Source organism: Stegostoma tigrinum, chromosome 49 (genome assembly GCF_030684315.1).
Source record: "Stegostoma tigrinum isolate sSteTig4 chromosome 49, sSteTig4.hap1, whole genome shotgun sequence".
Classification (NCBI taxonomy): Eukaryota; Metazoa; Chordata; class Chondrichthyes; order Orectolobiformes; family Stegostomatidae; genus Stegostoma; species Stegostoma tigrinum.
Window position 1 is genome coordinate 2149491 of NC_081402.1, and position 140167 is coordinate 2289657.

General features: G+C 54.6%; 4 protein-coding genes across 7 annotated transcripts in view; 2 read left to right on the forward strand and 2 right to left on the reverse strand.

Moving 5' to 3' along the window:
* Positions 1-19128, forward strand: part of araf (A-Raf proto-oncogene, serine/threonine kinase) — a 27729-nt gene extending 8601 nt beyond the window's left edge. Inside the window, 11 exon segments of the mRNA XM_059643184.1 lie at positions 539-566; positions 2098-2120; positions 2122-2298; positions 3570-3687; positions 5460-5544; positions 7776-7952; positions 8171-8217; positions 9499-9617; positions 15259-15390; positions 16588-16722; positions 18578-19128. Coding sequence (XP_059499167.1) covers positions 539-566; positions 2098-2120; positions 2122-2298; positions 3570-3687; positions 5460-5544; positions 7776-7952; positions 8171-8217; positions 9499-9617; positions 15259-15390; positions 16588-16722; positions 18578-18718 — 1182 coding nt within the window. The 3' untranslated portion in view covers positions 18719-19128.
* A 13000-nt stretch (positions 19129-32128) lies between these two features.
* Positions 32129-44523, reverse strand: LOC125449974 (vacuolar fusion protein MON1 homolog B-like). Its single transcript, XM_059643185.1, is given in 8 exon segments — positions 32129-32545; positions 34248-34395; positions 36423-36749; positions 36751-36868; positions 36871-37227; positions 38733-39140; positions 40322-40467; positions 44498-44523. Coding segments are annotated over 7 exon segments (1665 nt in total). The 5' UTR covers positions 40401-40467; positions 44498-44523; the 3' UTR covers positions 32129-32317.
* An 889-nt stretch (positions 44524-45412) lies between these two features.
* On the forward strand, positions 45413-93555 carry ptpn18 (protein tyrosine phosphatase non-receptor type 18). 3 transcript variants are annotated; one of them, XM_048526059.2, is made up of 18 exons: positions 45414-47272; positions 63888-63996; positions 65107-65183; positions 66258-66353; positions 68185-68223; positions 69663-69734; positions 73357-73419; positions 74813-74961; positions 75645-75711; positions 77278-77355; positions 77823-77912; positions 83256-83332; positions 84003-84370; positions 89148-89219; positions 91379-91452; positions 91948-91975; positions 92217-92297; positions 93312-93555. In XM_048526059.2, exons 1-18 carry the CDS (start codon positions 47183-47185, stop codon positions 93383-93385), a joined length of 1704 nt encoding a protein of 567 aa, XP_048382016.1. In that variant the 5' UTR covers positions 45414-47182; the 3' UTR covers positions 93386-93555. The 3 variants fall into 3 exon arrangements, with proteins under 3 accessions (XP_048382018.1, XP_048382017.1, XP_048382016.1); XM_048526061.2 differs by lacking the exon at positions 92217-92297 and having other exon boundaries at positions 45413-47272; XM_048526060.2 differs by lacking the exon at positions 68185-68223 and having other exon boundaries at positions 45413-47272.
* A 6888-nt stretch (positions 93556-100443) lies between these two features.
* The window catches only part of LOC125449975 (metabotropic glutamate receptor 6-like), a 47300-nt gene continuing 7576 nt past the window's right edge, over positions 100444-140167 (reverse strand). For both annotated transcript variants that reach the window (XM_059643143.1, XM_059643144.1), the window contains 6 exons: positions 135966-136120; positions 120420-120560; positions 115225-115425; positions 110031-110170; positions 106958-107893; positions 100444-103345 (listed from right to left, as the gene is read on the reverse strand). In XM_059643143.1, the coding sequence (XP_059499126.1) occupies positions 103115-103345; positions 106958-107893; positions 110031-110170; positions 115225-115425; positions 120420-120560; positions 135966-136120 (1804 nt within the window). In that variant the 3' untranslated portion in view covers positions 100444-103114. The remainder of the gene's footprint in view (positions 103346-106957; positions 107894-110030; positions 110171-115224; positions 115426-120419; positions 120561-135965; positions 136121-140167) is intronic.

A 140167-nucleotide genomic window follows, 5' to 3' on the forward strand; every position in this document is an offset into this window, starting at 1 on the left:
CACTCCTGCACTGAGCTCATCCAGAGCAAAATTCAGGAATAACAATCGTGTGGTCATCTACCTTGGGTTCATGTTGTCGGCCTCCCAGTGGCCAGTAAGGGGTCGGGTTTCGGCCGATCAGGGATTGACCGGGAGTCCCTCAGTCTGAGATGGTCCCAAATTTGTGAGGTGTTTCTTGAAACAATGTGTAGATAGCCCATCTTTATGGTATTCCGGAAGGTATTGGACCTTATGTTGGGGAATAAGCCTGGGTCAGGGGGAAGCAGTGCGATCCCGTACCTTAGGTGTGGGGGTTTGGGTGGTGGGTTTGGGTGGGGGGGGTAGTTGGTGATCCTGTGTTAGTGAGTGTTGGAGAGAAGGCGCGAGGAGCAGTGTGATCCTGTGCTGGGGTGGTTGGGGGTTTGGGTGGCGGGTTCCTGGTGGTGGGGGGGTGGGAGTTTGGGTGTGGGGGTTTGGGGTGTTGGGTTCGCAGAAGTGTGGTGGTTGTCGGCGATTCTGTGTTAGTGAGTGTCTCACGCCATGTTTTGCCTCCCGGCAGGATGCACTGAGATCTCAGGGTGCCATAGGTGAGTCTCTTGCCCGCTCCCCCACCCCGTCTGCTCCTCCTGACCCCCGACACACCTACCCCCTCCCCCTAGACCCAGACAATCTGTGCGAGGTGGGGCAGCACATGTCAGCCCCAGTCGTATGAAGTCGGGGAGGTGGGGAAGTCTGCATGGGGAGACCCCAGTGCGACCCCCACCTCCTCACCCCGTGCGCCTCTGTCTCCACCTCTGACCCCGGGGGCGCAACCTCGCGCCCCCTCCGTTGGACCCTGGGGTTGGGATGGTAATCCTGCACCCTCCGCCGGACCCCCAGAGGGGTGACCCCACTCCCCTCCGCCAGACCCCCGGTGGGGTGTCCCCTCCGCCGGACCCCGGTGGGGTGTCCCCTCCGCCGGACCCCGGTGGGGTGTCCCCTCCGCCGGACCCCGGTGGGGTGTCCCCTCCGCCGGACCCCGGTGGGGTGTCCCCTCCGCCGGACCCCGGTGGGGTGTCCCCCTCCGCCGGACCCCGGTGGGGTGTCCCCTCCGCCGGACCCCGGTGGGGTGTCCCCTCCGCCGGACCCCGGTGGGGTGTCCCCTCCGCCGGACCCCGGTGGGGTGTCCCCTCCGCCGGACCCCGGTGGGGTGTCCCCTCCGCCGGACCCCGGTGGGGTGTCCCCTCCGCCGGACCCCAGAGGGGTGACCCCACTCCCCTCCGCCAGACCCCCGGTGAGGCGACCCCTCCGCCGGACCCCCGGTGAGGCGTCCCCCTCCGCCGGACCCCCGGTGAGGCGTCCCCCTCCGCCGGACCCCGGTGAGGCGTCCCCTCCGCCGGACCCCCGGTGAGGCGTCCCCTCCGCCGGACCCCGGTGAGGCGTCCCCTTCCGCCGGACCCCGGTGAGGCGTCCCCCTCCGCCGGACCCCGGTGAGGCGTCCCCTCCGCCGGACCCCGGTGAGGCGTCCCCTCCGCCGGACCCCGGTGAGGCGTCCCCTTCCGCCGGACCCCGGTGAGGCGTCCCCCTCCGCCGGACCCCGGTGAGGCGTCCCCTCCGCCGGACCCCGGTGAGGCGACCCCCTCCGCCGGACCCCGGTGGGGTGACCCCCCCCCATGTGTCTGTCTCCATCTGACCCCAGAGCGTCTCTGTCGCTTTCTCTCTCTCTCTCGCTGTCTGTCTCTCTCTCTCGCTGTCAGTCTCTCTCTCTCGCTGTCTGTCTCTCTCTCTCGCTGTCTGTCTCTCTCTCTCGCTGTCTGTCTCTCTCTCTCGCTGTCTGTCTCTCTCTCTCGCTGTCTGTCTCTCTCTCTCTCTCTCTCTCTCTCTCTCTGTCTCTCTCTGTCTCTCTCTGTCTGTCTGTCTCTGTCTCTCCCTCTTTCTTTGACCCCAACCCCCACCCCTGGAATGACCCTGCATCTGGCTGTCGCGCTGTCTCATCCCAGAGTGTCCCCGTCTCTATATCTACCCCCCCCCCCCCACCGCGTGAGGCAGTGTGTATCTCCCACCTGGAGCTCGAACTGACTCCATGTCTCTCTCTCTCTCTGTTGCCCGTTACACCTCCCCCCCCTCCACCCCGCCCAGGCAGCAGCAAGCAGTCCCCGAGCCCCCCCGCACTCGGCGTCGCCTCACGGCCCTCCAACCCCCCAGCCGAAATCGCCGGTGACTCCGACCCGCGAGAGGAAGCTGTCGTCGTCGTCGGACGAGCGGAGGAGAGTGGTGAGCAGACAGGCTGGGGGTCGGGTCCTGGGCAGGCAGGAGCCAGAGTATTACCCGGCCCTGCAGGTATGGACCTGATCAGCCTGCCACTAATGGAGTCGGGGTGGGGGGGGGGGGGGGGGGCGGGGGTGGGCGCTGCTGGAATAACCCACGGTTGGAGGGAGTGGGTAGCGGGTTGAATGGGGCCAAACAGCCTCCTCCCTGCTCTCTCCCACCCGCACCCCTTCTGCAAGTGCACCTCCTGCAGGCCAGCTCAGGCTAACGCTCGTCTCTCCCCGTCCCTCGCCCCGGGGTTGGGGTCGGCGGGGGTTGGGTTGGGGGGCAGACTTGGGTGCGTGGAAAGAGAGGGGGAACGGTATAACAGAGGGGTTTGAGAGGGGGGGGGTGCGATGAGGTGCAGAGAGAGGGGTGGTTCTCACTCAGCAGCCAAGTGACCCCGTCTCTCTCTCTCTCCCCCCCCCCCTCACTCCTCCTTCCCCCTCACTCCTCCTTCCCCCCTCCCCCTGTCGCCCCCTCTCATCTCTCACTCCCCCCTCACCATCTCACTCCCCCTCACCATCTCACTCCCCCTCACCCTCTCACCCCTCTCCTCATCTCTCACACCTCCTCTCTTCCTCATCTCTCATCCCTCCCTCTCCTCCTCATCTCTCACACCCCCCCTCCTCATCTCTCACGCGCCCCCACTCGCCCCGACCCCCCCCGCTCGCCCCGACCCCCCCCCGCTCGCCCCGACCCCCCCCCCGCTCGCCCCGACCCCCCCTGCTCGCCCCGACCCCCCCCGCTCGCCCCGACCCCCCCCCCGCTCGCTCCCGACCTCCCCCCCCGGCTCGCCCCGACCTCCCCCCCCCCCGGTCGCCCCGACCCCCCCCCCCGGTCGCCCCGACCCCCCCCCCCGGTCCGCCCCGACCCCCGCCCCCCGGTCGCCCCGACCCCGCCCCCTCGCGTCGCCCCGACCCCCCCCCCCTCGCTCGCCCCGACCCCCCCCCCTCGCTCGCCCCGACCCCCCCCCTCGCTCGCCCCGACCCCCCCCCTCGCTCGCTCCCGACCCCCCCCCCTCGCTCGCCACCGACCCCCCCCCGCTCGCCCCGACCTCCCCCCCGCTCGCCCGACCCTCCCCCCCCTCGCCCCGACCCTCCCCGCTCGCCCTGACCCCCCTCTCACTCGCCGACACCCCCCTCACTACGCCCCGACACCCCCCTCACTCGCCCCCGACCCCCGCTCACTCGCCCCGACCCCCCGCTCACTCGCCCCGACCCCCCCCCTCACTCACCCCGACCCCCCCACACTCGCCCTCGACCCCCCCTCGACTCGCCGACCCCCTCACTCGCCCACTCCAGCGCACTCGGCCCTACAGAGACTCCAGCATCTACTGGGAGATCCACAGCAGCGAGATTGCCATCCTGAAGAGGATCGGAGCTGGCTCCTTTGGCACCGTCTACAAGGCCAAGTGGCATGGTGAGCACCCGCACACAGGGCACTAACCCTCGTCAGCATCTTGTCTGTCTCCTTCTGTCCTGTCGCCCAGTCCGCCCCGCCCGCGCCCGGCCCCTGTCGCCCAGTCCGCCCGCCCGCGCCCGGCCCCTGTCGCCCAGTCCGCCCGCCCGCTGCCCGGCCCCTGTCGCCCAGTCCGCCCGCCCGCTGCCCGGCCCCTGTCGCCCAGTCCGCCGGCCCCTGTCGCCCAGTACCCCCGCCAGGCCTCTGTCGCTCAGTCCCCCTGCCCGTCGCCGGGCCCCTGTCTCCCCGCCCCGCGCCCGGCTCCCGTGGCCCTGTCTCTCTCCTCCTCTTGTGTTTCTGTTCACCTCTCCACTGAACAGATCATACACTCATTTTGCCCAGTTTTGTTTTCCGTCCCCACGTTCAGTTGTTCCCATTTTTTTCTTCCTCTTTTCCCATCTGCCTCGGCTCTCTCTCTCTGCGCATCTTTCCCTCTCTCTTCACTCCATGTCTGTCTGTCTCTCTCTCCCTCTCTCTGTCTCTCTCTCTCTCTCTTTTCCTTCCCCTCCCCATGTTGTTCTCTCCCCATCCTTGGCGCCCCTCTGCACTTCTCCAATTCCAATCCCGTTTCCCAGCACCTGGCCCATAGCCCCATTATAAGTGCGCATCAAAACCTCTCTCCAGTGTGATGGGTTACTGCATCTCCGACAGGCAGTGGGTTCCAGATCACTGCCCCCCGCCCCCACCATCTATTGGTGCAAATCACTTCACCTCTCAGTCACTCGAAACTACCTGCTCCCCTACCCTTCAGTCTGTGCTTCTCCGGTCACCCATCCCTCCATTGAGGGGTTAATGCTCCTTCCTGTGTCCTTCATCATACTCTCCATCTCAATCATGTTCCCCTCCTAGTCCCCTCTGCTCCAAGGAAAACAACCCCAGTCTGTCCCATTTCTCTTCATCACTGAATTTCTCCAGCCCCAGAGGCAACATCCTGGTAAATCTCTCCAGCCCCGGAGACCACATCCTGGTAAATATCTCCCAGCCCCAGAGGCAACATCCTGGTAAATATCTCCCAGCCCCAGAGGCAACATCCTGGTAAATATCTCCCAGCCCCCAGAGGCGACATCCTGGTAAATCTCTCCCAGCCCCAGAGGCGACATCCTGGTAAATCTCTCCCAGCCCCAGAGGCGACATCCTGGTAAATCTCTCCCAGCCCCAGAGGCGACATCCTGGTAAATCTCTCCCAGCCCCCAGAGGCGACATCCTGGTAAATCTCTCCCAGCCCCCAGAGGCGACATCCTGGTAAATCTCTCCCAGCCCCCAGAGGCAACATCCTGGTAAATATCTCCCAGCCCCCCCAGAGGCTACATCCTGGTAAATCTCTCCAGCACAAGGCAACATCCTGGTAAATCTCTCCCAGCCCCAGGGGCAACATCCTGGTAAATCTCTCCCAGCCCCAGGGGCGACACCCCTGGTAAATCTCCCTCTGGCATGTTCTCCTATCTTGTGGATTCCTGAGCTGGACACAGTACCTCTCCCTGTGACCGAACCCGCCTTTTGTACCGTTTCTGGTCTCGTGTCCCTAGCTCCCGGCTAATAAATGCAGGTAGCCTATACATCACTCTATCCACCCACCTTGAGGGACTGGGAAGCATGCACAGCAAGATCGCGCTGATCCTCGATTCCTAGGGTGCTGCCATCCACTGTGTCTCCCCTCGCCATGTTTGCTCTGCCTCAGTGCCTCGCCCTCCTGGCTACCCCCTCATGACGCTTCGGTGTATCTCTGTCTGCAGGTGACGTCGCCATCAAGATCCTGAAAGTGACCTACCCAACTCCAGAGCAGCTCCAGGCCTTCAAAAATGAAGTGCTGGTCCTCAGGTAGGATACCCGTTCGCTCCTGCGACTCCACAGGCGTGCGTGCGCGCACTGTCCTGTACGGCTGGGCCAGGAGAGGGACGTTCGCTTCAGCGCGATTTGGCATGGATGAGGCCACACCTGATTGACCAACCCCTGGGGGCGGGGGTACATCCGGCTGCCTGCCTCTCCCTCTCTCTGAGGGAAGAGGGAAGACCAGGCTTCTGCTGTTTGAGACGGGCAACGGAATGTCAGGAATGACAGTTGCCTGTTCAGTCCCTCTTTCAGCAGAGAAATGGACCCTTCGGCCCATCTCATCCAGATATCCCAAATTAGTCTAGTCCCATTTGCCAGCGTTTGGCCCCTGTCCCTCCAAAACCCTTCCTTATCCACGTCCCATCCCGATACCTGTTAAATGCTGTCACTGTACCAGCCCCCACCCACTTCCTCGTCCCACACATGCACCACCCTCTGCGTGAAAACATTGCCCCGCAGGTCCCTTTCCCCCCCTCCTACCTTAAACCTATGCCCCTCTAGTTTTGGAACCCCCTACCCCTGGGGGGGGGGGGGGGAGAGACCTTGTCTGTTCACCCCCCTCCATGCCCCCCATGGTTTTATAAACCTCTATAAAGCCCCCTCCTCAGCCTCCGACGCTCGAGGGAAACAGCCCCCAGCCCCCTCCCTGTCGCTCAAACCCTCCAACCCTGGCAACGTCCTCATAAATCCTTCCTTCACCATTTCAAGTTTAACATCACCCCCCCCGTTCTCTCAAAGCATGATTGATCTGCCTTAGCTCCTCTTTCAGACCAGCTCCCCCATATAGAGTAATGCAGCATGGAAACAGGTCCTTTGGCCCAAACTGATCCATGCTGACCATGCTGTCCATTCAACTAGTTCCAATTGCCCGCATTTGGTCCATATCCTTCCTGTCCATGTGCCTCTCCAAATGGTTTTTAAATGTTGCTGTTGTACCACCTCAACCACTTACCCTGGCAGCCCACACCATAAACACACCACTCCCCTGCCCCTCAGGCCCTTCTTAAATCTTTGCCCTCTCACCTTTAACCTATGCCCTCTAGTTCTTAATTCCCTGTCCCATATACATTCACACTACCTATGTCCCTCATGGTTTTACACACCTCAACAAGGTCACCCCACTCATTCTCCTGCGTTCCAAGGCATAAAGCCCTATCCTGGCCCACCTCCCCCTATAACTCGGGCCTACTGGCCCTGGCAACATCCTCGTAAATCTTCCTTGCACACTTTCCAGTTTAACTGTGTCTTTCCTGTAACAGGGCGACCACAGCTGTACACAATACTCCCAGTGCGGCCTCATTAACGACTTATACAGCTATAACATAACACCCCAACTCGTGCACTCAATGTTTTGACCGACAAGGGCCAGCATGCCAAATGCCGCCTTCACCACCCTGTCTACCTGTGATGCCGCTTTCAATAAATTATGTACTTGTATTGCTAGGGTCCTCTGTTTCACGACACTCCTCAGGACCGCACCATTTACTATATGAATCCTACCTGGGTTTGACTTTCCAAAGTGCAACGCCTCACACTTAGTTGTATTAAATAGCATTCGCCAATCCTCAGCCCACTTTCCCATCTGATCGAGATCCCGCGGTAATTTTTGGTAACAACAATACCTTCCAATTTTGAATCATCCACAAGCTTACTCATCACGCCTTATACATCCAGCGTATTTATGTAAGTCACAAATAACGAAGGACCCCAGCACTGACCCCCTGTGGCACACCGCTAGCCCCAGGCCTCCAATCAGAGAAGCGTCCTTTATCCATCATCCTCTGCTTCCTGCCACCGAGCCAACGTTGAATCCAATTCGCGAGCTCTCACTGGATCACCAGTGAACTAACCTCCGTTACTAGCCTACCGTGCCAGAGTCCACATGGACAACATCTGCTTCTCCAAAGAGCAACTTGTGCGAATTTCGGCCGGACTGGTTCTGCGGCCTCCATCGGGTCCCTTCGTCCCAGGAGCCAGCTGAGTGAATCGCTGTCGAGTCACTTCCACTGCCTGGTCCGTCCTTACTTAGATACGTGGCCCGGATCTGTACGCCCTGTACGGCCGTGGTAGGAAGGACTTGGGGGGAGGGAGATGGTGAAGATTTGGCGGGAGGGCGGTCAGCGTTGTGCGTGACCCACCGTGCCTCACTGGTTTTCTTGGCCGCTCCGCTCTACCCCCACTGAACCTGTCGCCCCCACCCCCACTCCCCATGTCTCCAGGAAAACGCGGCACGTCAACGTCCTCCTGTTCATGGGTTTCATGACCAAGCCTCAGTTGGCCATCGTGACCCAGTGGTGTGAAAGTAGCAGCCTGTACCGTCACCTGCACGTCCTGGAGACCAAATTCGACACCTTCCAGCTGATCGACATCGCTCGGCAAACTGCGCAAGGCATGGAGTGAGTAACCAGTCTGTCTCCCCCGTTGCCCCCTTCTCCCCAACCCTCCCGTCACCCCCTTCTCCCCCGCCCACCCGTTCCCCCCCCCCTTCTCCCCCACCCCCCGCCCCCCTCTTCCACCTGCATTATAAACTGGGCTTTCACTCCCCTTTCCCAGCACCCCCCCCCCCACCCTCCAACTCCTTCCCCCCCTTCACCTTATCTCTTTTGCGTTTCAGCTACCTTCACGCAAAGAATATCATCCACAGAGATCTGAAATCAAACAGTATCCTCTGCTGAACTCCGCATGTGCCTCCAATACCCCTCCCCAGCAGCTGTACGGTGGGTATTTAACCAAATAATCCCTGCTTGCTCCCCCCCCCCCCCCCCAGCCCCAATTCCCCTCTGAACTATACCCAACTCCTTCTCAGAAATGTTCGCGCCCTCTCGCCCAACTGCTCTCAGTGGGTGGAGAGCCCGACAGGCTACCCCCACTCTCATGCACACACACACACACACACACACACACACGTGCACACACACACACGCGCGCACGTGCACACCCATTTCTCCCCATCGCAGTCCCCCCCCACCCTCCGACCGTCTCCTTTAGACCGGGACCCCTCCTCTCCTCAGTCAATGGGAACTTCCTTCCTGTTTCTCCCCCCTCCGTCCTGTTGGAATTTTACAGATTCCTATTGGATCCCCTTCCTCGTTTTTTTTTTCTAAAAACTCCGATGAATGTAGCCCCTAACCGATCCAGCCTGTCACTCCTCCGTCAGTTCCGGGGATCTGTTTGCTCTGTAAGCAGAACCGTCCTCCCTCGGGAAGGGAGACTGCTCCCAGAATCCTCCAGGGGGGGCGGTCGTGCCCCTGTATAATCACAACGAGACGTTTACCCCCGCCCACACCCCCCAGCTCCTGATGGGAATCCAACGCGCCGTTAGCCCTTCCTCACCGTCAGCGTTGCTCGCTCCCAGGGTCTGGCGCACAGGGGATCCTCCAGGCCGCTGTCGCGTCTCTCCCTGCCTTGGGGTCAAATGACTTGCCTTCGCTCCGAGAATGATCTCCCGGCCTGCCTCCACATGCTGCACACTTGCCCGTTCCCTTAACTCTTCCCACCCTCCGCACCGTCCCCCTTGCAGCGCACCCACCCTCCCTCCCGCCCCCAGCTAAGCGACAGCGACAGAGTGTTCCCTGATCGAATCAACGCTGAGAAAGGCCTGGGGTGGGGGGTGGTGGGGGTCCCGAGCGCTTACTCCTGCGCGACCAGCCTATGGCTGGCTGCCTCTCAGTAAAAACCCCATTTATTCCTGCCGCTCGGCTCCCGTCTGCCTGATGATCCATGACCCCAGCCCCACGGGATTCAACTTTACCCTGACGTGGGGGTCTTAACCAAGCGGCTCTCCCCCCCCCACCTCCCCCTGTGCAGTGGCATTGCTGTAGCAGCTGTGTTTGCGCGTTGGGTCCCTGGAGGTGCGAGGGTTGGGTCAGAGGTCAGCGTTTTGGTGGCCTGGGTGCGACTCTCTTCCACCAGGGAGGTGTTTCCTTCACACGCTGCCCTCAGATATCTTCCTGCACGAGGGGCTGACTGTGAAGATCGGAGACTTTGGGCTGGCTACGGTGAAATCCCGGTGGAGCGGCTCCCAGCAGGTGGAGCAGCCGAGTGGCTCCATTCTGTGGATGGTAAGCTACACACCATTGCCCAGACCGGAGTGACCCTACCCCTGTGGCACACGTCTGCGTGTGTGTGTGTGTGTGTGTGTCTGTATGTGTGCACGCACGTGTGTCCGTTTGTGTGTATGTCTTGTGTCTGTGTGTGCGTGCGCGTCTGTGTGTGTGCGCGTGGGCGCGTGCATGAGAAGGAACAAAGAACAGTACAGCACACGAACAGGCCCTTCAGCCCCACCAGGCCTGTGCTGGCTAGGTCACGTGTTCTGGGCTGAAAATTGTTTCGCTTTTGTACAGTGCACCTATTCCCTGCCGATTTTTATATCTATCAGGGTGGGTCTCAAACACTGCAATAATCTCCTCTGACAGTGCATTCCAGCACCCCTGCCTCTAACATTTCCTTTAAAAATCTCCCCCACCCGCACTTTAGCCCTCACCTCCTCCTTTAGCCATGCCCCCTAGTAATTGATAGTCCTACCCTGAGAAAATGCACACAAACTATCCATTCTATCGCATCCTCTCATAATTGTGTGAGCTTCTATCCTGTCGCCCCTCATCCTTTGCCATTCAAGTGAAAATGAGCCACGTTTCTCCAGTCTCTCCTCATAGTCAAGAACCTCTCCTCCCAAACCAGGCAACACTGGTGAACCGCTCCTGTACCTTGTGCAAAGCGCCCACACCTTTCCGGTAGGGAACAGAGCAGAACAGCCCACAATATTCCAAAGGCAGCCTGACCGAAGTTCTATACAGCTGCAATGCGACTTGACAGTTTTTGTACGCTGTGACCCAGCCATACGCCTTCCTAACCACCTTCATGCAGTTCCGTTGCCACTTTCGGGGAGCTAAGGACCTGTTTGCGGACTTCCCACCTGCGTTAGATCTTTCAAAATGCACGTTCATCCGGACTAAACTGCACCTGCCATTACTCTGCCCAAGCCCCCAGCCTGTCCGCATCCTCTGGCAATCCCCCTCGCCATCCTGCAGCTGTCCCCGTCTCTGTGGCGTCCACAGACTTCGTCAGCGGACCACCGACGTTTGGCTCCAAATCATCGATGCAAACGGTTGCAGGGGCTCTGCACAGAGCCACCGCTGGTCACACATCGCCAGTTAGAGCATGTTCTCCAACTCCCCCCGACCCCAACAGTGTCTGCGTGGGTTTCCTCCGGGTTCCTTCCAGAGCCCAAAGACTTGCAGGTTAGGGTGGGATTGGCCGTGCTAAATTGTCCCGTAGTTCCCAGGGATGTGCGGGTTAGGGTGGGTCTGGCCGTGCTAAATTGTCCCGTAGTGCCCAGGGATGTGTGGGTTAGGGTGGGATTGGCCGTGCTAAATTGTCCCGTGGTGCCCAGGAATGTGCGGGTTAGGGGGGGATTGGCCGAGCTAAATTGTCCCTTAGTGCCCAGGGATGTGCGGGTTCGGTGTGTTAACCATGGGGGTGTGCAGATTTGGAGCAATGGTTTGGGGCTGGTTGGGAAGGCCTTCAGAGGGTCAGTGTGGACTTGATGGACTGAATAGTCTGATCCACTCTGTAGGGATTCTATGATTCATTATGTAAATGAAGAGCAAACTCTGCTCCATTGGTCGAAAATGCTGTACCAGTCTCATTCTAAGCATCAGAAAATAAGGTTCATCTTTTTTTAAATCTCAGCCATAACCTTACGGACACTCAATCCCTTAGAAATGCAACCTTTGATCCCCACGGCTGTAATGGAGTTCCTGTCGGCAGGTTACTATATTACATAGAGCACAGGACAGGCCCTTTGGCCCACCATGTTGTGCTGACCTATCATCCTACCCTGCATTTTACTGTCCTCCATGTGCCTATCCAAGAGTCGCTTAAAAGTCTCTAAATCTGACTACACCAGCACTGCCGATACCCACCAGTCTCTGTGTAAAGAGGAGGGAGAGAAGGGAAGAGAGAAAGAGAGAGATTGTTGAGGTGGGTTGGCTGGCCGAGCTGGTTCATTGTTCTGCAGACGTTTCGTTACCGTGCTGGGTAACATCCTCAGTGCAGCCTCCGATGGAGCGTCGGTGTGTTTTCCCGCCTGGGTTTTAAACTCTGGGGTCCTCCCAGCTGGATTGCCCTGCTTCCGGTTTTCATTTGCAGTGGGGTTGTGTGTGTTTGTTAATGGCTTTCTTCAAGGAGAACCAGGCTTCTGGGAACTCCCGTGCTGAGCTTGTCCCAGTTGAAATGGTGGCTTTCCCTATGGATTGAGACGAGTATTGGCCGTGTCTTTTTGTAGCCTGTTGGTGTTCATGTTCTCTTGTCGAGTTTCCTCCCTGTTAGTCCGAAGTAGTGTTTCTCGCAGTCTCCGCAGGGGATCTTGTCGATCACATTGGTCCTGTCCATGGCAGGGAGTGGGTCCTTGGTTCGGGTCAGCAGTTGGCGTAGGGTTGATGTGGGCTTGTATGTGCCACTCTGATGCCCAGCGGTTGTAGGAGCCTTGTGGTGAGTCCCAGATGTAGGGTAGCACGATGCATGTGTCGGGGCGTGTAGGGTCCTTCTGATGCAGTTCGTCTAGGCATCTACTGACCCAGCTTTGTGGAAATCCATTATCTTTGAAGATCCCGAAGAGCTCTTCCTCCTCTTGGCGTAGCTCTGTGTTGCGCTCTACCATGAGGTCCAGGTTCGTTCTTCTCCTCCTCTCTGGTGAATTTTATTCCAGTGAGGGTGTTGGCATGTCCCCTCTAGTTTGGTCCGTTTAATGATGACAAAGGTGTCACCCTCACAGCGTATCCGTAGTCTTGGTTGGATGAGTGGAAGGGCCGTCCTTTCAAGTCTTTGCATCACTGCTATGAGGCCGGAGACTGGCGATCCCGTGGGTGTCCTGTTGATTGGTGTGCACGTTTGGCCGTTGAAAGTGAAGTGGGATGGTGAGGCATTGGGGTAGTTTGAGCATCTTGTGTGTGGAGATGGTTTCACCGGGATCTCGCACTTGTTCCGATAGAACTGTGTTTGCTTCCCTCGCTCTTGGTGTGTCTATTATTGGGAACAGGGCAGGTATCTGTTCGGTTGTTGTCATGACCGGGGTAAGGAACCTCTCCGACAGGAAACTGACAGACACGGAAAATGTAGTTCTCACCCGAGGACTGAACTACAACTATGGAGACGCCAACAGAGTGGAATTCCTAGACACACAGAGGATCAACAGCACCAACGAAGAAACAGAACAAACGATAAGACAGACAGTCATCCCGACACTAACCAGAAGGAGCGAACTCAACAATCCTCAACAAATTGGAAAGCCAGGCCCTGGAAGGACTGCAGAAGGACAAGAACATCACAATACTAGCTGCAGACAAAGGGCACCCGACAGTGATACTGAATAAAAGAGACTACATCTCCAAGGCATAGGCACTGCTCTCTGACAAAAACACATTCCGGCCAGAAAAACTGACCCTACGCTGCAACTAGGCAACAAAATCCTCTACACGCTACAAAGACTCACAGATAGACCAAGAGAGCAGACTCCTAAAGAATGAAACCCACAGGAGCCAACACACTCCAATTCTACGGCCTCCCGGAAGTGCACCAGCCGGAAGTCTCCCTACCGGGCACTCCATCGCACAGATTAGCCAGCGAACCACACAGGAGACTCAGGCACCTAGTCAACAAGTCACCCCACTCCATCCACTCAGCCCAAGAATTCCTCAACTCCAAGAAAGACACAAGGATAGAGGACGAAGGTCAGTAGATGCCTAGACGAACCGCATCAGAAAGACCCTACACGCCCCGACACATGCATCGTGTACCCTACATCTGGGACTCACCACAAGGCTCCTACAACTGCTGGGCATCAGAGTGGCAAACACAAGCCCACATCAACCCTACGCCAACTGCTGACCCGAACCAAGGACCTGCCATGGACAGGACCAATGTGATCGACAAGATCCCCTGCGGAGACTGCGAGAAACACTACGTCGGACGAACAGGGAGGAAACTCGACAAGAGAACATGAACACCAACAGGCTACAAAAAGACACGGCCAATACTCATCTCAATCCATAGGGAGAGCCACCATTTCAACTGGGACAAGCTCAGCACGGGAGTTCCCAGAAGCCTGGTTCTCCACGAAGAAAGCCATTAACAAACACACACAACCCCACTGCAAATGAAAACCGGAAGCAGGGCAATCCAGCTGGGAGGACCCCAGAGTTTAAAACCCAGGCGGGAAAACACACCGACGCTCCATCGGAGGCTGCACTGAGGATGTTACCCAGTACGGTAACGAAACGTCTGCAGAACAATGAACCAGCTCGGCCAGCCAACCCACCTCAACATTCGCAACCCCAGATACACATTTACTGTAAAACTTTAGAGAGGGAGAGAGAGAAAGAAGGGAACACAGAGACAGAGAGAGAAGGGAGTGCATGCAGAGAGAGGGGGAGAGAGAGAAAGGAACACGGACAGAGTGGGGCAGAGAGTGAAGGGAGCACAGAGACAGAGAGAAGGGAACGCACAGAGAGCCGGGCAGAGAGAGGGTGAGAGACAGAAGGGAACACGGAGATGGGGAGAGAGAGAAGGGAACAGAGAGAGAGGGGGGAGAGAAGCGAACACAGAGACAGAGAAGGGAACACAGAGACAGTGGCAGAGAGAGTTTGTTTAACACTATCTTCTGTTAATGCCTGTCCCCCGAGACCTTCAGAACCGTCTGGGCGTACGCCTTAGTGCTGGCTCCCTGAAATCTAACACCCGTGCCCAATCTCTGTCGCCCTCAGCTTCTGAAATCATCTGAATTTCTTGCTTTGATTACTTTTAGCCAGTCTCCTTCCTTTACTACTCACCCCCGACGTTGTTTCCAATTAAATGTTCTCTTCCAAATGTCACTGGGATAGAATGCAGCACAGGAGCGGGCCCTGCAGCCCACAATGTCACGCTGAACGTGATGCTGAATTAAACTAATCCCTTTTGCCTGTCCTTGGTCCACGTCCGTCTCTTCCTTGCATATCTAAAAGCCCCTCTGTCACCCTATCACATCTGTCTGCCACACCACCCAGTTCCACACACTCCTACCACTCTGTGCTGTTAAAAAAAGCTTGCCCCCACATCTCCTTTGAACTTTCTCCCTCTTGCCTCAAATGCGTGCCTTCTAGCTAGCATTTGACATTTCAACTTGGCATTGGCCAACAAAATCTTTTCCCTAATCTACGTATCTCATATAATTTTATGGACTTCTGTCAGCTGCTCCAAAAGCGGAAAAATCCTGCCGTTTTTCCAGGCTCTCCTCCTAGCTCACCAGGGAGTAAAGTAGAACCCATCATTGCCCTCATTTTGGACAGCGCGTTATTCCTGCCCCCCCCCCCCCCCCCGAAGCTGCCTGGTCCTGCCGTGTTCCTCCAGCCCTCTAGTTCAGAGACGCAGCCTCCCCCCTCCCCCTCCCCACTAGTCTGGAGCTATTCTGGACTGAGCAGTCGATCCCTGCTCTGCGCAGACCAATCAGCTGCCTGTTGCCGGCCGAAATGACTCACCTTGGCGCCAAGGCCATTTTATTGTGTCCGACCCGTCCCCGCTCCCCCTTGCAAAGTAACAGTGTAAACACAACTCACCATGAGCTCCAGTGATTTGCTTTCCAAAGAGCCTCCCTCGCTTTCGCGGCGCGTCATATGTTTCCAGGGGTTTACTCTGGTCTCTCTCTCCCACCCCCACAATACCGCCCAGGCACCGGAGGTCATTCGGATGCAGGACAATAATCCGTACAGTTTCCAGTCGGACGTCTACGCCTATGGGATCGTCCTTTATGAGATCATGACTGGCACGCTGCCCTATTCGCACATCAACAACCGAGACCAGGTACAGCCAGAGCTGGGCGACTGCGGAGGTCAGTTATCGGCGGATGCAGGCAGTTAGTGAGTGACAGGACCAAGGGGGAGGGTCTTGGCTGTCAAACGGGGTCGGGGGGGGCCACAAGGAGTTTTATTCCCCACCCCCCGTCAGCCTTATATTGATTAATATTGGAGTTCCATCCTCAAGGAGGAAGCCTTGAGGCCGATCCTGTGGAGTTGTCCCAATAGAGCGCCTTCCTCAGGCTGTTTCTGAGGATGGCTCGGAGTTGGCCGCATTGCCATGGGCCTGGAGCTCCCAGACTAAAATGGTGGATCTCCCCCAACCCCAAATATAGGGGTGTTAACACCAACCCCCACCCGCACCCTGCCCCAATTTTCCCCAGAATTCCTTCACTGGGTTGAAGTTCACCCCCCCCACCCCCGGATGGGATTTGAACCGGTGTCTGTTGCTCCTCCGGGCGCAGGGGGTGGGTGCCGTGCATTATTGATGCCACCACGATGCCATCATCGGTCAACGGGCAGGAGCACGGTCCACCAGAGAGAGGCGAGCCGGTGTGGAACTGAGTGGAATACTGAGCTGAGAACGAGGAGCGGTCAGGCAGGAATCTGGGGTGAACTAGGAGAGGCCGCCAGGGAGGGAGCAGGAACCTGGGGGAGGGGGAATGGGGAGAGAGCAGGAACGGGGCAGGGGGAATGAGGAAAGAGTGGGAACTGGGGGAGGGAATGAGGAGAGAGCACTGGGGGAGGGGGAACCGGGGAGAGAGATTCGGGGAGAGAGAACCGGGAGGGAGAATGGGGAGGGGGAGAGAGTCAGGGAGGGAACGGGAATTGGGGAAGGGAGAGTCGGGGAGGGGGAATCAGGGAGAGAACCGGGAGGGGCAGAGAAAACCGGGAGGGAGAACAGGGGAGGGGCAGGGTGAGTCGGGGAGGATAGACCGAGGAGAGGGGAGCAAGGGACTGGCTGAGGTGTGGGTGGGGAAGGGAGCGGGGGATGGATGGAGGCATGGGGAGGGGAGCAGGGGACGGACTGAGGCTTGGGGAAGTGAGCGGGGGTACGGACAGAGGGGAGTGGGCAGTGGGTGACAGACCTTGATACGCATTGCCTGGTGCTTTGGGGGTGCTGATGGCAGGAGGAGGAGAGCGAGCTGCCATTGGCCGGGCCGATGCTCGGGTGGGGCCCTGACTCTCGGCCTCTCTGCTACAGATAATATTTATGGTGGGCCGCGGCTATCTGACCCCCGACCTCAGCAAGGTCTACAGCAACTGCCCAAAGGCTATGAAGAGGCTCCTTGTGGACTGCATCAAGGTGAAAAGGGACGAGCGGCCGCTGTTCTTCCAGGTAAGGCGTCACCCACCACCTACAGCAAAGTCAAGACCCATCCAGAGAGAGTGTGCAGGATGCTGTGGTGCAGTGGGATCTGGGGGACTCGGGCTATGAATCCTTAAACGTCAGTGTGCATGCAAATGAGATTGACCTTTACCCTGAGGTGGGGGGGAGGGGGTGTAGGGGAACGCAGTGTAAAATCCCAGGCTGCCCCTGTAGGGGGCTATGGTGAGACCCCCCCCCCCCCCCCAATATGCCCAGTTCTCAGTAGGGTAGGACTGACCTCCGGCAGTGGGGGAGCAGTTAAGTGGAGTTCCCTCGGCTGGCCCTCGAGGGTGGGGTAGAGGGTCAGGGTGCTGCAGGAGTGAGGCCGTTCGGGCTCTCAGGCCTGTACTGCTGGTTAGCGCGACCCTGGATGGAGTATTCAGCTCACTCCCTGTTCCCATTTCCCTTCAGCCCGAAGGATTTTGTTTCCCTGTTGGAAAACATCCCATGCTCCAGCCCTGGCTGCTCTCTGTGGGGCAGGGAGTCCCGCATTTCTCCCTCATCCCAGTCCCACCTCCCTTTAGACTGTGACAGCTCCCCTGCTTTTGGACAGCACATTCCAGCCATCCGCCCAAATTCCAGATAGGATTTTACAGGCTTCTGTCAGGTCCCCTTCCTTCTCCTTGCAAAAACTCCACTGAATACATAGTCCCTAACCGATCCGGTCTCTCTCTCTCTCCCCCTACACCTGTCCTGCCATCCCAGGAATCAGTCTGGAAAAGTGTGTGCACTGAGAAGGGAACTGTGTGCCATTATTCCCATTGGGATGCAGAGACCTGTGGTGAAGCGATAGGGCCCCGCCTCTGGACTGAGAGGCCTGGGTTCCGCATCCTGCCTGCTCCAGGGATACGCCATAACATCTCCGGGCAGGTTAACGAGAAAATATCAGGGAGATGTATTCCCAGTGGGAGAGGGTGATGGGAACTGTGCGTGGTAGTCCCAGTGGATAGGGAGTCAGGAGCAGCCCACAGTATTCCCAGTGGGATAGGGAGATGGGAACTGTGTACAGTATTCCTGGGGGAATAGGGTGAAGGGAACTGTGTACGGTATTTCCGGTGGGACAGGGAGATGGGAACTGCGTGCGGTATTCCCGGTGGGACAGGGAGATGGGGACTGTGTGCGGTATTCCTGGTGGGACAGGGAGATGGGAACTGCGTGTGGTATTCTGGGTGAGTTAGACGGATGGGAACTGCGCATGGTGTTCCCAGTGATTTAGGGAGACGGGAACTGCACACAGTATTCCCGGTGAGACAGGGAGATGGGAATGGCGCACGGCATTCTGGGTGAGTTAGACGGATGGGAACTGCGCATGGTGTTCCCAGTGATTTAGGGAGACGGGAACTGCACACAGTATTCCCGGTGAGACAGGGAGATGGGAATGGCGCACGGCATTCTGGGTGAGTTAGACGGATGGGAACTGCGCATGGTGTTCCCAGTGATTTAGAGAGACGGGAACGGCACACAGTATTCCCGGTGAGACAGGGAGATGGGAATGGCGCACGGCATTCTGGGTGAGTTAGACGGATGGGAACTGCGCATGGTATTCCCAGTGAGCTAGGGAGACGGGAACTGCGCATGGTATTCCCGGTGAGACAGGGAGACGGGATCTGCGCACGGCATTCCCGGTGAGACAGGGAGCCGGGGAATAAGCACAGCAATGCTACATTGTGAACATGGTGTAAACCTTTCTCTCTCTGTCTGTCTCTCTCTCTCTCTCTGTCTCTGTGTGTATGACCTCCCTCCCTCTGTTTCCACCATTCCCCCCCCCCCCCCCCACTCTCTCTCCAATGTTCCTGCTCCCTGCCCACGTTCCCCCCGCCAACAGATCCTGGCCTCCATCGAGATGCTGCAGCATGCACTGCCGAAGATCGAGCGCAGTGCCTCAGAGCCCTCGCTGCACCGCGCTGTGCAGACCGACGATGTCAACCCCTTCGTGCTGACCTCCTCCCGCCTGGTGCCTTCCTGAGAGTCGGCTCGCGCCTCCTCTGCCCACCCGGTGCCCGGGGAGTGGGGGCGGGATCCCGGGACAATCCGCTGCAACTCGCCTCCTCTCCCCATACCACGCTCCCCGACCCTCGCAGGAGGGGCGAGCCTCGGTGCTGCGGGGGGTGGGGGGACGGTGGTAGGGTGACCCTGCCTCCGCTCCCCCGGCCCCAGTTTGGGGTGGAGGGGAGGGCCACAAGCCTCCCTCGTTTTGGGGCAGAGGGCACGCGGGGGACCTTTGTTGCGCACAGACTCACCGGAGCCATTCCACAGAAGGGCAAGCGTGTGGGGTGGGGTCACCCTCTGGACGCCCACACACGTCTCTAGGCTTGCTCCAGACGTGGGTGTTCTTCCTCGGGATTGCTTTGGGCAGGGGCGAGGTGGGTGGCTTGTTGGGGGTGGTGGGGGGGGATTGCGCCGGGGCGGGGGTGGGGACACATCCCTTACTCCGCCTTGCCCCCTTCTCCTCACAGCTGCAGGGTCCAAAGGTATCGCCAGGGGCTTGTAGAGTCGGGGAGCCCAGCTAGGCCTCAGGCCCGAACGGGTGCCCCTCCCTGGCTGGTTCCTCTCTTCTGTTCTTTGTTTTTTTTAAAAAAAAGGAATGAAAAAACACAATGCCGTGGTTTGGTTTATCGGCCGTTGGCGGGCGGGAGATGGTTTTATTGGTTTTGTTTTTGCTTTCCTAATGTTACTGGAATGAAAGCGATATTTTGAAAGCGGCGCAGTTACGAGTCACGATTCCTGTTCCTGCAAGTCTCTGAGGGAGCCCGACTGCTGCCTGTGACCGCGGTTCACTCCCTTACACCTCCCCCCACCCCCACCCACCCACCACGTCCGCTTTCAGGATCCAATATTCCCAGTGTTAGGTACAGAGTAAAGCTCCCTCTACACTGTCCCCCACATCAAACATTCCCAGGGACAGGGGGTTAGATACAGGGTAAAGCTCCTTCTACACTGTCCCCCCCATCAAATACTCCCAGGGACAGGAGGTTAGATACAGATCCCTTGACACTCCCCCCCCCCCCCCCCCCCCCCCAACACACCCAGGGACAGCACAGGTTTGGATACAGAGTTAAGATCCCACGCTGTCACCTGAAGGTAACAGAACGAAACCCAACTGTAAGAATGGTGTCCTCTGTGTGACTGCGCGTGTGTGTGTGTGTCCCTGCGTGTGTGTGTGTCCCTGCGTGTGTGTGTGTCCCTGCGTGTGTGTGTGTCCCTGCGTGTGTGTGTGTCCCTGCGTGTGTCTGTGTGACTGTGACTGCGTGTGTGTGAGACACTGTGTGTGACTGTGTGTGAGAGAGAGAGAGTGTGTGTGTGAGAGACTGTGTGTGTGTGTGTGTGTGTGTGTGTGAGACTGAGAGACTGTGTGTGTGAGAGACTGTGTGTGTGTGACTCTGTGTGTGTGTGAGAGAGACTGTGTGTGTGACTGTGTTTGTGCGCGCGCGCGCCCCTTCGGTGGCTCCTTCCCATCCTTGCTCTGCTCATCAGCAGCACCTCCGGAGGAGGAAGCTCATATCAGGCTCCAAAGTGGATGCTCAGGTTGGGTGACTAGAGGCTTGCGCGAGGAGGTGGGGCTTCGAAGGCCTGAGGAAGAGAAACCGAGCCCTCGAGCTTTTAGCCCCAACCCACTTCTGGCACAGATGCTTGGAGGTAGGACAGACTGACCAGGAAATCGGGAGGGATGCTCCGGAGTTGAGAGTCGGAGGAGGGTGGTCAGATGTCGGGAGGCCTGGAGGTAAGAGACGGGTGTCGTGGGGGGGGGGGGCAGCCCCGTGACAGGCAGAGCCCATGTGTTTAGCCCTTCTGCCTTCCCCAGCTCCAGAAACCGAAACCATATCCAGTATTTTGTGAAGTGTCCCTGGATTTCTCCAGCAGCTTCCAGCAACCCCCCCACACCTTTCTGGGGGCAGCTCGCGACAGGAGTTTGCATGTACCCCACGGTGAACTAAACCCCGAGCCGATAGTTACCGAAGGTGGAGCTGGATTTGTGGGATACTTTGGGATGTGGGCAATTAACTGTCGTTTAAATTACTGAGGGGGGTTGCTGCAGTCGACTAGAAGTCAGAGGCGCTGGGAATGCTCTGCAGGTCCGTGGAGAAACGGCTGATATTCCAGGTTGTCAACCTGCGATATTACGTCTGTTTCTCCCCCAACAATCCAACTGGCAGTAATTTTCAGGTGCCTCCCATAGAGTCATGCAGCTCGCAGCCCCGTGCTGTCCCTCCCCTGGGACCATTTTTAGAGCTACAGCATGGAAACAGGCCCTTTCGCCCAACTTGTGGGTAAATCTAATCCCACTTGACAGCACTTAAACCCTTCTCTAGCCATGTCCCCATCCAGCTGCCTTTTAAATGTTGTACCAGCCCCCACCCCCTTCCTCTGGCAGCTCATTCTGTACACACACCACACTCTCTGCAAAAAAGTTGCCCCTGAGTTCCCTTTCCCCCCTCACCTTAAACCTATGCCCCTCTAGTTTTGGACCTCCCTACCCCCGGGGGGAAAAGACCTTGTCTATTCACCTTCTCCATGCCCCTCATGGTTTTATAAACCTCTATAAGGTCACCCCCTCATCCTCCAGGGAAAACAGCCCCCAGGCTCTTCAGCCCTTCCCTATAGCTCAAACCTTCCGACATCCTTGTAAATCTTTTCCGAGCCCCCTCGAGTTTAACGCCTATAGAACGGAGACCAGAATCTGAATTGTGCGCAGCGTTCCAGAAATAACTTCACCACTGTCCCCATACAGCCGCGGTTTTGGATCCTGACTCCTGCACTCAACCTGGGCCAAGGATGATCTCCTTAACGAAAGTGGGGAGGGCAGCAGAGGGAATGAGAACAGTGTGAGGCTGCAGGCTCTGTATCGCAAGACCTGTAGCACAAAGGTTTTGACGCAGTAGCTGGGTGGGCAGGAGGGAGATCAAATGTTTGTTCCGATGGCCGTGGTGGAGAGAGGCGGTTGCAAAGCGACCCAAGTTAGGAGGCTAAATATTCCGGGGTGCTTGGCGTTGAGAGCGGCTGGGAAAATGGTGCTCCAAGGAGAGAGGAAAGTTAGCATCAAGAGGTCCTGCCTGCGAAGGAGCATGAACCTAAACAGCAAACCGTTGTCGGTAAGTTTCGCGAATTGTCCTCTGAGCAGACAGCGCCAGAAACGTTCGATTAAAAGTGCAACGTTGGGAGGATCATTTCAGAGAGATGGCAGGAGAGCTCCAAATTGCAGTTTGCTCTTCTCGAGTCCAGCTGCAGCTCCTGTGTTTGGCCAGGGAATGGCATGGAGAGCACGGTGGGTCGCACGTTTTGGGAGGAGGCAGTGCCATGCCTCAGGCAGAAGGAGAGTGGGTGACCACCAGGCACAGCAGGAGTGCTAAGCTGGCAGTACAGGAATCTGCTGCGGTCATTCCCTGCAACACAGATGCACCCTTCTGGATAATGTTGAGGGGAATGGCATCTCACGGGATAACGGGCAAACACATGGCACCAGTTCTGTTCCAGAGGGACGGAGAGAGAAATAAGCATAAACATGCTGCAGTTACAGGGGAACTCTATGATGAGGGGAATATATAGGCCACCGTCAAGGGCGGTGAGATTACAAGGTGTGGAGCTGGATGAACACAGCATCAGAGGAGCAGGAAGGCTGATGTTTTGGGTCATCTTCAGAAAATGAGATGGCTTGTCTCCCTGGTGCTAGGGTCCTGGACTTAGCTGGAAGAGGGACAGGGTCAGGACAGGATTGGCGGCTGTATGGTCTCGGACTTAGATGTTTCAGCTGTGATAAAAGGGGACGCGGGAGTTGCACAATTAATAAAGGAATATCTCAGCTGTACTGAGGGAAGATACATCAGGGGGACCTGTGCAGCAAGTCAATAGGCGTAGAACTCAGGAATTGGTGAAGTGAAATCACAAGGATGGGAGTCATACTGCAGGCTTCCCAACAGCCAGCGGGAAATAGAGGGGAGGACATTTTGGAAAGATGTAAAAACAGCAGCAGGGTCGTTGTGCTAGGGGTGGTGATTTTAACTTGCTCGATATTGACTCACTTCGCACTCGGGGCTTGATTGCGAAAGCACTTGCAAGGCCCATTCAGGATGATTTGATGCTGTCCAGCCAGAGAAGGGATTATACTGGACCTGGTGAGTGAAGTTTCAGCAGCGCAGCATTTTGGGAATAGTGACCATAATACTGTGAGTTTTAAGATGCTTCTGGATAGAACCTAACAGCACAGCACAGGCCCTTCGGCCCTCGATGTTGTGCCGACCTGTGAAACCAATCTGAAGCCCATCTAACCTACACTATTCCATTATCATCCACATGTTTATCCAATGAGCATTTAAATGTCCTTAAAGTTGGCAAGTCTACTACTGTTGCAGGCAGGGCATTCCATGCCCTTACTACTCTCTGAGTAAAGAAACTACCTCTGACTTCTGTCCTATATCTATCACCCCTCAATTTAAAGCTATGTCCCCTCGTGCTGGCCATCATCATCCGAGGAAAAAGGCTCTCACTGTCCATCCTATCTAATCCTCTGATCATCTTGTCTGCCTCTATTAAGTTGCCTCTTAGCCGCCTTCTCTCTAACGAAAACAGCCTCAAGTCCCTCAGACTTTCCTCATAAGACCTTCCCTCCATACCAGGCAACATCCTGGTAAATCTCCTTTGCAACCTTTCCAATGCTTCCACATCCTTCTTATAATGCGGTGACCGGAACTGTACGCAATACTCCAAGTGCGGCCGCACCAGAGATTTGTACAGCTGCAACATGACCTCATGGCTCTGAGACTCAATCCCTCTACCAATAAAACCTAACACACCTTACACCTTCTTAGCAACCTGGGTGGCAACTTTCAGGGATCTATGCACATGGACACTGAGATCTCTCTGCTCATCCACTTACTGTTAGCCCAGTACTCTGTATTCCTGTTACTCCTTCCAAAGTGAATCACCTCCCACTTTAAACTCCATTTGCCACCTCTCAGCTCAGCTCTGCAGCTTATCTACGTCTCTCTGCAACCTACAGCATCCTTCGTCACTATCCACAACTCCTCCAACTTTAGTGTCATCTGTAAACCCATCCTTCTACCCCCTCATCCAGGTCGTTTATAAAAATGACAAACAGCACTGGCCCCAAAACAGATCCTTGTGTTACGCCACTAGTAACTGAACTCCAGGATGAACATTTCCCATCAACCACCCTCTGTCTTCTTACAGCTAGCCAATTTCTGATCCAAACTTCTAAATCACCTTCAATCTCATGCCTCCATATTTTCTGCAATAGCCTACCGTGAGGAACCTTATCAAAAAGTTTACTGAAATCCATTTACACCACATCAACCGCTTTACCCTCATCCGCCTTCTCAAAGAACTCAATAAAGGTTTGTGAGGCATGACCCCCCTTCACAAAACCACGTTGACTATCCCTAATCAAATTATTCCTTTCTAGATGATCATAAATCCTGTCTCTTATAATCGTCAAGGCTCACTGGTCTGTAATTACCAGGGTTGTCTTGATTCCCCTTCTTGAACAAGGGGACAGCATTTGCTATCCTCCATCCTTCTAGCACTATTCCTGTAGACAATAATGGCATAAGGATCAAAACCAAAGGCTCTGCAATCTCCTCCTGAGCTTCCCAGAGAACCCTAGGATAAATCCCATCTGGCCCTATTTTCACACTTTCCAGAATTGCTAACACTTCCTCCTTATGGACCTTAATCCAAGCAGTTCCCAATAGAATCACAGAACCTTTATAGCAGGCCACTGAGTCTGCACCAAACCCCTGAAGAGCATCCCAACCTTATCCAAGGGGAGGCAGTGGCCTAGTGGTATTTTCACTGGACTGTTAATCTCGAGACCCAATAATGTTCCAGGGAACCGGGTTAGAATCCCACCACGGGCAATGATGGAGTTTGAATTCAATTTGTAGAGAGTCTGGAATTAATCGTCTACTGATGACCATGAAACTGCTGTCAATTGTCAGGAAAAACCCATCTGGTTCACTAATGTCCTTCAGCGGAGGAAATTGCCACCTTCACCTGGTCTGGCCTACATGTGACTCCAGACCCACAGCAGAGGGTGAGGTGAGAGTGATAGCCCGTGGCAAAGCTGGTATCAGGGATCAAAATCTCCGCTGGTTGAAGTCATAGCTGGCATGGAGGAAGGTGGTCATGGTCGTGGGAGGACAATCATCTCAGCTCCAGGACACCTCTGCAGGAGTTCCTCGGGATAGTGCCCCTCGGCCCAACCATCTTCAGCTGCTTCATCAATGACCTTCCCTCCATCAGAAGGTCAGAAGTGGGGGATGTTTGCTGATTACTGTACAATGTTCAGCACCATTCGTGACTCCTCAGTTACTGAAGCAGTCCATGTTCACCTGCAACAAGATGTGGACAATAGCCAGGCTTGGGGCTGACAAGTGGCAAGTGACATTTAGTGCCACACAAATGCCAGGCAATGCCCATCACCCATAAGAGACACCTAACCACCATCCCTAGACATCCAATGGTGTTACCATCACTGAATCCCCCCACCATCAACATCCTGGGGGTTACCATTGACCAGAAACTCAACTGGCCCCACCACATAAGCACAGTGGCTACAAGAGCAGGCCAGAGGCTGGGAATCCTGCAGCAAGTAACTCCCCAAAACCTGTCCCACCATCCACAAGGCACAAGTCAGGAGTGGGATGGAGTTCTCCCCACTTGCCCCCTGGATGGGTGCAGCCTCAACAATACTCCAGCCCACATGATTGGCACCACATCCACTCCCTCCTGCACCGATGCTCAGTCACAGCAGTGTGTACTAGCTACAAGATGCCCTGCAGAAATTCACCAGAGATCCTCAGGCAGCACCTTCCAAAACCCACAACCACTTCCATCCAGAAGGACATGGACAGCAGATACATGGGAACACCAGCCCCCTCCAAGTCAGTCACCATCCTGACAAGGAAATATATCCCTGTACCTTCACTGTCACTGGGTCACAATCCTGGAATTCCTTCCATAGGCGCATTGGGGTTCACCCCACGGCACATGGACTGTAGCGGTTCAAGGAGGCAGCTCACCACCCCCACCTTCTCAAGGGGCAACCAGGGACGGGGCGAATAAATGCTGGGCCCAGCCAGTGACGCCCACGTCCCACAAATATTGTCTGATAACGTGGTGACGTGGAATTCATAGTGAGGAGCACCGTCTTTAATGGAGTAAAGTGAGGTTGGAGAGTCTGGTGAAAAAAAAAATCGGTGAAGTGGTGGGTGGGAGTAATAGAGCGAAACTGTTCCAGAAATACAGTTTGTCCTCAGTAATGATATTGCTGGATCACAGGTGGGCAGTGATGCATACTATGGATGAATAGCCATTTGGGGGTTGGGGGGGAAAGAAATAAATCACACACAACTGAGGTGTTACAGGAAGCATACCCTGGGAGTTTTTCCAAACTGTGTTGCAACCAGGCACAAAGACGCACACTAAAACAGGAGAAGTTAAAGCAAACAGATAAGGAAGTTGAAGTGCAGTTATCAGAAACAACAATCAAATGGTTCAGATAAAAAAAAGAAACAAGAACAAGTGGAGGACAGAGTGGATAAGGGTTAGTTGTGATGGCAACAGAAAACTAAAGCAGGTGCCTCAAAAGCATAGACAGGAGAACCTGAGAATGATGTCCTGATGAGGAACTGGACACATATGTTCAGGTGGATGAGAAATGGCCAGAATTTCGACGAGTTGTATAACTGGTGAGTTATTGAAAGGAGGAGTTGTGCGTGAATTAAATTCATCAGTAGGGGGTCACTTGGAAGTAAGGGAAACACACGCTAAAATACCTAAATATTTTTACTGGCCTGGACTGCAGTTGAATTCTGTCCAACATGTCGTACCTACCAAGATAAAACATCCAGCAATGATAAAACCAACACATTTTCATACCCATTCCTGCATTTGAGGAACCTTTTACAAGAATCTTAATTAATTGCAATTACATTTCGTTAAAGCAAAAAAGTGGATTCAACATTTGTTCATCGTAATGGATGTGTCTGTTAGATTTCTATATGCTATTCCACAGTATCGCTGTTATTAGGATTGTAAAATAGTTACTCTTTTTCTTCACTAGAGCTGGACTACCCATAAAAATACAATCAGATCATGGATTAAATTGCACATCAAAGTTATTCAAGGAAATTATAGTTTAGGAATAAAACAGTTCAAATCTACTGCGTACCATAATGGGGAGGTGATAGTGGTATTATTGCTGGACTGTTAATACAGAGACCCAGATAATGTTCCAGGGACCTGGGTGCGAATCCCACCATGGCAGCTGGTGGAATTTAAATTCAATAAAATATCTGGAATTAAGAGTCTAATGATGACCATGAGTCGATTGTCAGGAAAAAAAAATCCATCTGGTTCACTACTGTCCTTCAGGGAAGGAAACTGCCATCCTCACTTGGTCTGGCCCGCAGGTGACTCCAGACCCACAGCAATGTGGTTAATTCATAACTGCCCTCTGGGCAATTAGGGATGGGCAATAAATGCTGGCCTAGCAGTAAGACCCTCGTCCCGTGAATGAATAAAGGTTAAAAAGAAATATAGAATTGTAGGGAGTGTTAGAATGGGAGCATCAGACTTTAAAGACCATGTTAAGGGTTTATAGTCAAGACTATCCAGAGGATTGGGACAAGGGAAATTCCATTTGTACATTTAGCAATTAGGGATGCACCGAATGAATCAACCAAAGTCAGTCCGTTTCGATTGGTTTTTTTGGGCATGAGGTGAGGGGACACCTGAAATTTATTCAGGAGAAATTGTTGAGTCAGTGTTGACAGGCCACATATTTGGGTTATATGTCAAATTTTAGGAAGGTATTAATTAGAGCGGGAGAGTTAGCTCAACAGCGCTGAGAAGTAGCACAGGGTGTAATGGAACAGGAAGCAGACGAGAGATCAAAAATTTGCAATTTTGCTCATGGAGATCACATTCATGTTACTATCAGTGGTAGGTGAACGTTTAGCTGGTTTTATTCAATCGGAAGGAAATCGAGTGAGGTGAATTATTCAATAAGAACCGCCAGATAAAAGGAAAACTCTGTCATGTGAACATGCTCAAAAGCTATTTTGATAGGGAAGGTGGATTGGTCGTGCTAAATTTCCCATAGAGTCTAGGGTGGGAAATGCAGAGCTAGGGTAGGGAGTGGGTCTGGGTGAGATGTCCTTTGGAGGGCCAGTGTGGACTCGATGGGCCGAATGGCTTGTTTCCACACTCTAGGGATCGGGTGTGGAGTTCGCACGTTTTCCCTGTGCCTGAGAAGTTCCCTCAGGGTGCTCCAGTTTCCTAGCACAGTCCGACAATGTGCAATTTAGGTGGATTGGCCATGTTAAATTACTTATTGTGTCCAGGGATGTCAGGGTTAGGTGTGTTAGCGATGGGAAATGCAGGGAGATGGGGATTGGGATGGTGGGGCGTCCTTCAAGGAGGGTCCAGTGCAGACTCACTGGGCTGAATAGTCTGTTTTTCCCCACATCAGGGGAATAAACTGGGAATTACTCAACTGATTGCAGGTGATGGAAAATGCTGTTCCAATTAAACAACATCCTTATGGGCTTAACCCTCTAAAACTGGCACAGGTTCAAAAAGAAATTGAAAGCATCGTTGACGACGTATTCAAAGCGAGTTGCTCAGCTATAATGACGGTGCCAAAACCGGATGGTGCCCAGTGATTATGTGTGGACTTATCGCAAAATCAGTACAGTTACAAAATTCAGTTTGTATCTGATTCCACATTTGGAAGACTCCAAACTTATATTTTGAAGCTGGACTTACTCAGAAATATGAGGCAGCAAAGCGTAGAACTGGGTGAACACAGCAGGCCAGTCAGCAGAGGAGCAGGAAAGCTCACGTTTTGGCTCTAGACCCTTTGGATTTCTGAAGAAGGGTCCAGACCCAAAACATCAACTGTCCCGCTTCTCTGACTGGCCTGTGTTCGTCCAGCTTCACACCGTGTTACCTCTTACTCAGAAATAGATTTTTTTTTGTCTACTCTTCTCTTAAAAAGAACCCAAAGCTGTATGCGTGAAGTGAGGCTCACACAGTTATAGCAGTTGGGATTGTTGGAGTTGAAGCTGATGGATACAGCTCACTCCCTGCTGCTGCAGCAAAAGCTTGAGTTGAGTTCTTTCTCTGATGCTACACTCAGTCAGTTTTCCTTCACCTGGACTGGAAGAGATAGCAAGTAAGGGAAGTATGTTTGGCTCCAGATGATGACGACTGCATCCAGGCACTCCATCCATCCCCTCCTCCCTTAGCCTGTTGCACAGGAACAGGAGGCCATTCAGCTCGCCCCTCCTCCTCAAAGACTGTTGCACAGGAAGGTGAAGCTGTTCAGTTCCCCCTCCTCCTCGAGCCTGTTACACAGGAACAGGAGGCCATTCAGCCCTTCTCGTAGAGCCTGTTACACAGGAACAGGCAGATATCCATTCAGTTGTCTATGACCCATCTCAGAGGTTAACAGGAGTGACAAATGCTTCTGAGAGAGAACAGTAGCTTGCAACTCAGCTGTGTAGGAGTCGTGCCTTTCAGGAGATTTGCAGCTTGATAGTTACTGTTGTAGTCCTTCAAATCTCAAAGATCTGCAGCTGGCTTAAACGACACTTAAATCATAGCAATTGTAAAGATATGAAGACAGAGGTTAGAGGCGCAAATTTCTCACCTTCAAAACTCCTCCATTCACTCTTTCCAAGAGGCTTATTCCTGGTTGGAAAGTTTCTCGATTCCACCTGGGAGGTGAAGGGGGGAGGGGGTAGGCAGTGCGTTCAGTGGTAATGACCCTGGACGAGTAAATCGAGAATGCCAGGCTGCTGTTGTAAAGTCGTGGGCTCGCTCCTGTCCCTCGGGGCTGGGGGTGAGAGGCTGTGGTCTACACGTGACTCCAGGCACACCGCGATGTGCCAGCACTGTGCTGCCCTCTAGTCGCAGGTACGCCTCTCGGAATTCAAGTTCATTTTAGAAAGGAACAGAACACATTCTGTGCAATGAGCCCTCCCACAACACACCTTCACTCACCCCAATTGTCCAAACTCTACAAAGGTGACTAACGTAGAACAGTACAGCACAGTACCGGCCCTTCGGCCCACGATGTTCTGCCAAACGTTTACCCTAATCCTGAGGTCTATCTAACCTCCACCTCTGCCTTATACTATCATCCATATGCCGAATAGCCGCTTAAATGCCCCTAATGAGGCTGACTCCACTACCCTCTCCAGCAATGCATTCCACACCCCGACCACTCCGAGTAAAGAACCTACCTCCGACATCTCCTCTGTATCTACCCCCCACTCACTTTAAAACTATGCCCCTTCGTAAAAGCTACCCCCACCCTAAGGAAAAGTCTCTGGCTGTCTGCTCTATCTATCCCTCTGATCATTTTATACACCTCTATCAGGTCACCTCTCATCCTTCGTCGTTCTAAAGAGAAAAGCCGGAACTCTCTCAACCTTTCCTCGTAAGACCTTCCCTCCATTCCAGGCAACATCCTGATAAATCTCCTCTGCACCTTTTCCAATGCTTCCACATCTTTCCTGTATCAAAACCACATTCAAAAGAACTCCCGTGACTACAGTTCTTTCACCCTGTTATTTCTTGCTACGTGTGGTGTCATTTGGTCTAGCTATGATCTAAGGGACGCATTTCTCAATGATTTCCTTCCCTTTATCGCAACTGTAACCCCACTGAATATACTCTCTGACCTTCTGAACCAAGATTCGCTCTCCCTACAGAAGTCATTCCATCCTCCCTTCTCCTTGTGCTATCCAAATCTCCTCTCCCCATTGTCTCTCACTGTTACTTTTTGCCATAAATGACTGGGAGAAAGTGGGGACGGGTGGGTTAGTAAGGGTTTGCAGGTGATACAAAGAGCGGGCTTGGGTGGGGGGAGATGTGGACAGTGTAGAATGTTGTCAAAGGATACAGATCAGGAGCAGATATGGGCAGAGAAATAGCAGATGGCATTTAAACATGGCAAGTGTGAGGCGCTGCATTTTGGGAGATCTAGTGTTAAGGGGAAACATGCAGTTAATGGCAGGACCCTGAACAGCATTAATGTGCAGAGGGATCTTGGGGTTCAAGTCCATAGCTCCCTGAAAGTGGCCACGCAAGTAGAGAGGCTGGTAAAGAAGGTGCAAAAGCAGATATTGTTGGAAAAGCTCCGCATCTGTGAAGAAAAGAATCAGAGCCAATGTTTCGGGTCCTCCGAACTGGTAAGGAAGGCCTACGGAGGACTTCCCTTTACTGGTCGGGAAATGGAGTAGTGCGTTCAATTCTGGTCGCTGTGTTACAGCAAGGGTGTGGAGGGCTTGGAGAAGGTGCAGGATGTTGCCGGGATGAGCGGGTAAAAGTGAGGAGGAGAGGCTGGAAAAACTCAGGCTGCATTCTCTGGAGCAGGGAAGCCGAGGGGAGACTCAGTAGAAGTCTATTAAATTATGAGATGCGTACACAGGCCAAAATCTTTTCCCTTGGAGTTGAAATATCTAGAACTATAGGGGCCATGCATTTAAGGTGAAAAGCGGGAATGCTCAAAGGAGACGCGAGGGGTCAGCTTCATTACACAGTGATTGGTAGGTGTCTGGAATGCACTGGGGTACGATAAGGGCATTTAAAAGGGCTTTTAGATAAGATGTGCATATACAAGGGAGGGAGGGAATATGGAGCAAGAGCAGGCAGGAGGGATCAGTTTCACTTGACGTCACATTGGGCACATGTGGGCCGAAGGGCCCATTCCTGTCCTCATCCTGCTTCACGGCCCTGCTAAGTCCAATCATGTGACCAGAGTGGCCATGTTTGTTCCACGTCAAACACACAACCATTAAAGTAATACAGGGAAATTGTCTTTTATAATCTGTCAGTGCCAATGAGCATCCTCCACACGAAGCCCACCTCAGTACTCGATTCCATTCCCCACCAATGGCCAATCCTACCGGATTTCCTGATTGCCGCAGGCCAACCTTTGTGAGTGATACACTAGATCACCCAGATCCCCCTGCACCGTCTCACCATTCAGATAATATACTTTGTAAACTTGCGGACAAAACACACAATTTTCCCCACACTGCCCACATCTTTGCCCACTCACTGAACCTTTTTCGGCCTCTTCGACACTCTCAGTCCCACTTACGTTTGTAAATTTAGCCCCCTCCCGTTCCCTCAGTCCCTTCACATCGGATTTTTTCTATAAATTGAAATAGGCTTGGCGAGGCGGGGGGGGGGGGGGGGTGCCGCTGATCAGTCTCCTGTTCCTGTGTAACAGGCTCGAGGGGAGGGTCCCCATGTCAGCTACACCCCCCCCACCCCCGCCAAGACTCTGCAATTCCCCAGATGTCTCCCCCGCTTCCTTTACAAAGCAACTGACACGAGACACCAATTCCATAGCCACAAGTGAATTTATTGAACAGTTGCCCCCCACCCCCACCAACACAATACCCAGGCAGCAGTCCTTATTTTAACATGTGGGTCTGGCACGGAATGCACCAGAAAAAAAACTGGGGGGGAGGCGGCCTTCAAGATGCTATCCTCGAGTAACAGCCACCGCACCCCCCCCCACCCCAAGCCCTTACAGTAGGGACGGGAAGCCATTGTCCCCAGGCTGCAGGCGGCTGAGTTCGGGCCCCTGGGGGCTGCGGCCGGGGCTCGGGGTGGTGCAGTATTTGGCTGGGGAGTGGATGAAGAGTTGAGCTTCCTCCTTTCGAATCCAGTGCAGCACCTTGGTAACTGTGCTGACGGCAGCAGCTTTGGTGACCAGGGGGCTGTAACAGGCATAGAGCTCGAACCTCCCCGTCACCTGGGGGGGGGTGGAGAGACAGAGACAGACACAGAGTCACAGGGGAGAAACTAACAAAACCAGGATTACAATCCACACCAATACACAACGTCCACCCCACCCCCACCAATGTCAGTGAGCTGTTTAACTGCAGGGAGTATCACAACCCTATCACATGCCAGGGACTGAGGCTGCCCGCTTCTCAGGCTTGAAGACTCGGTCCTTACCCCCCCACACGCCCACCCTACCAACGTCCTGAACTTTGTGCCTTTCTCGCGCCAGCCCACAGGAGACTGGGAGTGCTGCCACGAAGACAGCACGGCTGGGGAAGGACACACCGCGGGAGAGGTGTACCGAACCGTTTAGGGCCACGGGCTACTTCCTAGGGCCGCTTCGCCTGGAATTACACGGGGGGGGGGGGCTGGGCCTACCAATCTTTGAAGGACGACAGGACTGACAAAGTCTGGTCAGCCAGACGTACGTCAGCTTGGACTTCCTAAATGGAGGCACCGAGTTCAAGTCCAAGTGGAAACTGCATCCTTCAGTGACCCTCGGTGTCGGGAGTGTAGAAGTAGCCAACTTAGCGCAACATAGCAATCGAGAACGTGACTCCGAGTAGGCGCACAGAGGAAGAGTAGAGGTCAGTGACCATTTTTGCAGAAACAATGCAACTGAGTGGCAAGTCCGATCTCAGGACGATCTAGTCTGTACAGAAAGCGTAAGGTGTTTAGTTCCTCTTTCTGCGCATGTTTCTTTCTCTTGTTGCACCTTGAGAGTGTGGGCAACAAAATCAGGATAAACAGCAGGGCCTACTAGATGGCTTAAATAAGATAGTGTGGAAGAACGGGCAATGCGTTGCTGCTGCAGTGTGTGGGAGCTGCTGGACACCAAGACGATCCGGAGCAAACCGTAGTATCTGGTCCCCTCAGGCCGGGAAATTCACATTTTGGGTCTGCGATCGGGGACAGGACAGCTCGACCGCGGACGAGACGGGAACCCGGGGCTGTAAGCAAGGAGCCGGAGAAGCAGCGAGGTTCTGGGAAGCAGTGGGGATGAGGGAACTAAGCAGGCATAAGGAACCATTCGAGGTTGTGGGTGGGGGCGTTGTGAAGGAAATAGGGAGTGATGGAGGACGGATAGATCCCGCTCTCCTCAGGGGATAAGTGGATTCCAGAAGGCCACGTTGCCTCGAGAACACCTTGGAGTGGCAAAGGGAAAGACCCATATGTTAAAAGTCTGGCACAGGGTAGCTGCAAGGGAAGGAGCAAAATGCATGGCTCAGGGATGGGCACTGATGGAGTGGCTAATTGGGGGGGTGGGGGGGTGGGGCGTGGCCACTACAGAGGAGCTGTTTGGCTGCAACAGGCTTCACTTGTACCATACTGGGACTGGTGCGCCGCCGAATGGAATAGAATCATAGTATTTTATAGTAGAGAAAGGGGCCATTCAACCCATCATTTCTGTACTCTCAGATGTGCCACAGTCACTACCAGCTGGGAACCTTCCACTCCCTGGGTCCATGACTCCACTTATTCCACGTGACCGAGCTGAGCTACCATGGCTTAAATGGATTTCCCCCAAATACCTACCCCCGCGCATGGATTTGACTAATACAGGATAAGCAGGTTTGCTAATGGTTTCTGGCTAGAGGGAGCTGCACAGTGCAGAGCGGCCGACCCTCGCGTCCCAGCCTGAGCCTCACTGCTCTCCCAGCCGTACTCACCCAGGCAAGCAGGGTCTCTCGCTCCGCCACGTGGTAGACCAGCTTCAGGGGCCGCTTGGAGCTGTGGATCTTACTGTGTAAATACTGGTACAGGTCAAACAGGTGCTCCTTCTCCTGCTCTGTCATGTAAGGTGCCTCGATCTCAGGGCTGACCCACCAAAGGCCCCAGGAAAAAGAAAAGAAGGCACAGAGGATTACTGGCAGAATTCACCATAAATTGCGGACCATTCATCCCCTTGTGCCGAGGCCAGGACCAGGATTTACCGCAGCATCCTATGCTCATTCCCCAAACTCCCCTGCAGATATCACCGCCCCCCAACCCCCAACCTCGTGTATTTCTCAGAGTCGCTTCCTTCCAAAAGCTCCGACATAATCTGCTTCCACCTCCCCACAACCCCTTTCGGGCAGCACGGCCCACATCGTATCTCAAATATCAATCTCCTGCTCTGGTTCTCTACCCCGTTCCCCCTCCATCCGTTTCCCCCTCTGGTTCCATACCCCGTTCCCCCTCCATCCGTCTCCTCCTCTGGTTCCTTACCCGGTTCCCCCCTCCATCCGTCTCCCCCTCTGGTTCCTTACCCCGTTCCCCCTCCATCCGTCTCCCCCTCTGGTTCCATACCCCGTTCCCCCTCCATCCGTCTCCCCCTCTGGTTCCATACCCCGTTCCCCCTCCATCCGTCTCCCCCTCTGGTTCCATACCCCGTTCCCCCTCCATCCGTCTCCCTCTCTGGTTCCTTACCCGGTTCCCCCCTCCATCCGTCTCCCCCTCTGGTTCCTTACCCCGTTCCCCCTCCATCCGTCTCCCCCTCTGGTTCCATACCCCGTTCCCCCTCCATCCGTCTCCCCCTCTGGTTCCATACCCCGTTCCCCCTCCATCCGTCTCCCCCTCTGGTTCCATACCCCGTTCCCCCTCCATCCGTCTCCCCCTCTGGTTCTTTACCCCGTTCCCCCTCCATCCGTCTCCCCACTCCGGTTCCTTACCCCGTTCCCCCTCCATCCGTTCTCCCCACTCCGGTTCCTTACCCCGTTCCCCCTCCATCCGTCTCCCCCTCTGGTTCCTTACCCCGTTCCCCCCTCCAACCGTCTCCTCCTCTGGTTCCTTACCCCGTTCCCCCTCCATCCGTCTCCCCACTCCGGTTCCTTACCCCGTTCCCCCTCCATCCGTCTGCTGTTGTTTATATGGTGTACTGGGTGAGGGGTGTGTGGGGGAGGGTGGGGAAGGGGAGTCTGTTGTTTTCCTGGTGTACTGGGGGAGGGGGGTGTGTGTGTGTGGGGGAGGGGGGTGTGTGTGTGTGTGGGGGGAGGGGGGTGTGTGTGTGTGGGGAGGGGGGTGTGTGTGTGTGGGGAGGGGGGTGTGTGTGTGTGGGGAGGGTGTGTGTGTGTGTGGGGAGGGTGTGTGTGTGTGTGTGTGTGTGGGTGTGGGGAGGGGGGTGTGTGTGTGTGGGGAGGGGGGTGTGTGTGTGTGGGGAGGGGGGTGTGTGTGTGTGGGGAGGGGGTGTGTGTGTGTGGGGAGGGGGGTGTGTGTGTGTGGGGAGGGGGTGTGTGTGTGTGTGGGAGGGGGTGTGTGTGTGTGTGGGGAGGGGGTGTGTGTGTGTGTGTGGGGAGGGGGTGTGTGTGTGTGGGGAGGGGGGTGTGTGTGTGTGGGGAGGGGGTGTGTGTGTGTGTGGGGAGGGGGTGTGTGTGTGTGTGGGGAGGGGGTGTGTGTGTGTGTGTGTGTGTGTGTGTGTGTGTGTGTGTGTGTGTGTGTGTGTGTGTGTGTGTGTGTGTGTGTGGGGAGGGGGGTGTGTGTGTGTGGGGAGGGGGGTGTGTGTGTGTGGGGAGGGGGGTGTGTGTGTGTGGGGGAGCTGGGTGTGTGTGTGTGGGGGGAGCGGGGTGTGTGTGGGGGGGGGAGCGGGGTGTGTGTGGGGGGGTGGAGGCCAGTTGTTTACCTGGTGTACTGGGGGAGGAGGGTGTGTGTGTGGGGGGGAGGGGGGTGTCTGTGTGGGGAGCGGGGTGTGTGTGTGGGGGGGAGCGGGGTGTGTGTGTGTGGGGGAGGGTGTGTGTGTGTGGGGGGGGCATGGGGGGGGGCTGTTTACCTGGTGTACTGGGGGAGGGGGTTGTGTGTGGGGGGGCGCTGTTTACCTGGTGTACTGGGGGGAGGGGGGGTGTGTGTGTGGGGGTGGGGGGGCTGTTTACCTGGTGTACTGGGGGAGCTGCCGGTGGTTGTCTGGGATGTCCAGTGGCTTGTACATGAAGTGCCGGAGCTCAGAGAGGCCCAGCCTGGAGGCCCCGGCCCCGGCGGCTGCCCTCTGCGCGGCCTGGATGGCGGCCAGCAATCCCTGGGCCCTCAGGCCCTCCTCGATCCTCCTCTTGCAGGCAGCCACGCTGTAGAAGGCGGCCTGGTCGGTGGAGAGCAGCAGCAGGCAGACGCCGTGCGCAGGGTCCAGGTAGGAAACGTAGGCGTAGAAGTAGCTGTCTGGGTAAAGCCGCGGCAGGCAGACCGGGGTCCAGAGCTCTCCCGCCTGCGGGGGCGCCGACGAGCCTGCCAGCAGGTTGAAGAGGAGGTGCAGGTCGGTCCGGGTGCAGCCTCGTGTCCTCCAGGACCGCCCGTTCCTGGACCAGGCTGACCAGCCTGCCCGAGCCAGCAGGATGGAGAACACCAGGTTTGGGGTGACGGCTCGCAGCAGGAGGTAGCTCACGGCTTCGCGCAGGGAGGGAGCCAGGGGCAGGCACTGCACGGCGCCGAGCAGGAAGCCGGGGTCCGTGTCCAGGCGCCTCAGTAGGCTGTCCAGGATGCGCTCGGAGCCAGCCAGCAGGCGCCGCAGGTCGTAGTTCTTCTTGCGCTGGAAGATACGGGTGACGGTGGCCTGGGTCAGCAGGCTGATGATCTGGTAGTAGACGTAGCACAGCTCCCGGCGCAACTGTGCCGGCGACTGGGGGCTCCGGGAGACCGACACCAGCACCAGGGGGCCGTGCTGGCTAAACACCACCTTGTAGTCGTCTGAAAGGCAGAGGGGGGGGGTCACTACTGGGCGTGACAGACACGGGGAGGAGGGGGTGACGCCGGAGGGTCAGCCCCGGGGGAGGGGGGAGGGGAAAGAGGAGGGCTCGCCGCCGGAGGGTCAGCGCTGAGGTGGGGGGGGTTGGGGAGGGGAGAAGAGGAGTAGGGGCGCTGCCGGAGGGTCAGCGCCGAGGTGGGGGGATTGGGGAGGGGGGGGGAGGAGTAGGGGGCGCTGCCGAGGGTCAGCGCCGAGGTGGGGTGGGGAGGAGCTTCAGAGCTCTCCTGCTGGAAAGCCCCTGGCCAGACTGGAGCCAGCGTTACAACCTGACCATCCCGAGCGGGCTCCCAAATGCAATGGGAACATGGTCCTCTTGACCTGTCCCCCTGCCTCCCTCCAAAACACTGTCGCAACAAGCTTGCGATGTCCAGAGCTGAAATCTCCGGGCGGTTCGATAGCAAGGAGAGGCCCAGGTCAATAGAGGAAGTGGTCAAGTTAATCTGGTCACACAGTACAGTGACCAAGGCACCGAAACTGTCGCACAGCGCTGCTCAGGGGACCTCATCATCAAATCCTGGCCCCCCTCTCTTCCCAGTACAGAAAACACCAGGATAGAGAGATTGAGATAGAGGGACAGAGAGCCTCGAATATAACCCCTCGATCCCCCCCTTCCTGATTAAACATCTCTCTCTCTCAGCCTCGAATATAACCCCTCGATCCCCCCCCTTCCTGATTAAACATCTCTCTCTCTCAGCCTCGAATATAACCCCTCGATCCCCCCCCCTTCCTGATTAAACATCTCTCTCTCTCAGCCTCGAATATAACCCCTCGATCCCCCCCCTTCCTGATTAAACATCTCTCTCTCTCTCTCAGCCTCGAATATAACCCCTCGATCTCCCCTCTTCCTGATTAAACATCTCTCTCTCTCTCAGCCTCGAATATAACCCCTCGATCCCCCCCCTTCCTGATTAAACATCTCTCTCTCTCAGCATTGAATATAACCTCTGGATCCCCCCACTTCCTGATTTAAAATCTCAGTCTCGACTGACCCAGCCCCGACAGCCCTCTGCAGTGAAGAATTGCACAGATTCACTCCCCTTGGAGGGAAGGAATTCCTTCCGATCTCTTGTCTTCAATGCGTGACCACACCTCCCCCTTAATCTGAGATGATGCCCCCTCAGATCCTAGATTCTCCCACACAAAGGGTAGAATCAGGGAGAGTTGGGGCGGGAGGGGGGGGGGGGGTGGGCGGGGGAGGTGACTGAAAAATTGTCCTCGACCTGCAGCAAACATTATTCAGAAACATTCCCGAACCCCCTCGATCAGATTCCAGTCTGTAACTCCCTCCCCGAGGTGGGGGGGGGGGTATCTGTTATTCTGTATATAAACCCCCCCGAACCCCCTCGATCAGATTCCAGTCTGTAACTCCCTCCCCGGAGGGGGCGGGTATCTGTTATTCCCTGTATACCACCCTATTGTGCCAGGGTTAGTGTGGGGCCTCTCCTACCTGACTGGATGGAGCGAATGGTGTTATCTCCGTCCTGTACGAACGAGACCAGGGCCATCATGACCCCCATGGTGGAGGAGAGAGCCTCCTCATTGCCATAGCGGGAGTAGATAGGCTTTCCTGCCTCACTCAGGACGAAGACATGCTTGCGGTGGGCTCGCCAGGCCTCGGCAGTAACGTCCTCGCTCCGGGGGCAGGGGGCCCGGCCCGGACTCCCTGCTCCGCCGCTCCCCAGCAGGGCGGGCTGTGCCGGGAAATTGGCCGGATCTTCTGCCGCATTCCCGGTCGAGCTGGTGTCAGAGAGCTCCTTCTCGCTGTCCTCCTCCTCGTCCAGGAGGGTCACCGGGAGCGCGACCCCCTGCCAGCTGCGGCCAGCCCCGTCGGCGCCCGGGGTTGGGGGATCCTCACCTGCGGAAGGTGGGGTGGGAGGGAGACAGAGAAACAGCTCACTTTCAATCCGGGAACCGTACACCATTCAGCCCCTCCTCCACCAGCCTGCTACACTGAGACAGCAGGCCATTCAGCCCCTCCTCCTCCAGCCTGCTACACTGAGACAGGAGGCCATTCAGCCCCTCCTCCTCCAGCCTGCTACACAGAGACAGGAGGCCATTCAGCTCCTCCAGCCTGCTACACAGAGACAGGAGGCCATTCAGCCCCTCCTCCTCCAGCCTGCTACACTGAGCCAGGAGACCATTCAGCCCCTCCTGCACCAGCCTGCTACACAGAGCCAGGAGGCCATTCAGCCCCTCCTGCACCAGCCTGCTACACAGAGACAGGAGGCCATTCAGCCCCTCCTCCACCAGCCTGCTACACAGAGACAGGAGGCCATTCTGCTCCTCCAGCCTGCTACACTGAGCCAGGAGGCCATTCAGCCCCTCCTCCTCCAGCCTGCTACACTGAGCCAGGAGGCCATTTAGCCCCTCCTCCACCAGCCTGCTACACAGAGACAGGAAGCCATTCAGCTCCTCCAGCCTGCTACACTGAGCCAGGAGGCCATTCAGCCCCTCCTCCTCCAGCCTGCTACACTGAGCCAGGAGGCCATTCAGCCCCTCCTCCACCAGCCTGCTACACAGAGACAGGAGGCCATTCTGCTCCTCCAGCCTGCTACACTGAGCCAGGAGGCCATTCAGCCCCTCCTCCTCCAGCCTGCTACACTGAGCCAGGAGGCCATTTAGCCCCTCCTCCTCCAGGTTGCTACACAGAGACAGGAGGCCATTCAGCCCCTCCTCCTCCAGCCTGCTACACAGAGACAGGAGGCCATTCAGCCCACCTCTTCCTCAAGCCTGTTACACAGAGACAGGAGGCCATTCTTCCTTCAGCCTGTTACACAGAGACAGGAGGCCATTCAGCCCACCTCTTCCTCCAGCCTGTTACGCTGAGACAGGAGGCCTTTCAGCCCACCTCCTCTTCCAGCCTGTTATATAGGAACAGGAGGCCATTTAGCCCCTCTGAACCCTCAAGCCTGCTACACAGGACCATGAGACCATTTGTCCCCTCCCCCTCGGGGGTGGGTGGTGGTGGAAGAGGTGTGACAGAGCTGGGGCCATGCTTTGCACACGGGGAGATCGCGGCACAGTGAGAGCTGTTACCTGGAGACACAGCCTGCTCATCCCCTCCCATCATCACCTCCTCTCCGAGCGGCAAAGGGCTGACTCGCTCCACGCTCATCCTGTGACCCCTTGCAGTGGGTCAAGCTGGGTCACGGCTGGCAGCATCCCAACGCCAGGCTGTGGGGCTGGAACGAAGAAGTAGGCCATCAGGGACGAGACCCTGCACTCTCAGATATCACCCACCCACACCCACGCTTCCCTGCCAACTCAGACACTATCTGGGGCTTAGCTCCCGCGCCATCCTGCGTTGTCGGAGGGTCCGAGGCGGACAATGTTTGGGGCCCAGGGCACGACCCTGAGGAACTCCTGCAGAAATGTCCTGGAGCTGAGATGACTGACCTCGATCAACCACAACCATCTTCCTATGTGCCAGCTATGACCCCAACCAGCAGAGAGTTTGCCCCGCCACCCCGATGCCACACTCGGTCGAATGCAGCCTTGACCTCAAACTCAAGGACTCAGCACTTCTTTCTGTCCACGTTTGAACAAGGCTGGAATGAGGTCAGGAGCTGGGCAGTCACCGAGCAAGTTACTGTTTGATAGCGCTGTTAGTGAGACCTTCCATCACCTTAGTGGTGATTGAGAGGAGACCATTGGGGCGGTAATCGGCCGGGTTGGATATGTCCTGCTTTTTGTTTACAGGGCTTACTTGGGCAATTTTCCAGGTAGATGCCAGTGTTGTAACCGGACTGGAACAGCTCGGCTATGGGACCGGCAAGTTCTGGAGCACAAGTCTTCAGTACTACTGCAGGAATGTCGTCAGGGCCCATGGCCTTTACAGTATCCAGTGTCTCCAACTGTTTCTTGATATCAAATTGGCTGGAGACCGGGATACCCAGGCACATTGCAAGGGGCCGGGTTTGGGGGGGGGGGGGGGGGGGGGGGGTGAGCGCACATAAAATACCACAGTCGCTGGAATTCTGAAATGGACAGAGGATGCTGGAGAAACTCAGCAGGTCTGACAGCATCTGTCGACACACACAGACTCACAATTTTGAGTCCGCTCCTGGGATTGATGCAGAGGTCTCTCCCTGGTGTCCAAGCCCCCTTTAAGTCGTCATTGGACAAGCATATGGACGTACATGGAATAGTGTAGGTTAGATGGGCTTGAGGTCGGTATGACAGGTCGGCACAACTTCGAGGGCCGGAGGGCCTGTACTGTGCTGTAATGTTCTATGTTCTATGTGTATCCCTGCAAACACACCAGAGCCTGCAACACGTCGGGGGGGAGGCTACAGGCAAACTGGCCATTGCCCTTCCCCTGCCAACAAGGAGACTTTTACATGCACAGCAAGCTCCCGCATGCTACAGTTTGAAGACCCGACTGGTCAGTCTGGTCTTTCTTTGGAAAGCAACATCGGTGGTGTACACAGAGCCCCAGTCACACGTATTCGCTGTTACCACCCTCGGAGACAGACAGCACCCTGACCAAAACCGTGACGTGAGACAGTGCTCTGCTACACTCCTACAAGTTTATCGGCCAATTCAGCCCATCAAGTCTGCTCCCCCATTCAGTAAGATCATGACTGAGTTGATCACCACCCTCAAATCTGCTCTCCCGCCATTTCCCCATAACTCCTCGATTCCCCCTTCCTGCTTAAACATCTCTCTCTCTCAGCCTCAAATATAACCCCTCGATCCCCCCCCTTCCTGATTAAACATCTCTCTCTCTCAGCATTGAATATAACCCCTCGATCCCCCCCACTTCCTGATTAAACATCTCAGCCTCGAGCGACACAGCACCGACAGCCCTCTGCGGTGAGGAATTGCACAGACTCACTCCCCTTGGAGGGAGGAAAGTCCTCCCCATCTCTGCCCTCAATGGGCGACCCACCCACGTCCCCACCTTACTCTGAGAACGATGCCCGCTCTGGTCCTAGACTCTCCCACACAAAGCGTGGAAACGATCCCTCCGTATCTCCCCTGTCAGGCTCTCCCCCTCCCCACCCTGGCAGCCTTTTCTGTTTCAATAAGATCACCCCCTCACTCACCTAAACTCCACCTGACGTACTCAACCTCTCCCTCAGGAGGCAGCCCCTCCATCCCCCGGATTGGCCAATGAGCCTCCTCTCAACTGCAGTCTGTCTTTACTCAGACAATTGGGGCCCAGAACCGTTCACAGTAAACCAGCTGTGGTCTGGCTCTTTGCTTCGTACAGTTTTAGCACGAAACCCCTAAGTTTGTACTCTATTCCCTTAGAGAGACAAATCGATAGTCAGCCTGAACTTAGATGTTAGTTTTTTTTTGGAGATTTGTGCACGAGGACTCGCAAATCCCTCTGTTCCAAAGCTTTCCACATTTAAATAATATTCAACTCCTCTGTTCTTCCTGCTTAGGGTGCATTCCCCACCCGTCTCTGTAGTGCAGCAGCTGCTCGGTTACTGGCCCAGTGCAAATGGAAATTTGCTCTCAACTTTTGCTTTAACCTGTGGTTCTGGTTGTGCAGACTGCCCTCAGCACTCAAGCCTCCCCCCCCCCCACCACCCGCCCCACTATTTTTGGGCGCGCCTGCCTGCATCTCGGAAGCAACGAGGCGCAGGTCAAAGGACTGACGTGGCGGGTTTTTAAAAATAGGTGAGGTGAGACGAAGCGACAGGGGACGCGGGCCTGGTCTCTATCTCCCCCGCCGAGACGGGCAGGCTGGTGGTGAGGTGCAATGCGATCACCGTCTGCACTTTGGGGCCGAACAGGCTCTGCTAGGCGCACAGGAGGAGAAAGAAACATACAAGCTGCTCGGTTATTTATAACTGCGACCGCATCAGTTTACAGACTTGGGAGAATGTGGCTGGTGGAGGGGCGATATTACCAGGAGGCAGTCCTTGTTGGTGGTGGGAGCAGACAGGTCAGACCCCGGCAGACGTTGGGATACAAATCCTGAGGGATGCTGGAGAAACTCAGCAGGGCTGGCAGTCCCCTGGATGGAGGGGTGAGGGGGATTGTGGATGTGGAGGAGAGAAATGGACTTGTCTCGGGCCTGGTATCACTGTTAGACTGCCTCACCCTCACTGCACATGCACAATGACTCTCAACCTCACCTTGTACACACAAGCAAGGACTCATTCCAACATCACGTGCACACGCACGCCCCCATCCTCCTCCCACCCTGATACGCAGACAGATGCACCGCTCTCCCGTGTATAGAGATACACACGCATGGCCACCATATACGCACCTCATCCCCCCTCATGCACACTTCCCCACATCCACGTGTGCAGTCACAACACACACACACACACTCCATATATATGCAATCCCCCTATACATGACCACCCCCCAATGTACACACAGGTCCTATACACAGGTCAGTCCCGTACGCAGCCCCAAATACACAGGTCGGTCCCGTATGCAGCCCCAGTACACACGCACATTCCACATACAACTCCAAACACACCCACCCTCCATATACACGACAGTCCCATTCACTGCCCCAAATACACCCGCCCACCCCGCCTCCATACACACCCGCCACCCCCCCCGCCTCCATACACACCCGCCACCCCCCCCGCCTCCATACACACCCGCCACCCCGCCTCCATATACACGCTGGTCCCATTCACTGCCCCAAATACACGCCCCTCCCCCCCCCCAAATACACGCCCCTCCCCCCCCCAAATACACGCCCCTCCCCCCCCAAATACACGCCCCTCCCCCCCCAAATACACGCCCCTCCCCCCCAGTACACGCCCCTCCCCCCCCAAATACACGCCCCTCCCCCCCAGTACACGCCCCTCCCCCCCAGTACACGCCCCTCCCCCCCCCAAATACACGCCCCTCCCCCCCCCCAAATACACGCCCCTCCCCCCCCCCCCCAAATACACGCCCCTCCCCCCCCAAATACACGCCCCTCTCCCCCCAAATACACGCCCCTCCCCCCCCCAAATACACGCCCCTCCCCCCCCAAATACACGCCCCTCCCCCCCCCAAATACACGCCCCTCCCCCCCCCAAATACACGCCCCTCCCCCCCCCCCAAATACACGCCCCTCCCCCCCCCCAAATACACGCCCCTCCCCCCCCCCAAATACACGCCCCTCCCCCCCCCCAAATACACGCCCCACCCCCCTAAATACACGCCGGTCCCATACACAACCCCAAATACACCCCACCCCCAACGTACGTCCTACATACGCCCCGTACACACCCCATAATTACATACCCTGACACAGAGGCAGAGGCAGAGGCAGAGGCTCCCCTCCCAACCTCACACCTTCCCTGTTCCCTCCGCTCACCTCCCGGCCTCCCCCAGTGTCAGCTTCTGGGACCCGGTATCAGGGGGAGCCCCCACTTCTCCCCCTGTCCCTGGGGCCTGATCCCTGTTTCTCTCACCTTCCGCTGCCGGCCCTGACTGACGTTGACGCCGACCAATCCGAGCGGCCGCCTCCTCCGCACCTCTCCACCCTGCCCCGCCTCCTTCGCCGGGTTTCTCCAATCCGAACCCGACCAGGCGCCGTCTCCGCCTTCGAATGGCTGCCCCGTCACCCAATCAGCGGGAAACGCTCACGTCGGAACCAATGGCAGCTCCAGTGGTTGAGGAAGCCTACTCGGATTGGTCAAGCGCTCACAGCCATTTAGACTGCTACCCGCCCCCTTCACGCATCGAACCAATGGGAGGGCGGGTCAGAAAAAAGACGTGACATTTAACCATTCAGCAGTCAGGCTTGTTGTCCGCCTTCCCCCATCTTAGGCCAATGGAAGACAAAGATTCTCCAAAGGACACACCATTTCACCAATAAAAAGGCAGCATGGAAATCCCGCCTCCATCTCTGACCAATAGTGGGTACCCAATTACTGATGGACGCGGCTCCTAACCAATCGAAGGGTGGAGATTCTATCCTCCCCGTCCCGCCCCTCCGTCGACCCACACGATGGGCGCGGCTTCCCTCCAACAGCCGCCGGGCTTATGTCACGCCCCTTCCAAATCGAGCCACTGGGGTGAGGGCCTGCGCTCTGACGGACGTGGATTCCGACCAGTAGGCGCTGGCGTGGGCGGAGCCGCGCCCTGGAGGTGTGTCAAGGAGACCCCGATGGGCAGGGGCTTCGGTCCAATCAGGTGCCGTGCCCGCGGGGGGCGGGAGAGCGAGAGAGATCGCAGTTAGAGAGAGAGAGTTCAAACTGCAAATACGGAGTTATCAGAGAGAGAGAGAAAAAGGGGGAAAGTAGTCATTGTGAGGGTAAAATTAGTCAAACAGACAGAGGGGGGCAAAGAAGTGAAAGAGAGAGAGAGAGAAAAAAGGGGGGGAAGTGAGAAAGAGAAAACAGTGAAGGGGGAAGAGAAAGAGGAGAAAAAAGTGAAGGAAAGAGAAAGAAAAAAGTGAGGTGGAGAGAGAGAAAACAGTGAAGGAGAGAGAGAAAATAGTCAAGGAGGAAGAGAAAGAGGAGAAAAAGGTGAAGGAAATAGAAAGAAAAAAAAACAGTGAGAGAAGAAGAGAGAGAAAATAGTCAAGGAGGAAGAGAAAGAGGAGAAAAAGGTGAAGGAAATAGAAAGAAAAAAGTGAGGTGGAGAGAGAGAAAACAGTAAAGGAGAGAGAGAAAATAGTCAAGGAGGAAGAGAAAGAGGAGAAGAAGGTGAAGGAAATAGAAAGAAAAAACCTTGAGAGAAGAAGAGAGAGAAAATAGTCAAGGAGGAAGAGAAAGAGGAGAAGAAAGTGAAGGAAAGACGTGGGGGGGACGAAGAGGGAGAAAATAGTGAGGCATAGAAAGGAAAAGTAGTGAAGGAAGGAAGAGATGGGGAAAAAGTGAAGGAAAGAGAGAGAGAGAGAGAAATTAGAGAAGTAGAGAAAGGTGGAAAAGAGGGAGAAAATAGTGGGTCGGAGAAAGGGAAAGTCGTGAAGGAGGGAGAAAATTGTGAATGTGGAAGAGATGGAAAAAAAGTGAAGGGGAGAGAGAGAGAGAGAAAATATTGAAGTGGAGAGAAGGGTAGAAAGCGAAAGAGAGAAGGAAACAAGTGAAAGACAGAGATAAGATAGTGACAGAAAAAGAGAGGAAAAATGGTGAGACAGAGAGTGGGGCGAAAGTGAGTGAAAGAGAGAAAGTAGTGAAGGGAAAAGAGTCAGGGAGAGAAAACAGTGAAGGAGAGAGAGTTTAAATTGGAAATAGATAATAGAGTTGTCAGAGAGGCAGAGGAATATAAAGTGGAAATATATAAAGTAGAGTTATCAGAGAGAAAATAGTGAATAAGAGAAAGTTAATAGTAAAAGGGAGAAAGCGTGCATTGGGAAATATGTAAGTATAGAGTTATCACACAGAGGGAGAGGAAGAGAAAATAGTGAGGGAGACGGTTTAAACTGGAAATAGACTGTACGAGTGAACACAGACAGACAGAGAGAGAGAGAAGAGAATGGTGTAGAAAAAAGTGAGGAGGGAGCAAATAGTGTGACATTGTGAGGAAGTAGTGAGAAAATTAAATAGATAGAGAGACAGTGTCGGTGAAAACAGAGAGGCAGAATGGAGTGTGATTGAAAGCAGCGAGAGAGAAAACCGATTTTGAATAGAGTTGGAGAAACTGAGAAGTCAAGCAGACAGTGGGTCAACAGTGCGCGTGAGAGAGAATCGAGGGAGAGGTAACGGTGAGGGAGTGGCCTGGAGAGAGAGAGAGAGAGAGAGATAGAGAGAATCGTTGTGGAGGGAGTGTTGGGCAGGAAGGACAGAGAGTAGCTTGAGGGAGATGGTCTGGAGATAACGGATTATTCAGAGCGAGAGAGAGAGAGAGAGAGAGAAGATCTTGGGAGAATGAGAGGACCCAGGGCTGTGTGAGTGTCGGATAAAGTTGGGCAGCAGTCAGAGGCCAGAGAGCGGTTGCAGTGCGGGCTGCGAGACGGGGTGAGGTGGAGCGCCGTGACCCATGGAGGAGATACTGAGAGGGTTCCTGCAGCACCTCGCTGAGCTGGAGAAGGCGGATGGAGACGAGAGCGGATTCAGCAAGGAATTCAGTGTAAGCCTGGGCCGCGGTACCGCTGGCAGGGTGTGGGTCCCAGCTCGCTCGCTGGATGGTGTCGGGTTCGGAATGGTCTCTGCTACCCCCCCCCCACCCCCAACCCCACCCCCACCTCACCTCACTAGCTCTGGGGAGGTGCGGGAGAAACCCGTGGTGATCATCTGTGAGTAAGGTAATAGGTGGAAGGGCTGAGTGGCCTGCGTCAGTGAGTCTGCACATCCTGGTCGATCGGATCTCAGTGAGCAAGGGTCACAGCTCCCCAGGCAGAATGTACAATGACCTCTGCCCCTCCCACTCCCTTTCCCAACACTCCTAGCCCCCCAGCATTTTCTCGTACACCTACAGGGGTCAGCCCTTGCTCAGCTCCCTCAGCCATGGTGAAGATGGCAAAACTGGACTAAGAGCCTGTAAACTGCAGCTCTAGTCATTACTTCAGCTGTTAAACATGGCAATTTGTGTGTGTGTGTGTGTGTATACGTGCATGTGTGCGCATGCGCCACTTGTCTATGTGTGTGTGTGTGTCTCCCTGTGAGAGTGTGTATGTGTGGATGCATGTCTCCGTGTCTGTGTGTGTGCACATGCATGTGACTGCCTGTCTATCTTTCATATCAGTCTCTGACTGTCTGTCCGACTGTGTGTCTGAGTGACAGCGTGACTATCTGACTGTGTCTGTGCTGTCTGACTGTGCCTGGCTGTATTTGTGTGTGTGCGACTGTGTGTCTGTGTCTGTCTGACTGTGTGTCCATATGTCTGTGTGACTGTCGGTGTCCTGTCTGTCTGCCTCGGTTGCTAGCTGTGTCTGTGTGAGTTTGTATGGCTGTTTGATAATGTGTGTCTGTGTGACTTTCTGACTGACCGTGTGTCTGCCTGACTGTGTGTATCTGTGTGACTTGCTAACTATGTGTGTCTGTGAGAGAGACTGCGCGACTCTGACTGTGTGTGTGTGTGAGAGAGAGTGTGTGTGTGTGTGTGTGTGTGTGTGTGTGTGTGTGTGTGTGAGAGAGAGAGCGACAGTCTGTGTGACTCTGTGACTGTGTATGAGAGAGAGAGACTGCGTGACTCTGTGATTGTGTGTGCGCGCGCGCACCTGTGTGTGTGTGTGTGTGTGTGAGAGAGAGAGACTGCGTGACTGTGTGCGCGCGAGAGACTGTCTGCGCGACTGTGACTGTGCGCGTGCGAGAGACCATCTGCACGACTGTGACTGTGCGCGCGCGAGAGACCGTCTGCGCGACTGTGACTGTATGTGAGCGCGAGAGACTCCGCGACTGTGTGTGTATGTGAGAGACTGTCTGCGCGGCTCTGTGACTGTGTGTGTGAGTGTGTCTGTGTGTGCGTGCGCGCGAGAGAGAGACTGTGTAACTGTGACTGCGTGTGTGAGAGAGAGACTGTCTGTGCCACTGTGACTGTGTGTGTGTGAGAGAGAGACTGTCTTCGCAGCTCTGTGACTGTGTGTGTGTATGTGAGAGACTGCGCGGCTCTGTGACTGTGTGTTTGAGTGTGTCTGTGTGTGCGTGCGCGAGAGAGAGAATGTGTAACTGTGACTGTGTGTATGAGAGACTGTCTGTGCCACTGTGACCGTGTGCGCGTGAGAGAGAGACTGTCTGTGCCACTGTGCCACTGTGACTGTGTATGCGTGCGCGCGAGAGACTGTCTGTGCCACTGTGACTGTGTGTGCGCGCAAGAGAGACTGTCTGCACGTAGCTGTGAAGTGTGTGTGTGCGCAAGAGACTGTCTGCACGGCTCTGTGACTGTGTGTGTGTCTCTGTGTGTCCGTGCGCGAGAGACTGTCTGTGCCACTGTGACGGTGTGTGTGAGAGAGAGAGAGAGACTGCCTGTGTGACTGTGTCTGTGTGAGAGAGAGAGAGACTGTCTGTGCCACTGTGACTGTGTGAGAGAGAGACTGTCTGTGCCACTGTGACTGTGTGTGTGTGAGAGAGACTGCGCGGCTCTGTGACTGTGTGTGTGTATGTGAGAGACTGCACGGCTCTGCGATTGTGTGTGTGTTTCGGTGTGTGCGTGCGCGAGAGAGAGACTATGTAACTGTGACTGTGTGTTTGAGAGAGAGACTGTCTGTGCTAGTGTGACTGCGTGTGTGAGAGAGAGAGACTGTCTGTGTAACTGTGGCTGTGTGTGTGTGTGAGAGAGAGCGACAGTCTGTGTGACTGTGTATGAGAGAGAGAGACTGCGTGACTCTAACTGTGTGTGTGTGAGAGAGACTGTGTGACTCTGTGATTGTGTGTGTGTGTGTGCGTGAGAGAGAGAAAGAGAGAGAGACTGCGTGTCTGTGCGCGCGCGAGACACTGTCTGCGCGACGGTGACTGTGCGCGCACGAGAGACTGTGCGACGGTGACTGTGCGCGCGCGAGAGACTGTCTGCGCGACGGTGACTGCGCGCGCGAGAGACTGACGGCGCGACTGACTGTCTGCACCACTGTGCGCGCGCGACTGTCTGTCTGCACCACTGTGCGCGCGCGACTGTCTGTCTGCACCACTGTGCGCGCGCGACTGTCTGTCTGCACCACTGTGCGCGCGCGACTGTCTGTCTGCACCACTGTGCGCGCGCGACTGTCTGTCTGCACCACTGTGCGCGCGCGACTGTCTGTCTGCACCACTGTGCGCGCGCGACTGTCTGTCTGCACCACTGTGCGCGCGCGACTGTCTGTCTGCACCACTGTGCGCGCGCGACTGTCTGTCTGCACCACTGTGCGCGCGCGACTGTCTGTCTGCACCACTGTGCGCGCGCGACTGTCTGTCTGCACCACTGTGCGCGCGCGACTGTCTGTCTGCACCACCGTGACTGTGCGCGCGTGAGACACTGTCTGCGCGACTGACTGCACCACTGCGCGCACGCGAGAGACTGTGTGCGCGCGTGAGACACTGTCTGCGCGACTGTCTGCACCACTGCGCGCGCGCGAGAGACTGTCTGCGCCACCGTGACCGTGCGCGCGCGAGAGACTGTCTGCGCCACCGTGACCGTGGGCGCGCGAGAGAGAGACTGTCTGCGCCACCGTGACCGTGGGCGCGCGAGAGAGAGACTGTCTGCGCCACCGTGACCGTGGGCGCGCGAGAGAGAGACTGTCTGCGCCACCGTGACCGTGGGCGCGCGAGAGAGAGACTGTCTGCGCCACCGTGACCGTGGGCGCGCGAGAGAGAGACTGTCTGCGCCACCGTGACCGTGGGCGCGCGAGAGAGAGACTGTCTGCGCCACCGTGACCGTGGGCGCGCGAGAGAGAGACTGTCTGCGCCACCGTGACCGTGGGCGCGCGAGAGAGAGACTGTCTGCGCCACCGTGACCGTGGGCGCGCGAGAGAGAGACTGTCTGCGCCACCGTGACCGTGGGCGCGCGAGAGAGAGACTGTCTGCGCCACCGTGACCGTGGGCGAGCGAGAGAGAGACTGTCTGCGCCACCGTGACCGTGGGCGCGCGAGAGAGAGACTGTCTGCGCCACCGTGACCGTGGGCGCGCGAGAGAGAGACTGTCTGCGCCACCGTGACCGTGGGCGCGCGAGAGAGAGACTGTCTGCGCCACCGTGACCGTGGGCGCGCGAGAGAGAGACTGTCTGCGCCACCGTGACCGTGGGCGCGCGAGAGAGAGACTGTCTGCGCCACCGTGACCGTGGGCGCGCGAGAGAGAGACTGTCTGCGCCACCGTGACCGTGGGCGCGCGAGAGAGAGACTGTCTGCGCCACCGTGACCGTGGGCGCGCGAGAGAGAGACTGTCTGCGCCACCGTGACCGTGGGCGCGCGAGAGAGAGACTGTCTGCGCCACCGTGACCGTGGGCGCGCGAGAGAGAGACTGTCTGCGCCACCGTGACCGTGGGCGCGCGAGAGAGAGACTGTCTGCGCCACCGTGACCGTGGGCGCGCGAGAGAGAGACTGTCTGCGCCACCGTGACCGTGGGCGCGCGAGAGAGAGACTGTCTGCGCCACCGTGACCGTGGGCGCGCGAGAGAGAGACTGTCTGCGCCACCGTGACCGTGGGCGCGCGAGAGAGAGACTGTCTGCGCCACCGTGACCGTGCGCGCGTGAGAGACTGCGCGACTGTGACCGTGCGCGCGAGCGACAGACTGTCTGCGCGACTGTGACCGTGCGCGAGCGAGAGACTGTCTGCGCGACTGTCACTGTGCGCGCGAGAGAGACTGCGCGACTGTGACTGTGCGCGAGCGAGAGACTGTCTGCGCGACTGTGACTGTGCGCGCGCGCGGGAGACTGTCTGCGCGACTGTGACTGTGCGCGCGCGCGGGAGACTGTCTGCGCGACTGTGACTGTGCGCGCGCGCGGGAGACTGTCTGCGCGACTGTGACTGTGCGCGCGCGCGGGAGACTGACTGCGCGACTGTGACTGTGCGCGCGCGCGGGAGACTGTCTGCGCGACTGTGACTGTGCGCGCGCGAGAGAGACTGTCTGCGCGACTGTGACTGTGCGCGCGCGAGAGAGACTGTCTGCGCGACTGTGACTGTGCGCGCGCGAGAGACTGTCTGCGCGACTGTGACTGTGCGCGCGCGCGAGAGACTGTCTGCGCGACTGTGACTGTGCGCGCGCGCGCGAGAGACTGCGCGACTGTGACTGTGCGCGCGCGAGAGAGACTGTCTGCGCGACTGTGACTGCGCGCGCGAGAGAGACTGTCTGCGCGACTGTGACTGCGCGCGCGAGAGAGACTGTCTGCGCGACTGTGACTGCGCGCGCGCGAGAGACTGTCTGCGCGACTGTGACTGCGCGCGCGCGAGAGACTGTCTGCGCGACTGTGACTGCGCGCGCGCGAGAGACTGTCTGCGCGACTGACTGCGCGCGCGCGAGAGACTGTCTGCGCGACTGTGACTGTGCGCGCGCGAGAGACTGCGCGACTGTGCGCGCGCGAGAGACTGCGCGACGGTGACCGTGCGCGCGCGAGAGACTGCGCGACGGTGACCGTGCGCGCGCGAGAGACTGCGCGACGGTGACCGTGCGCGCGCGAGAGACTGCGCGACGGTGACCGTGCGCGCGCGAGAGACTGCGCGACGGTGACCGTGCGCGCGCGAGAGACTGCGCGACGGTGACCGTGCGCGCGCGAGAGACTGCGCGACGGTGACCGTGCGCGCGCGAGAGACTGTCTGCGCGACTGTGACTGCGCGCGCGCGAGAGACTGTCTGCGCGACTGACTGCGCGCGCGCGAGAGACTGTCTGCGCGACTGTGACTGTGCGCGCGCGAGAGACTGCGCGACTGTGCGCGCGCGAGAGACTGCGCGACGGTGACCGTGCGCGCGCGAGAGACTGCGCGACGGTGACCGTGCGCGCGTGAGAGACTGCGCGACGGTGACCGCGCGCGCGCGAGAGACTGTCTGCGCGACTGTGACTGCGCGCGCGCGAGAGACTGTCTGCGCGACTGTGACTGCGCGCGCGCGAGAGACTGTCTGCGCGACTGACTGCGCGCGCGCGAGAGACTGTCTGCGCGACTGACTGCGCGCGCGCGAGAGACTGTCTGCGCGACTGTGACTGTGCGCGCGCGAGAGACTGCGCGACTGTGCGCGCGCGAGAGACTGCGCGACGGTGACCGTGCGCGCGCGAGAGACTGCGCGACGGTGACCGTGCGCGCGCGAGAGACTGCGCGACGGTGACCGTGCGCGCGCGAGAGACTGCGCGACGGTGACCGTGCGCGCGCGAGAGACTGCGCGACGGTGACCGTGCGCGCGCGAGAGACTGCGCGACGGTGACCGTGCGCGCGCGAGAGACTGCGCGACGGTGACCGTGCGCGCGCGAGAGACTGCGCGACGGTGACCGTGCGCGCGCGAGAGACTGCGCGACGGTGACCGTGCGCGCGCGAGAGACTGCGCGACGGTGACCGTGCGCGCGCGAGAGACTGCGCGACGGTGACCGTGCGCGCGCGAGAGACTGCGCGACGGTGACCGTGCGCGCGCGAGAGACTGCGCGACGGTGACCGTGCGCGCGCGAGAGACTGCGCGACGGTGACCGTGCGCGCGCGAGAGACCGTCTGCACCACTGTGACCGTGCGCGCGCGAGAGAGAGAGAGACTGTACCACTGTGACCGTGCGCGCGAGAGAGAGAGAGAGACTGTACCACTGTGACCGTGTGTGAGAGAGAGAGAGAGAGAGAGACTGTCTGTGCCACTGTGACCGTGTGTGAGAGAGAGAGAGAGAGAGAGACTGTCTGTGCCACTGTGACCGTGTGTGAGAGAGAGAGAGAGAGAGAGACTGTCTGTGCCACTGTGACCGTGTGTGAGAGAGACTGTCTGCGCGTAACTGTGAAGTGTGTGTGTGTGTGCGAAAGACTGTCTGCGCCACTCTGCGACTGTGTGAGTGCGTATGAGAAACTTTCTGTGCGACTCTGTGACTGTGTGTGTGTGTGTGTGTGTGTGTGTGTGTGTGTGTGTGTGTGTGTGTGTGTGTGAGAGAGAGAGAGAGAGACTGGCTGCGTGACTCTTTGACTGTGTGTGTGTGTGTGTGTGTGTGTGTGTCTGTATGTGTGTGCGCGAGAGAGACTGTGCAACTGTGACTGTGTGTGCGTGCGTGAGAGAGACTGTGTAACTGTGACCATGTGTGTGAGAGAGACTGTCTGTGCCACTGTCACCGTGTGTATGAGAGAGACTGTCTGTGCCACTGTGACCGTGTGTGTCAGAGAGAGAGAGTCTGTTTGTACCACTGTGACCATTTGTGTGAGAGAGAGAGAGAGACTGTCTGTGCCACTGTGACTGTGCGTGTGTGACAGAGAGACTGTCTGTGTCACTGTGACTGTGCGTGTGTGAGAGAGAGATTGTCTGTGTCACTGTGACTGTGCGTGTGTGAGAGAGAGAGACTGTCTGTGTCACTGTGACTGTGCGTGTGTGAGAGAGAGATTGTCTGTGTCACTGTGACTGTGCGTGTGTGACAGAGAGACTGTCTGTGCCACTGTGACTGTGCGTGTGTGAGAGAGAGAGACTGTCTGTGCCACTGTGACTGTGCGTGTGTGACAGAGAGACTGTCTGTGCCACTGTGACTGTGCGTGTGTGAGAGAGAGAGACTGTCTGTGCCACTGTGACTGTGCGTGTGTGACAGAGAGACTGTCTGTGCCACTGTGACTGTGCGTGTGTGACAGAGAGACTGTCTGTGCCACTGTGACTGTGCGTGTGTGAGAGAGAGAGACTGTCTGTGTCACTGTGACTGTGCGTGTGTGAGAGAGAGAGACTGTCTGTGCCACTGTGACTGTGCGTGTGTGAGAGGGAGACTGCCTGTGCCACTGTGACTGTGCGTGTGTGACAGAGAGACTGTCTGTGCCACTGTGACTGTGCGTGTGTGACAGAGAGACTGTCTGTGCCACTGTGACTGTGCGTGTGTGAGAGAGAGAGACTGTCTGTGTCACTGTGACTGTGCGTGTGTGAGAGGGAGACTGTCTGTGCCACTGTGACTGTGCGTGTGTGAGAGAGAGAGAGAGACTGCCTGTGCCACTGTGACTGTGCGTGTGTGAGAGAGAGAGACTGTCTGTGCCACTGTGACTGTGCGTGTGTGAGAGGGAGAGAGAGACTGCCTGTGCCACTGTGACTGTGCGTGTGTGAGAGAGAGAGACTGCCTGTGCCACTGTGACTGTGCGTGTGTGAGAGAGAGAGACTGTCTGTGTCACTGTGACTGTGCGTGTGTGAGAGGGAGACTATCTGTGCCACTGTGACTGTGCGTGTGTGAGAGAGAGAGAGAGACTGCCTGTGCCACTGTGACTGTGCGTGTGTGAGAGAGAGAGACTGTCTGTGCCACTGTGACTGTGCGTGTGTGAGAGGGAGAGAGAGACTGCCTGTGCCACTGTGACTGTGCGTGTGTGAGAGAGAGAGAGAGACTGTCTGTGTCACTGTGACTGTGCGTGTGTGAGAGAGAGAGACTGCCTGTGCCACTGTGACTGTGCGTGTGTGAGAGAGAGAGAGAGACTGTCTGTGCCACTGTGACTGTGCGTGTGTGAGAGAGAGAGAGAGACTGCCTGTGCCACTGTGACTGTGCGTGTGTGAGAGAGAGAGACTGCCTGTGCCACTGTGACTGTGCGTGTGTGAGAGAGAGAGAGAGACTGTCTGTGTCACTGTGACTGTGCGTGTGTGAGAGAGAGAGACTGCCTGTGCCACTGTGACTGTGCGTGTGTGAGAGAGAGAGAGAGACTGTCTGTGTCACTGTGACTGTGCGTGTGTGAGAGAGAGAGAGAGACTGCCTGTGCCACTGTGACTGTGCGTGTGTGAGAGAGAGAGAGAGACTGTCTGTGTCACTGTGACTGTGCGTGTGTGAGAGAGAGAGACTGCCTGTGCCACTGTGACTGTGCGTGTGTGAGAGAGAGAGAGAGACTGTCTGTGTCACTGTGACTGTGCGTGTGTGAGAGAGAGAGACTGCCTGTGCCACTGTGACTGTGCGTGTGTGAGAGGGAGACTGCCTGTGTCACTGTGACTGTGCGTGTGTGAGAGAGAGAGAGAGACTGTCTGTGTCACTGTGACTGTGCGTGTGTGAGAGAGAGATTGTCTGTGTCACTGTGACTGTGCGTGTGTGAGAGAGAGAGACTGTCTGTGTCACTGTGACTGTGCGTGTGTGAGAGAGAGATTGTCTGTGTCACTGTGACTGTGCGTGTGTGACAGAGAGACTGTCTGTGTCACTGTGACTGTGCGTGTGTGAGAGAGAGACTGCCTGTGCCACTGTGACTGTGCGTGTGTGAGAGAGAGAGACTGTCTGTGCCACTGTGACTGTGCGTGTGTGACAGAGAGACTGTCTGTGCCACTGTGACTGTGCGTGTGTGAGAGGGAGACTGTCTGTGTCACTGTGACTGTGCGTGTGTGAGAGAGAGACTGTCTGTGTCACTGTGACTGTGCGTGTGTGAGAGAGAGAGATTGTCTGTGCCACTGTGACTGTGCGTGTGTGACAGAGAGACTGTCTGTGCCACTGTGACTGTGCGTGTGTGAGAGAGAGAGAGAGACTGTCTGTGCCACTGTGACTGTGACTGTGTGAGAGGGAGACTGCCTGTGCCACTGTGACTGTGCGTGTGTGAGAGAGAGAGAGAGACTGTCTGTGCCACTGTGACTGTGCGTGTGTGAGAGAGAGAGACTGTCTGTGCCACTGTGACTGTGCGTGTGTGAGAGAGAGAGAGAGACTGTCTGTGCCACTGTGACTGTGCGTGTGTGAGAGAGAGAGACTGTCTGTGCCACTGTGACTGTGCGTGTGTGAGAGGGAGAGAGAGACTGTCTGTGCCACTGTGACTGTGCGTGTGTGAGAGAGAGAGACTGTCTGTGCCACTGTGACTGTGCGTGTGTGAGAGAGAGAGACTGTCTGTGCCACTGTGACTGTGCGTGTGTGAGAGAGAGAGAGAGACTGCCTGTGCCACTGTGACTGTGCGTGTGTGAGAGAGAGAGAGAGACTGTCTGTGTCACTGTGACTGTGCGTGTGTGAGAGAGAGAGACTGCCTGTGCCACTGTGACTGTGCGTGTGTGAGAGAGAGAGACTGTCTGTGTCACTGTGACTGTGCGTGTGTGTGAGAGAGAGACTGCCTGTGCCACTGTGACTGTGCGTGTGTGAGAGGGAGACTGCCTGTGTCACTGTGACTGTGCGTGTGTGAGAGAGAGAGAGAGACTGTCTGTGTCACTGTGACTGTGCGTGTGTGAGAGAGAGATTGTCTGTGTCACTGTGACTGTGCGTGTGTGAGAGAGAGAGACTGTCTGTGTCACTGTGACTGTGCGTGTGTGAGAGAGAGATTGTCTGTGTCACTGTGACTGTGCGTGTGTGACAGAGAGACTGTCTGTGTCACTGTGACTGTGCGTGTGTGAGAGAGAGACTGCCTGTGCCACTGTGACTGTGCGTGTGTGAGAGAGAGAGACTGTCTGTGCCACTGTGACTGTGCGTGTGTGACAGAGAGACTGTCTGTGCCACTGTGACTGTGCGTGTGTGAGAGGGAGACTGTCTGTGTCACTGTGACTGTGCGTGTGTGAGAGAGAGACTGTCTGTGTCACTGTGACTGTGCGTGTGTGAGAGAGAGAGATTGTCTGTGCCACTGTGACTGTGCGTGTGTGACAGAGAGACTGTCTGTGTCACTGTGACTGTGCGTGTGTGAGAGGGAGACTGCCTGTGCCACTGTGACTGTGCGTGTGTGAGAGAGAGAGACTGTCTGTGCCACTGTGACTGTGCGTGTGTGAGAGAGAGAGAGAGACTGTCTGTGCCACTGTGACTGTGCGTGTGTGAGAGAGAGAGACTGCCTGTGCCACTGTGACTGTGCGTGTGTGAGAGAGAGAGACTGTCTGTGCCACTGTGACTGTGCGTGTGTGAGAGGGAGAGAGAGACTGTCTGTGCCACTGTGACTGTGCGTGTGTGAGAGAGAGAGACTGTCTGTGCCACTGTGACTGTGCGTGTGTGAGAGAGAGAGAGAGACTGCCTTCACGGCTCTGTGACTGTGTGTGTGTATGTGAGAGACTGTCTGTGCCACTGTGACTGTGCGTGTGTGAGAGAGAGACTGCCTGTGCCACTGTGACTGTGCGTGTGTGAGAGAGAGAGAGAGACTGCCTTCACGGCTCTGTGACTGTGTGTGTGTATGTGAGAGACTGCGCGGCTCTGTGACTTTGTGTGTGTGTGTGTGTGTGTCTGTGTCTGTGTCTCTGTGTGTGCGTGCATGAGAGAGAGACTGTGTAACTGTGACTGTGTGTGTGTGAGAGAGAGACTGTCTGTGCCACTGTGACGGTGTGTGTTTGAGAGAGAGAGAGACTCTGTGCCACTGTGACTGTGTGTGTGAGAGAGAGACTGTCTGTGCCACTCTGCGACTGTGTGAGTGCGTATGAGAAACTGTCTGTGTGACTGTGTGTGTGTGTGTGTGTGTGTGTGTGAGAGAGAGAGAGACTGGCTGCATGACTCTGTGACTGTGTGTGTGTGTGTGTGTGTGTGTGTGTGTGTATGAGAGACTGTATGTGTGACTCTGTATGTGTGTGTGTATGAGAGAGAGAGAAGGACTGTCTACACGACTGTGACTGTGCGTTTGAGAGAGAAACTGTCTGCGCGACTTAGACTGTGTGCGTGCATGAGAGAGGCCATCTGCGTGGCTCTGCGACCCTGTGCGTGCGTGAGAGAGGCTGCGACCCTGTGCGTGCGTGAGAGAGGCTGCAACTGTGCGTGCGACTGTGCGACTCAGCGACTGTGCGCATGCATGAGAGAGACTGCCTGCATGACTCTGTCTGTGTGTGCGTGAGATTGTTTGCGTGACTGTGTGAGAGATAAACTGTCTGCGTGACTCTACAACTGTGTGCGTGCATGAGAGAGGCTGTCTACGCGACTCTGCGACTGTGTGCGTGCGTGAGAGGGACTGTGCGACTGTGTGCGTGAATGAGAGATTGTCTGTGCAACTCTGATTCTGTGTGTGTGTGAGAGACTGTCCGCGCAACACTGCAACTGTGTGTGTGCGTGTGAGAGACTGTCTGCATGGCTCTGTGTGTACATGAGACTGTTTGCGTGACTCTGTGACTGTGTGTGTCAGAAACTGTCTGCATGACTCTGTGACTGTGTGTGTGTGTGTGTGTGTGTGTGTGTCTGTCTGTCTGTCTGCGTGACTATGTGTGTGAGAGAGAGAGAGAAAGACTGTCTGTGTGACTATGTGAGAGAGAGACTGCGTGACTCTGTAACTGTGTGTGTGAGAGAGACTGTCTGCGCAACTCTGCGACTGTGTATCTGAGAGAGAGAGGCTGTCTGCGCGACTCTGTGACTGTGTGTTTGTGTATGTGTGTGTACGTGAGAGAAGCTGTCTGCGCGACTCTGTGACTGTGTGCGTGCATGAGAGAGACTGTGCGACTCTGCTACTGTGTGTGTGCGTGAGAGAGACTGTCTGCACGACTGTGTTACTGTGTGTGTGAGAGAGAGAGAGAAAGTCTGTCTGCGTGACTCAGTGACTGTTTGTATGTGAGAGAGAGAGACTGCGTGACTCTGTAACTGTGTGTGTGCGAGAGAGAGACTGCGCAACTCTGCAACTGTGTGTGAGAGAGAGAGGCTGTCTGCGTGACTGTGACTGTGCGAGAGAGAGAGACTGTCAGTGCGACCCTGCGACTGTGTGTGTGCATGAGAGACTGTCTGCATGACTCTCTGACTGTGTGTGCGTGACTCTGTGACTGTGTGTATGTGAGAGCAAGAGACTGCGTGACTGTGACTGTGTGTGTCTGAGAGACTTTCTGCATGACTCTGACTGGTGTGTGTGTGTGTGTGTGTGTGTGTGTGTGTGTGTGTGTGTGTGTGAGAGAGAGAGACTGCAGGTGTAACTGTGACTCTGTGTGTGCGAGAGACTGTCAGCGCGGCTCTGTGACTGTATGTGTGCGAGAGACTGCGCAACTCTCTGACTGTGTGCGTGCATGAGACAGGCTGTCTGTGCGACTCTGCGACTGTGTGTGTGCCTGAGAGAGACTCAGCGACTGTGTGCATGCGTGAGACTGTCTGCGCGACTCTGTGACTGTGTGTGTGTGGGAGAGAGACTGTCTGCGCGACTCTGTGACTGTATGTGAGAGAGAGAGACTGTGTGACTCTGTGAGAGAGGCTGTATGCGCAGCTCTGTGACTGTGTGTGTGTGTGTGTGTGTGTGAGAGAGAGAGAGACACTGTCTGCCCGACCCAGCGACTGTGTGCGCGCGTGAGCCTGTCTGTGCGACTCAGCGGGTGAGAGAGTGTGTGGACATGTGTTTGCCTTTAAATCAGAAATCATTGTGAATACCGGCGTGTCGTTGCCCTTGTGCATTTGACGAAGTGAAGTGAACCGGGCTTGCAGTCTTTGTGTTGACACTTCCTCGTTCCCAGAATCAAATTATTCATTAACTGAGTGAACGGCCTGGACTCTGAACTAAGCAGGCATGGGGGCTGGGCCAGCACCTATCTCCCCATCTCACTGTCTCTCGTCCTACTGCAAGACATCTGTGTGCGTGTCTTTTTTATTATTATTCATTCATGAGATGAATGCGTCACTAGCTAGACCAGCATTTATTGCCCATCCTTCATGGCACAGAGGTCAGTTAAGTCAGCCATGTTGCTGTGGTCCTGGAGTCACATGTAGCCCTGACCAGGCAAGGATGGCAGTTTCCTTCCCTAAAGGACATTAGTGAACCAGATGGGGTTTTCCTGACAACAATGGATTCATAGTTATCATTAAATTATTAATTCCAGATTTTGCATTGAATTCAAATTTCACCATCTGCTGTGTCAGGATTTGAACCCTGGTCCCCAGAACACTAATTGGGCATCTGGATTAACAGCCCAGTGATAATACCACTAGGCCATCACCTCTCCCCTGAATGGGGAGTGGGATTGGATTAGTGAGCGAGTAAACTGGGCCAACAGAGGTAGATACGTAGGATGGGTCAGAGTCTGGAGCAGAGTGAGAATTGGAGAAGGGGTGCTTTAGAACATAGAACATAGAACAGTACAGCACAGAACAGGCCCTTCAGCCCACAATGTTGTGCCGACCATTGATCCTCATGTATGCACCCTCAAATTTCTGTGACCATATACATGTCCAGCAGTCTCTTAAATGACCCCAATGACCTTGCTTCCACAACTGCTGCTGGCAACGCATTCCATGCTCTCACAACTCTCTGCGTAAAGAACCTGCTTCTGACATCCCCTCTATACTTTCCACCAACCAGCTTAAAACTATGACCCCTCGTGCTAGCCATTTCTGCCCTGGGAAATAGTCTCTGGCTATCAACTCTATCTATGCCTCTCATTATCTTGTATACCTCAATTAGGTCCCCTCTCCTCCTCCTTTTCTCCAATGAAAAGAGACCGAGCTCAGTCAACCTCTCTTCATAAGATAAGCCCTCCAGTCCAGGCAGCATCCTGGTAAACCTCCTCTGAACCCTCTCCAAAGCATCCACATCTTTCCTATAGTAGGGCGCCCAGAACTGGACGCAGGCAGGAGCTGATGGGGACCACACGCTCCAACAGTCTGGCAGAACTGGACTCTGCATTTACTACAGCTCATGGAGCCTGGCTTTCTGACTGTGGTCTGCATTTGGAACTAGAGACCAATTCTGGCTTCCGGAGCCGGGTGTGTGTTTGAATCATTGAAGATTAGAGTTGGTGGGAAGCTCGTGTTTGGTGTTCCTGTATTTGGATGCTATCTGACTCCTGAGGTTCCTGAAAAATCTTTGTGCTCGGTTTATGGATGAGCCCCCCAGCTCAGGGTGCCAGAGCAGAACCACAGGTTCTACTGGGGACTGGCTGCTGGATATTTGAGTAATCGATATTAGGAAATATAGTGTTGCAGTTTGTGAACTTTTCTCAGTACTGTCCTCCTGTTTGATATCTCAAGCTGCTATCTGTATTCGCCTGTCTAGTTTAGTTGGTTGAGATAGTCACAGCTTTCTGTGATGTCTCTGATAATTTGTTATATGCTCTACATTTAGCACAATGGAAAATCAGAGAAATGTGCATTCTTAGACATCTCACAAATAGCCAGAGAAAACCCCACTCTCTCTCTCTCACGCTCTCACGCATACTGTCTCTAATTTCTGCATACTCCATTTCACTCTCTCACACATACACTGTAACTTCCACAAACCCTTGCATGCATGCACATTCTCTGTCTCTTTTGCTGTCTCTCACACGTATGTTCTCAAACCCGCACACACACACACGCATACACGCGCGCGCGCACACGCCCTCCCTCTCACACACGTGCTCACGCCCACTGGAATCCTTAGTGGTAGGGGCGTGGAATGCATTGCCCGAGAGTGTGGAGCCGGCCCCATTAGGGGCATTTAAGTGGCTATTAGATAGGCATATAGATGATAATATGAGGTAGTGGTGGAGGTTAGATAAACCTTAGGTTTAATGTAAAAGTTTGGCACAATATCGTGGGCCAAAGGGCCTGTACTGTGCTGTTCTGTTCTATGTTAGTGTGAAAACAGGCCAGTCAACCTATCGAGTCCACACCAACCCTCCATGGAGCACCCACACAGACACATCCACCCACCCCACCCTATCCCTGTAACCCTGCATTTTCCATGGCTAAACATAACCTGCAGTCCCTGGACACTATAGGTAATTTAGCGTGGCCAATCCACCTAACCTAAAATCTTCTGGACTGTGGGAGGAAACCAGAGCACCCAGAGAAAACCCATGCAGGCATGGGGAGAATGTGCAGACTCAATATAGTCGCCCAAGCGTGGAATCAAATCCAGGTCCCTGGCCCTGTGAGCAGTGCTAGCCAGTGAGCTACCTTAGTGCCTGAATCACTCCTCCCTTTCTCTCTCTTGCTCTCCCTCTTTCGCGCTCTCTCTCTCCTCCCCCCCCCCCCCCACACCTCGCTCCCCCCCCCTGCACATACCACTGCTCCATCTTTCTCTCCCCTGACCATGCTGTCTGTCTCTCACTTCACCCCCTGCTCATGCTGTCTCCCTTTCTCTCTGTCTCCCGCTGTCACACAACATGCAGCCCACTCTGTGTAGACAAAGATAGATAGAGGGACAGGTAGTACTGGGGAGGCAGGGAAGCTACAGAAGGATTTGGTCAGGTTAGGAGAGCAGGCAAAGAAATGGTAGATGGAATACAGCGTGGGAAAGGTGTTAGGTCACGTGCTTTGGTTGAAGGATAGAGACGTAGATTATCTTCTAAATGGGGAGAAAATTCAAAAATCCAAAGTGTAGAAGGACTTGGGAGACCCCGTCCAGGATTCTCTTGAGAGAAACCTGCAGGGAGAGTCAGTAGTTAGGAAACACATGGAGGCGGCACGGTGGTTCGGTGGTTAGCCCTGCAGCCTCACAGCACCAGAGACCTGGGTTCGATTCCAGCCTCGGGCAACTGTCTGTGTGGAGTTTGCACATTCTCCCCGTGTCTGCGTGGGTTTCCTCTGGGTGCTCCGGTTTCCTCCCACTGTCCAAAGATATGCAGGCTAAGTGGATCGGCCATGAGAAATTGCCCGTAGTGTTCAGGGATGTGTGGGTTGTAGGGAGATGGGTCTGGGTGGGATGCTTCAAGGGGCGGTGTAGACTTGTTGGGCCAAAGGGCCTGTTTCCACCCTGTAGGAAATCTAATCTAATCAATGTTGACATTTATTTCGAGAGGACTGGAATACTTTGGAAGATTTTTAAAGCTCCAGTTATTTGGAACATTATGAGCAATTTTGAGCCTCATCCCTCAGGAAGAATGTACCAGCCCTGGGGCGGGTTCAGAGGAGGTTCACAAGAATGATCCCAGGAATGAAAGGCTTAACTGGGTCTATGCTCAATGGAGTGTAAAAGGTTGAGGGGAGGATTTAATTGAAACCTACGAAACACTGAAAGGTCTGCACAGAGTGGATGTTGGGAAGATGTTTTCATTGGTAGGAGAAACTAGGGCATGAGCGCACAGCCTTAGAGTAAAGGGAAGACCCTTTAGAATGGAGTTAAGGTGAAACTTCTTCAGCCAGAGAGTGGGGTTTCTGTGAAATTCACTGCCACAGAACACTGTGGGGGCCAGATCATTGAGTATATTTAAGACAGAGATAGATAGGTTTTTGATTGTCAAGGGAATCAAGCATCATGAGGAGATAGAAGGAGAATGAGGTTGGGAAACTTTACAAGCGATGGTTGAATGCTGCAGCAGACTCAAAGGGCTGAATGGCCTAATTTCTGCTCCAACATCTTATGGTCTATTGAGGCCTTATAAACTAACCCTTGTATTTCACTCTGTATAGAGCATTAAGAAGTGTCTGGCTTCAATCAGTGACCAGTTGGACCTTAGCACTGAGGCTGGGAGCGCTAGAAGCAACATCAAGAAGAATCGATACAAAGACATTCTGCCGTGTAAGACCCTTGTATTTTGAGGCTGAAAGGTGGTTTTAAACTGGGTGCTAGGTGAAGGTTAAGTGGTTGTGGGGACTACAGTGGGCAGGAGGAGTTGCTGCAGTTGGCACATCAGTTCTTGAACAAGGGTTGAGGAATCCCAAAAAGTGTGTGGTGGGCCGCCTTCTTGAACCGCCGCACTCCCTCGCCCCCTGTGGTGTAGGGACACCCCACGTAGTGCCCCTTTTGGGAGGGAGTTCAAGGATTCTGATCCTGGTGACACTGAAGACACGGCCAATTTCGTTCCAAGTTGGGATGGTGTGTGGGGGGTCTTCGAGGGGAAGCTACAGGGGGTGGTGCTCCCACTGCATCTGCTGCCCCTCATGCTTCCAGGGGGTTTGTGAGGTGCTGTTGGAGGAGCCTCGGTGAGTTTGCTGCAGTGCATCTCGTAGATGGTACACACTGCTGCTGCCACTTGTTGGTGGAGGGAGTGAATGTTGGAGCTCAGCCAAACATTCCTAATGTGACCATCTGCCATTGTGTGTTGGTGGTGGAGGGAGGGAGCCTTGAAGGTAGGGAGGAGTTGTGTCATTTGAGTGGGAGTGGTGCTGTTTTGTATCCGGATGGTGTTGAGCACCTCGAATGTTGTGGGAGCCACACCCATCCAGTCAAGTGGGGAGTAATCCATTGCACTCCTGACTTGTGCCATGTCAATGGTGGGACAGACTTTGGTTGGTGAGGTGTGGTGTTCGGGGTCACCAGGGGAGTTACGGCATGTTTGCTGGCAGCATCTGAGGAGTGACGAACCGTGCTGAACGCTCACAAATATCCAACCCCCCCTTCACCTCTGACCTCTATGTTGCAACACCCACACCCCCCTCTCAAGGCAGTGCGTGAACCGAGTGATGCCACGGTCAGCGCACTGGCTGTTTGCTTGGCCCTGACACAGTGGCTGGGTTTACAGAGGCTCCATAACAGATCCTGGCACACTTCAGTGACCAATGGTTCCGAGCTATGGGGAGGACTGGTACTGGGAGAAGGAAGGTACAGATTAATCCTGATCTCTCATGATTGTGTTTTTTGGGGGGCGGGGGTGCGGGTGCCGTGGGGATTTGTGCATTCCTCTTTCAGATGACCAGACCAGGGTGCCTCTGACGCTGCTCCAGAATGAAGGATACTCTGACTACATCAATGCCAACTTCATCCGGGTAAGACCCGGCATTACACGTGCCAGGGAGACCACTACTTCTAGCCTGATGTCAAGGGAGGGGAATAATTAGGATTCCAGGACTCTGAGGGGAAGGGTGCCCCAATGATTCGGAGGGGTTCAGAGGGATATGGGCCACCGCATTAGGTCAGTTGGTAAAACTGGTCAGCACGGACGAGTTGAAGCAAAGCGTCTGTTTCCATGCTGTATGACTTTGAGTATCAAGTGATTCTCCGAAAGTCATGTAACCTGTAATGGCCCCCAGTTGACCTTTGCTCTGCAGACTGGATGAAGAGCAAAGGTCAGGAACATTCTCGGAAACACAACAGTGCCCAACATCTTTTCGCTAGGGTCAGCATTACCAAAAATGCACGCAGTGTTGGCATTGACCAGGCCTCCCTGTGTTTGAACATGGCTTGCTGGCATCTAACCTGGTGTGGAGTAGTTAGGCCACAAGACCCATTGAGCCCCTTCGTCATTTAGTTAAGGTCAGTGTGCATGGGACTATGGTCTCAGCCTCACTCTGCCCAACCCCCTTCAATGTTGGACTACTCAAAATTCAATCACAAAAGTACAAGATGTAAAGAGTTCTCTTGTGCGTGAGCACAGTAGATGTAGGGTGGGATTCAGTGACAAGGGGACACCGCTGAGGGGGAGTCAGCGCCGAGGGATTGGGCACTGTCGGGGGTCGGGGGTCGGGGGGGCGCGGTATCGGCAGCGAGGGAGCAGGCGCTGTTGGGGGGCGTTGACACCGAGGGAGCGGGTGCTGTCTGGGGGGAGTCGGCGGCGAGGGATCAGGCGCTGTAGGGGGGCTCAGCGCCAAGGGAGCAGGCGCTGTCGGGGGGGTGGGGGGTCGGCACTGAGGGAGCAGGCACTGTCGGGGGGAGTCGGCGCCGAGGGATCGAGCACTGTCGGGGGGGGGTGGGGGTCGGCGCTGAGGGAGCGGGTGCTGTCGGAGGGAGTCGGCACCGAAGGAGCGGGCGCTGTCGGTGGTGGGTGGGGGGTCGGGTCGGCGCTGAGGGAGTGGGTGCTGTCAGAGGGTAAGAGTGACCTTCCATTGTTTTGTCCACTGCAGGGCATTGACGGGGATAAGTACTACATCGCCACCCAAGGTCCCCTGGGGCAGACTGTTGTGGATTTTTGGAGGATGATTTGGGAATATCAGGTCAAGGTGAGATCCTAATATTTGCCCTGTTGCCAGCCCGTGCCCCAGTGTGGGGCTGTTTGATCGTGATGTGCGTCTGCACTGGAGGGCCATGTCCCTTCCATCCCACTATCCCTGCCCTTCTAATTCAGACTTCACCGCCTGGAACATTGACAACATTGGCCACTCAACCTTCATCCTAACTCTGGCAGCAGGGGCGATGGATGCAGAGGCAAAAAGTGGGTGGGGGGGTGAAGGAAGCCACCCACCCACCACACACCCTGGGCCAAGTTGGACCGCAGAAAATTGCCCCTGGTGTGAACATGAAACACACGTGCTGTGCAAAGCAAAGCAGGCACCCCAGAACAGGATCCATTGTTACCCTGTTACCCATTGCCCCAGTGCCACTCCCTGCCTTTGTCCCCTGGTATCGCTGTAGCCCATTTCTACCCAAATCCTCTTCCAATGTCTCAACTGAACCTACCCCAACACATTTCCAGGCAGTGCATTCCACACCCGAACTACTCACGGGGCGATAGTCTCTCCTTGCTTCTTTTGCACACCATTTTAAATCTATGCTCCGCTCCTTTCGCTCTTTTCCAGGTAGGAACATCTTCTCCCTTCCGAATGCTTCCGGCTGCCATTTGGAATTTTTTGAAAAACCGCCATCAGATCTCCCTCCCTCAGCCTCCTCCTCTCCGACTTCCTCAATCTGTCCTCATCACTGATATTTCTCATTCCCGGAACCATTCTTGTGAATTGCTTCTGCACTCTCTCTGTCTGTCTGTCTCACTGTCTGCCACTCTCACTCTGTCTGTCTCTCTGTCTCTCTCGCTCTGTCTGTCTCTGTCTGTCTGTCTGTCTCTCTCTCTCCCTCTGTCCCTCTCTGTCTGCCTCTCTCGCTCTGTCTGTTTCTGCCTCTGTCTCTCTCGCTCTGTCTGGCTCTGTCTGTCTGTCTGTCTCTCTCTCTCCCTCTGTCCCTCTCTGTCTGCCTCTCTCGCTCTGTCTGTTTCTGCCTCTGTCTCTCTCGCTCTGTCTGGCTCTGTCTGTCTGTCTCTCTCTCTCTCTCTCTCTCTGTCTCCCCTGTCTGTCTGTCTGTCTGTTTGTCTCTCTCTGTCCCCCCCCCTTGCTCTGTCAGTCTCTCTCGCTCTTTCTGTCTGCCTGTCTCTGTCTCTGTCGGTCTGCCTTGCTCGCTCTGTCTGTCTCTCTATCTCTCTCTCTCTCTCTCCCCCACCTCGCTCTGTCAGTCTCTGTCGCTCTGCCTGTCTGTCTGTCTCTCTCTCTCCCCCCCTCTCGCTGTGACTGTCAGTCTCTCTGTCTGTCTGACTGTGTGTGTCTCTCTCTCTTTCTCTCTCACTCCCCCTCTCGCGCTCTCTCTCTCTCCGTGTCTCTCTCTCTCTCTCCGTGTCTCTCTCTCTCTCTCCGTGTCTCTCTCTCTCTCCGTGTCTCTCTCTCTCTCCGTGTCTCTCTCTCTCTCCGTGCCTCTCTCTCTCTCCGTGCCTCTCTCTCTCTCTCTCCGTGCCTCTCTCTCTCTCTCTCCGTGCCTCTCTCTCTCTCTCTCTCCGTGCCTCTCTCTCTCTCTCTCTCTCCGTGCCTCTCTCTCTCTCTCTCTCCGTGCCTCTCTCTCTCTCTCTCTCTCCGTGTCTCTCTCTCTCCGTGTCTCTCTCTCTCCGTGTCTCTCTCTCTCCGTGTCTCTCTCTCTCCGTGTCTCTCTCTCTCTCCGTGTCTCTCTCTCTCTCCGTGCCTCTCTCTCTCTCCGTGCCTCTCTCTCTCTCTCTCTCTCCGTGTCTCTCTCTCTCCGTGTCTCTCTCTCTCTCCGTGTCTCTCTCTCTGACTTACTCTTCGGTTTTTATTGCAGGTGATTGTCATGGCGTGCCGGGAATTTGAGCTCGGAAGGGTATGTGAGGAGCGCACCAGGGATGTTGGTGGGAGTTGGGGGGAGGAACTTTCAGGCCTTTCTGACAAGGCACAAGAGACCTTGAGTCCTGCGAGTTCATGTTTCCTCAGCCTCCCTCTGCCTTCAATGGCCTGCAGCTGTGTCTGTGCATCCTTGCTGCTTTTCTGGGGATTGGCCTATGCGCCAATGGTCACGTTGCCCACTTGTGGCCCATTCAGCTGTCATAGCAGCAACTTGGAGGCCACTCAGCCCCATTCTGTAGCATTGTGTCCAATCTGACTGTGGGCCCCGACCCCCACTGTCCCATCCATTGCTCACCTGCACGCCCCCCCCGCCCCCAAGAGAACTCGCCACTCCTACATCAAAAAAAAAATCTCTGACTCAGCTATGAATGTATTTGCTCACCGGCCCACTCCCTCAGCTCTCTGCAGGCAGGAGAAAATTACCTCCCCCCAAACTCCAGCAGAAGGAATTCTTTCTCATCTCCATTTTCAATGGGAGACTCTTCATTCTGAAACCCTGCCTCGGTCTAGATACCGCTGCAAATAGTGAGGCGGGGGGAATGGGATCGATATCCTCTCATAACCTACTGCCACCCCCTCAGGATCTGATCTGTTTCAATGTGATTCCCCACCCCAACCCCAGCTATTCTAAGCTCCAGTGGGGCAGTTCCTGACCTGCTCCCCCTCCTCTCCAAGCAAGATGGACATGTTTCCTTCAGGGAATCAGATGAACTTGGTCAAACTTTAGACCACAGTCCGGTCAACAAGGTTCCCAACTTCAAACATGTTTTCAAACCCTCTACACCACTCCCTATCTCTGTCACCCCCCTCCAGCCCCCTACACCCCCTCCCTATCTCTGTCACCCCCTCCAGCCCCATACACCCCCTCCCTATCTCTGTCACCCCCCTCCAGCCCCCTACACCCCCTCCCTATCTCTGTCACCCCCTCCAGCCCCATACACCCCCTCCCTATCCCTGTCACCCCCCTCCAGCCCCCTACACCCCCTCCCTATCTCTGTCACCCCCCCTCCAGTCTCCTACACTCCCTCCCTATCCCTGTCACCTCCTCCAGTTCCAACATGCCTCTCTATATGTGCTCTCCTCCAAATCTAGTATCTCTTTCTTTCCGTCACTGAGCACCACTTTCATGCTTTCACTCGTTTCCTGCCCGATCCTCTCCCTGTATCAGCCACTCTCCCACTGTCCTGGGAGTGCTTGATGGAGGGACAGTGTAGAGGAAGCTTTACTCTGTATCTTACCACGTGCTGTCCCTGTCCCTGGGAGTGTTTGCTGGGTGGGACAGTGTAGGGGGAGCTGTACTCTGTATCTAACCCCGAGCTGTTCATGTGCTGGTGTTAATTGGTGCCTCATGACATTTGGAAGTGCGCTGCATTTGGGAAGCTGTGCCTTTCACTTTCTGACTCTTGTCCCACACAGAAAAAGTGCGAGCGATACTGGGCAACCGAGGAGAAAGACATTGTCGTCTTTGGACCCTTCACTGTCACTCATGTGAGTTATTGTTAAAAACACCAAGTGACCAGCTGTTCGGCACTGAGGGTGGCACTGTGCTTCGAGGTCCTTGTCACCACCTCGTAGCTTCTTTCCCCCATGCCTCATTATCACTCTGTATCCCTCTCTCTTTCTATGTCTGTCCCTCTCTCTCGCTTGCTCGCTCTCTCACTCGCTCTCGCTGTCTCACTCTCTCGCGCTGTCACTCTCTACCTGTCCCTGTGCACCTCTTTCTCCCTCTCCCTTCCCCCCTGCATCTCTGTCTTTGTCTCTGTCTTCCCACGCTCTCCCTGCATCCCTCTCTCCCTATCTCCATTCCTGCACCCCCTCTTCTCTCTCCCTCTGTCTTTTACTTTTTCTCACACTACGTCTCTCACTCCATCCCTGCACCATCACCCCTCTCTGTCCACCCCGCTGCATGCCTCTCTCTCCCTGCATCCCTCTGTCTTTCTCCCTCTCCCTGCATGCCACTCAGTTGCTCTCTCTTTCACACTGTGACCCCCCCCACTTCTGCCTCTGCCTGCACCACCCCACCCACCCGCGCACTCTCCCTCTCTCCCTCTCTCTCTCTCTCTCACACACACACACACACACACACACACACACAAAACACACACACACACACACACACACACACACACACACCTCCCCACCCCTGTGCCCCCCCCCTCGCGCTCTCTCACCTGCTGTCTGTGCATGCCCCGCCATCTCTCTCTCTTGCTCTACCTCTCCTCCTCCTCCTACTGCTCAGCTCTCTATCTCTCCCTGCTTGCCCCCCTCTCTCTGTCACTGCGCCAACCTCCCACCCCTCTCTCATTAAAATCCATGCATTTCTCACTCTCCACCCCAGTGCATCCCTCCCTCTCACTGCCACGTGCACCACCCTCACTTTCCTGCTTTCTCTGCCCCACTGCGTCTCCCCTCTCTCTCTCCCACTCTGTGTGCGCTCCACGTCTCTATCTCTCGCTCGTTGTCTCTTCCCCATGCCCCTCTCACTCTGCTGCATCACCTCTCTCGCTGGCTGTGCTCTCTCTCTCTCTCTCTCTCTCTCTCTCTCTCTCTCTCCCCGCATGCTTCAGTCTCTTTCTCTCTTTCTCTCTCTCTCTCTCTCTCTCTGTGTCTCTGTCTGTGCCTCGTGCTCTCTCCCTTTTTGTTTGTCTTTCTCTGTCTCTAGCTCCCTCCCCCCATCGTTGGCTCTCTCGCGCTCCCTCCCTCCCTCCCTCTCTCTCGCGCTCTCTCCCTCCCTCTCTCTCTCTCGCGCGCTCCCTCCCTCGCTCCCTCTCTCTCTTGCGCTCCCTCTCTCTCTTGCGCTCCCTCTCTCTCTTGCGCTCCCTCTCTCTCTTGCGCTCCCTCTCTCTCTCGCGCTCCCTCTCTCTCTCGCGCTCCCTCTCTCTCTCGCGCTCCCTCTCTCTCTCGCGCTCCCTCTCTCTCTCGCGCTCCCTCTCTCTCTCGCGCTCCCTCTCTCTCTCGCGCTCCCTCTCTCTCTCGCGCTCCCTCTCTCTCTCGCGCTCCCTCCCTCTCTCGCGCTCCCTCCCTCCCCCTCTCTCGCGCTCCCTCCCTCCCCCTCTCTCGCGCTCCCTCCCTCCCCCTCTCTCGCGCTCCCTCCCTCCCCCTCTCTCGCGCTCCCTCCCTCCCCCTCTCTCGCGCTCCCTCCCTCCCCCTCTCTCGCGCTCCCTCCCTCCCCCTCTCTCGCGCTCCCTCCCTCCCCCTCTCTCGCGCTCCCTCCCTCCCCCCCTCTCGCGCTCCCTCCCTCTCGCGCTCCCTCCCTCTCTCCCTCTCTCTCGCGCTCCCTCCCCCCTCCACCCCTTGCACTCCCTCTCTCCCCCTCTCTCGCGCTCCCTCCCTCCCTCTCTCTCGCGCTCCCTCCCTCCCTCTCGCGCTCCCTCCCTCCCTCTCGCGCTCCCTCCCTCTCGCGCTCCCTCCCTCTCGCGCTCCCTCCCTCTCGCGCTCCCTCCCTCTCGCGCTCCCTCCCTCTCGCGCTCCCTCCCTCCCTCCCCCTCGCGCTCCCTCTCGCGCTCCCTCCCTCCCTCTCTTTCGCGCTCCCTCTGGCGCTCCCCCTCGCGCTCCCTCCCTCCCCCTCTCTCGCGCTCCCTCCCTCCCCCTCTCTCGCACTCCCTCCCTCCCCCTCTCTCGCGCTCCCTCCCTCCCCCTCTCTCGCGCTCCCTCCCTCCCCCTCTCTCGCGCTCCCTCCCTCCCCCCCTCTCGCGCTCCCCCCCTCGCGCTCCCCCCCCTCGCGCTCCCCCCCTCTCGCGCTCCCCCCCCTCGCGCTCCCCCCCTCGCGCTCCCCCCCCTCGCGCTCCCCCCCTCTCGCGCTCCCCCCCTCTCGCGCTCCCCCCCTCTCGCGCTCCCCCCCTCTCGCGCTCCCCCCCTCTCGCGCTCCCCCCCTCTCGCGCTCCCTCCCTCTCTCCCTCTCTCTCGCGCTCCCTCCCCCCTCCCCCCCTTGCGCTCCCTCTCTCCCCCCCCCTTGCGCTCCCTCCCTCCCTCCCTCTCATGCTCCCTCCCTCTCTCCCTCCCTCTCGCGCCCCCTCCCTCCCTCTCGCGCTCCCTCCCTCTCGCGCTCCCTCCCTCTCGCGCTCCCTCCCTCTCGCGCTCCCTCCCTCTCGCGCTCCCTCCCTCTCGCGCTCCCTCCCTCTCGCGCTCCCTCCCTCTCGCGCTCCCACCCTCTCGCGCTCCCACCCTCTCGCGCTCCCACCCTCTCGCGCTCCCACCCTCTCGCGCTCCCACCCTCTCGCGCTCCCTCCCTCTCGCGCTCCCTCCCTCTCGCGCTCCCTCCCTCTCGCGCTCCCTCCCTCTCGCGCTCCCTCCCTCTCGCGCTCCCTCCCTCTCGCGCTCCCTCCCTCCCTCTCTTTCGTGCTCCCTCTGGCGCTCCCACTCGCGCTCCCCCTCGTGCTCCCTCCCTCCCCCTCGTGCTCCCTCCCTCCCCCTCGTGCTCCCTCCCTCCCCCTCGCGCTCCCTCCCTCCCCCTCGCGCTCCCTCCCTCCCCCTCGCGCTCCCTCCCTCCCCCTCGCGCTCCCTCCCTCCCCCTCGCGCTCCCTCCCTCCCCCTCGCGCTCCCTCCCTCCCCTTCACGCTCCCTCCCTCCCACCCTCCCTCTCTCTTGCGCGCGCTCCCTCCCTCCCACCCTCCCTCTCTCTTGCGCGCGCTCCCTCCCTCCCTCCCTCCCTCCCCTTCGCGCTCCCTCCCTCTCTCTTGCGCGTGCTCGCTCCCTCCCTCCCTCCCCTTCGCGCTCCCTCCCTCCCTCTCGCGCTCCCTCCCTCCCTCTCTCTCGCGCGCACTCCCTCCCTCCCTCCCTCCCTCCCCTTCGCGCTCCCACCCTCCCCTTCGCGCTCCCACCCTCCCCTTCGCGCTCCCTCCCTCCCCTTCGCGCTCCCTCCCTCCCCTTCGCGCTCCCTCCCTCCCCTTCGCGCTCCCTCCCTCCCCTTCGCGCTCCCTCCCTCCCCTTCGCGCTCCCTCCCTCCCTCTCGCGCTCCCTCCCTCCCTCTCTCTTGCGTGTGCTCCCTCCCTCCCTCTCTCTTGCGCGCACTCCCTCCCTCCCTCCCTCTCTCTCGCGCTCCCTCTTGCTGCATTTCTCTCACCCTCTCTCTCCATCTCTGGATTAGTGAGTTCTCTCTCTTTGTGTACAGGTTGGTGAAGAGACCCTCAGGGATGAGGTGACCATTAGGACACTATCAGTCACAATGCTGGATGTAAGTTCACAAACTGAGTTCCCTGATCCCTTCATTGTACCTTGCCTGTCGCTGGCCTTCCCCGTTACCCTGAACCCCTTCCATATTGCTCCCAACTGTCTCCCTGAGCACCCTTCCCTCATCTCACTCAGCATGTTCCTATCATTTCCTTTGTCCATTTACTCTCTCCTTCTCCCCCAAATCCTGTCACCATCCCTGTCTCTTTACCTGCTCCCTCCTTCTGTTGTCCCCTCTCACTCCCTCGCCTCCACCCATCACCACTCCCCTCCCTCATCCCTCCCCCCCCCCACCCCTTCTCTCACAACCCACCCTTTCTCTCACCCCCTCCCCTCCCCTCCCTCCGCCTCTCTCCCTTTCATCTCTCCCCTTGTCACCTATCACCCCCTGCCCCTTCCGTCTCTCTCCCCTCCCACTGCCCCCTCACCTGTCTCCCCTCCTCCTCCTTTCTCACCTGTCCTCTCCGCTTACCCTCCCAACTACACTCCTGTTGCCCCTCTTTCCCATCCCTCCACTACCTCTCCCACCCTTCCGTCCGCCTCTCATCCTCCCACCTTCTTACCCTTCGCCCTTCTTTTGCCACTCGTCCCCACCACCTCTCCCCACCCCCGACCTTTCACCCCTCCGCCTTGCACCCCTCCCCGCCCCCTCCCACCTCACACCCCCTCCTCCTCTTGCCTACCCCTTCTCAACCCTTTAACCGTTCATGCACGCCTCGCCTGCTCCACTCCCTCTCGTTCTTGCCCCTCTCTCCCCTCCTGCACTCAAAAGCCGTTTCCCACCCTCAATGCTCCACCCCACACTTCCACTAAACACCCCTCTCCACTCACTTGCCAGGAACCTGGGTCCATTTCTCCATCACAGGAAATATTCTAACTCCATTGACATTCCCCAGCTTTCTCCCCTCACCCCCTCCCCTCTCAACCCTCTCCCTCCAACTCGTTTCTCCACCCTCAACTGCCCTCCTCCCCCTCCCTCTTGCTTGCCAGCTCCCTGGTTGCCCTCCTCCATCACACAAAACAGCCCATCTCCATTTACCTTGTCAAGCTCCTCAATGAAATCAATGTCCTCCATCCGTGTTCTACTGTGGGGTTGATGGGGGATGCGGAGAGAGACACAAGTCGGGACTGACCACCCCACCCTTCTGAATTTCACCACCTCAATCCCCAGAGGTAAAGAGGGCAAAGTCAAGGCATCCCAGTGGATAAGCTGAGCCAGGGAGAGGTTTCTGAGTTGACGTCGGGAGGGTTGCAGTAGGACCACCATCTCTGTCTGATGTGCGAAACTCTGCTTGTGAGGGGGTGGGCTGCAGAGAAGGCACCAGGGACATATAGGGTTAGATACAGAGTAAAACTTCCTCTACACTGTTTCTCCGCTCCCCCCCACCCCCAATCAGGATGTGGATCAGCGATCTATTGTCCAGTTCCAGTACAGTGCGTGGCCCGATCACGGCATTCCAAAAGATTTTGACTCCCTCTTGGAGATGATCGACCTGGTGCACAAGTCGCAGGGATCGCTGAAGTCCCCCATCTGCGTCCACTGCAGGTAAGGCTAGCTCCGGCACAAATTCCCTCTGAGCGACTCCACCCGCTAACCGGTAGGCAGATGGAGAGACGCCATAGGGGATGTGTGCAGTGGGCTGTGTTGCAGCTGCTCTCTTGGCACTGACCCCCCGATAGTACCCACTCCCTTGGAGCCGACCCTCTGACAACACCCAGCTCCCTCAGGGCCCAAACCCACGACAGAGCCCCCTCCCTCGCTGCCATCCCTTGACAGCGCCTGCTCCCCTCGGCGCTGACCGTCCGACAGCGCCCGCTCCCCTCGGCGCTGACCGTCCGACAGCGCCCGCTCCCCTCGGCGCTGACCGTCCGACAGCGCCTGCTCCTGCGCCTGCCACTTCAAGTCTGTTACACAGGAACAGGAGGCAGACCGCCTTGAGCCTCGACATTTGGCGCATGGTTGGGTGTGGGGAGAGAGAGAGATTCCAACTCACATCCCACTGTGTGTGAGGAATGGAATCTACCTCTGCTGGACCCTGTTGGATCCCTTAGTCGGATCCTTGGTTGGATCTCCCCCCCACCCCCCCAATCTCTGATATTCAGGGTCTTAGCAGGTGATTGAATGGGCTCCAGAGCTGCAGAGAGTATGGAGAGATGGGGTTAACAGGTAGGAGCTAAGTGGGGAGTAATGTCGTGTTGGTCATGAGTAACCTGCGATTTCTCTGGCAGTGCGGGATGTGGAAGAACTGGTGTTATCTGTACCGTTGACTATGTTCGCAGTATGCTGCTGAGGAAGGTGAGCTCAACTTTCAACCCAGCATCAGAATCTTTTCCACCCCTTCCCACCTGCCTGTGGCCTAGAAAATAGCCATTCAGTCCTCTTTCACCCCCCAAACTAATCCCACTGCCCCGCTCCGTCCCCATAGCCCTGTATCCATCCCCAAACTAATCCCACTGCCCCACTGCCCCGCTCCCTCCCCATAGCCCTGTATCCGTCCCCAAACTAATCCCACTGCCCCACTGCCCCGCTCTCCCCATAGCCCTGTATCCGTCCCCAAACTAATCCCACTGCCCCGCTCTCTCCTATAGCCCAGTATTCATCCCCAAACTAATCCCACTGCCCTGCTCCCTCCCCATAGCCCTGTATCCGTCCCCAAACTAATCCCACTGCCCTGCTCCCTCCCCATAGCCCTGTATCCTTCCTCAAACTAATCCCACTGCCCCGCACTCTCCTGATAGCGCTGTATCGATTTCCCCAAACTCCTCCCCCTTCCCACCATGTGCCTTGCCAATTGCCGGCTCTTTATATCCAGTCTGGAATCCCTACTTCCAGTCAACAAATGGCAATGTACTTTGTGAGGTGGCAAAACGATTGGTGTCGGGAAACTGAGGCCGTGTTGTCGTGGTGAGAGACCCTTTGCTTTCTGTTCTTCATTTGGGGCTCAGGACTGGCGCTGGGCGTGAAGAGAGACTAGGTCACTTAGGGACTGTGTTGCCTGGGCTTTAGAAGAATCGCATAGAAACCTCTAAAATTCGAACAGGATTAGGCAGGAGGTTGGGGGAGGGGGCGGGGTGTACACAGGAGGGACGTTCCCTTGGGGATGTGAGTCCAGAACCTGGAGGCGGTAGTTGGGGGCTGGGGTGTCACGGCCTAAAGGAGACGAGGTAGAACTGGCAAGAAATGTCTTCACCCAGAGAGTGGGGAGTCTGTGGTTTTCTCTGCTACAGAAAGTGGTCAGGGCCGGAAGAGAGAATGTTTTTGGGAAGGAGTTGGATATACTTCTTTAAGCTAAAGGGAGGAAGTGGGAACAGGGCACTGTGTTGGATGATCAGCTACAATCCTATTGAATGGTGGAGCAGGCTTGAGGGCCTGCATGGCCGACTACTGCTCCTGTGTGTTTTTAGAATTTCAGTCATGGGATGTGGGCATCACTGTCTGGGCCAGCATTTTTTGCCCAGAGGGCGGTTAAGTCAACCACATTGCTGTGGGTCTGGAGTCACATGTAGCCCAGACCAGGTAAGGATGGCAGTTTCCTTCCCTAAAGGGCATTAGTGAACCGGGTGGGTTTTTCTTGACGATCATAGTCATCGTTAGACTCTGTATTTTCATTGAACTTGGATTCCACCATCTGCCACGGTGGGATTTGAAACCAGGTCCCCAGATTATTCACCCAGCAATAATGCCACTCGGCCATTGCCTGCCACATGTCAACGTTTCAGAGACCATTGCCTACCCAGAACCCATCGGAGCGATCGCTGAAGGCCGTTTGATTGGCAGTGGAGGGGTCCCTGGACTCTCCTGGTTGTTCTGGGGCAAGGTGAGGCATTAGGAAGGTCGCTGAAGCTCCCTTTTCTGTTACAGGCGATTAGCAAAGACTTCGCCGTAATGGACATGGTGAAGGAGATGCGACAACAGAGACCGGTGGCCGTGCAGACTAAGGTGAGTGTGGACGTCAATTCTACCCCACGCCCCCACCTCCCAACACCATTGTGTACAGGGAGAAGCTGCTTCTACTATTTTAAACTAGAAGTAAAGCTGTCTGCACACTGTCTCCTATCAAATGCTCAAGGCCAGGACAGCACTGGGTTAGATACAGAGTAAAGTCCTCTCTACACTGTGTCCACCCATCAAACACTCCCAGTACAGGGGGGTTAGATACAGAGTAAAGCTCCCTCTACACTGCTGCACCCCAACCCCGCAACCCCATCAAACACTCCCAGGACAGGGTCAGCACAGGGTTAGATACAGAGTCAAGCTCCCTCTACACTGTCCCCATTGTCTCCCTCCCTTGCCCCTCAGTGCCCAAGTTTTCCACCCACACCCCTGAGGCCAGTGAAGAGCTAGACGACCACACTACATCACCTCCCCCCACCACCGCCACCGAGTAATTTGTCTTCTCCTCACAGGATCAGTATGAGTTTACCTATCGGATTATAGCTGAGATGTTTCAGAGAGAGCTGGAAGCTGCTGAACACGATTATGAAAACTTGGAGAAGGTAGGAGCTACTTTCAGTGAACCACCCCACTCTCCTCATTCTCGTCATGTTCACAAATTAGAGCGCGGATTATCTCCCTGGGTTCACATTTCTCCCTTCTCACTCTTATTCTCTCCTGCTCTCTACCTCACTCTATCTCTCCCTCTCTCTTTCCCCCACCTATCTCTACACTCTGGGAAAGAGACGTTCTCTTTGACACCCCTACCCTCTCTTTCTGCCCCTTTCACACCCTCCAATCTTCCCATGCCATGAGATCTCTTTCCCCACCCCCTCCCTCTTGCTCCCAGCCCCTTCCCATTGCCCACTTTCCATCACCACCCGCATCTCCCTCTCCCTGCCAACAGCCATCACCTACATCCCCCCCCCCATCACCCTCTTTTCCCCCCAACTCACTTTCTCCCCCGCCGTCTCGCTCCCCCCTGCCACGCCCCCGCCGTCTCGCTCCCCCCTGCCACGCCCCCGCCGTCTCGCTCCCCCCTGCCACGCCCCCGCCGTCTCGCTCCCCCCTGCCACGCCCCCGCCGCCTCGCTCCCGCCCCCCCGCCACGCCCCCGCCGTCTCCCGCCCCCCCGCCACGCCCCCGCCGTCTCCCGCCCCCCCGCCACGCCCCCGCCGTCTCCCTCCCCCCGCCACGCCCCCCCGCCACCCTCCCCCCGCCACTGCCCCGTCTCCCGCCCCCCCCCCCCCAACATCCCTGTCCCCCATTTCCCTGTACCTTTACGTATCTTGAACCTTTCACTGTCGATCTATCCTGATACATTTCTCACTTCATTTGGTCCACTTCCTCACTTGTAATACAAGTGATATCCGTTGTGGTTTCTGACGATTTTTCCCTACGAGTTGAGTTTGTCGATGTTCCTCTGAAACCTGTCTCCCCCAGCCCCTGCACAAGCGAGTGGATTTGTTGTCGTACTTCTGTCACTGTGCCACGCTCCTGACAGTCACCTTTACCCTGTGCAGCCACTGTCTCTTTGATTACATTTGTTCTCCACGTTTGTTGGAACTTGGTATCTGATCTGGTTGCTTTCCATCTTTGGCCCATTGAGTCTGTGCCAGTCAAAAGCAACCATCTAATGACTTGGATTTGTACTTGCTTCACGATCTTAACATCGCAAATCCACGCCCATATCCTTCGTCACTCCGATGAGAGTTTCTGCCTCTATCACCCTTAGAGGCAGCAATTTCCAGATTTTCCCACCATCCTCTGGGTGAGCACATCTTCACCTCCTGCCCCTCACCTTAAATCAATGCCCCCAAAGTCAATGATCCCTCATCGAGGGGAAAGGTTTCTTCTGTCTACCCTATCTATGCTACTCATCATTTTGTACACCTCAGCCATGTTCCCTCTCCATCCCATCTGCTCTAAGGAAAACCAGCCCAGTCTATCCAATCTCTCCTCCTCACTGCAACTGTCCCGCCCAAGGTGACATCCTGGTAAATCTCTGCTGCAGCACCAGGTGACATCCTGGTAAATCTTTTCTGCAGCACCAGGCGACATCCTGGTAAAATCTCTGCTGCAGCATCAGGCGACATCCTGGTAAATCTTTTCTGCAGCGCCAGGCGACATCCTGGTAAAATCTGTGCTGCAGCACCAGGCGACATCCTGGTAAATCTCTGCTGTAGCATCAGGCGACATCCTGGTAAATCTTTTCTGCAGCACCAGGCGACGTCCTGGTAAATCTTTTCTGCAGCGTCAGGCGACATCCTGGTAAAATCTGTGCTGCAGCACCAGGCGACATCCTGGTAAATCTCTGCTGTAGCATCAGGCGACATCCTGGTAAATCTTTTCTGCAGCACCAGGCGACATCCTGGTAAATCTCTGCTGCAGCACCAGGCGACATCCTGGTAAATCTTTTCTGCAGCACCAGGCGACGTCCTGGTAAATCTCTGCTGTAGCATCAGGCGACATCCTGGTAAATCTTTTCTGCAGCACCAGGCGACGTCCTGGTAAATCTTTTCTGCAGCGCCAGGCGACATCCTGGTAAAATCTGTGCTGCAGCACCAGGCGACGTCCTGGTAAATCTCTGCTGTAGCATCAGGCGACATCCTGGTAAATCTTTTCTGCAGCACCAGGCGACGTCCTGGTAAATCTTTTCTGCAGCGCCAGGCGACATCCTGGTAAAATCTGTGCTGCAGCACCAGGCGACATCCTGGTAAATCTCTGCTGTAGCATCAGGCGACATCCTGGTAAATCTTTTCTGCAGCGCCAGGCGACATCCTGGTAAAATCTGTGCTGCAGCACCAGGCGACATCCTGGTAAATCTCTGCTGTAGCATCAGGCAACATCCTGGTAAATCTTTTCTGCAGCACCAGGCGACGTCCTGGTAAATCTTTTCTGCAGCGCCAGGCGACATCCTGGTAAAATCTGTGCTGCAGCACCAGGCGACATCCTGGTAAATCTCTGCTGTAGCATCAGGCGACATCCTGGTAAATCTTTTCTGCAGCACCAGGCGACGTCCTGGTAAATCTCTGCTGCAGCGCCAGGCGACGTCCTGGTAAATCTCTGCTGCAGTGCCAGGCGACGTCCTGGTAAATCTCTGCTGCAGTGCCAGGCGACATCCTGGTAAATCTCTGCTGCAGTGCCAGGCGACATCCTGGTAAATCTTTTCTGCAGCGCCAGGTGACATCCTGGTAAATCTCTGCTGCAGCGCCAGGCGACATCCTGGTAAATCTCTGCTGCAGCACTATGATTTCTCTCGTGTCATGTGGATTCCAGAACTGCATACAATACTTGTGTTGTAACTTAACCACGCTCTCTGTTTGTGCAGTTTTTTTACATAGCTGTCCCGTGACTCTCTCTTGATTTGACACATTCTCTGAAAGGGACCTGTTGTGTCATTGTGTAGCTTTTTGACACCCCAACAGCTTTCCAACTGTTGTGGAGGACCCTGTGTTAGAAAGTCATTATGAATATGTATTTACTATGCCGCTGGTCCACATGGTTGAAGTCTAGTCACAGTACTTGGTAAGCAAGTAATGCCTTAGTACTTCATAGTACTTCATCTTACTTCATTCTTAGTACTTCATCCACCAGCAAAGTTCACCTTTTCATAATATAAACGTTGACACTCCAGTGTCTACCTTTGAAATTGGTGAGATGCTCCGTGATTTAAATGTACACCTGCCAACATTCCTGCTCTGGATCAATGATTTCCCCGGGGAAAACCTTGGGTCTATCTTCTACCAGAGATTGCTCTACCTCGTATATCCACTTGAGTGAACAATTCTCTAGTCTCTTTGCTTGTTCTGTCTGCCCTCCATGCATTCTCTGAAAGTTACCTAATGTCTTGTAAAGAAAGCATTCCATGCTGTTCACAACTGTGACATTTTTCACCTCGACAGTATTAGCAAGGTCCTGGCCTCTGTCCTAACCACTACACTGGTTTATCATGTGCTTCTGTATTTTGCTTAGTGAGTGCATTCTGAAGATCTCCAATATCAAGTTTATATTCTCCCCTTAGAATGATCTGTGTTTCTTCCAGACTTCTATTGCCACTACCTCTCTGAATAAATAGACTTCTCTGGGGTTCGGTCTTCTGTGGGCTGTCATTGGTCTGACAAAAACTCATCAGTAATACCTGGTACACCAGTAATACAGTTCAGACTCCTGTGCACTTCACTGTTGTCACATCCCTCTGCTTGTCTATAGAGATTGTTAAGGAATCCTCTGTGGATTCTTCCAGTTAGAATTCTTGAAAAACATCAATATTTAGTAGTTCTACGGTTAAGTTAACTGTCCAAGGGTTTCAGGAACTCTTTGAAAAGTCTGGTGCCTCTTTGAACCCTTGGAGAGCAGGAACATCATCTGCTATATTCCCAGTTGTGCACAGAAGTGCATTTACATGTTCAGCTTCTGACTTAGCATGCAGCTTAGAAGCTGTTCTACACCAAAATAATTGTTTACTCCAAGGTGCCCGATCTTGTGTTCTATTTAGCCCAGCTGTACAACTTCTGATGCAATGTCCCATTGTGATTAGGTACTCTTTTTTTAGCAAGTTTCATTTTGTAATAACGATGGCTTGCCTGGGATTTGTTGTAGGGGCTTTACACACTGAAAAAGCTCCTGCTTTTTCCACCCCGAATCACAGCCGTGTTTAAAGTCTTTCCTCTGTACTGGGGATTTATCAGTTCTGACCCTCTGCCGACTCATTGGTTAAACTTGTCCTGCAGACTACTCCCACATGGCACTGCTTCACGCAGCCTCCTGGATTGGCGAAACTTTTTTTCCCTTCCTGGTCTCTCTCTAATCTGTTTGAAGAATTGCTCGGTGTTCAGTTTTGCTGCAAGTGTTTTGTTTTGGTTCTTTATCCTCAGAAATGGAAACTTCCCTTTTTGTTGACATATCCTGGTTTCCCAATGCCTCTGTCTTGTTGGGACAGGTGTCGCCAGATGAACTCTTCAGACCACACGCAGATGGCTACATGGAGTGCACTGGTGTCCCTATCTTCTGTGTTGTTTGGATAATTCAGGGTAGTATAGTGTAAGAGGAGATTCCACCTTCCGATCTAACACGGAGAATTGTGTAGAGTAAAGGAGATGCGGCTTATTCAGTCTCTCTGACCACTTACTTAACAAAACAATCAAGACTGGTCTGCCTCCTACAGGATTCATAACTATCCCAAAGTTTCCCATTACCTTGTCGCAGCAGGTAGTGTTTATTCCACTCAAACAAGTCTCAATCTTTTCAGCACTCCTGCATGCGCGCGCGCACGCACAGACACGCCATCCAGCTCCCCCTCCTTCCCAGTTCCTGATTTTCCCTTGGCTCCCCTCACATTGCCTCACCCATCTTATCTCTTCCTCTCGGTCCCACCTCTCCACTGCCTCTGTCCATCTCTGAACCATCTCCCACCATTTCCTCCCCCCATCTCTGTAACACACACTCCCTTTCTCCCATGCTTTCTTTGTATTCCTTTCTCTCTCCCACTCCTCCTCTGCACCGTCGGAGGGCCGGCGCAGAGGGAGCGGGCACCGTCGGAGGGCCGGCGCTGAAGCACTGTCTTTTGTGATCATGAAAGACCCGAGGAGCACAATGGGGCGTGTGAGGTGGGCTCGCTTGAGTCTCTGAGCATGTGACGTGTACGCTGCAGGCAGGCCAAGGGTTAATTGCACTCTCTGTGCCTCTCTGTCATTGCTGTGCAAGGAGGAAGCGAAACTCACCTCATCATGTAGCCTGACTTCCTCTAGACGGTGCCTCGCAAACTCTTGCCAGGCCTCAACCCCCACCCTGTTACCAGGCTCTCCCTCCCTCTGTCCACCTAGGTAGCTCTCACAGCGTATGTTCTCTTTGTCCACCACCCAACCCCGACACCTCATCCCTCTTTCCCCACGGATCTGACCACAGGACGGGAGGCCCTGTGGGGCGCTGGACGTGAGACAACCCCCGCCACCGAAAGCGGCTGCATCGAGCGAACCTCGAAGGTAAGTCTGTTTCAGCACTGAGAGGGAGGGGGCCCGGGGTGGGAGAAGAACCTGCAGGCTGGAGAAATCCCTCATGCTGTCCCTGTCCTGGGAGTGCCTGGTGGGGGAACAGTGTAGAGGTAGCTTTACTCTGCACCTAACCCCGTGCTGTCCCTGGCCTGGGAGTGTTTGATGGGGGGAGCAGCGTAGCAGAAGCTTTACTCTGTACCTAACCCCGTGCTGTCCCTGGCCTGGGAATGTTTGTTGGGGGACAGTGTAGAGGGAGCTTTACTCTGTACCTAACCCCATGTTGTCCCTGTCCTGGGAGTGTTTGATGGGGGACAGTGTAGAGGAAGCTTTACTCTGTATCTAACCCCGTGCTGTCCCTGTCTTGGGAGTATTTGATGTGAGGACAGTGTCGAAGGAGCTTTACACTGTATGGGTCACTGTGCTGTCCCTATACTGGGAATGCTTGACAGGGGACAATGTAAAGGGAGCATTGCTTTCAGTTTAAGAGAGTTGGGGTGGGTTTATTTCTTGATTTATCGGGGGACTGATGTTGTGACCTGGATCGAACTAACCCTTGTTTCATTGCTCTCTCTCTCTCTCTCTCTCTCTCTCTCTCTCCTTCTCCCCCTTGTCTCCCTGGTGGGTTTTAACTGGACGTCACGATGATTTGCCCCACCATCAGCCCGGCGCTCGGAGCTCAGGCCCCAGGCTCCATGGCATCGCAGGGGGCAGCTGGAGCCACGTATGCAGCCGTAGGACGGCGGAGAGAGGGTGGGGACCCGAGGCCTGTCTCCTCCTACGTCCTGCCCTCCTCCTCAGGCTGCGCCTACGAGAACCTCGGCCAGGCCCCTGGGCGCCCGTTGTCATCGTCTGCCTCCTCGTCGTACAGCGCTGTGGGCTTCGATAATGGTCCCCGGGTACTGCCGCAGACGACCCAGTGCACCAACCTGCATCCCTTGTCCACACCTGCAGCTGCTCCTCACATCTCCACCATCTCCTACTCCACCATCGCTTTTGGGCAGCAGGGCTCTGAGCCCATCTCCCACACGGGTAAGGAGAGTCCTGCAGTGACACGGTGCCCAACACGCGCTCGGTGGGGAGTGCTGGGGCAAGCCCAGATAAAGAGGCTCCCACACGCGGCGCAGCGAGCTACGTTGAGGCAGCTCCCAAAAAGCACTTGGCCAGGCACCTGCCAGCGTTGCTTGGACATCTTGTTCCAAGCCTTGTGAGGGGGAGGAGACCCAGAGCTCAGTCAAATGGGAACTGGGCGGTGGGGGAGTGCCTTAACGTGACAACGTCGGGGAGGGGTTGATGGAGGGCGAGGCGGATGGAGAGCGCATTAACCGTGGGAGCAGGAGAGTCAGGGAGGAGGTGAGACCCGGAGAGACAGTACAGCAAAACAAGGAGAAGGTGGGTGTGGGGTGGAGAGAGGGGAGACAAGGGGAAGGGGAGACAGAGAGAGACATTCAGGAAGAGAGGACATGGGTGGCACAAGGAGAAGGGGAGGGGTGAATATCATGGACTTGGGGGAGAGTGCAGGCAACATGGTGGGGAAAGCAAGCCAGATGGTGCAGACAACCCCCAATGGCAGAGCGATGGGAATAGGGATGATCAGAGGCCGGAATTCGGAGAGCACAAACAGGAGCTAGAGGAAGTGGCAGAGATAGGGAGGGGGTGTAGGGGGCTGGAAGTGGTGACAGATAGGGAGGGGGTGTAGGGGGCTGGAAGTGGTGACAGAGATAGGGAGGGGGTGTAGGGGGCTGGAGGGGGTGACAGAGATAGGGAGGGTTTGTAGGGGTTGGAGGAGGTGACAGAGATAGGGAGGGGGTGTAGGGGGCTGGAGGGGGTGACAGAGATAGGGAGGGGGTGTAGGGGTTGGAGGAGGTGACAGAGATAGGGAGGGGGTGTAGGGGGCTGGAGGGGGTGACAGAGATAGGGAGGGGGTGTAGGGGTTGGAGGAGGTGACAGAGATAGGGAGGGGGTGTAGGGGGCTGGAGGGGGTGACAGAGATAGGGAGGGGGTGTAGGGGTTGGAGGAGGTGACAGATGGTGAAGTGGAAGTCAAAGTTCTCTAATAATTAAACCAAAACACAAACCATAATCCATATTGATGGGAATAGAAGGACCTTGCTAATCATTAGTTCCAAAACATCCGGAGAAACTCGCCTTTCCCCTTGTATTCCTTTGGGATGCTGTTCAAATAAACACAAACCCCACTTTCATAAACCTAATTAATAGAGATAGCAATAAATTAAAACTTAATCGCTCCAAGTTTGCACAGAATGTGTCTTCTAGATGTTCCATCTCCTCCATCAATCATCTGTCAGGAGTGTCTTCTCTTTCGCTATTTTTTCTGTAATTTCTTCTGTGAGAACTTTGAACTAAAAGAATGCCTTGGTACCTTTGGAGCTTTTTAGAGAGCTTAATGATTTTGTGTGAAGGTCAGGTTTATGTCTCAAATGGCCGATTTGCTTTCAAGTCAGATGGCAGCCGCCTCACACCTCAGATTGTAGTTAGCTCTCCTTTCTATACCTTTGATGACCGGTCCATTTTTTTCCCCTGGAGGCTGATGGGAAACCTTATAGAGCATTTCAGAGCGAATGACCACCATATACGCAGCACGGAAGCAGACCTTTCAGCCTCACTCATCCATACCGACCAGCTTTCCCAATCAGAACTAGTCTCATTTGCCAACATTGGGTCCCTGTCCCTCTATCCATGTACCAACCACCCCCACCACGTCTTCTGGCAGCTTGAACCATACACGCACCACCCTCTGTGTGGAAAAGTTTCCCCTCAACTCCTTTTTAAATCTTTCTCCTCTCACGTTAAAACTATGCCCTCTGGCTTTTGGGGGAAAAACATGCTGGCTGTTCACCTTATCTAGGTCCCTCATTATTTTATAAATCTCTGTATGGTTACCCCTCAGCCTCCAAGGGCAAAAACGTCCCAGCCTTCCCTTATAACTCAAGCTTCCCGGCCTTGATAACATGCTTCTTTAAAGTATCTCCAGTCTAATAACATCCTTCCTATAGCAGGTCAGCCAGAACTGTACGCAGTACTCCAAATATGTCTTTATCAATGTCTAGTACAGCCAAAATATGACATTCCCACCCTCTGTACCCAATGCTGTCACCAATGAAGGCATGCATGCCAAATGCCACCTTCGCCAGTCTGTGTCTACCTGTGACTCCACTTTCAAGGAACTGTGTACCTCACCCTCTTTCAGCAACATTCCCCAGGACTGTACCATTAAGTGCTGACCCATTTTGCCTCACCAAAATGCAACATCTGGCATTTCTCTGAATTAAACTCCATCTGGCGCACAGTGACCCAATTGATCAGGATCCCGTTGTGGTCTGAGATGACCTCCTTCACTGTCTGCTTTTACCACCGATTTTGGTGTCAACTGCAAACATACTAACCATGCCTCCTTTACCCACGTCCATGAAAACGAGTTGGCGGGAAGCTGACCTCACTGGGCCTAGAACGAGAGCTGAGCAGGATTGACTGGAATAACAGAGTGGTAGGAGGAACAGTAACTGAACAATGAGCCATCATTAGGGTGTAGGTGGTTCAGGTACATTCAAAGGCTGTCTCCTCAAATGGGAAAGGCAGGGCCAACAGATCCATGCTCCCCTATGTGACAAAGGAAGTAGGAATCAGCGTTGGAAAGAAAAATGGTGTCCTTGTGATGGGTGAAAAATGCATACAAGAATTAACAGGAGCGCTGAAATCTTGGGGAGCAGGAGGTTGAAAGGCAATGAGGGATTTTGAGAAAAGCCTTGCAGTTAACATCAAGGGAGTCTGCAGGAACAGGAAGTGCCAATCAGGATTTCCAGACGGAGGCCTGGGCATGGGAGAGTGCTGAATGAATATGAGTGTCTATCTTTACAAAAGTGGGAGGATATGCACAAGGCACGGTGGGTCCCAAGGGAGTACTGAGGAACAAAGGAACCTTTGTTAACAAGTCCATAGCTCCGTGAAGGTGCAGCACAAGTGGTCAGGGTGGTGAAGAAGTGATACTCACTTTCATTAGCTGGGGCATAGAACGTAGGAGCAAGGAAGTCTTGTTACAACTTTGTAAGACATTGGTTAGGCCACAGATGGGATATAGTGTGCAGTTCTGGAGGCCACACTATCAGAAGCACATGATTGCACTGGGGAAGGTGCCGAGGAGATTCACCAGGATGTAGCCTGGGAAGGAAAGCCTCAGGAATGAGGAGAGACTGGATAGGCTGCATTTGTTTTCCCTGGAGCAGAAGAGGGATCTGATTGAGGTGTACAAAATTACAAAAGGCATAGACAGGGCAAATCATGAGAATCTTTTTCCCATGGCAGATGTGCCTAAGGCCAGAGGACATCAGTTTAAGGTGAGGAGTAAGTGGTTTAGAAGAGATTTGAAGAAACATATTTTTTACCCTGGGGTTTGTAGGAATATGGAAGGTGCTGCCTGAGACGGTGATGGAGACAGGTACTCTCACAGCATTTAAGAAGCACCTGGATGAGCCCTTAAAATGCCTACAGACCAAGCACAGGTAAATGAGACAAGTGCAGTTTAATGTTTGTAGGTCAGCATTACCACGGTGGGCCAAAGGCCCGTTCCAATTCAGTATGATTGCAAAAGATCTGCTCAGGCTACAGTGAGAGAGAAGAAAGCTCTGTGCCACACAGCAGACTTAAGGAGAAAGTTACAGGTCATGGTATGAAAGGGACAGACATAATGCAGATACAAAATTGGCAGTGATGGAGAACAGAGAGTAAGGGTCCATGGATATTTTCCAGGCTGGAGGAAGGTGTGTATTGGAGTTCAAAGGTGACACACTTTGGTTGGAAGAACATTGAAAGACAGCATACAATGGGGCATCAGGAGCAGTGGTGTAGATGTGCACAGATCACTGAAGGTGAAAGGACAGGCAGAGAGAGCAGTAAATAAAGCAGACAGTGCCCTCGGTTCTACAAACAGGAGCACAGAGTGAGAAGGTGACGTTGAACTTATACACTTGTTAGACATCAGCAGGAGTGTTGTGGGTCCCACATTATTGGAGCGATGTTGATGCATTGGGAGGGAGAGGGAGTGGGAACGTGAGAGGGTGGGGGAACGTGAAAGGGAGAGGGAACATGATTCACCAGAATGGTTCCAGGGAGCAACCGCAGCAATAGGGAGAGATTAAGAACACTTGGAGACCGTTCACCCTCAGAGAGAAGGTGACTGAGAGAGGGAGATCTGATAGAGGTGTTCAAAATCATGAGCTCAGGACTGGAGGAGTCGATGGGGAGAAGCTGTTCCCAAGGAAGGGTAGTGGTAGGAGCTGGTTCATTTGAGGCATTCAAGAGGTGCATTTGAAAGAGATTTGGGTAGAAATGGGATGCAGGGATATTGGGAAATTGGTGGGAGATTGGCAGTCGGGGGAATAGAACTGGTGCGTTCCATAGATTGAATGGATGCCTCCTACACAATTCTATGATTGTGTTCATTCTTTGGGCTTCACCCGATTCTGTACATAGATGACACCGGATCACAGTTATCTGATGTGTAGCAGCGTTCAGAGCAGAATAATCTGCAACAAACAGCAAGGCTTATTTCTCATTGATGTGAGCTGGTATGGTGCTCCCTCAGCCCTAATCCTCTGGAGCAGTGCTCCCTCTGCGTTGACCCTCCGACGGTGCGGCGCTCCCTCAGTGCTGGCCCACCGACAGTGCCCACATCTTCAGACTTACCCCAGGGTATTTGGGAAATGGGGAGCTGTAGTTTGAGCGGTGACTGGGACTCCCAAGTTGAGGGCTATCTCTGAGGGAGTTAATGGATGCTGATCTCCTGCCTACAGATGAGGACACTGCAGAATGGGCTCCCTCGCTCCCTGAACGAACAGCTGATTCCTACGTCATACAGGACCCCGGTAAGTCGCACTCGCTGTGACGTGTCTTCCCAGTGACTCAACCGCATTCTCTTTACACCCACGTCCATTACCCAGAAGGATGCCCCCTCCCCCCACAATCTGGGCTCTTCCCTCTCCCTGCCCCCAACTATTCCCTGAGGAACCACACCACCTCAGTCCTGTCACCGCACCCCCCCCAACCCACCCTCTCCGCCTCCCCCCTCCTCATGACCCAGGGAGGTGCCCCAATGCCATCCATCACCCAAGTGGCCCATCCGTCATTCTCCCCCACTGACCACCATTACTCCCAGTTATCCAGGAGGAACTTGCACCTTCTGCTGTCCCGATTCCCACAACCACCTAACCCCACTGCGGGATACCTCAGCATGGGATAGTCATCTAACAATCTCCTTTCCCTCTGTGTGCCCCCGCTCTCTCTCACTCTCGCTCTCTCCCTCTGTTTCTGCACCATCCCCCTCTGTCTCCCTCTCTCTCTCTCTCTCTCTCTCTCTCTCTCTCTCTCTCTCTCTCTCCATGTCTCGCTGTCTCTCCATGTCTGTTTCTCTCTGCCCATCCCGCTCTCTTCCCCCGCCGACCTTTTCCCTCCATCTCTCCCCACTCTCTCTGTCCCGCTACCCCTTCCCACTGTCTGTTCCTTGCTCACTCTCTCCTACTCTCTCCCTCTCCCTCTCCATCTCTCTTTACAACCCCTTCCTCCCCCTATTCCTTGGCTTCCCTCTCATTCCCCCCCCCCCCCCCGAACTCCCTGTCCACCCCCCCTGATCCCCCTCTCACTCACCCCTCTTTCCCCCACCCCCTCTCGCTCCCCTTTCACTACTCCTCCTCGCACCCGCCCCCTCTCTCGCCCGCTCGCCCCCTCTCTCGCCCGCTCGCCCCCTCTCTCGCCCGCTCGCCCCCTCTCTCGCCCGCTCGCCCCCTCTCGCGCCCGCTCGCGCCCTCTCGCGCCCGCTCGCCCCCTCTCGCCCCCTCTCGCCCCCTCTCGCCCCCTCTCGCCCCCTCTCGCGCCCGCTCGCCCCCTCTCGCCCCCTCTCGCGCCCGCTCGCCCCCTCTCGCGCCCGCTCGCCCCCTCTCGCGCCCGCTCGCCCCCTCTCGCGCCCGCTCGCCCCCTCTCGCGCCCGCTCGCCCCCTCTCGCGCCCGCTCGCCCCCTCTCGCGCCCGCTCGCCCCGTCTCGCGCCCGCTCGCCCCGTCTCGCGCCCGCTCGCCCCCTCTCTCGACCCCTCTCTCGCCCCCTCTCTCGCCCCCTCTCTCGCCCCCTCTCTCGCCCCCTCTCTCGCCCCCTCTCTCGCCCCCTCGCTCGCCCCCTCGCTCGCCCCCTCGCTCGCCCCCTCGCTCGCCCCCTCGCTCTCCCCCTCCCGCTCTCCCCCTCCCGCTCTCCCCCTCCCGCTCTCCCCCTCCCGCTCTCCCCCTCCCGCTCTCCCCCTCCCGCTCTCCCCCTCCCGCCCTCCCGCTCCCCCCCTCCCCCGCTCCCCCCCTCCCCCGCTCCCCCCCTCCCCCGCTCCCCCCCTCCCGCTCCCCCCCTCCCGCTCCCCCCCTCCCGCTCCCCCCCTCCCGCTCCCCCCCTCCCGCTCCCCCCTCCCGCTCCCCCCCTCCCGCTCCCCCCCTCCCGCTCCCCCCCTCCCGCTCCCCCCCTCCCGCTCCCCCCCTCCCGCTCCCCCCCTCCCCCTCCCGCTCCCCCCCTCCCCCTCCCGCTCTCTCCCTCCCCCTCCCGCTCTCTCCCTCCCCCTCCCGCTCTCTCCCTCCCCCTCCCGCTCTCTCCCTCCCCCTCCCGCTCTCTCCCTCCCCCTCCCGCTCTCTCCCTCCCCCTCCCGCTCTCTCCCTCCCCCTCCCGCTCTCTCCCTCCCCCTCCCGCTCTCTCCCTCCCCCTCCCGCTCTCTCCCTCCCCCTCCCGCTCTCTCCCTCCTCCCCCGCTCTCTCCCTCCTCTCCCGCTCTCTCCCTCCTCTCCCGCTCTCTCCCTCCTCTCCCGCTCTCTCCCTCCTCTCCCGCTCTCTCCCTCCTCTCCCGCTCTCCCCCTCCTCCCGCTCCCCCTCCTCCCGCTCCCCCCCTCTCCCCCTCCGCTCTCCCGCTCTCCCACTCTCCCGCTCCCACTTCCTTTCCCGCCCGCTCTCCCCCTCTCCCGCTCTTCCCCCACTCCTACCTCTCTGCCCCTGCCATCCCCAGGTGAGGTTCCAGCCTCCTCCCCAGTCATGGACAGTAGGAACCGGACCAGCAAGCTACCTGGACCCTTCAAACCGGTCAGTGACCCTATTGGGTTGGGGTTTTTGGGGGAGGGAGTTGGTGCGGGAGGAGGGGGGACGTGGGGATCAGTGAAGGGGCGGTTCTTAAGTGAGGGGCGAAGGGTTTCAGTGAGGGCCAGTAGGGTCAAGATGGGGGCGCAGTAAGGAGGAATGGGATCAGTGAGTGGGTGTGAGGAGGGGGAGGGGTCACTGTAGGGGAGAGTCTCAGTGAGTGGAAGTAGAGTCAGTGAGCTTTGGGGGCGGCTCGGGGATTATGAGGGAGAGCCTCGGTGAGTGGAGGTGGAGTCAGTGAGTTGGGTGTGGGGGTTGAGAGAGTGTGGGGGAGAGTCTCGGTGATAGGGACATGGCCCCTCCCCAGGCAGCGAAGCTGGTGGTGGGGTGCAGTCTCTCAGGGAGGGAGCCGTCTCTCGCTCTGGAGCAGATTCACTCACTGTCTGACTTTAGATCGTTGTGATCCAAGTTGATTGATGGATCCATTCTTCGTCCTAACAGGCAGTCCTAGGAGGAATCGAAAAGAAAGGTAAGGAACTGGGATCAAGTATCCCCAGAGAGCCAGCGAGAAGGTGTGCCCTTCAGTAGCTAAGGGCCCTCTCCCTGACCCCTGCTCTCCCTGACCCCTTGCCCCTACTCTGTCTTTTTCTGTCTCCCCCTGGCTCTCACTCTCTCTTTTCATCATGCTCTATCTGTCTATCTACATCCAGTGTCTGTCTCTCTCACTCGTGTGCCCACTCTCTGTGTGTGTCTCTCTCTCTCTGTTTCAGGTGCCACTCCCAGCTCTGACGCAGCTTATGAAGATGTTGCTGGTCTTTCTATTGCTTCCAGTTTCAGCTCCAGTGGACTGGGTAAGAACATGTGAGGATGAACCAGGTCATCACCACCAGTCCCCCGCCCCCACACCGCAACATCACACTCTTCCTACCACCACCCCTATCCCGCCAGGACATCACCCCCCCTGCCCAGCAACATTACATTCCCTCTCGCCCTCCCCCTGACCCATACCCCCTCCCTCCCTCCCTCCCGTCCGCTCCCTCCCCCTCATCCTGCAACTCACCCAGACTTGCCCTCTTGTCCTCCCCTCCGTCACCCTCATGTGCTCCCCCTCTTTTGCCCTCTTGCCATCACTCTCCCCTTCCCACGCGCCCTCCCCCTCCCACGCACCCTTCACCCTCATTCTCTCCTCCCCGCTCACCCTCTTGTTAGCACCCTCCTCCCTCACCTTGTCGCTATTGCTCCCCACCTCCCTTGGCCCAACCTTGCCCTCTCATCCTTCCCCTCCTTCACCCTCATGCTGTCCTCCTCCGTTGCCTTCCTTGCCATTGCACTCACCCATCCTCCCTCTCGCCTAAGCCCCCCCTTGCACTCCCCCTCCTTTCATCCTCCCATTCCTTCACCTTCTCATCATCGCCTTCCCCTCCCCCTCTCCTCCCATTTCCCTCCCCCTCAACCTTGCCATCCCCTGTAGCCCTCTCCCTCACCCCCTCTCTCACACACGAGCCCTCACCCTCCACTTAACCCTCACCTCCCACTCACCTTTTGCCTCCCCCTCTGCCTTCTCCCTCACCCCCACATTACCCCTCCCTCTCGCCCTCACCCAAACTTGACATGTCATCTTACCACTCCTCCGCCCTGTATCTCACTGCTCATCCTCCTCCTCACTCTCGCCTTCAACCTCGGTCTTGCCCTCCCCTTCCTCTCGCCCTCTCACCTTTCCCTACCCATTTGGCCTCCCCCCTCCCTCTCACCCTCGATCTCCTACTCAGCCTCCTTCTCACCCTCTACCTCATCCCCTCCTCACTCCCCCTCGCCCTCGCCCTCCGTGTGTCACCGTCTCTGACTGTGTCCCATTCTCCTGACAGGTTTCAATGCTCGAGTTGCAAAGCCGAAGGGCCCTCGTCCCCCTCCGGAGGCGTGGGCCGTGTACAGTCACTGAGACCAAACCAAAATCCGGCCAAGGGTCTGGAGTGTCTGACGCTGAAGGTTTGGGGAAGGAGGTGTGGGGTGGCAGAGCCTGAAGACCCAGCTGCTAGTGGGAGTGTTCTGGGGTTTGTCTTCACCACCTTTCTGTTCTTTGAGTTGAACAATATAATGAATTTCACTCTGTGTTCCTGCGTGTTTGAGAGAGAAATGTTGGTGTACGTGTGACTGGAGCTGTGTTTATCTCGTATCGAAAACTCAAGAAGCTCAGTGCCATCCAGGACAAATCAGCCATCCCTCCCACTTGATCAACGTGATCCCCGCCCCCACCCCACCTTCAACACGCACTCCCTCCACCAACACACAGCGGCAGGTGGGCCCACTAGGAATGCTCGGCTAAGTTCCAACACTCCCTACACCGACACACAGCAGCAACAGTGTGTACCATCTACAGGACACACCGCAGCGACTCGCTAACAGCACCTTCCAAACCCGTTCCCTTCCCACCCCCAAGAAGGACAAGGGGACAGCAGCCGCAGGGGAAGATCTCCACCGCCTGTAAGTTCCCCTCCAAGATCCCCCACTCTGTCTCGACTGGGAACAGTATCAGCTGTTCCTTCAGTGCGGCTGGGGTTGGAATCCTGGAACTCCCCCCCCCCCCCCCCCCCCCCCCCCGATGGGGGACACTGTGTCCCTACGCCACACATGTAGCGGATCAAGAAAGCCGTTCATCCCCTCACCCCACCTTCCCAGTGGGGAGGAGGTGCAGTTAGCAATGGGACAATGAATGCTGGATCCAGATAACAACGTCCAGTCCTGAGAGAGAAGAGGACAGGGCAGCAGTGGATGTGTAGCTCTGCGTCTTGCCTGGTGAACGGCTAAAGGGCGCTTTGTCCATTTCCTAGTGTCTTCACTAAAGGAGGGATAGAGTTGGCTTGGAGGCAGTTCAGAGAAGATTCCCTCAGCCAATCCCTGGGAGGGTGGGGGGCAGGGATGGGGTTCAGGGAGACGGGGATCAAGATCAGAATTAGACCCATCGGAATTTGTAAGAACAAGAGGAGGTCGTGTTGAAATAGATCAGATCCTGAGGGGGTGGGGTTGGGTGATACTGAGGTGATGGTTCTCCTCCTTCCCCTGGGTGCGAGAAGTATCTAGAATGAGGACGAAGGGGGCAAGGTTTCAGAATGAGGGGCCTTCCATTGAGGATGGAATTGAGGAGGAATTTCTTCTCCCGGAGGATGTGGAGTCTGTGGAATTTCCACCCAGCCACCACCCCCCCCACCAAAAATCCCTCAGAGAGAGGTGCTGTTGGGGCGGGGGTGGGGTTGTGTGTCAGTGATTATGTTCAAAGCTGAGTCGGAGAGACTTTTTTGATTGAGGAGGGAGTGGGTGTTTTGGAGGACAGAGAGAGGACCACAGTCAGATCAGACATGATGGTTTAAATCAGTGGGGCAGGACAGAGGCAAGTGTGAGGGTGACTGCAGATGGGAGGCGATGACGGGGATTCCAGGTTTGACCCTGGGCTGTCAGTTCTATGACCCTGGGTATCCCTTGGCGTCAGTTCAACTCAACCCCATAGGAGCGTGTCCCTTGTTCTCCTCTTCTCTCCCCATGGGGGCCTAGTTCCTCAATTCTCCCTCTCTCTCTCCTTGGTGGGAACGAGTCCCCCATTCTCCCCCCACTCTCTCTCCCCACAAGAGTAAGACCGCATTCTCTCCCCTCCCCGCCCCCCAACCCCCAACCAGGAGTGGCTCTCCCCTTCTCTCCCTCTTTGCCCCCCGCCCCAGGAGGGAGCAGGTGCTCCCATTCTCCCCCTCCTCCCTCCTCCAAGGGAATGGGTGCCCCGTTCTTCCCCGCTGAGGGAGGGGGCCTCCATTCCCCCCACCCCTGCCCTTATTTTAGTCATCTCTCCATGTCCCGTACTGATGTCCCTGCCAGCCCCTGCACCCAGACACTCTTTACTTTGCCCTGACCCAGTCCGTCTCTGTCCAAGTCCATCTCTGTGTGTGCGCGTGGAGATGGAGTTTATCTCTGTCCCAGTCCATCTCTGTGTGCGCGGGGAGATGGAGTTTATCTCTGTCCCAATCCATCTCTGTGTGCGCGCGGGGAGATGGAGTTTATCTCTGTCCCAGTCCATCTCTGTGTGTGCGAGTGGAGATGGAGTTTATCTCTGTGCCAATCCATCTCTGTGTGTGCGGGGAGATGGAGTTTATCTCTGTCCCAGTCCATCTGTGTGTGTGCGAGTGGAGATGGAGTTTATCTCTGTCCCAGTCCATCTCTGTGTGTGCGTGTGGAGATGGAGTTTATCTCTGTCCCAGTCCATCTCTGTTTGCGCGCGTGGAGATGGAGTTTATCTCTGTCCCAGTCCATCTCTGTTTGCGCGCTTGGAGATGGAGTTTATCTCTGTCCCAGTCCATCTCTGTGTGTGCGCGTGGAGATGGAGTTTATCTCTGTCCCAGTCCATCTCTGCGTGTGCGAGTGGAGATGGAGTTTATCTCTGTCCGTCCATCTCTGTGTGTGCAGGGAGATGGAGTTTATCTCTGTCCCAGTCCATCTCTGTGTGCGCGCGTGGAGATGGAGTTTATCTCTGTCCCAGTCCATCTCTGTGTGCGAGTGGAGATGGAGTTTATCTCTGTCCCAGTCCATCTCTGTGTGTGCGTGGGGAGATGGAGTTTATCTCTGTCCCAGTCCATCTCTGTTTGTGCGCGTGGAGATGGAGTTTATCTCTGTCCCAGTCAATCTCTGTGTGTGCGAGTGGAGATGGAGTTTATCTCTGTGCCAATCCATCTCTGTGTGCGCGCATGGAGATGGAACAAGGAACAAAGAAAATTACAGCACAGGAACAGGCCCTTCGGCCCTCCAAGTCTGCGCCGATGGAGATCCTCTGTCTAACCTGTTGTCTATTTTCTAAAGGTCTGTGTCCATTTGCTCCCTTCCCATCCATGTACCTGTCCAGATATACCTTAAAAGACGCTAACATGTCTGCGTCTACCACCTCCGCTGGCAATGCGTTCCAGGCACCCACCACCCTCTGTGTAAAGAACTTTCCACGCATATCTCCCTTAAACTTTCCTCCTCTCACTTTGAACTCATGACCCCGAGTAATTGAGTCCCCGGACTCTGGGAAAAGGCTTCTTGCTATCCACCCTGTCTATGCCGCTCATGATTTTGTAGACCTCAATCAGGTCCCCCCTCAATCTCCGTCTTTCTAATGAAAATAATCCTCAGCTACCCAACCTTTCTTCATAGCTAGCGCCCTCCATACCAGGCAACATCCTGGTGAACCTCCTCTGCACCCTCTCCAAAGCATCCACATCCTTTTGGTAATGTGGTGACCAGAACTGTACTCAGTACTCCAAATGCGGCTGAACCAAAGTCCTATACAACTGTAACATGACCTGCCAACTCTTGTACTCAATACCCCGCCCAATGAAGGAAAGCATGCCATATGCCTTCGAGACCACCCTATTGACCTGCGTTGCCACCTTCAGGGAACAATGGACCTGAACACCCAGATCTCTCTGCATATCAATTTGCCCCAGGACTTTCCATTTACTGTATAGTTCGCCCTTGAATTGGATCTTCCAAAATGCATCACCTCGCATTTGCCCGGATTGAACTCCATCTGATATTTACCTGCCCAACTCTCCAGTCTATTTATATTCTGCTGTAATCTCTGACAGTCCCCCTCACTATCTGCTACTCCACCAATCTTAGTGTCATCTGCAAACTTGCTGATCAGACCACCTACACCTTCCTCCAGATCATTTACGTATATCACAAACAACAGTGGTCCCAGCTCAGATCCCTGTGGAACACCACTAGTCATAGGTCTCCAATTTGAGAAACTCCCTTCTACTACTAGTCTCTGGAGTTTACCTCTGTCCCAGTCCATCTCTGTCTGCGCGGGGAGATGGAGTTTACCTCGGTCCCAGTCCATCTCTGTGTGCGCAGGGAGATGGAGTTTACCTCTGTCCCAGTCCATCTCCATGCACGTGGGGAGATGGTGACTGACAGGCCCATGTCTGTGCGGTTGTCCATTCCTTATTCAAGCAGACTGGTCGACGTTTCCTAACGAGTGAATGTGCAGTGACCCTCAACAATTCTCCATCACCACAGCCAACTGGAAGAGGAAGGAGACTGCAGCTCAGCCTCAGTGCAGCCAGAGTGCGTGACCTCAGTAAGCATACCCACCAGGAACTCGCTGAACTGGACAGAGGGGCAGAAGGTCCTACTGCTGTTCCTGTGTGCCCCAATTGCCACACCAGGCTGGTGGGGTGGGAGGGCATCGCTTTGTGTCAAGCTCCAACCGAAACCATCCATCCCTCCTCATCACCCACCTCAGGCCAAGGGGAGGCACCAGTTTAACACGGGACGGATCTGCAACTCATTTAGATGTGACAGGTCCGAGAACACTCCTGGACTAATCCCAGAGTGAGCAGTGTATCTGTGGAGCCTCAGTGTGTTCCTGGATTAATCCCAGAGTGAGCAGTGTATCTGGGGAGCCTCCGTACACTCCTGGATTAATCCCAGAGTGAGCAGTGTACCTGGGGAGTCTCAGTACACTCCTGGCTTAATCCCAGAGTGAGCAGTGTATCTGAGAGCATGAGTTCACACACCCCTCCCCACCCCAGATTAATCCCAGTGTCTGAGAGCACTCCCCAGATTAATCCCAGACTGTATCTGGGAATCTGAGTCCCGACCCAGATTAATCTTGGAGTGAGCAGTGTGCCCATAAGACCAGAAGACATAGGAGCAGAAATTAGTCCATTTGGCCCATCAAGTCTGCTCTGCCATGCAGTCATGGCTGACAGGCTCCTTAACCCCATTCTCCTGCTTTCTCCCTGTGACCTTGATCCCCTTCATTATCAAGAACCTCTCTATCTCAGTGTTAAATATACTCAATGACCTGGCCTCCACATCCTTCTGTGGCAGTGAATTCCATAAATTCACCATTCTCTGACTGAAGACATTTCTCCTTATCTCCGTTCTAAAGGGTCTTCCCTTTACTCTACGGCTGTACCCTCGGGTCGTAGTCTCTCTGACCAATGGAAGCATCCTCCCCTGTACATCCACTCTGTTCAGGCCATTCAGTATTCTGTAAGTTTCAATTAGATGTCCCTTCATCCTTCTCAACTCCAATGAGAACAGTCCCAGAGTCCTCAAACGTTCCTCCTATATTAAGCTTTTCATTCCTGGGACCATTCTCGTGAACCTCCTCTGAACCCGCTCCAGGGCCAGTACATCCATCTCGCGATATGGGGCCCAAAACTGTCCAGGGGAGTCTCAGTATGTTCCCAGATTAGTCCTGGAGTGAGGGGTGTACCCAGGCGTCCACGTGTGAGAATGAGACCGTGCGTCCATTTTTCATTGTGAATGTGACTGTACGTGTGTCTGTGAGAGAGTGTGTGTGGATATCTGAGTGAGACAGCTTGTACTTCTGTTTTGAGGGTATGTGTGTATGAGAGAGAGTGTGAGTGTACAAGTGTGTGTCACCTGTGTTCTTGGGCTAACACTGACAACAGGGAGGATTCCCTGCAGACCTTTCATCTGATGCTCAATATAATACTGATTGATTTAGACAGTGTCCATTGTTACTCAGTGCTGGCTGCTCTGATGGGGGAGGAAGAGAGGAGGTAGAGGTGAATATTCAGCAGTTACTTTCCTGTTCATGTCAGCAATGAGGATGCAGATGACAGCAGTCACAAGCTTACACAAGATTGCTGCAGTCAGTGGGAAATCATAGACCAGCCCAGGCAGGACTGACGTGTCTCGTCAATACCGACTTGCCTTTGCTAACCCAGTGAGCAAACACATCCAAATCAAGGAGGGAGGGAGACAGAGAGAGAGACATTGCTGTGGTTGAGTCCCTATTTCAACATGGCACCACTCAGCACTGACCCTTCGACAGCGCCCGCTCCCTCGGCCCTGACCCTCATTGTAGTGAGAGAGAGATTGCCCTCTCCAGGGGTGCAATGCTTATTATAATTATCATGACTGCAATAGCCCCCACTAATTGAAGGAGCAAAAATTGGGATCATATTCGGTCATTGCTCTGCTTTTCTGTTCCTCCTTGTGGGTTAGTAATATCAGTTCCTTATCTACTGAAAGTCAGGTTTTTAACTCCAGAACTGGATAAGCACTTTATTGATGCACTGTATACATTATATATAGTACTCTATATGCTTTCACATTCATTAAACGGTGAATATATATCTGTCTATAACACTCGAGTGCAGGGAAGAGATTCAAAATGGCTGCTCCATGGCCATTGACACAGTTTCAGCTCGAGCCCAAATCGGATAGAGAGGCTAGGAATCTTCTAACTGTTCCCCCTCCCTAACCACCCCCCGCTGCCCGCATCGAATCCCCCGCCCCCAGCCGAGCCTTGGTAAGCGGCCCAACTCGGGGACGTGGCCGCACTGATGAGGCCTGGTTGCCGTGCTTCTGTTACTGTAGGTTTCAGGGGATGGGATTGTGTAGTGGAGGTGGTTGTGTGGGGAGGGAGCAGGGCGGGTGGGTGGATGGTAGTTATCGCTAGGGACACATCCAGTTCGAGGCCTGTCCCTCAAGACCACAGAGGGCAGTTTACTCGGGCCTTGCCAGTGAAGGACTCCATGGACAGAGAGAGAGAGAGAGAGACACCCCAGTTAAGGCAGTATGATCCGGCAGCAGAAGCAGCTTCTAACAGAACTTTGAAAGGGGACGAGTGAGAAATTATCCCAGAGGTGACCGAAGTGGGTGGGGAAAGAGGTTGAGACTAATTGGACAGCTATTAAACAGGGCAGACACGGGCAAAAACAGACCCCTCCCACTCCCACATGAGGAGAGAATCCAACATGTGAGCAGAAACCCCCCACTCAGAATAGCAGAACTCAGCAGGTTGTCTCTGTCTGATCCAGGCAACTGGATTGGGTGGAGAGTCTGGGAGCCAAGATTGTGTAAAGTTGTGGGATTGCACTGTGTGTCAACGGAAATGGAGGTGGCATTCTGCTTTCTGTTGACTCTGGCCTCAGTGTCCCTCCTCCCAGGGCCCGCATGCTCCCTTCCCCCCCCACCCCTCACTCCCCCAAACCCTCCTTTCTTCCCACCCCCTCCAATCTCACGGCTGGCCACAGTCTGTATCTTTGGAGAGTTGGCTTTGACCTGCAGTGCTGGGGTAGTTGGGGTGGGTGGAGACACAATGTGTAAGGAATTGAGGGGGAGAGTGATGATGTGCAGGGGAGGCAGTGAGGGAGCGGGGGAGAGAGTGAAAGAGGAAGAGAAAGAGAGGAAGTGAGAGGCAGAGAGACAGTGAGAGACAGACAGACGTTGAGAACGGGATTCAGAGAGAAAGACATAGTGACAAAGGCAGAGGGAGAAACAGAGAGAGAAACAGACACAGAGAAAGAAAGGCAGACTGCAAAGGAGAGATGAAGGAGGGAGCAGTGGGCTGTGGAGTTTCGAAGGGACTGAGTCTCTGATGACAGAGACTGTGGTTATCTGCCCAGGCAGGTCTGTTGTAAATTGGATCAGCACCTCACAATGCAATGTGTGAGTAACGTGCTCACATCCCTCGCTACACTGTGATCAGCTTGGCATCCTGTTGACGCAGCAACCTCCCAGACCACGGCAGGGTCAATACTCAGGCAGCAGAGCTCAGCTCAGTGCCCCTATTCTCACCCCCAGCTATGACAGTACCCAAAGTTTACAGATGAATGGACTCTCTGGCCTCAAGTAACGCTGACCTCGTTCGCGTTATCTCACCTAATGCACACATCCTGTGCAATGTAAGCTGTGTGCCTCTGTCTAAGTCTTTTTGATCTGTACATCCTTTGCTTACTATGATCTGACTGTCCTGCTCGTAAACAAAGCTTTCACTGTATTTCGGTACACATGGCAATAAATAAATCCAAAAATCAGTCAGGTACATCGCCTGACAGCCCAGCAATTACCCCTCTTCCTTTGCACTTGGCTCTGCCTCTCGTACTCTCTCTCTCTCTCTCTCTCTCTACCTGCTGCCCCTTACTCTGTCACTACTTTTCCCTCTCCATCTCTATCTGTCTGTGTTGCTATCGCTGTTTCTCCATCTCTCTTTCTCTCTCTCTCCATCTCTGTCCCACTCATTTTGTCTTTCTGTATCTCTTCAATATCTCTTCTTGGCTCTCTTTTTCAATCTATCTGTGTGCGTCTCTCTCTCTGTCTCTCTCTCTCTCTCTCTCTCTCTCTTTCTCTTCATTCTTCCTGTATCTCTTCAATCTCTCTCTTTCTGTCCATGTCTCCCTCACTGGCTACAATTACTTCTTTCTGTCTGTCTTGTTATTGCTGTCTGTCTCTGTCTCCCTGTGTGCAACTCCCACTCCATCTCCCCCCGCCTTCCCTATGTCTCCGTCTCTTATACTCACCCTCCCTATCTTCCTGTCCCTCTTTCTGTCTCTCCATCTGCTTCCCTGTCTTGTCTTACCCCCTTTCAAGATGTGGATGCTACTGACTGGGCCCAGTATATACCCCCAATCCTTAATTGCCCCTCCAGCATGAGAAGGTCCCTATACTGTGCGGTGTAGGGACATTACGCACCATGCTCCCGTTATGAGGGAGTTCCAGGATTCTGACCCCCCCCCCCCCCAGTGGCACTGAAGGAACAGCTGATGGTATCATTCCCAGTTGGGATGGTGTTGGGCTTCTTTGAGGGGAACTTGCAGGGGGTTTGGAGCTCCCCCTGCATCTCTGCTGTCCCTGGTCCTTTGGGAGGGTGGGGTAGAGGTGTTGGGGTTCGGAAAGTGCAGTCGGAGGAGCCTTGGCGAGTCACTGCGGTGCGTCCTGTAGACGGTACACACTGCTGCGGCTGTGCGTTGGCGGTGCAGGTCAGCTGAGCATTCCTAATGAGCCCAGCTATGTCAGTGGTGGGGGAGGGAGTGTTGAAGTTTGGGGGGGTTAGTGTGTCGATTGAGCTGGGGGGTGGGTGGGGGCTGTGGGTGTGCCGGTGCTGCGTTGTCCCAGAAAGCGTTCTTCTCGGGTGTTTTTGGAGCGGCACCCGTACAGGGCAGGTGGGGAGTATTCCCTCACCCTCTTGACTTGTGCCTCGTTGATGGTGGGACCAGCTTTGGGGGGGTGGGGGTTGGGGAGGGAGGCAAGAGAGGATTTACTTGCAGCGAGATTTCCTGCGCCTGACCTGCTCTTTTCGATCTGCAGTAGTGATATGGCTCGGTCTGGTTCAATTTCTGATCCATCCCAGGGTGTTTGTAGTGGCGGGGGTGGGAGGGGGTACAGTGATGTGACACCCATTGAACGCCAAAGGGGCAATGGTTAGATTTTCTGAATGGTAACCCCTGCAGGATGTTGACAGTGAGGTGATATTGTGATGGTAATGCCATTGAATGTCAAGGGAAGGTTGGTTGGTTGGGGAGGGGGTGGAAAGTGGTGGTTAGATCTTTCGTTGGAGACGGTAACCCCCAGGATGTTGATAGTGGGAGGGGGCCAGGATTCAGTGATGGTAACACCATTAAATGTCCAGGAAGTGATGGTTAGATTCTCTCTCATTGGTAACCCCCTCTGGATGTTGACCGCTCACTGGGGGGCTCGATTATTGTGACGCCATTGAATGTCAACGGGGCGATGACTGGGCGATGCACAGATTTGGGGGCGCCATTGTATTTGGCCACGAGCAAGGAAGTTGAGGGGCGAGGTACGCTGGGTTGGAGAGTGTTGTAGGCCACCGGTCAGAGTTCCTACGGCAGGCGGCTCTCCCTGCTCCATCCCCATGCCATCAGTTGCCTCCCTTCTCGTCCTTGGGGGTGTCTCCGTTGTGTGACCGCTGGGACAGGTGCGAGGCAAAGCTTGCCATAGTCGCCGCTGCCTTGAAACTGCGCTTGCGCCGCTGAACGTTCTGTTCCGGGTGGAAGATGATGACATAGACTTTGGGGATGTAGAGCATCCCCAGGCAAACGAACGCGCTGAGGCTCAGCGACACAGTCAGCGTCGTCGTTTGGATGTACATCTGCAAGACAAAGCAAGCCACCAATCATCAGCAAATGAGCAACTCGAGGCTCCTCTCCATTCCCCCCCAAACCCGACCTTTCGGCATGTATAAAGTAGCATCAGAAAGCTACAAGCCTGAGGATTGGGAGCATTTGGCAAAAGAGAAACCGTTTGATCAAGGGACTGGAGGGAAACAGAGGCTGAAAGTAATACTGAAAGCAACCTATAAACGGGCTGTAAGAGCTTCTACAAACAAGTGAAGGAGAAAGCTAAATGAGGACTAATGTGCAAACCGGAAGTGGGGCGATTATAATGGGGAATGAGGAGATGGAAGAAGATTTCTTCAGTTCTGTCTTCACAAAAGAGGATAGGAACAACCTCGCTCAAAGGTGAAGGGAGAGGGTGCAACTGAAGGAAAGGAGTATGACTGAGAAAAGGGAGCTGGATCAATTAACAATGTTAAATGTAGACAAAATTAACAGGATATAATAATCAGAGATAGAAGGAACTTCGATGCTGGAGTCTGAGATATCAAGGCGTGGAGCTGGATGAACAGAGCAGGACAGGCAGCATCAGAGGAGCAGGAAAGCTGATGTCAGGTTTGGACCCTTCTTCAGAAAAATACAATAATGTCAATTCCACAGTTCTAAAGACAGTGAAGATGGTTATGTAAGATTACAAAGAGATCTTGATTAATGGGCTCAGGAGGGACAGATGGAGTTGAATTTGGATAAATGCGAGGTGTCACTAAAACGAACATGGGGCTGGACTTATACAATGAAACTTAGGGCCTTGGGTGGTATTGTAGAACACAGAGATCGGGTGGGGGGGGGGTGCTCAGGGACATAACCCTTTGAAGTTGGCGTCACAGGTAGACAGGGTGGGGAAGGAGGCGCTCGGCGCGCTGGCCTTCATCGCTCAGACCCTCTGAATGTATGAGCTGGGGACGTCATGTTGAGGTTGTTCAGGGAACATTGGTGAGGGCCTCTTCTGGAGCGCTGTGCCCCAGCTCTGGTCTCCCCCCGCCCCCGTTATAGGAAGGGTATTATTAAACTGGAGAGGGTTCGGGAGAGATTCACCGGGACGTGGCCGGGAATGGAGAGGATCATAAAATGATGACAGGTTTAGATAGAGTTGATGGTGATTGTCTATTCCCTAAGGTGGTATATTTCAAGACGAGACAGTACATTATTAAGGTGAGAGGAGAGACATTTTAAAAATATGAGTGGCAAACTTTTAACACAGAGGGCAATTTGTGTATGAAATGAACTTCTTGCTGGAGTACTGGATGTGGATTCAGTTAGAATATTTGAAAGATGTTTGGATGGATTCATGAATAGGAAAGGTTGGAGAGATATTGGCCAGGAGCAGAAAGATGAGACTACTTTAGTATGGGATTATGGTCAGCATGGACTAGTTGGATGGAAGGGTCTGTTTCAATGCTGTATGATTCTAAGTGGCCCTGAGAGTAGCGAATGGTGTTGTGTTCCAGACCAGAAATGTATAGACTCAGGACTAATTCCCAATAGACTGAAGGGCAGCAAATGTAACCCGACTATTTAAAAAGGGAGTCGGGGAGGGGAGGGATGAAACAGAACTGATTAGCAGTTAGCCAAACAGCCGGGGTGGGGCAAACACTGGACTCTGCATTGAAACACATGAGAGAACATTTGTAAAGTAGTTGGACAAAGGGTTTTAGAAAAACAAATCAAAGTGTCAATAAATGAGTGTGTTTTCCGCTCGGCAGCCACAGACAGGTGGATAACACGCAGGGATAACCCCCTCCCAGCACCCTACACCCCTCCCTGTCTCTGTCACCCCCTCCATCCCCCTACCCCCCCTCCCTATCTCTGTCACCTCCTCCAGCACCCTACACTCCCTCCCTGTCTCTGTCACACCCTCCAGCCCCCTACACCCCCTCCCTGTCTCTGTCACCCCCTCCAGCTTCCTACACCCCCTCCCTGTCTCCGTCACCCCCTCCAGCCCCCTACACTCCCTCCCTGTCTCTGTCACCCCCTCCAGCCCCCTACACCCCCTCCCTATCTCCGTCACCCCCTCCAGCCCCCTACACCCCCTCCCTGTCTCCGTCACCCCCTCCAGCCCCCTACACCCCCTCCCTGTCTCCGTCACCCCCTCCAGCCCCCTACACCCCCTCCCTGACTCTGTCACCCCCTCCCTATCTCTGTCACCCCTCCAGCCCCCTACACCCCCCCATCTCTGTTACCCCCTACACCCCCTCCCTATCTCCGTCACCCCCTCCAGCCCCCTACACCCCCTCCCTATCTCTGTCACCCCCTCCAGCCCCTTACACCCCCTCCCTATCTCTGTCACCCCCGACACCCCCTCCCTATCCCTGTCACCCCTACACCCCCTCCCTATCTCCTCACCCCCTCCAGCCCTCCACACCCCCTCACTATCTCTGTCATCTTCTTCCAGCTCCTACACTCTTTCCCAACTTGTGTATTTATCCTGCCTTCCCAGTTTGAATCCTGCGATTGGCCCAGGGATGTTTTCCAAGCTGAATCTCCCATTTTTCTGACAGCTGTTGTGAGCAGATGCCGGGGATGAAGAGGAGGCCGATGGCGTAGGGGAAGATTAATGAGATTAATGTTAGACTACGGTCTCCTGGCAGAATACACCCAGGATAGAACCCAGGAGAAAGAGGGGGTGTGAGAGGTTGAGGGAGTGTGAGAGGGAGAGGGATGAGGGGAAGTTAAGGCAGGTCTTGGAGTGAGGAAAATGAAGAGGATTGAGTGGGGGAGAGAGAAGGGGAATGAGGGGAAATTGAGGCAGATTGTGGAGTGAGGTGGATGAAGAAGATCGAGCAGGGGAGACGCAGAGAGAGAGAGATGAGGGGGCTAGACAGGGAGAGGACTGATGGTGAGGAGGTGAGGCAGCCTGGGGAGAGACGGAATGGGGAGAGGGAGTGAGGAGAAGAGGGAATGATGTGGGGATGGAGTAGAGTGGACAGGGAATGATGGGGAGAGGGAATGATGCAGAGAGAAAGGGAATGGGGAGACGCAGTGATGGGAGGAAGTGAGGAGGAGGGGCACTGATGTGAGGAGGGAGGGGGAGAGGGAATGACCTGGTGAGGTAGTGATGTGGGGAGGGAAGGGGAGAGGGAATGACGTGGGGAGGTAGTGATGTGGGGAGGGAAGGGGAAAGGGAATGACGTGGGGAGGTAGTGATGTGGGGAGAGAGGGGGAGAGGGAATGAAATGGACAGGGAGTGACGGGAGGGGAAGAGGGACGTGGGGAGGGGGAGAGACATTGGGAGGGGAGCAAAGAGGAGGGGTGATGTAGGGAGGGAGTGGGGAGAGGGAATGACTTGGGGAGGTAGTGATGTGGGGAGGGAAGGGGAGAGGGAATGATGTGGGGAGGTAGTGATGTGGGGAGGGAAGGGGAAAGGGAATGACGAGGGGAGGTAGTGATGTGGGGAGGGAGGGGGAGAGGGAATGACATGGACAGGGAGTGACGGGAGGGAGGGGGAGAGGGGAAGAGGGATGTGGGGGGGGGAGACATTGGGAGGGGGAGTGAGGAGGAGGAGGATTGACGGAGGGAGGGAGGGGTAGAGGGAGTGATGGGGGGGCGGAGGGAGGGGGAAATGTTGAGAGGGAAGGGTTAGCCTGTACCTTCTCCGCTGACCCTGCCGTGCCGAAGAAGATGGGGACAAAAGCCAGCCAGATGATGCAGGTCGTGTACATGGTGAAGCCAATCGGCTTGGCCTCATTGAAGGTCTCAGGCACACCACGGCTCTTGATGGCATAGACGGTGCAGGTCACCATCAGCACCAGGCTGTAACCCAGGCAACCCAGGATGGACAGCTCCAACATGTCACACTTGAGTAGGCCCCGGGCCTGCTCGGGGTCAGGGGGCCGCTGTTCCTCATAGTCCACCGCGGCGTGAGGCGGCTGCACCCCCAGCCAGACGAAGACACCCAGGAGCTGCACGGAGATGAGGGCCGAGGTGATGGCCAGCTGCGAGGCCGGGCTGATGAACCGCGGCGGCGTCACCGAGCGCTTGCCCCTCTCGAAGATGCGGTAGATGCGGTTGGTCTTGGTCAGCAGGGCAGAATAGGTGATGCTGGTGCCCAGGCCCAGCAGGAGGCGCCGGAGGGCGCAGACGGCCGTTCCGGGCTCCGCCACCATCAGGAAGGTGATGGCGTGGGTCAGGAAGATCCCGCACAGCAGCACGCAGCTGAGCTCACGGCCGGAGGCTCGGACGATGGGCGTGTCACGGTAACGGATGAAGACCACGGCAGTGCCGGTGGTGGCTAGGACCCCCACCGCGGCCAGAGAGACGGGCACCGCCGCCCAGGCCGAGTACCAATCCAGCTTAGCAACGGGTGTCGGGAGGCAGCCGGTCCGGTTAGGGCTGGGTCTCATGTCGATTGGGCACGGGGCACACTCGAACTCACTCAGCTGGTACCGGTAGCCATCACAGACCTCGCAGTGCCAGCAGCAAGGCACCCCCTTCACCATCTTCTTCCTCTCTCCTGGCCTACACGGCAGGCTGCATACCGACGGCGGGATCTCAGTACCCCCACCACCCCACTGCATCTCCTCCAGCTGTAAGGTCGGGTGGGCGGGGGGGTAGAAAAGAAATCCAGGTTTACAGACTGGCAGAGAGCTCCCTCTACCCGCTTAAACGGTGCGCAGTGCTCACTCGACTCAGCGAAATGGAACATAGTGCTCCCTGCACTCGCTTGAACTGAGAGCAATGCCACCTGTACCCGCTTAAACTGAACGTAATGCTCTCCCTACTCTGTCGAACCGAAACTAAAACTCCCTTTACTGTGTTAAACTGAACGCAGAGGGCTCTCTACTTTCCAAAACCGAAAGTAAAGCTCCCTCTACTCTGCTCAACTAAAGACAGAGAACTCTCTACTTTCCAAAACCTAGCTCCCTTTACATTGTTGAACTGAACATAATGCTGCCTCTATTGTGTTAAACTGAGAGTAAAGCTTTCTCTACTGTGTTAAACTGGGTGTAATGCTTTCTCCTTTACATTTCACTGACTGTTACCTCTACTCTGCTAGACGTCCTCATCATCATCCCCCATCAAACGCTCCTAGGACTGGGACAGCACGGGGTTAGATAAAGAGTAAAGCACCCGAAACACTGTCCCTCCATCAAACACTGCCCAGTACAGGGGGGTTAGATACAGAGTAAAGCTTCCTCTACACTGTTCCCCGCCCCCACCCCCTCAAACACTCCCAGGGACAGGGACAGCACAGGGTTACATACGGAGTAAAGCTCCCTCCACACTGTCTCTCCATCAAACACTCCCAGGGACAGGGACAGCACGGGGTTAGATACAGATTATATCTGGAAAGTATTGTAAGCCGTTAGCCCCACTTTAACAGATTATAGGATCTGAGCACATCTGGTTAAATGAACGTCAGAGTGACCCGCCACTCGGGGCTGTTAAAACATCAATTTAATTGTCAAATCAACTAAATGGTTTAAGCACCTCAGTTTGAGTGTGGAAGAGCTGTGGGATTTAATCTATTTTTATTAGATTCTAAATCCCCCTGCTGTTATGCCTGACATTGCCAACATCCAGTTGTTTGGAAAATGCTGAGTCTTAAATTGAGGCAGGCTGCATGTTCCCATGAACCCAGCTAGGCCGAGGTGTCACCATCATTCATTAACATTTAAAATCCCCTTCAGATATCCGAAGGGAGGGGATGGAGGGGGTGACGGAGATAGGGAGGGGGTGTAGGGGGCTGGAGGGGGTGACGGAGATAGGGAGGGGGTGTAGGGGGCTGGAGGGGGTGGCGGAGATAGGGAGAGGGTGTAGGGGGCTGGAGGGGGTGGCGGAGATAGGGAGGGGGTGTAGGGGACTGGAGGGGGTGGCGGAGATAGGGAGGGGGTGTAGGGGACTGGAGGGGGTGGCGGAGATAGGGAGGGGATGTAGGGGAATGGAGGGGGTGACAGAGATAGAGAGGGGGCTGGAGGGGGTGACAGAGATAAGGCGGGATGGAGGGTATGATGGAGATAGGGAGGGGGTGTAGGGGGATGGAGATGGTCACAGAGATACGGAGGGGGTGCAGGGGGACGGAGGGGGTGGCAGGGACAGGGAGGGATGGAGGGGGTAACAGAGACAGGGAGGGTGTGCAGGGAACTGGAGGAATTTCAAAGTGTGGAAGTGTAATGTAAAATGGAGTTGGATACAGTTCCAAACGGATCACAAAGTGTGGGATGGCGTGACGAAATCTAGGCAATGGGGTGACTGAGGGGAATATTCCGGATTGATACCCACTCTGAGGGCAGAACAGTCTGAATGACCCTGCTACGTTTGGAATTTCTCTGCCCGGGAAAAACGCTGGCCAATCTGAACCCCTTTAGGATCAGATGGGCTGGATATTCCATGGACACTCTCTGAGGAAATTCTGGGTAAATTAGCCCTGATCACATGTCCATCCATGGAGTGGAGCAAGTGGAGTTCCCTGGACTGAGACAGCCAGCCACTGTCCCCACAGCAAGATCCCACAGGGAGTGAGGGTCCCATGTTGGATATGCACTGGGCAAAACCCTCATCCTAAAACACGTCTTCATCTCTCCTCACCCTCACTCATCATTCCAGTGTGGCCATTCGCTCCCTTGTTCACACTGACCCTCCAACAGCGCCCGCTCCCTGAGCACCGACCCTTCGACAGTGCCCACACCTGCCAGCGCTGACCCTCTGACAGCCGTTGCTTACATTCATCTTGAGTTGGTCTGTCCACTGCCCGATGACCTTATATCCAGGTGTGCTCGTGTTGGTATGGTGGTACTGGAAGATATGGTAACGCCCCGGGGCATCCCCGTTCTCATTAAATATCACCGAGGTCCCTGCACTCCCTGCGAGATGCAAAATAGTGTGAGAGCCTCAAAATGCTGGCAAAATATTGACCGTTATCTCAGCATCATCCCTTACAGATACTCATCGAGTCACGCAGGTTGGAAACAGACCCTTCGGTCGAACTCGTCCAGGCCGACCCAGGTATCCTAAGGTTTTTGAGCGGATTTGGAGCATGGGCTGTGGATGTCGTGGTCAGTTGGCTGGTATGTTAGTTCACAGACGTCTCATTACCCTGCTGGGTATCAGCATCATTGCAGCCTCCCATAGAAACGCTGGAGTGTTTCCTCGCCTGTTATTTCAACTCTGGAGTCTGTTGGAGCTGATTACCTCGTTTCCAGGTTTCCTTCGTTATGTTGTAGTTCTATGTGTTTATATCCTAACTTAATCTAGTCCCATTTGTCCCCTATCTCTTCCTATCCACGTCCCCATCCCAATCCCTTTTAAATGTTGTAATTGTACCAGCCCCCACCACTTCCTCTGGCAGCTCGTTCCACACACGCACCACCCTCTGTGTGGAAAAAGTTGCCCCTCAGGTCCCTTCCCCCCCCACCTCACCTTAAATCTATGCCCCTCTAGTTTTGGACTCCCCTACCCCTGGGGGAAAAAGACCTTGTCTATTCACCCTCTCCATGCCCCTCATAATGTTCTAAACCTCTATAAGGTCACCCCTCCAGCCTCTCCCCGTCGCTCAAGCCCTCCAATGTCAATCTTTCCTGAACCCTTTCCAGCTCAGCAACATTTTTTCCTATAGCAGGGAGACCAGAATTGAACAGAGCATTCGAAAAGTGGCCTCACCCGCGTCCTGTACAGCCGCGACATGACCTCCCAAGCCCAGGAATTCGCCGCTTCTGTTTTTAGCGCTTTCATTTCTTTGCCCAGGTGACCCTTTCTGGTCGTCTCGTTGAGATGGTGAAGTCGCTGAAGATTTCTTTTCTGCTCCAATGGCCTGAATTCACCGGTTCAAGCCCAGCTGGCACCCAGAAGCTAATCCCCTCAAAGGCAGGGCAAGAGGAGCAGAAGTAAAGTTATGCTAATGTTGTCTGGCATTGGCAGCTTGGCATAGCCCTGCTGCTGTAGCCAATGCCCCTTAAGGGTTGAGGTGAGTCCAGAGTGACAGCCCCTTTTAGATCGTGGCTGCATTTGACCGAGTGTGGCATGAAGGAGCCCTGGCAAAACTGGAATCAATGGGCATCAGGGGAGAGTCGCATGGGAAGATGGTCGTGGTCATGGGAGGTCAGTCATCTCAGCTCCAGGCCATCTCTGCAGGAGTTCCTCAGGGTAGCGCCCTAGGGCCCCAACCATGTTCAGCTGCTCCACCAGTGACCTTCCCTCCATCGCAAGGTCAAAGGTGGGGATGCTCACCAATGTTCAGCACCATTCGCCCCCTCCTCAGATACAGAAACATCCCGTCACCGAATGCAACAAGATCTGGACAATATCCAGGCTTCGGGCCTGACAGGTGGCATTCGCGCTACACAAATGCCAGGCTATGCCCATCTCCGAGAGAGAGAATCTAACCATCACCCGCTAGACATTCAATGGCGTTACCATCACTGAATTCCCCACCAGCGCCCCCCCCCCCCCCCCCAATCACGATCAACATCCTGGGGATTACCCATTGAGCAGAAACTCAACCGGGGACCCCAGCACCGTATCGATGCAGCGGCTACAAGGAGCTGCTCAGAGGCTGGGAATCCTGCAGCGAGTGACTCCCGTCCTGACTCCCCAAAGCCTGTCCCACCATCCACAAGGTACAAGCCAGGAGTGGGATGGAATACTCCCCACTTGTCCCTGGATGGGTGCAGCCCCCAACAACACTCAAGAAGCTCGACACCAGCCAGGACAAAGCAGCCGCTTGATTGGCACCACTTCCACAAGGATCCACTCCCTCCCGCACCAACGCTCAGTCGCAGCAGTGTGTACCCTCTACAAGATGCCCTGCAGAAATTCACCAGAGATCCTCAGGCGGCACCTTCCAAACCCCACGGCCACTTACACCTGGAGGGGCAAGGGGCAGCAGAGGATGCTAGCCCCCTGCAAGTTCCCCTCCGAACCACTCGCCATCCCAGCCTGGACATACATCGGCTGTTCCTTCAGTGGCGCGGGGTCAAAATCCTGGAATTCCCTCCCTTAAGGGTGTTGGGGGGATCACCCCACGGCACATGGACTGCAGTGGTTCAAGGAGGCAGCTCACCCCCACCTTCTCAAGGGGCAACAAGGGACGGGGCTAATAAATGGGTGGGATGTGGGCCCAGCCAGCGACGCCCACGTCCCACGAATGAATTTTACTGCATTGTGCCTTTTGTTTTGAAGGATTTTCTGAATTCCCGTGGGATGGCTCCTGTTGAACCAATGTTGGAAGAGGCCATCCAATCCTGACCTGCCTCTGTCCTTTAAGCGGCCCTCAGAAACATGGCCTCTGGGGAGTGCGGCTTAAATCTTTGTCAGCTTGCTCCTTTGGATGCCAGCCACGCTGAGGAGACTTCGAGAGTGCACGTGAGTACAGGTGCCCTGGTTTGGAGTCACTTGTTCCAGTTTGGGGCTGCCCTAACTACTGGAAGCACCCAGGCAGGCTCGGGCCTACTAGAGGCGGGACTGCATCGTAGGGAAATGTTTGATCCATTTTGTCGCTAGGACCTTCCCATGACCCCTTTCTGACCACAGTCTCCAGGAAAGGGCAAGAGAGAGGCCTGGCCTTTGACTGAAGGCCCAATTTCTGTAGCAACGGGCGGAGAGAGGCCAAAAAGCAAAGACTTTTCCAGATCCCTGGAACCACATGCCCGACCTTGCCTCCAGTGATACGTCAAGTGGTTCAGGCGTGGCAATTTTTCAGTCAAGTAGGCCCCAGATTCTGTTTGCGGCTCCTATGGGGCAGGAGGGGCCGAGAACTAATTACAAAATCTCACTGGAGCACAATTCATGCTCAGAGAAGAAAGATAATTGAGGGCCCGAGGCTTCTATTAACCTACATTCGTTCTCAGGAACGCCCAACCCCCAGACAACAGCACTAATCTGCCTATGCATATGCCAACTGCACAGAGTGCCCACCGTCCCCTTCCCCAAACTGTTCACGACTCGCTGGCCATCCACACGCTCACCTCGATCCCAAACACCCGCTATCATCACCTGTCCGCCTCCCCTCCTCCATTTCCACACTTACTCACTCAACCTCTACCATGATCACTGCTCACTCACCCCCTCCAGCCCCCTACACTCCCTCCCTATCTCTGTCACCCCCTCCAGCCCCCTACACTCCCTCCCTAACTCTGTAACCCCCTCCAGCCCCCTACACACCCTCCCTATCTCTGTCACCCCCTCCAGCCCCCTACACCCCCTCCCTATCTCTGTCACCCCCTCCAGCCCCCTACACCCCCTCCCTATCTCTGTCACCCCCTCCAGCCCCCTACACGCCCCATCTCAGTCACCTCCTCTATCCCCTACGTCCGCTCCCTATCTCCGTCACCCCCTCCAGCTCCCTACACCCCCTCCCTACCCCTGTCACCTCTTCCAGCCCCTACACCCCCTCCCTATCTCTGTCACCCCCTCCAGCCCCCTACACCCCCTCCCTATGTCTGTCACCCCCTCCATCCCTCACACCCCCTCCCTACCTCTCTCACCCCCTCCCACACCTGCATCCCCTCCCTATCTCTGTCACCCCCTTAAGCCCCCACACACTCAGCCCCAATGCCCCGCCGTGGGGGGCACCATTTCACTTTTCTCTGTTGGTCCTGGCTACAAACGGGCCCTTTCCCATGACCACCACCACCCACCCCCAACAGTCCTTCACAGAGCCGGACTGATCAACTGTGCCGTGCTTCGCAACACCCTGGATCTGGAGTTGTGGCTGGACGATGGGTTGTGGGGTTGTTTGGGGTGGGGTTACATGATGGAGGGAGACTTGACCTGAAGCCTGAAGAGGTTGGAGTTGAGATCATGATCATAGAATCTCTACAGTGTGGAAACAGGCCATCTGGCCCAGTGAGTCCACACCGCCCCTCCGCAATGCATCCCATCCTGACTCATTCCCCTTTCCCTGCATTTATCCATGTCTAACCCACCCTAACCCACACATCCCTGGGCACTACGGGACAATTTAGCACGGCCAATCCCACCCTAACCCGCACATCCCTGGACACTACGGGACAATTTAGCGCGGCCAGTCCCACCCTAACCCGCACATCCCTGGGCACTACGGGACAATTTAGCACGGCCAGTCCCACCCTAACCCGCACATCCCTGGGCACTACGGGACAATTTAGCACGGCCAGTCCCACTCTAACCCACACATCCCTGGGCACTACGGGACAATTTAGCACGGCCAATCCCACCCTAACCTGCACATCCCTGGGCACTACGGGACAATTTAGCTCGGCCAATCCCACCCTAACCCGGACATCCCTGGGCACTACGGGACAATTTAGCTAGGCCAATCCCACCCTAACCCGCACATCCCTGGGCACTACGGGACAATTTAGCTCGGCCAACCCCACCCTAACCCGCACGTCCCTGGGCACTACGGGACAATTTAGCACGGCCAATCCCACCCTAACCGGCACATCCCTGGACACTACGGGACAATTTAGCACGGCCAATCCCACCCTAACCCGCACATCCCTGGGCACTACGGGACAATTTAGCACTGCCAACCCCACCCTAACCCGCACGTCCCTGGGCACTACGGGACAATTTAGCACGGCCAACCCCACCCTAACCCGCACGTCCCTGGGCACTACGGGACAATTTAGCACGGCCAATCCCACCCTAACCCGCACGTCTTTGGACTGAGGGAGGAAACCCACGCAGATACAGGGAGAATGTGCAAACTCCATATAGACATTCGCCTGAGGGTGGAATCGAAACTGAGCCACTGTGATGTCAGGGTTGAGTCCGATGCAGGGAATGACAGGATATTTGCACCCAGAAGCTGCCAATTGTCAACTCCCGACACACACCACACACACACACACACACACACACACACACACACACACACACACACACACACACACACACACACACACACACACACACACACACACACACCAAGCCTCACCATTGAAGTTGACGGCCCGTATATACTCCAGGAGGGTCTTGCCATCGATGGTGTCCATCTTGGTGCAGATCCCCGGGCTCCCCGCGCACACATCCCTCTGCAGGTTATGGAGGGCGTGTGCCATCGCGTACACAGCATCAATGACAAACTGCACCTTCCCCTCCTGCTCGTAGGCTGAGTCCAGGCCTATCCTCTCCTGGCCTGGGCCGCAGGCCCCGCGATTGGGTGTCGGGGGATTGAGGAGATTGGGGGGTGTTGGCGACAGACGTGGGGTATAGAACCAGAGGTGGAGAGAGAAAGAGGGAGAGTGAGGGCAAGAGAGAGAAAGGGAGGGAGAGAGGTGTGGAGGGAGACACAGTGGGGAAGAAGGAGAGTTGGGTAGAGAGAGTGGGACAGAGAGAGAGAGAGAGCAGGATCAGGAGAGAGTGTTGGAGAGAAGTCGCGGCGACAGAGAGCGAGAGGGAGTAGAGATGGGGAGAGAGGGATGGGGGAGAGAGAGAGGAATGAGAGAGGGGAAGAACAAGAGGGAGAGAGATTGGGAAAGAGCGGGATGAGGAGAAAGAGAAAGAGAAAGTGAGGCAGAGAGAGAGAAAGTTGGGGGAGAAGGAGCAGAGAGAGTCAGACCGAGAGAGAGAGGAGGGATATGGGGAGAGGGTGAGCGGGGGGAGAGGGGAAGAAGAATGGGGAAGAGAGAAGCAGAGATGGGGAGAGAGAGGGAAAGAGAGAGGGAGAAGGGGAGAGTGCGGGAGGAGGAGAGAGAAAAGAAGAGAGAGAGTGGGGGCGTGGGAGGGAGAGCGTGTGAAGGAGAATGAGGGTGGGAGAACGAAAATAAAACATAGAGCGAGAGAGGGTGAGGTGAGGAGAGAGAGGCGGCGAGAGTGAGAGACGGAGAGACAAAGGGGCGGAGGAGAGAGAGAGAGACAGAGAGTAGGAGCAGTGAGACAGAAAAAGAAGGGGGGGACAGAGAGAGAGTGAAGGAGGTGGGGAAATGATAGGAGAGAGACAGACGGGTGGGTTACTATGAAGACAATCACTGGAGAGGATGAGTCCCGCTCTCAAACTGAGGGGATTTCAATGAAATGTGAGTCACTGAGACGACCAGAGAGTGGAGAAACTGTGTTACACCCCCCGGCCCTGACAGACCCGAACGCAGCTCAGCGAGGGCCACAACAAGTTCAGAGTGACCACCGTTTGCTTGCCCACCACCCCGGGAATACCAACTGACTGGGTCTCTCACTGATAGAGCCCGATGGGCAGGGGGGCAGGACGAAGGAGCCAGACAAATCAGGCCAGAGGTACAGACTGGCAGGGGCAGTGAGTGCCATAGACAGTCACAGCCATCAGCTGCAGCAGAGGAGGCGACAGAGCAACATAGGGGATAGAGCAATGTAGGGAGACAGAGCAATGTAGGGGACAGAGCAATGTAGGGGATACAGAGCAATGTAGGGGGACAGAGCAATGTAGGGGGACAGAGCAATGTAGGGGACAGAGCAATGTAGGGGACAGAGCAATGTAGGGGGCCAGAGCAATGTAGGGGGATAGAGCAATGTAGGGGATACAGAGCAATGTAGGGGGATAGAGCAATGTAGGGGGATAGAGCAATGTAGGGAGACAGAGCAATGTAGGGAGACAGGGCAATATAGGGGACAGAGCAATGTAGGGGGACAGAGCAATGTAGGGGGACAGAGCAATGTAGGGGGACAGAGCAATGTAGATAGACAGGGCAATATAGGGGATAGAGCAATGCAGGGGGACAGAGCAATGTAGGGGGACAGAGCAATGTAGGGGATACAGAGCAACGTAGGGGGACAGAGCAATGTAGGGGATAGAACAATGTAGGGGACAGGGCAATGTAGGGGACAGAGCAATGTAGGGGGACAGAGCAATGTAGGGGATACAGAGCAATGTAGGGGATACAGAGCAACGTAGGGGGACAGAGCAATGTAGGGGATAGAACAATGTAGGGGGATAGAACAATGTAGGGGACAGAGCAATGTAGGGGGATAGAGCAATGTAGGGGATACAGAGCAATGTAGGGGGACAGAGCAATGTAGGGGATAGAACAATGTAGGGGGATAGAACAATGTAGGGGATACAGAGCAATGTAGGGGGACAGAGCAATGTAGGGGATAGAACAATGTAGGGGGACAGAGCAATGTAGGGGGATACAGAGCAATGTAGGGGGATAGAGCAATGTAGGGGGGACAGAGCAATGTAGGGATACAGAGCAATGTAGGGGGATAGAGCAATGTAGGGGATAGAGCAATGTAGGGGACAGAGCAATGTAGGGGGATAGAGCAATGTAGGGGACAGAGCAATATATGGAGACAGAGCAATGAGGGGGACAGGGCAATGTAGGGGGATAGAACAATGTAGGGGGATAGAGCAATGTAGGGGGATAGAACAATGTAGGGGGGACAGAGCAATGTAGGGGGACAGAGCAATGTAGGGGGATAGAGCAATGTAGGGGGATTGAGCAATGTAGGGGGATAGAGCAATGTAGGGGACAGAGCAATGTAGGGGATAGAGCAATGTAGGGGACAGAGCAATGTAGGGGGACAGAGCAATGTAGGGGACAGAGCAATGTAGGGGATAGAGCAATGTAGGGGACAGAGCAATGTAGGGGGACAGAGCAATGTAGGGGACAGAGCAATGTAGGGGACAGAGCAATGTAGGGGGCCAGAGCAATGTAGGGGGATAGAGCAATGTAGGGGATACAGAGCAATGTAGGGGGATAGAGCAATGTAGGGGGATAGAGCAATGTAGGGAGACAGAGCAATGTAGGGAGACAGGGCAATATAGGGGACAGAGCAATGTAGGGGGACAGAGCAATGTAGGGGGACAGAGCAATGTAGGGAGACAGGGCAATATAGGGGATAGAGCAATGCAGGGGGACAGAGCAATGTAGGGGGACAGAGCAATGTAGGGGATACAGAGCAACGTAGGGGGACAGAGCAATGTAGGGGATAGAACAATGTAGGGGACAGGGCAATGTAGGGGACAGAGCAATGTAGGGGGACAGAGCAATGTAGGGGATACAGAGCAATGTAGGGGATACAGAGCAACGTAGGGGGACAGAGCAACGTAGGGGATAGAACAATGTAGGGGGATAGAACAATGTAGGGGATACAGAGCAATGTAGGGGGACAGAGCAATGTAGGGGATAGAACAATGTAGGGGGACAGAGCAATGTAGGGGGATACAGAGCAATGTAGGGGGATAGAGCAATGTAGGGGGGACAGAGCAATGTAGGGATACAGAGCAATGTAGGGGGATAGAGCAATGTAGGGGATAGAGCAATGTAGGGGGACAGAGCAATGTAGGGGACAGAGCAATGTAGGGGATACAGAGCAACGTAGGGGATAGAGCAATGTAGGGGGATAGAGCAATGTAGGGGACAGAGCAATATATGGAGACAGAGCAATGAGGGGGACAGGGCAATGTAGGGGGATAGAACAATGTAGGGGGATAGAGCAATGTAGGGGGATAGAACAATGTAGGGGGGACAGAGCAATGTAGGGGGATAGAGCAATGTAGGGGGATAGAGCAATGTAGGGGGATAGAACAATGTAGGGGGGACAGAGCAATGTAGGGGGATAGAGCAATGTAGGGGGATTGAGCAATGTAGGGGGATAGAGCAATGTAGGGGACAGAGCATTGTAGGGGATAGAGCAATGTAGGGGACAGAGCAATGTAGGGGGACAGAGCAATGTAGGGGACAGAGCAATGTAGGGGACAGAGCAATGTAGGGGGCCAGAGCAATGTAGGGGGATAGAGCAATGTAGGGGATACAGAGCAATGTAGGGGGATAGAGCAATGTAGGGGGATAGAGCAATGTAGGGAGACAGAGCAATGTAGGGAGACAGGGCAATATAGGGGACAGAGCAATGTAGGGGGACAGAGCAATGTAGGGGGACAGAGCAATGTAGGGAGACAGGGCAATATAGGGGATAGAGCAATGCAGGGGGACAGAGCAATGTAGGGGGACAGAGCAATGTAGGGGATACAGAGCAACGTAGGGGGACAGAGCAATGTAGGGGATAGAACAATGTAGGGGACAGGGCAATGTAGGGGACAGAGCAATGTAGGGGGACAGAGCAATGTAGGGGATACAGAGCAATGTAGGGGATACAGAGCAACGTAGGGGGACAGAGCAATGTAGGGGATAGAACAATGTAGGGGGATAGAACAATGTAGGGGATACAGAGCAATGTAGGGGGACAGAGCAATGTAGGGGATAGAACAATGTAGGGGGATAGAACAATGTAGGGGACAGAGCAATGTAGGGGGATAGAGCAATGTAGGGGATACAGAGCAATGTAGGGGGACAGAGCAATGTAGGGGATAGAACAATGTAGGGGGATAGAACAATGTAGGGGATACAGAGCAATGTAGGGGGACAGAGCAATGTAGGGGATAGAACAATGTAGGGGGACAGAGCAATGTAGGGGGATACAGAGCAATGTAGGGGGATAGAGCAATGTAGGGGGGACAGAGCAATGTAGGGATACAGAGCAATGTAGGGGGATAGAGCAATGTAGGGGATAGAGCAATGTAGGGGGACAGAGCAATGTAGGGGGATACAGAGCAATGTAGGGGGATAGAGCAATGTAGTGGGGACAGAGCAATGTAGGGATACAGAGCAATGTAGGGGGATAGAGCAATGTAGGGGATAGAGCAATGTAGGGGGACAGAGCAATGTAGGGGACAGAGCAATGTAGGGGGACAGAGCAATGTAGGGGACAGAGCAATATATGGAGACAGAGCAATGAGGGGGACAGGGCAATGTAGGGGGATAGAACAATGTAGGGGGATAGAGCAATGTAGGGGGATAGAACAATGTAGGGGGGACAGAGCAATGTAGGGGGATAGAGCAATGTAGGGGGATAGAACAATGTAGGGGGGACAGAGCAATGTAGGGGGATAGAGCAATGTAGGGGGATTGAGCAATGTAGGGGGATAGAGCAATGTAGGGGACAGAGCAATATATGGAGACAGAGCAATGTCGGGGGACAGAGCAATGTAGGGGACAGAGCAATGTAGGGGGACAGAGCAATGTAGGGGACAGAGCAATGTAGGGGATAGAGCAATGTAGGGGGACAGAGCAATGTAGGGGGACAGAGCAATGTAGGGGATAGAGCAATGTAGGGGGTCGCTGAGCGGCAGACTGACAGCCTGTGTGTGTGTGTCTGTACCTGTACATTTCCGCATCGCAGTGTTGTCCTGGCTCCGGGGAATGGTCAGTTTACAGGCAAAGTCATCCTCCCAGAACTCGGCGAACCAGATATTCCTGCGGTTATTCTGTAAGGTGCGGCTCGTGAAATATTCATCAAAACCTGGCCAATGGAAAGCAGGCAGAGAATCACCAGAGTGACGGCCATTACCACCTCCCCTTCCACCCCTCTCTCCCCCTCACTCTCAGCCCCTCCATCTCTCTCCCCTCAGTCTCTGCCCTTCCCTCTCACCGCTCACTCTCTGCCCTTCCCTCTCTCCCCTCACTCTCTGCCCTTCCCTCTCTCCCCTCACTCTCTGCCCTTCCCTCTCTCCCCCAACTCTCTGCCCTTCCCTCTCACCGCTCACTCTCTGCCCGTCCGTCCCTCTCTCCCTCATCACTCTCTGCCCTTCTCTCTCCCCCTCACTCTCAGCCCCTCCCTCCCCACCCACTCTCAGACGCTCTGGAGCATTAACCAGCATGTCCTCATGAACGGGCACGCATCTGAAATCACACAGGACCCATCTGTCCTTTTCTTGCTCTCTCCATCCCTCTGTCTGTCCTCCCTTCTCCCTCTCTCCATTTACCTCTCCATCCTTCCATCTGTCGCTCTCTCTCAATCTGTCCCTATCTCTCCATCTGTCCTTCCATCCGTCCCTCTGTCTCACTCTGTCTCTCCCTCTCTCTCTCTCTCCATCCGTCTCTTTCTCTCTCTCACTCTGTGCACCTATACATCCCTCCACTCGTCTCTCCATCCCTCCACTTCTCTGTCTCTCTCTCCATCTGCCTTGCGATCCCTCCTTCTCTCTCATTCCCTGTCATTCTTCCAGATTTCTTAACATGCCTTTGTTGCTCTATCTCTCTCTATCATTTGATAACTATCTGCTCTGTTACCCTCTTTCGTTCTCACTATCTCCCCATCACTCAATAATTATATCCCTCTGTAACCTTCTCTCGCTCTCTCGATAACTGTCTCCCTCTGTAAGTCTCTCTCTCTCAATCTTGATAACTATCACCCTCTATCACTCTCTCCCTATAAACTATCTCCCTCTGTAACTCCCTCTCTCTCAATAAATATTCCCTCTGTAACTCCCTTTTTCTCGATAACTATCTCATTCCATAACGGACACTCTCTTTCTCTTTCTCTCTCTCTCTCGTTAAATATCTCCCTCTGTAACACTCCCTCTCAATAACTACCTCCCTCTGTAACTCTCTCTCTATATAAGTATCTCCCTCTGTAACTCTCTCTCTCTATAACTACCTACCTCTGTAACTCTCTCTCTCTCTATAACGACCTCCCTCTGTAACTCTCTCTCAATAACTATCTCCCTCTGTAACTCTCTCTCTATAACTATCTCCCTCTGTAACTCTCTCACTCTCGAGAACTATCTCCCAATGTAACTGTCTCTCTCTATAACTACCTCCCTCTGTAACTCTCTCTCTCAAAAAGTACCTCCCTCTGTAACTCTCACTCTCTCTATAACTATCTCCCTCTGGAACTCTCTCACTCTCTATAACTATCTCCCGCTGTAACTCTGTCTCTCTGTAACTATCTACCTCTGTAAGTCTCTCACACTATAACTATCTCCCTCTGTAACACTCTCTCTATAACTACCTCCCTGTGTAACTCTCTCTCTCTCTATAACTATCTCCCTCTGTAACTGTCTCGCTCTATAACTACCTCCCTCTGTAACTCTCTCTCTCCAGAACTATCTCCCTCTGGAACTCTCTCACTCTCGATAACTACCTCCCTCTGTAACTCTCTCACTCTCTATAACTACCTCCCTCTGTAAATCTCTCTCTCTATAACTATCTCCCTCTGTAACTCTCTCTCTCTATAACTATCTCCGCCTGCAACTCCCTTTCTCTCTGTAACTATCTCCCTCTGTAACTCTCTCTCTCTGTAACTATCTCCCTCTGTAACTCTCTCTCTCTATAACTATCTCCCTCTGTAACTCTCTCTCTATAACTACCTCCCTCTGTAACTCTCTCACTCTTTCACTATCTCCCTCTGTAACTCTCTCTCTCGATATAACTATCTCCCTCTGCAACTCTCTCTCTATAACTAACTCCCTCTGTAACTCTCTCTCTCTATAACTAACTCCCTCTGTAACTCTCTCACTCTATAACTACCTCCTTCTGTAAGTCTCTCACTCTTTCACTATCTCCCTCTGTAACTCTCACCCTCTATAACTACCTCCCTCTGTAACTCTCTCTCTCCATAACTATCTCCCTCTGTAACTCTCTCACTCTATAACTATCTATCTCTGTAACTCTCTCTCTCTATAACTATCTCCCTCTGTAACTCTCTCTCACTATAACTATCTCCCTCTGTAACTCTCTCACTCTCGAGAACTATCTCCCTCTGTAACTCTCTCTCACTCTATACCTACCTCCCTCTGTAACTCTCTCTCTCTATAACTATCTCCCTCTGTAACTCTCTCTCTCTATAACTATCTCCCCCTGTAACTCTCTCTCTCTATAACTATCTCGCTCTGTAACTCTCTCTCTCTCTATACCTACCTCCCTCTGTAACTCTCTCTCTCTATAACTATCTCCCTCTGTAACTCTCTCTCTCTATAACTATCTCCCCCTGTAATTCTCTCTCTCTATAACTATCTCGCTCTGTAACTCTCTCTCTCTATAGCTACCTCCCTCTGTAACTCTCTCTCTATAACTACATTCCTTTGCAACTCTCTCTCTCTATAACTACCTCCCTCTGTAACTCTCTCACTCTCTATAACTATGTCCGTGTGTAACTCTCACTCTCTCTGTAACTATCTCCCTCTGTAACTCTCTCTCTATAACTATTTCCCCCTGTAACTCTCTCTCTCTATAACTACCTCCCTCTGTAACTCTGTCTCTCTATAACTACCTCCCTCTGTAACTCTCTCACTCGATAACTACCTCCCTGTGTAACGCTCTCTCTCTCTATAACTATCTCCCTCTGTAACTCTCACTCTCTGTAACTATCTCCCTCTGCAACTCTCTCTCTCTATAACTATCTCCCTCTGTAACTCTCTCTCTATAACTACCTCCCTCTGTAACTCTCTCTCTCTATAACTACCTCCCTCTGTAACTCTCTCACTCTCTATAACTACCTCCCGCTGTAACTCTCACTCTCTATAACTACCTCCCTCTGTAACTCTCTCACTCTCGAGAACTGTCTCCCTCTGTAACTCTCACTCTCTATAACTATCTCCCTCTGTAACTCTCTCTCTCTGTAACTTTCTCCCTCTGTAACTCTCTCTCTGTAACTATCTCCCTCTGTAACTCTCTCTCTCTGTAACTATCTCCCTCTGTTACTCTCTCTCTCTGTAACTATCTCCCTCTGTAACTCTCTCTCTATAACTACCTCCCTCTGTAACTCTCTCTCGCATGAACTACCTCCCTCTGTAACTCTCTCACTCTCTATAACTATCTCCCTCTGTAACTCTCTCTCTCTGTAACTATCTCCCTCTGTAACTCTCTCTATATAACTATCTCCCTCTGTAACTCTCTCTCTCTATAACTATCTCACTCCGTAACTTGCTCTCTCTATAACTAACTCCCTCTGTAACTCTCTCACTCTCTATAACTATCTCCCTCTGTAACTCTCTCACTCTTTCACTATCTCCCTCTGTAACTCTCACTCTCTATAACTACCTCCCTCTGTAACTCTCTCACTCTATAACTATCTCCCTCTGTAACTCTCTCTCTCTATAACTATCTCCCTCTGTAACTCTCTCACTCTCTATAACTACCTCCCTCTGTAACTCTCTCACTCTATAACTATCTCCCTCTGTAACTGTCTCTCTCTATAATTACCTCCCTCTGTAACTCTCTCACTCTATAACTACCTACCTCTGTAACTCTCTCTCTCTCTATAACTACCTCTCTCTGTAACTCTCTCTCTCTGTAACTCTGTCTCTCTGTAACTATCTCCCTCTGTTACTCTCTCTCTCTGTAACTATCTCCCTCTGTAACTCTCTCTCTATAACTACCTCCTACTGTAACTCTCTCTCGCATGAACGACCTCCCTCTGTAACTCTCTCACTCTATAACTACCTACCTCTGTAACTCTCTCTCTCTCTATAACTACCTCTCTCTGTAACTCTCTCTCTCTGTAACTCTGTCTCTCTATAACTATCTCCCTCTGTAACTCTCTCTCTCAGTAACTATCTCCCTCTGTAACTCTCTCTATACAACTAACTCCCTCTGTAACTCTCTCTCTCTATATCTATCTCCCTCCGTAACTCGCTCTCTCTACAACTATCTCCCTCTGTAACTCTCTCACTCTCTATAACTATCTCCCTCTGTAAATCTCTCACTCTTTCACTATCTCCCTCTGCAACTCTCTCTCTCTATGACTATCTCCCTCTGTAACTCTCTCTCTACAACTATCTCCCTCTGTAACTCTCTCTCTATACCTATCTCCCTCTGTAACTCTCTCACTCTTTCACTATCTCCCTCTGTAACTCTCTCTCTCTATGACTATCTCCCTCTGTAACTCTCTCTCTACAACTATCTCCCTCTGTAACTCTCTCACTCTATAACTATCTACCTCTGTAACTCTCTCTCTATAACTACCTCCCTCTGTAACTCTCTCTCGATAACTATCTCCCTCTGTAACTCTCTCACTCTTTCACTATCGCCCTCTGTAACTCTCACTCTCTATAACTACCTCCCTCTGTAACTCTCTCACTCTATAACCATCTCCCTCTGTAACTCTCTCTCTCTATAACTACCTCCCTCTGTAACTCTCTCTCTCTATAACGATCTCCCTCTGTAACTCTCTCTCTCTCTGTAACTATCTCCCTCTGTAACTCTCTCACTCTCGAGAACTATCTCCCTCTGTAACTCTCTCTCTCTATGATTATCTCGCTCTGTAACTCTCTCACTCGATAACCATCTCCCTCTGTAACTCTCTCTCTCTATAACTATCTCCCTCTGTAACTCTCCCTCTCTTTCACTACCTCCCTCTGCAACTCACTCACTCTCCATAACTACCTGCCTCTGTAACTCCCTCTCTCTATAACCACCTCCCTCTGTAACTCTCTCTCTCTATAACTATCTCCCTGTGTAACTCTCTCTCACTCTATAACTATCTCCCTCTGTAACTCCCTCTCTCTATAACTACCTTCCTCTGTAACTCTCTCTCTCTATAGCTACCTCCCTCTGTAACTCTCTCTCTATAACTAACTCCCTCTGTAACTCTCTCACTCTCTATAACTACCTCCCTCTGTAACTCTCTCTCTCGATAACTACCTCCCTCTGTAACTCTCTCTCTCTGTAACTATCTCCCTCTGTAACTCTCTCTCTCTATAACTATCTCCCTCTGTAACTCTCTCTCTATAACTACCTCCCTCTGTAACTCTCTCACTCTTTCACTATCTCCCTCTGTAACTCTCTCTCTCGATATAACTATCTCCCTCTGCAACTCTCTCTCTATAACTAACTCCCTCTGTAACTCTCTCACTCTATAACTACCTCCTTCTGTAAGTCTCTCACTCTTTCACTATCTCCCTCTGTAACTCTCACCCTCTATAACTACCTCCCTCTGTAACTCTCTCTCTCCATAACTATCTCCCTCTGTAACTCTCTCACTCTATAACTATCTATCTCTGTAACTCTCTCTCTCTATAACTATCTCCCTCTGTAACTCTCTCTCACTATAACTATCTCCCTCTGTAACTCTCTCACTCTCGAGAACTATCTCCCTCTGTAACTCTCTCTCACTCTATACCTACCTCCCTCTGTAACTCTCTCTCTCTATAACTATCTCCCTCTGTAACTCTCTCTCTCTATAACTATCTCCCCCTGTAACTCTCTCTCTCTATAACTATCTCGCTCTGTAACTCTCTCTCTCTATACCTACCTCCCTCTGTAACTCTCTCTCTCTATAACTATCTCCCTCTGTAACTCTCTCTCTCTATAACTATCTCCCCCTGTAACTCTCTCTCTCTATAACTATCTCGCTCTGTAACTCTCTCTCTCTGTAGCTACCTCCCTCTGTAACTCTCTCTCTATAACTACATTCCTTTGCAACTCTCTCTCTCTATAACTACCTCCCTCTGTAACTCTCTCACTCTCTATAACTATGTCCGTGTGTAACTCTCACTCTCTCTGTAACTATCTCCCTCTGTAACTCTCTCTCTATAACTATTTCCCCCTGTAACTCTCTCTCTCTATAACTACCTCCCTCTGTAACTCTGTCTCTCTATAACTACCTCCCTCTGTAACTCTCTCACTCGATAACTACCTCCCTGTGTAACGCTCTCTCTCTCTATAACTATCTCCCTCTGTAACTCTCACTCTCTGTAACTATCTCCCTCTGCAACTCTCTCTCTCTATAACTATCTCCCTCTGTAACTCTCTCTCTATAACTACCTCCCTCTGTAACTCTCTCTCTCTATAACTACCTCCCTCTGTAACTCTCTCACTCTCTATAACTACCTCCCGCTGTAACTCTCACTCTCTATAACTACCTCCCTCTGTAACTCTCTCACTCTCGAGAACTGTCTCCCTCTGTAACTCTCACTCTCTATAACTATCTCCCTCTGTAACTCTCTCTCTCTGTAACTTTCTCCCTCTGTAACTCTCTCTCTGTAACTATCTCCCTCTGTAACTCTCTCTCTCTGTAACTATCTCCCTCTGTTACTCTCTCTCTCTGTAACTATCTCCCTCTGTAACTCTCTCTCTATAACTACCTCCCTCTGTAACTCTCTCTCGCATGAACTACCTCCCTCTGTAACTCTCTCACTCTCTATAACTATCTCCCTCTGTAACTCTCTCTCTCTGTAACTATCTCCCTCTGTAACTCTCTCTATATAACTATCTCCCTCTGTAACTCTCTCTCTCTATAACTATCTCACTCCGTAACTCGCTCTCTCTATAACTAACTCCCTCTGTAACTCTCTCACTCTCTATAACTATCTCCCTCTGTAACTCTCTCACTCTTTCACTATCTCCCTCTGTAACTCTCACTCTCTATAACTACCTCCCTCTGTAACTCTCTCACTCTATAACTATCTCCCTCTGTAACTCTCTCTCTCTATAACTATCTCCCTCTGTAACTCTCTCACTCTCTATAACTACCTCCCTCTGTAACTCTCTCACTCTATAACTATCTCCCTCTGTAACTGTCTCTCTCTATAATTACCTCCCTCTGTAACTCTCTCACTCTATAACTACCTACCTCTGTAACTCTCTCTCTCTCTATAACTACCTCTCTCTGTAACTCTCTCTCTCTGTAACTCTGTCTCTCTGTAACTATCTCCCTCTGTTACTCTCTCTCTCTGTAACTATCTCCCTCTGTAACTCTCTCTCTATAACTACCTCCTACTGTAACTCTCTCTCGCATGAACGACCTCCCTCTGTAACTCTCTCACTCTATAACTACCTACCTCTGTAACTCTCTCTCTCTCTATAACTACCTCTCTCTGTAACTCTCTCTCTCTGTAACTCTGTCTCTCTATAACTATCTCCCTCTGTAACTCTCTCTCTCAGTAACTATCTCCCTCTGTAACTCTCTCTATACAACTAACTCCCTCTGTAACTCTCTCTCTCTATATCTATCTCCCTCCGTAACTCGCTCTCTCTACAACTATCTCCCTCTGTAACTCTCTCACTCTCTATAACTATCTCCCTCTGTAAATCTCTCACTCTTTCACTATCTCCCTCTGCAACTCTCTCTCTCTATGACTATCTCCCTCTGTAACTCTCTCTCTACAACTATCTCCCTCTGTAACTCTCTCTCTATACCTATCTCCCTCTGTAACTCTCTCACTCTTTCACTATCTCCCTCTGTAACTCTCTCTCTCTATGACTATCTCCCTCTGTAACTCTCTCTCTACAACTATCTCCCTCTGTAACTCTCTCACTCTATAACTATCTACCTCTGTAACTCTCTCTCTATAACTACCTCCCTCTGTAACTCTCTCTCGATAACTATCTCCCTCTGTAACTCTCTCACTCTTTCACTATCTCCCTCTGTAACTCTCACTCTCTATAACTACCTCCCTCTGTAACTCTCTCACTCTATAACCATCTCCCTCTGTAACTCTCTCTCTCTATAACTACCTCCCTCTGTAACTCTCTCTCTCTATAACGATCTCCCTCTGTAACTCTCTCTCTCTATGATTATCTCGCTCTGTAACTCTCTCACTCGATAACCATCTCCCTCTGTAACTCTCTCTCTATAAGTATCTCCCTCTGTAACTCTCTCTCTCTATAACTATCTCCCTCTGTAACTCTCCCTCTCTTTCACTACCTCCCTCTGCAACTCACTCACTCTCCATAACTACCTGCCTCTGTAACTCCCTCTCTCTATAACCACCTCCCTCTGTAACTCTCTCTCTCTATAACTATCTCCCTGTGTAACTCTCTCTCACTCTATAACTATCTCCCTCTGTAACTCCCTCTCTCTATAACTACCTTCCTCTGTAACTCTCTCTCTCTATAGCTACCTCCCTCTGTAACTCTCTCTCTATAACTAACTCCCTCTGTAACTCTCTCACTCTCTATAACTACCTCCCTCTGTAACTCTCTCTCTCGATAACTACCTCCCTCTGTAACTCTCTCTCTCTGTAACTATCTCCCTCTGTAACTCTCTCATTCTCGAGAACTCTCTCCCTCTGTAACTCTCTCTCTCTCTATAACTACCTCCCTCTGTCACTCTCTCTCTCCATAACTATCTCCCTCTGTAACTCTCTCTCTATATAACTAACTCCCTCTGTAACTCTCTCTCTCTATAACTACCTCCCTCTGTAACTCTCTCACTCTCGATAAATACCACCCTCTGTAACTCTCTCTCTCGATAACTACCTCACTCTGTAACCCTCTCTCTCTCTGTAACTGTCTCCCTCTGTAACTCTCTCTCTCGAGAACTATCTCCGTCTGTAACTCTCTCTTTCTCTATAACTACCTCCCTCTGTTACTCTCTCTCTCTGTAACTATCTCCCTCTGTAACTCTTACTCGATAACTACCTCCTACTGTAACTCTCTCTCGCATGAACTACCTCCCTCTGTAACTCTCTCACTCTCTATAACTATCTCCCTCTGTAACTCTCTCTCTCTGTAACTATCCCCCTCTGTAACTCTCTCCATATAACTAACTTCTTCTGTAACTCTCTCTCTCTATAACTATCTCCCTCTGTAACTCTCTCTCTCTGTAACTATCTCCCTCTGTAACTCTCTCACTCTGGAGAACTATCTCCCTCTGTAAGTCTCTCTCTCTATAACTACCTCCCTCTGTCACTCTCGCTCTCTATGATAATCTCCCTCTGTAACTCTCTCTCTCTATAACTATCTCACTCTGTAACTCTCTCTCTATAACTACCTCCCTCTGTAACTCTCACTCTCTATAACTACTTCACTCAGTAACTCTCTCACTCTCTATAACTATCTCCCTCTGTAACTCTCTCTCACACTATAACTCTCTCCCTCTGTAACTCTCGCTCTCTATAACTAGCTCCCTCTGTAACTCTCTCTCTCTGTAACTATCTCCCTCTGTAACTCTCTCACTCTCTATAACTACCTCCCTCTGTAACTCTCTCTCTCTCTATATAACTACCTCTCTCTGTAACTCTCTCTCTCTGTAACTCTGCCTCTCTGTAACTATCTCCCTCTGTAACTCTCTCTCTATAACTACCTCCTACTGTAACTCTCTCTCGCATGAACTATCTCCCTCTGTAACTCTCTCTCTCTGTAACTATCTCCCTCTGTAACTCTCTCTGTATAACTAACTCCCCCTGTAACTCTCTCTCTCTGTAACTATCTCCCTCCGTAACTCGCTCTCTCTACAACTATCTCCCTCTGTAACTCGCTCTCTCTATAACTAACTCCCTCTGTTATTCTCTCACTCTCTATAACTATCTCCCTCTGTAAATCTCTCTCTCTATAACTATCTCCCTTTGTCACTCTCTCACTTTTGAGAACTATCTCCCTCTGGAACTCTCTCTCTCTATGATTATCTCCCTCTGTAACTCTCTCACTCGATAACCATCTCCCTTTGGAACTCTCTCTCTATAACTATCTCCCTCTGTAACTCTCTCTCTCTATAACTACCTCCCTCTGCAACTCACTCACTCTCTATAACTACCTGCCTCTGTAACTCCCTCTCTCTATAACAACCTCCCTCTGTAACTCTCTCACTCTATAACTATCTCCCACTGTAACTCTCTCTCTCTATAACTATCTCCCTCTGTAACTCTCTCTCTCTATAACTATCTCCCTCTGTAACTCTCTCTCACTCTATAAATATCTCCCTCTGTAACTCCCTCTCTCTATAACTACCTTCCTCTGTAACTCTCTCTCTGTATAAGTACCTCCCTCTGTAACTCTCTCTCTATAACTACCTCCCTCTGTAACTCTCTCACTCTCGAGAACTATCTCCCTTTGTAAACCTCTCACTCTCGAGAACTATCTCCCTCTGTAACTCTCTCTCTATCTGTAACTATCTCCCTCTGTTCCTCTCTCTCTCTATAACTATCTCCCTCTGTAACTCTCTCTCTCTATAACTACCTCCCTCTGTAACTCTCACTCTCCATAAGTATCTCCCTCTGTAACTCTCTCTCTCTATAACGACCTCCCTCTGCAACTCTCTCACTCGATAACTATCTCCCTCTGTGACTCTCACTCTCTATAACTACCTCCCTCTGTAGCTCACTCTCTATAACTCCCTCCCTCTGTAACTCTCTCTCACTCTATAACTATCTCCCTCTGTCACTCTCTCTCACTCTATAACTATCTCCCTCTGTAACTCTCTCTCTCTATAACTATCTCTCTCTGTAACTCTCTCTCTCTATATAACTACCTTCCTCTGTAACTCTCTCTCTATAACTACCTCCCTCTGTAACTCTCTCTCTCTATAACTATCTCCCTCTGTAACTCTCTCTCTCGATAACTACCTTCCTCTGTAACTCTCTCTCTCTTTCCCTACCTCCCTCTGTAACTCTCTCTCTCTCTATATCTATCTTCCTCTGTAACTCTCTGTCTCTATAACTACCTCCCTCTGTAACTCTCTCTCTCGATAACTATCTTCCTCTGTAACTCTCTCTCTCTAAAACTACCTCCGTCAGTTACTCTCTCTCTCGATAACTACCTTCCTCTGTAACTCTCTCTCTCGATAACTACCTCCCTCTGTAACTCTCTCTCTCGATAATTATCTCCCTCTGTAACTCTCTCACTCTCCATAACTATCTCCCTCTGTAACTCTCTCTCTCTCGATAACTATCTCCCTCTGTAACTCTCTCACTCGATAACTATCTCCCTCTGTAACTCTCTCTCTCTATAACTACCTCCCTCTGTAACTCTCTCTCTCAATATGTATCTCCCTCTGTAACTCTCTCTCTCTCTATAACTACCTCCCTCTGTAACTCTCTCTCACTCTATAACTATCTCCCTCTGTAACTCTCTCTCTCTCTATAACTACCTCCCTCTGTAACTCTCCCTCTCTCGATAACTACCTCCCTCTGTAACTCTCTCTCTCGATAACTACCTCCCTCTGTAACTCTCTCTCTCTATAACTATCTCCCTCTGTAACTGTCTCACTCTATAACTATCTCCCTCTGTAACTCTCTCTCTCTGTAACTATCTCCCTCTGTAACTCCCTCTTTCTCGATAACTATCTCCCTCTGTAACTCTCTCACTCTTTCACTATCTCCCTCTGTAACTCTCTCTCTCTCTATAACTACCTCCCTCTGTCACTCTCTCTCTCTAAAACTATCTCCCTCTGTATCTCTCTCTCTATATAACTACCTCCCTCTGTAACTCTCTCTCTCTCGATAACTATCTCCCTCTGTAACTCTCTCACTCGATAACTATCTCCCTCTGTAACTCTCTCTCTCTATAACTACCTCCCTCTGTAACTCTCTCTCTCAATAAGTATCTCCCTCTGTAACTCTCTCTCTCTCTATAACTACCTCCCTCTGTAACTCTCTCCCACTCTATAACTATCTCCCTCTGTAACTCTCTCTCTCTCTATAACTACCTCCCTCTGTAACTCTCCCTCTCTCGATAACTACCTCCCTCTGTAACTCTCTCTCTCGATAACTACCTCCCTCTGTAACTCTCTCTCTCTATAACTATCTCCCTCTGTCACTCTCTCTCTCTATAACTATCACCCTCTGTAACTCTCTCTCTCACTCTATAACTACCTCCCTCTGTAACTCTGTCTCTCTATAACTATCACCCTCTGTAACTCTCTCTCTCTCTATAACTACCTCCCTCTGTAACTTTCTCTCTCTCTATAACTGTCTCCCTCTGTAACTCCCTCTCTCTATAACTATCTCCCTCTGTCACTCTCTCACTCTCTATAACTACCTCCCTCTGTAACTCTCTCTCTCTATAACTACCTCCCTCTGTAACTCTCTCTCTCTATAACTATCTCCCTCTGTAACTCTCTCTCTCTCTATAACTATCTCCCTCTGTAACTCTCTCTCTCTATAACTATCTCTCTCTGTAACTCTCTCTCTCTATAACTACCTCCCTCTGTAACTCTCTCTCTCTATAACTACCTCCCTCTGTAACTCTCTCTCTCTATAACTATCTCCCTCTGTAACTCTCTCTCTCTATAACTATCTCCCTCTGTAACTCTCTCTCTCTATAACTACCTCCCTCTGTAACTCTCTCTCTCTATAACTATCTCCCTCTGTAACTCTCTCTCTATAACTATCTCTCTCTGTAACTCTCTCTCTCTATAACTATCTCTGTCTGTAACTCTCTCTCTCTCCGTCAAACCTTCTGTCTCTTTATCTACAATCCCCGCTCTTTCTCTCTCTCTTTCTTTGTGTCTCCCATCATCCCCCGTCACTCTATCTCTTTCCCCCACCCCCTCTCTCTCCCCCTCTCAGTCCCCACCTCCTCACTCTCTCTTTCTCGCTTATTATCCATTTTTCTCTCCCATGATGCTCTTCACCTGTGATGTCGCACCTGATCGTCTAAGGAAGCCCTTGCCCCTCGTCTCCCTCCAGACCTGGTTGTTCCGACGCTGTCCCAGCCTCTCCCTCTCTCCCTCCCCCACATCCCAGCCTCCAGGAACATACGGCTTGCCCCCGCCCTGCCCGCAAATCCTTGCCCTTCCACTTATGCCCCCTCACCCCAGCCTCTCCCCCCACCCATGGTCGCTGCGAACCCGTCGGACAGCATGCTCCGTTTTGGGAAGGAACGGAGGGACAGATTTGAGGATAGGGCAGCTGCCAGGGGGGGGGTCTTGTGTGGGTCGGGGGGTTCATACAGAGGCTTGTACAGCTAGACGGCTGAATGGCCTCTCAGTGTGACTTCCACCCGATGTTTGGGTTATCTGTTTAGCATTTATTCATTCGCGGGATGTGGGCAAGGCAGCCCTTCCCTGATTGCCCAGAGGTCAGCTAACAGTCAACCACATTGCTGTGGGCCTGGAGTCACATGGAGGCCCTGGCCAGTTTCCTTCCCTCAAGGGGGAGAGTGAACAGATGAGTTTTTCCGACAATGGGTTCACAGTCATCGTTAGATTCTTAATTCCAGATACTTGATTTAATTGAAATTCCATCATCTGCCATGGCACAGCAGGAACTGCAGATGCTGGAGAACCTGAGATAACAGGGCATCGAGCTGGATGAACACAGCAGGCCCAGCAGCATCAGCGGAGCAGGAATGTTTGCTGTTTCGGGCCTAGGCCCTTCTTCTGAAGAAACGTCTAGGCCCAAAGCATCGGCCTTCCTGCTCCTCCTTGGCCTGCTGTGTTCATCCAGCTCTATGCCGTGTTATCTCCATCATCTGCCATGGTGGGATTCGAACCCGGGTCCCTGGAACGTCGTCTGGGTCTTTGGGCTAAGGGCCCAGCGATAATGCCACTCGGCCATCAGCTCCCTTAATTACTGCTAGTGGATTGAGTGACTATTTGTTTATGGGATGTGGATGTTGTGGGGTGGTCCCTGCATTTGACTTCCATCCTCAGTTGCCGCACACATGAGATGGTGGAGGTGACCCACAGTCTTGAACTGATGAAGCCACCCCCCCCCCAAGCAGTGTAGAGACCTCCCCCACCCCCCACAACAGTTAGGGAGGGAGTTCCAGGATTCTGACCCTGAAGGAATGGACCCTATCGTTCCTCCTCAGGATGGTGTGTTTGGTGGGCAGCGGGGGGATGTCTCTGAGGGGAAATTGCCTCCCCAGCATCTGCTGCCCCTCCCCCTTGCCCTGAGGGTAGGGAGGGCTTGGGGTCGGCAGGTGCTGTTGGAGGAGCAGCCTCGGCGAGTCGCTGCGGTGCGCCCAGTAGACGGTACACGCCGCTGCGGCTGTGCACCAGTGGTGGAGCTCAGCCGAGCATTCCTAAGGAGCTCCAGCTATGTCAGTACATGGCGGGAGGAGTGTTGGAGATGGGGGTTGGTGTGTCGATCGAGCGGTGATCAGGGGTTGGGGGGCTGCTTTGTCCCTGGACTGTGTCGAGCTTCTTGAGTGTTGTTGGAGCCACCCCTTCCAGTGGCAAATGGGGAGTGTTCCCTCCCCCTCCTGCCTTGTCAATGCGGGGACAGGGTTTGGTGGGCGGTGGTGGGGGGGCGGTGGCGGTGTCAGGACGGGAGTTACTCGCCGCAGGATTCCCAGCCTCTGAGCTGCTCCTTGTAGCCGCTGCATCGATACGGGGCTGGGGTCCCAGTTCAGTTTCCACTCAATGGGAAGTCCCCAGGGTCGGGGGATTCAGTGATGGTAACACCATTGGACATCGGTGGGGAGGGGGAGTTGAACGATGGTTAGATTCTCTCTTGTTACTGATGATATCAGTTTGATACGGCCGGGCCTACATCTCATGGTAGGGAGGAACGGAGTAGTTTGTAAAGGAGGCACGATTGAGAATTTGGGGGTATCCAAGGAGATTTAGGGATTGATATGGGCTCCAATAAAATGAAATAGCAGAGAGTCCACCGAGAGAGAGGTAGAGATAGGGAGTAAGGGAGTGGGGTGGAGATAGAGTGGGAGTGGGCAGAGAGAAAGAGATGGGTCGAGAGAAAGAGAGAGAGACAGACAGGTAGAGAGGGAGAGAGAAAGAGGTTGAGAGAGAGGTAGAAAGAGAGAGATAGAGCGCGGAAGAGAAAGTGAGGGGGGCAGAGAGAGAGGTAGAGAGAGGAAGAGAGGTGGTGAGAGGGGTAGCGAAAGACATGGGGGAGGGAGAGAGGGGTAGAGAGAAAGGAAGAGAGGTAGAGACAGGGGGAGAGGGAGGGGGAGAGAGAGGTAGAGAGAGAGAGAGATGGGGGGAAGAGAGGGGTAGAGAGTGAGAGAGCGAGAGAGAAAGAGGTTGGAGGGTATACAGAGAGAGAGGGTGGAGACAGGGTAGAGGTAGAGATAGAGAGACAGAAAGAGAGAGAGAGTGGTAGAGAGAGAGCCCAGTGTGGGTTCACCAGATTAATCCCTGGTGTGGGCCCAACAACCACCAGCCCAGGCTTGGTTTGCCCTGACCATGCTGTAGGCCGCAACCAGGGGCTGGGACTTTGCTGGGCCCCCAGCAAAGCAGGGACGGGTGCGGTCAGGGGGTCACAAAGTGGGGTTCCGGTGGGGTGCGTCCTGTCCTTACCCTCGATGGACGCCCGCTTCGGCAGGACGGTGACCGCTCCCTCAGCCACTTCCTCCTGGTGCAGGACCGGCGAGACCTTAGCCCCCCAGCTGTCGGAGCCCACCCACAGGAAGTGTCCGGTCAGGTTCGCCAGATTAGCGGCTTCCAGCACCCTCCTGAGGGAGTCAGTGAGAGCGGGAGAGGTTAGAACCTGAGGGGGGTGCGGGGTGGGTGACTGACGATGCTCGGGGAGGGTGAGGGGATGGGGGTGCGGCCGTGGGGACGTGAGGTGCCCAGGAGGAGATGCGGTACGGGAGGTGGTGTTGGGGGGGTGGTGTAGAGGAGAAGGCACGGGGGTGCAAATATCACACCAACACCCCCACGCCCCAACAACGTACTCCCACCTCCCCCCATGGTGCTGGTGATGCACCCTACAGTCCATCAGCCTCAGGGTTTATGGGAAGGAAGAGCTCCCTTGCCACAGAGGGTCTGATTAGGGGTGGGGGGAAGGATAGTGGGATGTTATTGGCACCAGGAGCCAGGGGAGGGGTTGGGGTGATAGGGGAGTGAATGAGGGGGAGAGGCCGGTTGCGGAGGAAGGAGGTGTGGCCGGAGGAGGGGTAGGTGGTAGTCGGGCTGTGAGTCAGTAGGGATTGTGAGGGAGTAGTAGGGGAGGGGTAGGAAATCAAGGATAATGAAAGGGTGTAGTTGTGGGGGTGTGGAGGAGGGTTTGGGATACTTAGGCTGGGGTTGTAGAAGGTAGTTGAGGTGGGGAAGTGAGGGTAGTTGAGGTGGGGAAGTGAGGGTAGTTGAGGTGGGGAAGTGAGGGTAGTTGAGGTGGGGAAGTGAGGGTAGTTGAGGTGAGGCGGGGGGAGGTTGCTGAGGTGCGGGTAGTTGAGGTGGGGGTTAGTTGAGGTGGGGGTTAGTTGAGGTGGGGGTTAGTTGAGGTGAGGGTTAGTTGAGGTGAGGGTTAGTTGAGGTGAGGGTTAGTTGAGGTGGGGGTTAGTTGAGGTGAGGGTTAGTTGAGGTGGGGGTTAGTTGAGGTGGGGGTTAGTTGAGGTGAGGGTTAGTTGAGGTGAGGGTTAGTTGAGGTGGGGGTTAGTTGAGGTGGGGGTTAGTTGAGGTGAGGGTTAGTTGAGGTGAGGGTTAGTTGAGGTGCGGGTAGTTGAGGTGGGGGTTAGTTGAGGTGGGGGTTAGTTGAGGTGGGGGTTAGTTGAGGTGGGGGTTAGTTGAGGTGGGGGTTAGTTGAGGTGAGGGTTAGTTGAGGTGGGGGTTAGTTGTGGGAGGATGAGGATAGTTTAGGTGGGGGAGTGGAAGGAAGTTGAAGTGGGAGAAGGGAGGCAATGAGGTGAGTGTGGTTGAGGTGGGAGGGGCGAGGGTAGTTGAGGTGAGGGAGGGTAGTTGAGGTGAGGGAGGGAAATTGAGGTGAGGGAGGGTTTTGGGGTGGGGAGGGGGTTGAATTGGGGGAGTGTGAGGGCAGTTGAGGTGGGGTGAGGGTAGTTGAGGCTGTGAAGGCAGTTGAGGTGAGGGAGGGTGAGGGTAGTTAAGGTGAGGAAGGTAGTTGGGGGTGTGAGGGTAGTTGGGAGTGGGGGTGAGAGTAGTTGGGGTGTCTGTTGAGGGTATTTGGGGGTGTGAGTGTGGTTGAAGTGGGGGGAGGATCATTGAGGTGGGGGTGAGGGTAGTTGAGGTGAGGGAGGGAGTGGGTAGCTGAGGTGGGGGTGAGGGTAGTTGAGGTGAGGGAGGGAGTGGGTAGCTGAGGTGGGGGTGAGGGTAGTTGAGGTGAGGAGGGTAGCTGGGGGTTGAGGGTAATTGAGGTGGGGGTGAGAGTTGTTAAGGTGGGGGTAAGGGTTGTTGAGGGTAGGGAGGGTAGTTGAAGTGAGGGGTGTGAGGGTGGAGAGGTAGGGGAGGGAGTGGGTAATTGAGGCGGGGGTGAGGGTAGGGAGGGTAGTTGGGGTGGGGGGGTCTGAGGGTGGTGGGGTAGGGGAGGGAGTGGGTAGTTGAGCTGGGGGTGTGTGTAGTTGGGGGGGTGAGTGTAGTTGGGGGGGTGTGTAGTTGGGGGGGTGTGTAGTTGGGGTGGGGGGGTGAGTGTAGTTGGGGTGGGGGGGTGAGTGTAGTTGGGGTGGGGGGTGTGTGTAGTTGGGGTGGGGGGGGTGAGTGTAGTTGGGGTGGGGGGTGAGTGTAGTTGGGGTGGGGGGGTGAGTGTAGTTGGGGTGGGGGGGTGAGTGTAGTTGGGGTGGGGGGTGAGTGTAGTTGGGGTGGGGGGGTGAGTGTAGTTGGGGTGGGGGGGTGAGTGTAGTTGGGGTGGGGGGTGTGTGTAGTTGGGGTGGGGGGTGAGTGTAATTGGGGTGGGGGGGTGAGTGTAGTTGGGGTGGGGGGTGAGTGTAGTTGGGGTGGGGGGGTGAGTGTAGTTGGGGTGGGGGGTGAGTGTAGTTGGGGTGGGGGGGTGAGTGTAGTTGGGGTGGGGGGGGTGTGTGTAGTTGGGGTGGGGGGGTGAGTGTAGTTGGGGTGGGGGGGGTGTGTGTAGTTGGGGTGGGGGGGGTGTGTGTAGTTGGGGTGGGGGGGGTGTGTGTAGTTGGGGTGGGGGGGTGAGTGTAGTTGGGGTGGGGGGGTGAGTGTAGTTGGGGTGGGGGGTGAGTGTAGTTGGGGTGGGGGGGTGAGTGTAGTTGGGGTGGGGGGGTGAGTGTAGTTGGGGTGGGGGGTGAGTGTAATTGGGGTGGGGGGGTGAGTGTAGTTGGGGTGGGGGGGTGAGTGTAGTTGGGGTGGGGGGTGAGTGTAGTTGGGGTGGGGGGGTGAGTGTAGTTGGGGTGGGGGGTGAGTGTAGTTGGGGTGGGGGGGTGAGTGTAGTTGGGGTGGGGGGGTGAGTGTAGTTGGGGTGGGGGGGGTGTGTGTAGTTGGGGTGGGGGGGGTGTGTGTAGTTGGGGTGGGGGGGTGAGTGTAGTTGGGGTGGGGGGGTGAGTGTAGTTGGGGTGGGGGGGGTGAGTGTAGTTGGGGTGGGGGGGTGAGTGTAGTTGGGGTGGGGGGTGAGTGTAATTGGGGTGGGGGGTGAGTGTAATTGGGGTGGGGGGTGAGTGTAGTTGGGGTGGGGGGGTGAGTGTAGTTGGGGTGGGGGGGGTGAGTGTAGTTGGGGTGGGGGGATGTGTGTAGTTGGGGTGGGGGGGTGAGTGTAGTTGGGGTGGGGGGTGAGTGTAATTGGGGTGGGGGGTGAGTGTAGTTGGGGTGGGGGGGGTGAGTGTAGTTGGGGTGGGGGGATGTGTGTAGTTGGGGTGGGGGGTGAGTGTAGTTGGGGTGGGGGGTGAGTGTAATTGGGGTGGGGGGGTGAGTGTAGTTGGGGTGGGGGGATGTGTGTAGTTGGGGTGGGGGGGGTGAGTGTAGTTGGGGTGGGGGGGTGAGTGTAGTTGGGGTGGGGGGATGTGTGTAGTTGGGGTGGGGGGTGAGTGTAGTTGGGGTGGGGGGTGAGTGTAATTGGGGTGGGGGGTGAGTGTAATTGGGGTGGGGGGTGAGTGTAGTTGGGGTGGGGGGGTGAGTGTAGTTGGGGTGGGGGGGTGAGTGTAGTTGGGGTGGGGGGGATGTGTGTAGTTGGGGTGGGGGGGTGAGTGTAGTTGGGGTGGGGGGATGTGTGTAGTTGGGGTGGGGGGGTGAGTGTAGTTGGGGTGGGGGGGTGTGTGTAGTTGGGGTGGGGGGGGTGAGTGTAGTTGGGGTGGGGGGGGTGAGTGTAGTTGGGGTGGGGGGGTGAGTGTAGTTGGGGTGGGGGGGATGTGTGTAGTTGGGGTGGGGGGGTGAGTGTAGTTGGGGTGGGGGGATGTGTGTAGTTGGGGTGGGGGGGTGAGTGTAGTTGGGGTGGGGGGGGTGAGTGTAGTTGGGGTGGGGGGGTGAGTGTAGTTGGGGTGGGGGGGATGTGTGTAGTTGGGGTGGGGGGGTGAGTGTAGTTGGGGTGGGGGGATGTGTGTAGTTGGGGTGGGGGGGTGAGTGTAGTTGGGGTGGGGGGATGTGTGTAGTTGGGGTGGGGGGGTGAGTGTAGTTGGGGTGGGGGGGTGTGTGTAGTTGGGGTGGGGGGGTGAGTGTAGTTGGGGTGGGGGGGTGTGAGGGTAGGGAGGTGGGGGGTGTGAGGGTGGTGGGGTAGGGGAGGGAGTGGGTAGTTGAGGCGGGGGTGAGGGTAGCTGAGGTGGGGAACGGGAATGGCGGTGGGACGGGACGCGATCGGCGGACGGGATGTGGACTGCTCG

What these genes read in the sequence shown, in the direction of transcription:
- ptpn18 (XM_048526059.2), top strand. Translation starts at nt 47,183, where the DNA reads ATGGAGGAGATACTGAGAGGGTTCCTGCAGCACCTCGCTGAGCTGGAG. An exon ending in TTTGGGAATATCAGGTCAAG is followed by an intron (nt 66,354 to 68,184) that starts GTGAGATCCTAA and finishes TTTTTATTGCAG; the next exon opens with GTGATTGTCATGGCGTGCCG. An exon ending in ATTATGAAAACTTGGAGAAG is followed by an intron (nt 77,913 to 83,255) that starts GTAGGAGCTACT and finishes ATCTGACCACAG; the next exon opens with GACGGGAGGCCCTGTGGGGC.